This window comes from Cryptomeria japonica, chromosome 2 (assembly GCF_030272615.1).
Source record: "Cryptomeria japonica chromosome 2, Sugi_1.0, whole genome shotgun sequence".
Lineage (NCBI taxonomy): Eukaryota > Viridiplantae > Streptophyta > Pinopsida > Cupressales > Cupressaceae > Cryptomeria > Cryptomeria japonica.
The window spans coordinates 493,283,579-493,427,757 of NC_081406.1; positions in this window are offsets into that span (position 1 = coordinate 493,283,579).

Here is a 144,179-nt window from a genome sequence, read left to right on the forward strand (position 1 = left end):
CAATACAATTGTTCTCGTATATGTCTTTCAACAAATCTTGCTTTCTTTCTAGGTGAAAAGGTAGTGCCTTAGAACTCCTTTCCCCCCATGTTGTTCCTCACCCTATGACACAAGAAGTTATCTTTATTTGGGGCTCTTTGTCATTAGAGGTGGTGTTTCATCAAAATCAAATATCTTGGGGTAGCAACATGATTTCTCCTCTTTCTCTCCTCTTCCTAAAAGTTTCACTATTTTCTTTGTGATTGAATTATTCATAACTTGATGTCCTTTCTTGCATGGAATTATCCTTCATGCGAGAATATATTTGTTCCTTAGATAGGACCTATTCCTTTATTTAAATGGTGCACCTATTATGAATAATCTCTCCTTAGAGAGCCTTTTTAAACCTCCCTCTTCCTCTTTCTTTCTATTTGAAAATTACCTCTTCTTTTGTGTGGTTTAATTCATCACTTGATGTCCTTTCTTGCATGGAGTTATCCTTCACGTGAGCACATGTATGCTACTTGATTAGGACCTATTCTTTGTCTGAAACAGTTTGTCTCTTATGAATAACCTCTCTAGAAGATGCATAATTTTCCTATTTGTCCTCTTACCTGGGGGGCAAGGATGGCTCTTTCACCCTCTCTCTTTCTATATAATGTATCACTATTCCCTCTAGGGGTTGCATTTTTAATGTGTGGATATAATTTCTTGCAAATGGTATGTCTCTTATGATTAATCCATCCTTAGGGAGATATGTTTGATCTTTCTCTCTCTCTCTCTCTCTCTCTCTCTCTCTCTTTGAAAATTACCACTTCTTTTAATATGAATTTTACACAAACTAATGTCTTTTCTTGCATTGGATATTCATTTATGTAAGTATATTATGTATTTGGTTATTCTTAATCTCTCCTTCTAATATTGTGTAATTATTCTCATTGTCCTTACACATGGGGAGAAATTATTGATTTATCCTCCTCTCTCTCTCCTCTCTAAGGATCTACTTTTCCTTTGTGGAGTGGTGTTTGTTCATGATTGGGTATCATTCCTTGTGTGAAGTTATTGTTTGCTCAAGGATTCTCTCTTATACAAGAGGTGTAAGTCCTTGGCTACAACCTCTTTTTCACTTGGCAATGTATATCTATCATAAATTTACCCCTCACATTGGATCAAAAGTGTGTCATCCTTCATCAAGAATCCATTTCACCTAGCAATAGGAGGAAGGTATGAATTATTGTTCTCCTTTATTTCTTTTGGTAGAAGATGTTATGTTTGTTCAAGATAGCTCCTTTTGGAGGTAGATGTCTTTTTAGCAAAGATATCTTCTCCTCCAAGGATCCCCTTTACACGTGTTACAAGATATCTCTTTTTCAACTACTTATCCTTTCTTGAAGAGTATTCCCTCTCTAGCTTGGATTTATGATATTGTTTCCTAAAGGATATCTCCTTGGTGTTTAAGGTAAGGTATCATTGTTTCTAGCTTCCTTAAGACATCAACATAAAACTTTATCGACATCTTAAGGGGGACACCCATATCACTCCCTTTCTACCATATTGTACTAGGATGGGTGGAACTAGCTAAAAACAACTAGACTATTCTTACTCTCCTCCCCACATGGATCACCTAGATAAAAACATCTAGGGGTGAGTTTTCCATGTCCTTTCTCACCATGGATCATCTAGATAAAAACATATAGGGGCGAGTTGTCCATGTCTTTTCTCACCATGGATCACCTAGATAAAAATATCTAGGGGTGAGTAGTCCATGCTCTCCTTCATTATTCTTCTCATGGATCACTTGGATAAACATATCTAGTGTGTATTCATGCTCTCTCTTCTTCCTCTCATGAACTCATAGTTTTTCTATTGATAGTTCATGGATTGCTTGCTTTTTTCTTTTATGTGATCATTTGTGTTTGTGAGATGACATTTTCAAGAATGATATTAGTTGTTGAGAAATTTTGATATCAAGGTCTCTTCGGCTAGTTGACTTGAGGTCTTGTTTTTGGTCTTTATCTTTTAGGTCTTGTATGCCTTTGTGTCTTTGCTTGTCTTTTTGTCTTTGTTTGTCTTTTTGTTTTTGTCTTGTTTGTGTGCCCTTGCATATGTTTGAGTGAGTTAAGATCCTAAGATTGGGGTCTTAGTTCCTTGAAATTAGTGATATCTTATACTCTTTGTGATTTTGATACGCATTCCTCATCTTCATCTCCCTTTCTTCTACTTTACCATGAGTATTTGCATAAGCTTATACTCTTGCTAAAGCGGGGGATAAATGTAGCATCCTAAAATTATACCCTTTACAATTTCGACCGTATTTTGGGCCCTCACGCTTGAATGGGACCTGTTTTTGTCTCCCCTATGCAACCAAACCTCATTTTTCACCTTTCACCTTGCATGGCCACCTTGATCCTGCCCTAAAATAGGGCAGGACCAGGGAATGGTGCCTTGGGATCCCCTAAATGGGACCTATCTTGGCCCCTCTCCCTTGGACTTATCTCAAATGTGAGCAGGAAATAATCCCCTATGTCAGCCTATGTCAGAAAATTAAACAATTAACAATGGATAATTATATAAGGATGTCTTCCCCTCTTATTTGGGATAACACACGATAGATCATATATTCATGAAGGCAGAATAGGATCTCAAGCATTCAAGCATCCAAGCATCCAATAATTCATCATCAAGCATTCTTCAAGGCTGCATATTCTTCACCTATTCATTGGAGCAATATTACTTAATTCATTTGCAAGCATGGGTGTGTGTTAGGGTTTTGTCATGTTCATGCCATTTCATACAACATATGTGATTACATCCAAGAAGCAAAGCATCATCATCATTTATTGTAGATTTGAAGGTATACCTTTCCATAGTTTATTTCAAGTATTTGCAGTATTTCATTCAAGGTTGATTCTAGAAAGGGGCTTGACTTAGGCAAACCCCTATTCCCAACCCCTTTCTTCTTATTTATGTGTGCAGGAAACAGGTATGTAGTTGTACTTCTAGAATTAATATTTAAAGACAAAAAAACCCTTTTCGTCGCACGAAAAGTTTGAAGGACCAATAGGAAGGTGCCCTTGTCTGGACACACGGTCTCTGCAACTTTTGCCTGATTTTGCAGAGCAGCTTTGAATCATCTCAAATTTCTCAAATCCAGGTGCATGACTGAATCCCAAATCCATGGCTTGTTGTTTTCTCATACTTTGTCTTCATTTACAACACTTTGCTTATTCAACTTACAAAAGAGGGTCAAACACATTCCAATCTAAATTAATCTACTTAGTATTCAGTCCTTGTATCCTTTGGGATTGGATCTAGTAGATTCATCCCCCTCTTTTGAATGTAAAGTTTCCTCAAGTGAAAATTGAGCTTAGTAAATTCCCAACCTTCCATGTGGAGAATTGGCTAAGCTCCCAATTTTCCACTTTACACACATGTAGTGGGTGAAGAGAGCATTGTTGACTCTCCTGAAATGATATAAACTCCCCTTGAGAGTTAGCTAAGTGAAGTATTGATAAACAAGAATCTGACTCCTGTCACCCGTAGTGGATAAACTTGGAAATTGCCTCATTGAGGCATCTACATAGACAAGATATGAAGTCATATAGAGCTTCAAAGTGGTAGGCACTTGGGTCAATTTCTCACACATTGCTTTAACAATCTGCTTGCCCCAGTAGATATGCTTCTTATTTTTCCAAATAATGTGAATGTATTGATACATCCACTTGTGATATGTGTTAGAAGCTAGTACTCCTTTTACTCTATTGAGAAGAGTAATTAGATCATTGACGTTCTCAATAAAGTCACTCCAAGAAAGAGTTTCAAGCTACCATGCAATTGTAGGCCTAGGAGTCTTCAAACAATTCTCATTGATGTTTTACTTGCACTTGTCTGAATTATTATTCTATAAACATAAAATTGGCTATGAGCAATTAAATAAATATTTTATATTTATTTAATAATTATTCTTCTATTAAATAGTTAATTTGAAAAGATTAATTTATTTAATTTCATGTCTTTCTATTAATTATTATAATCGAAATATTAAATAATTAATTAATTTATCCTTTTCCTCTAATCAATTAAATATCTAATATTTAATGGTTATTATTCTATCCTATAGTCTCAAATATTAAATAATTTATAAATTATTTAATCCCTTTTCCAATTCATCCTTCCATCTCCACTTCATCTTTCCTTTGCCAACTCATCAATCATGTGGCTAAAGATATTAATATTTCTTAAATATTAATTCATCATTTATCTTCAACTTCCAAATTTAATGAAATATTGTGTACGTACACATATTTCATAACCTTCTTCTATATTCTCTCCAACATCCCTATATCTTAGGAAGGAATTGAGTCCACTTGTCCTCTCATGCCTAAATCTTCTCCAACCATCCCTAGATTCCCTCAGTCAACAACCCAGTCAAGGTGAGATGAGGGACACTTGTCTTCTCCTTCCCCCTTTTTCTCAACCTTCACCTTTCTCACAACCACCCAAATTTGCAGATCTAATCATGACCGTCCATCTAGGCCACATCATTTGGTCCTCTCAAAGTCTATAAAATCAAGTGTTTGAGTTGAGAAAGAGTTAGTCTTCAAGTGAGTTTTCAAGTTAGCAATTTGTGAAAACTTATGCATACGTGAGTTTTAATCTTGAAGCAAATAACAATTAGCAATTTAGCATAATCATTTAGTATTGCATATCATAGTATCAGTTAACTATTAGTTATCCGTCCATTATTCATATGCCATCTTGGAAGCTATCAGTGCTTGTCTGAGAGCACATCAACTGCAACCAGGAACAATGGAGTTAGGACACAATGAGACTTAAATCATGAAGGTAAAAATAATGTTTTTATTTTAATATTCATGTAGTTTTTTGGTTGAGTTTGGATTTCCTATAGCATTTCCTTTGTATTTTGTGAAACTAACATGTTGTAGGTAGTATTCTGATGATGAAATTCAAGTCGACACATTTTGGCGCCCACCATGGGGCGGGAGCCTCGCATATATCTTTCTAATATCCTGCCTAGTTCTCGCAAAAACAAATTTAATGCATTTGTAATCTAGATTCATGCCTGTGTGAGTTATGACAACGCTTTTATTTAATAGGTTAGTGCTTTTGTCCTTCAGGTTAGCGCATTTGTCATTTAGGTTAGCGCTTTTGTCTGCAAATCAACGCATGTAATCCTCAGAGCAGCGCTTTTGTCTTGCAAGTTAACGCATGTGTCATTTTGGTTAGTACTTTTGTCAGTGATTTATCACTTCTTAGTCCACAGAGCAGCGCTTTTGTATCGCAAGTTAGCGCTTTTGTCATTTAGGTTAGCGCTTTTGAGGTGAAAAACAACACATTTGTTAGGATAGTGCTTTTATTTGCAACTGATAAAATTTTCCTGCAGGTCCGAATGTCCAAGAACTGAAATTTTCAAACTACTAACATGTCTATGTGCAGGATTGTTTTTAAGCAACTTTCATGCATTTCCTCACCTAGTTAATTAAGAGTTCTATTTTAGAAAGTAACACATCATATCTTTCTCATTTAGCTTAACTAAGGGGATAAATTGACAACATGCAACTTGCATTTTGAGTGAATTTTTTAAAGTAGCTGCACATAGACTTTAGGAGGCTAAAATAAACTTGTGTTTTCCGTGCTTGATGAAGTAGTAGGTAAGTATGCTCTCACCCTCATACGGTGATCAGAAAACCAGACCTACTTTATTTTATGTGTAACCTTTAGAGGGCCTGCCTTCTCGAGCTACCTTGAGGGGGCCAGTGAGAGGGGAATGACCCAAAGTGGAAACAGGCTAATATCGAGTCCTTCTAATCCACTCTAAATAAATCGTGTTTATGATGAAAGTCACAAGCAACATGTGCTGATAAGTTCATGCCAACACTATGTTTCCCCATAAACCCTATGGAGCGTAACCTCTATAGGCTAGGAACCTTCTATATTTACAGAGCTGAAAGTGCCGCATGTATGACCACATGACCAGAAGCCTTTACTAAAAACCACTTGTACTAGTTGCCAAAATCCTTCTAATTGTTGGTGCAGAAGGTTGGACCCCCGAAGCGGCTCTCACACATACGGTTCTTAGTAGAGATATAAAGTTTGCCATGGGGAGTTTTCATGGAAACTGGTGCTTGGCTGCCCTAGAGAAGTGAGTGTCGAGGGTGGAGCTAGTGGGGTCAAGCATCTAAATATTCACTTTGAATAGCGTAGCCCCAGGGGAAACCCCATGTGAGATTCAACAATTATTGTCTCAGCCTGCCATAAGATTTGTACTTGCTTGTGCATTTTGTTTTTCAAACATTGTGTCTTCTATGTTTATAACATGCTCATAATGGTCAAAAATTGAAGAAATTTATCATCTAAAAATAAGCGAAAATCCAACAACTTGCTGGAAAATTTGAAAAGAACCCTTGAAACATAGTTAGAGTAGCACTTTCAAGCAACAAAATAGTTCTTTTATCCCATAAGTTAGCACTTTTGACCTCAAAAGTTAGCACAAAGGCTTTTCCACATTTGAAACAAAGCATATCAAACCAAAACTTCAAAGTTAGTATCAAAACACTTCTTGAGTAGAATTGTCTTTAAACTCACACATTTTCAAACTAGTTCGATAACTGGGTCACCAATCCAATAGGCTATTTCCAAAAAGGTTTCCATAAGCATAAAACATTCAACAAGCTATTGATTCAAACATCTTAAGTGCAAAAATCAACATCATTGTCAGTTTCTCATTAGGATATATCAAATCCTCTATCATGAAACTTGATCAATCCACCTTGTGTTCATTATCTTGGATATATCTTTCCTATTTTGAACCTAGGTTATATCAAAATCAGAATTATGCTCACATTGGAATCAAGCAAACTTGTAAGCTATCATATGCTTATATGAATTTTAAGTATCGCCTTAAGAAAATAAAACCCAGTTATAAAGCTACTTAGAAAATGATAAGATTCTTGTATATCAATCGCAAGATCTTATTAAAAAATTAGGACATTCCTACATAGTTTTCATCACTATTTACGTGGTTGTGGGACATAATTTGATGGAGAAATTTTGCAAGGACGTGCTTTTCAACAAAGAGACGCTTTGTCACAACGAACAAACAATAGTGGTAAAATCAAGAAAGCATACCTTCCTAAACCAATAATCACCTATTGAGTTGTCTTTAGAAAACTTCAATTTTTTTGAAACAATCACATGCCAGTTTGGACTAGAGCTCAATACGAACAAATCATAAAACAACAAAAACAAATGGAAGAAGAAGATAATTCAACGTTCCACACTTTTGGGTATACAACTGTTGATGAAGAAGCAATCAATAACACCATTAGAGACCTTAAGCAAGATTTCAAATTTGATAGACTAATGGAAAAGTTATTAGCAAAGCAAAAAGAAAAATATCTTTTGATGTTGGCAAAATAAAATCAGGAGCTAAGTTGCCACAAGACTTTAATATAGAAGGCTTGAAACAAGATGCGTAGACAAGTAATACTCAAAACACAGACGATCCAAATAATGAAGATATAAACAAAGAGAGTCATGAAGAAACATGAAAATAACATGAAGACACAAGAAGAGAACATAGTGATAGAAGAAATTACGAAGAGACAAGGATAAACCGTATGGATAATCCATTGTTAAATCTCACTCAACAAATGCAAACTCTACAACAATAGATACAAGATATGCAGAATGGAACAAGCTCCAAGAAGTATTCATTGGAAGATATCTACCCATATCCTTTTTATAAAAGTTTGAATATGATACCATTCCCACAACATTGCGAGATCCCTAAATATGATAAATACGATGGAAAATCTGATCCTCAAGATCACATTAGGGAGTTTTGTACTATGAGTATGGAATTTGCACATGACAAAACTTACCTGATGCGTCTATTCCCTAGGAGTTTAAATGGACAATCAATGGAATGGTTCTCCAGATTACCATCTGGAATCAAATCTTTTGAAGAACTCGTGAATAGGTTTATTTCACAATACTCCTACAATGTAAGGAATGAGATAACAATGCTGGATTTATGCAATGTTAAACAAAAGAATGGTGAATCTTTCATGATCTTCTTGCAGCGATGGAAACAAATGTTTAATAGGTATCCAAGAGATGTACCCGATGAAGAAAAGATGGACATATTCATTGATAATCTTATTATTGAAATGAGTTATCATCTAAAAATGCAATGTCCTCCTTCTTTCGCTAAGATGATTATGATGGTCTAAAAATAGAAGAGGCGATGGTAAAGAAAAGAGAACTAAAACTTTACAATAATTCTTACAACAACAACAACAATCACAACAACAATAACAACAACAATGACAAACCCAAGTTCTGCTCAAAGAATAGGAATGTCATCAATGGAGGAAATAACGATAGTAATGCTACGAAATAACAACCAATCTTTAATCTATCGAGTTAGATCCCAAGCAACAACAATCAAGAAAACAATAAATCCAAGTCTTTCTTCTCCAATCCTTGCAGGAAATTCACAAACATTGGAGAACCCTTGGAATCCACTTTAAAAACTCTTCTTGTGAACAAACTGATTATTTTACCAGAAGTAAGAAGTTGTGAGCCACAAATCAAACAAAATTGGTGGAACGACAATCTGTTTTGCAATTACCATTGAAATAAAGGACACCAAACTAATGATTGTCAGAGATTGAAATACCTTATCCAAGATTTAATCGATAATGGAACTATCACAGTGGATAGCCATAAGACAAACGAATCACACTTAGCCTTCAAAACTCCGCTTCCAAATTATGAGAAAGGTGAACAATCCAAATCAAAAGATGAAAAAGGCAAAGCTAAATGTGAACTACACTTATACATATGATGATGTGGTAAATGTCATCATTGTTAAAGATAATACACCTTCATTACCAATCAAAGTTATTATGAGAAGCAAAGCGAAGGTCACATTTCTAGGTATAACAAATGAATCAACCTCCACTTCTTGACAATATAACTTAGTGGAGGAATTACAAAGAATACCTGCTCAATTATCAATTTTGGAACTTCTCAAAGTTTCACCTATGCATAAGGAAATTTTGGAAAAAGCTCTAACGGAAACAACAGTTTCAAAAGACTTGGATGTAGATCAGTTCCAAAACATGGTGGGACACCTTATACCCCCTCATTGCTTATCATTTTTTGAAAATGATGAGGCATCCTTGCAACATCCTCACAATGCTCCCTTACATGTTGAAGTCACCATTAATAAAACTCATGTCAAACGCGTACTCATAGATGGAGCTGGCTTAAACATTTGTGGATTAAGTTTAATAAAGGCTTTGGGATATTCAGAACATGTAGTAGATCGAAAGAAGAAAATAACTATTAAGGCTTATGATGAAGAGGAACATTCTTCTAAAGGAATTGTGGTGTTACCAATCAAAATAGGACCTATGAAAAGGAATACATAATGTCAGGTTCTAGATTTGAATCTCTCTTATAACATTCTTCTGGGAAGGCCATGGATTCACAACATGCAAGCAGTTCCTTATACATATCACCAATGTGTAAAGTTTCCTCATGAGGGACAAGAGGTCACTATAATTGCAGACTCAAGCCAATATTGCAATAATCTAAAGCCAATACAAGATACAAGAGTTCCACATAACAGAGAATCAGTATATCCTGCCAAAGAAATTCAAGAAAAGTTATGGGAAACCTTCGAGAAAAATCTCAAATTAAATGATGAAGGAATGGGAAAATATTTTGCATAATTTTCCACTTTCACCTAAATCATATGGAAAGCCTACAAATATCCAACCGTGGATCTCAGAAAAATCAAAAGAAATGTTTAAAGGAGCATTTGTTAGAGCTGGAACACTTGTAGAAGAAACTGAAGACAAGGACATTCTTGGTTGGTTGTACAAAGATGAAAATGAAACTATAGAAACAACTACAGAAGTCAATATTCCCATAGAACAATATGGCAATGGTTATAAAATCATGCAAAAAATGGGATATGAAGGTGAACGACCGATTGGTAAGCGACATCAAGGTATTTCAGAACCTATTTGTCCTCACTTGCAATCTAAAGAAGATAAATCAGGACTTGGATATTCAAAACCAAATAAAAAACACTATAATTATCAACAGCCAAAGTGGAGAAAGAAATCAGTCTTTAAAGAAGAATAATGGCAAGAAAAGCTACATCAAGCAACATAAATAGTAGCGAACAAGCAGAAGCAAGAAGAACATGAGAAATAGGAAGAAGAGCTTGCAATCAAAAGAGAAGAATAATCTTGTAAACACGTTCAAGGAATACGAGCAAATGTAAAATCTGAACAAGATATTCCAGAAGCGGTAAAAGCAGAGATTGCATAAATCAGAGAACTATTTGCACCATACAATATTCCTGTATGGTACAGTGGTGTTATCTTAGACAATGGTTCAAAGACAGATTCAAATGAATATGAATGGGGTCCAGATGTCTCATCTAGTATATCAAGTGAAGAAAATAATGGAGAGCAAGCAGCTATCACAAATGAAGAATTGTCCTTTACAAAACAAAGGATAGAGTTAGAAAGAAGACAAAAAGATCTTAGAATCTAGAGAAAAGAGGCATATGCAAGACAACAAAAGAAAGAGGATGAAAAAGACCAAGAAATAACACCACAAGAAGCACAAACCGATATGGATCAAGCATCAAGAAATATCAGATTTCTATCAAACAAGGAGCAAGATGTACCAAGGAATGGAAGATCCATAGAAGAACTAAGAGGTAGTCAAGAAGGATTGACTATTAGTCCAGAAGAAGCCGAGTTTGAGAGAAGACAAAAGCTAGCAAAAGAATCCTCTATATAATGTACACAAGTATGTCAGCTTCAAAATACAAGTGAATCTATTGAAATTAATCAAGAAGGAACTTGTAGTACTAAAGATGTGTGTGTAGATATAATCCATTCATTTAAGGGACAAACGTCAGATGAAGAGCCACTTGAGTGTGAACTACAAAATACCAATACTAATTTTGTTAGAACTGATTGGAGAACACTTGGGAGAGACTATCCTCAAGATCATTCTATCTATGACATTACCTAATGTATGCCAAATTATGACTATTATGTCATTAACCTTGAAGCACCTAACAATGATGATGACTATGACTTATCCCTTCTTCACCCATAACTAATTGATTGGGATAACCTAGAAAACCTTGAATTAGATGTCTTTTCCAATGGCCATGACTTAGTTGTGTATCTTAATGCCATTGAACTTGTAACACCTAAGATATCTTCCATCGCGAAATCAAGTAACATTTCTTGCAGTCAGGAGAATGCCAAACTTTCCAATCGCAAAATTAAAATAAAACAAGGAAAAGACCTAGTGTTGAAAACCATTTCGTGGCAACACTAGATCAATCAAAATGAAAAACAAGGGACGTAGCTGATGGTAAAAACCTCTTTGAGGTGCCAGAATATGGAAAGTTTGACATTGTCCTTGCATATTTTCAGGAGAGATCTGCTCTTCTAATAGAACCAATAGAAGCAATAAACATTGGCACACCAAAGGATCCCAAGATACTTCATTCTGCTGCCTCGTTATCAGATAAAGAGAGGAAATAATACATAGAATTCTTCAGATAAAGATAGATAAATTTTTCTTGGTCCTATGCAGACATGCCAGGACCTAATCCAGATCTTATCATGCATCATCTCAACATGAATCTAAAAGAAAAACCAGTAAAACAAAAGCTAAGGAAGATGCATCCACACATCGCTCTTCTTGTAAAAGATGAGCTAAAGAAACTATTAGATGTGGGTTTCATAAGACCTGTTGCCTATCTAGAATGGGTTTCAAGCATTGTGCCAGTGTCAAAGCTAGATAAAATCATAAGTCTGCACCAATTTCAGAGATTTGAACAAGGCATGTCCCAAAGATGATTTCCCACTACCCAACATTGATATATTTGTGGACTTATCAACATGACATGAGATATTTTCATTAATGGATGGATTCTCAGGATACAATCAGATACAGATCACCCCTGAAGATCAAGAAAAGACAACATTCACCTATGCATGGGGTACTTACTACTGAAATGTTATGCCATTTGGGCTTAAGAATGCGGGAGCAACTTATCAAAGAGCTATGACGACAAATTTTCATGATATGATGCATGCATTTATGGAAGACTATGTAGATGATATACTTGCAAAATATCATACAAGACAAGAACATTTGAACATCTTGGGAAAGATCTTTGATAGGCTTGAAAGATATTAGTTAAGATTAAACCCAAAGAAATGTGCATTTGGAGTAACCTCTGAAAAAATTCTTGGGTACATTATATCAACTCGTGGAATTGAAGTATATCCAGAAAAGGTTAAAGCTATCATTGAAATGGAGTCACCTAGGAACATAAGTCAATTACGTTCTTTACAAGGAAGATTGCAATCAATCAGAAGATTTGTCTCTCAATTAGCAGATCAATGTCATCCATTCACTCATTTTTTACATAAGAACATTCCATTCAAATGAGATCAGAAATGTGAAGAGGCTTTTATGCAAATCAAAGAATATCTCATGAATCCTCCAGTACTTATATCACCAATCAAAGGGAAACCATTGTTACTTTATATCTCAGTGACAAATGTATCATTAGGCGCTCTCCTAGCACAACATGATGAAGAAGGAAAAGAAAGAGCAGTGTATTGCATCAATAGAACACTTGTCAGCTATGAATTGAATTATACATCAATAGAGAAGACATGCCTAACAGTTGTATTTGTAACTCAAAATATGTGACATTATATGCTGACTCATTCTGTGAAACTTATAACAAAGATAGATCCACTAAATTATTTATTGAACAAGTCAACTTTGACAATCAGACTAGCCAAGTGGGTTATGGTACTAAGTGAGTTTGATATAGAATATGTAGATCGCAAAGCTATCAAAGGATAGGTCATTGCTGATCAATTAGCTGAAGCACCTTTACAAGATGACATACCATTACACATTGAATTTCCTGATGTAGACATTCTGACAATAAGTACAAAATTTTGGGAGTTGTACTTTGATGGTTCTTATACACAATATGGATCAGGTGCAGGAATTTTGTTCATCACACCTCAAGGACACACAATTCCAAAAGTATATAGGCCGCGGTTTCCATGCACAAACAATATTGCAGAATATGAAGCATCGACTATTGGTCTCAAAATGACCATTGAATGGAATATCGAGGAATTACATGTCTACGATGATTCACAGCTTATCATCAACTAAATAAATTATGATTATGAAACTAAGGATGACAAGATCATGCCCTACAAATAGTTGGTAGAAAATTTTAAAGAACACTTTGAAGAAGTATCATTCACTCAGATCCCAAGAAATGAGAATAAAGCAGTAGATGCAATGGATACAATAGCATCTCTCTTGCAAAATCAGGAAAACCAACAACATTACAAATTCTTGGTGGAAGATATCTTAACCCCTATCATTCAATCCCAACATACCTACATGATTTTCCATATATCGGGAACCAGTCAATCCTTATACGACCAAACTTATCAGTACTTAAAAGAGAATATCCTTCCTCCTGACCTATCTTGCAATCAGAGAAGAAATTTTATCCGTCAGTCATCCTACCATACTATTATTACTGATACCTTATATAGGCGAGGTCTAGATAGCACTTTATTGAGATGTCTCGAACAAGAAGAATCTGAGAAAGTTCTTAACAAAGTTCACGCAGGTATTTGTGGCACACACTCAAGTGGATTAACACTGGCTAAGAAACTTCTTCGTATGGGTTACTATTGGCCTACTATGGAGAGAGATTCATTCACATATACCAAGAAATGCAAACAATTCTAGATCCATGGGAATCTCATCCATGCACCAACACAATAATTGTATCATATGGCAGGATCATTGCTATTTTCTCAATGGGGCCTTGATTTGGTAGGTAAGATAAATCCTTCATCCTCTAATGGACATAAGTTCATTATGACTACTACTGATTATTTCACTAAATGGATTGAAGTAGTACCTTTGACAAAAGTGACAGGAAAACAAATATCATCATTCATCTTGAATTATATAATCTGTCGCTATGGAGTTCCTATGACCATTATCACTGATAATGGACGACCATTTAAGAATCAAGATGTGAAGAAAATATGTGAACAATTCCATATCCAACATAGGTTTTCTACTCCATATTATCCACAAGGAAATGGTCAATTTGAGGCATCAAACAAGAGTATCCTAAAAATCTTGAGGAAAATAGTCAATGAAGCTAGAAAAGACGGGCACATTCAATGAAATCCTACTCTTTGGGCATACCAAACCAGCATCCGCACATCAACAGGTGGAACTCCATATTGATTAGTCTATGGATCAGAAGCCATATTACCAATAGAAGTAGAGATACCTTCTCTACGAGTTTCCTTGAAAGGTCTTATACCAGAAGAAGAACAACGAGTCTCTAGACTTCAAGAACTTGAGCTGATCCAGGAACGTCACCAAAATGCAAAAGATCATTTGAAGGTGTATCAACAGAGAATGGAAAGAAGTTATAATCATAGAGTCAAGCTGCACATTTTTTAGATTGAAGATATAGTTCTCAGGGAGAATCCAAGAAATCAGCAAGATCGAGAAAAGAAGGGTAAATTTGAACCAAATTGGCTAGGTCCTTTTGTCATAGCAGCAGCATATGGATTAGGAGCATACAATTTATCTATCCTTGAAGGTGATTTTTGGATGAACCTATCAATTCTATCCATCTCAAGAAATTCTATGCTTGAGATATAAAATCCTGAAAAAATCAATAAAAAGCATATAAAGTCCTGAAAAAATCAATAAAAAGCATATAAAGTCCTGAAAAAATCAATAAAAAGCATATAAAGTCCTTAAGAAATCAGTAAAAATCAGAAAAGGAGAAAAATCCCTAAAAAAAGCATAAAAAGCGTAACAGAAAAATAAAATAAAATCAAAATATGGAAAAAAATGCAATAAATTTAGATAGTGAAAACCTGGTAAACAAGCGCTATCTAAAAAAATGAGTTCTTCCATCTATGAGATCGCTTTGCACATGTATCCATTCCATCCTGTTGCATCTACCACTTCCATCTATCTAGCTCATCCATTTCATCTTTCACATCCATTGCTCTGAACCATTTGTAAAAAATATGCAGCTTACCAACAATTATCAATCTTTGACATACTTGTCGTAGTCATTGTCCTAGATTTTATCAAGATCAATTATATCTGCATTTGTATCCCACCATGGTTTGTATCTTGATCAATTTGAACATCCACAATAAAGTTTTGTTTCCATTGGGGGAAAAATCCTAATTCTTTTTGCTAAGGTGATCTTTTGAATCTTTGAAAATCCAAAACATTTGGAAAACTTAGAAAAACCAAAAACATCTAGGATTTTGAAGCAGATAACGAGCAACAAAGCAAAGAAGATCAAGGCCTTTTATATCAATTGAATTGTGAACCTCAGTATACACATATTAAACCAACAAGTAATAACAGATTATCAATGATCATTCATCAAGATGATTATATCAGTTAATGACCGTGAGAACATGTGAATGACATACAAGATTCAATGTTTATATCTTGATTTTATTGCTAATCATGTACTATATGTGACTCAAGGATGTCTACGAATAGAGAAGCTATGATGGGCCATGATTATTTTCTTTGATTGTTGTCTGTGGTTTATCTCTTACTATGGTATGTACTTGTCTAAGGATATGATCAACAAAAGATCAAGGAGGATGTTTCGAGTCATGCATGAAAGGAGATAATCCTTGTCTGTTCTACAAGAAATACTGAGGCCATCTTGATTCCTTATATCAAGTTGCTTGTATAACCTTTCTATATCAAAATCTATGTAAGAAATGCTTAGGTCAGCCTGAATCATTATGTCAAGTTGCTTGTATTTTCTTACAACATTTTAAAAGCTCAATGATGAAATCAAGCACTGTTACAAGACAAGCATATGAAGAATGGCAATATCATTTTTAGTTAGATCATTTTTAGATTAGCTCATTATTCATTTGCATTATAAGCATTCATTGTTGGTTGCATTATAAGCATTTCATTTCATTCAGAGATTAACGATCATAAATAAAGATTGAGTATACTTGGACAAACAAAAAAAAATTGCATTGTAGGTGCATTCATCTTTAGAATCATTTAAATTATCACCATTTTAATCATTGCATTAGTTTGCATTCCATTAAGTGCATTTCATAATCATGTAGTATATCATCATTATTTTTTTGGCATTAGGATCATTATCATTGTAGTTCTTTGTATCCATTAAGATCATTTAGTTGCATCTTTGCACTTAGATTCATTAATCATTATAAGCATTATATATAAGGATCACAAACATTTCATATCGATCATTTGCATTTCAAAATCATTATATGCATACACATAAAAAATATACAAAAATAAACATTCATAAGCATTCCCATATAAATCATTGCATTTGCATCATTTAAGTTAGTAATCATTTTCATTTGCATCCATGATCATCAAAATAAAAAATCAAAAGCATTTTTCATTTCATTCATCATTGCATCATATAGATCATCATAATAAAAAAGAAAAGAAAAGAACATCATCCATGTGATCAATGCATATAGATCATTATCATATAGAGTAACATGCATAATAAAAGATCATCATATAGAGTCCATGTCTGCATATAGATCATCATAAAACAATAAAAAGTCCAAATATACAATGATATCGGATAAAAAATACAAGTTCCTCATCAATATATATCAAGTCAAGGCTGTGCTGTACCACTACCACCTGACTCTGTCCGTCTCTATGGCTGTGGGCGAGAAGATCCTCTAGATGCCTATCTCACACGATCACCACTCCTTTGAGGAGGTCCCATGACTCCACCATTGCTATTATCCATCCTCACAATGGTATGATAGCTACCTGCTCTTTGGCTCTTCACGACTAAATCCTCATATAATCGTCACCAGCATGATGTCTCCTTCCCGACTCGAAATAGTGCTCTAACGGTATCAGCTGAGAGAGTGCCTGATCCAACTTGCTCAATATGATCAAGGAAACCCTGAGTATCTTGGTGTCTCCTAACAACCCTCTCTCTCTCTATCATGAGTGTCTATACCTTGTGCTTTAAGCTGCTCTATCTATGCTCTGAGACTCTCCAAGGTCTCCTGCTCTGGCACATCCTACTGAGGAACATGACCCCCAATCCATTCATCTCCACCTCCCTGTCCACCTGTTGGAATCTCAGTCCGAGTGGCTCTCAGAACCCATTGTCTAATAAGTGGAACATGATCCTCTGGATCCTCATCCTCTCCACCATGAGCTGAAATAACCCTAGGGTCTGGCTAAATCTGACCAAAATCAATGCCTCTCTCGCAACCCCCATCCAGTCTAGTAATCTTGCCTCCTCCTATAGAGGGTAACCCTCTCACTGATCTCATCCTTGCTTTGTTAGTATCCCTCCAAATCCTTCTTGCATCTCTCCCACCCATGGGAAGTGGTCTCCCAATCTTGCCAACAGGTCCAAAAGGTCCTCCACGGACTCTCAATCGACCTCCTCTCCATCCGGGTCTCCTACCGCTTCCACCTCCATCTCCTCCTTTATCTCCATCACCTTCAACCTCTTGAGAATCTCTAAGCTCTCATCTCCATCTCCGTCTCTATCTCCTAATGATCGGATCATCTGAATCATCATCCTCATCTCCTCAGCTAGGAGGAGGATCTGCTGGATCGGTAATACGAGGAAACGGGTGTGCAAGCATGTACTGGGCATAATCTACAATAACCCTAGGATCTAGAATGTGCAATCTCAAATCATAAGCCACTCTAGGAGTAGCTAGAAACTCTGTACGTGCTATCTCAAAAGACAAAGATGGTCCCCAATCTCGCCTATCCCTGTACCATCATGCATATATCGTGACACTAGTAGGCATGTGCTGAATGATACCAAACTGTCTTAAAATGCGACTAATCAACTGTCACTCAACAATGTATGGAGTCCAACCAATGAGATATCTACTCTTCATAATAAATGGTAATGTATGTGCATCATCCATCCATGGCTGACAATCAATATAAGGTCTCCAAATAACACTATCTAGTGAATCAAGAACCCAACGCCAATACTCAATCTTACCTAGCTTATGCTGAGTAAGGATACCTACATACAAATAAACATATGACTGACTCTCACCATGAACTCTATGATGGATAGGCTGAGTAATAGCAATGTGCTCCCAACACCAGATCTGTAGCAGTGTGCATCCACCAATCAAACCTGCAAGAATCATGGGGAGAGTCTCGTAATACATGATCATATCCTCCCATCAAATCTCTCCTTTGGAAATGCTCTCATCACCAAAAATGGCTCTGCAAGCCTCTGTCCCTCCACGATCCTGAAAATAATACTGGACTAACTCACCAGTCATAGGGATGTGGAGAATCCTATAGACATCCTCAAGCGTCACACTAATCTCACCAGTGGGCAGGTGGAAAGTGTTATGATCGCTATGCCATCTCTCTGCTAAAGCAGTCAACAATCCCCTTTTATGGGTAATATCAGACATGTATAACAAGTGGTGTAATCCAAAGGCATCTATGTGTCTTACCTCGACCTGTGTAAGCTCTGGCACTAAGTGGCGCATAGCCAGGAATTTCTCTCGACACTAGAGAACATCGAGTTTCTCCTGTTTACCAAGAGAATTTAATCAATCATCACTCATCTATCTATCAAATCAAAGAAATCACTAATCTATCACATCACCAATTGGTACATCTTTCCAATGAAGCAAATCGGGCTATCAAATCAATATAAAACTATCAATCATGGTTTTCTATCAATCACTGAGTTCAATCAAACTCTGTTATGCTCTTCATCAGAAACTGCATCAGTTTCTTAGAGCTAATCTATCAATCTATCCAATCAAATCAAATCAAGCAATCGTTTATCCTATTAGTCACCATTATCAAATTTCTATCAATGAAGACATCAATCAAGTACCTATGAATCACACTTGCACATCACAATGTCTAAATTTACTCACCAAAGTGAATTTTAACATGAACAACATCAAACAAATTCATCTGAAGCATAAGCGCTAATCTTTTTAACAAAAGTGCTATTCTATTGAACACAGGCACTAAATCAAACATATGCATGAACCTTTTTCGCAAAAGCGCTAAACCTTAGAACAAAAGTGTGAAAACAATCAAAAGCGCTACCTTATTCATTATATGCGCAAACACTCAAATAAAAAGCACTGACACAACAAAAGTGCTAACATAAATCATAAAGGCGCTAACAAAACCAACGAATGCGCTAAAACTCACAAAAGCATTAATATCCAATGCAAAAGCGCTAACAAACAAATCGAAAGCATTAAAAGATGATGCTGAAAATCATAAAAATTTCAAAATAACCTCACACATGCCAAAAACATGGAAATCGTATGACAAGTTGCAAAAAGGGGCTTGGATAAGGAACATACCAAATAACCATAGTCAGGAGGTCGCTGATATTGTCAAACACACTCAAATTGATGGTTCTCGAATGGAATCACCATTTCGCCACCTCACCAAGATAATTTTCTTCAAAAGATGACAAGGATGCAAATGAAATTAAAATTACCTTTGGTTAATTTTATATTTACCATTTGGAAGGGTAATTAATGCTATTAAAATTGGGCAATTTTATTTATTTTTCACAAATGAATTTAATTGACGGACCTTTTCAATTATCGTGAGATCAATCGCTTATCCAAAATTTTCAATAATTTCACAATCAATCTCCTGAGGGGGCACACAATCAGGATTTTTGTCTCCATCAGGCACACTATCAAGACTTGATTTAATCTTTGAAACAATGTTGTCTCGACATCATTTCAAAGAGGGGCAAAATGTATACACATAAAATTGGCTATGAGAAATCAAATAAATATTTTATATTTATTTAATAATTATTCTTCTATTAAATAGTTAATTTGAAAAGACTAATTTATTTAATTTCATGTCTTTCTATTAAGTAATTTAATCGAAATATTAATTAATTAATTAATTTAGCCTTTTCCTCTAATCAATTAATTAAATATCTAATATTTAACTATTCCTCTAATCAATTAAATATCTAATATTTAATGGTTATTCTTCTATCCTATAGTCTCAAATATTAAATAATTTATAAATTATTTAATCCCTTTTCCAACTCATCCTTCCATCTCCACTTCATCTTTCCTTTGCCAACTCATCAATCATGTGGCTAAAGATATTAATATTTCTTAAATATTAATTCATCATTTATCTTCAACTTCCAAATTTAATGAAATATTGTGTACGGACACATATTTCATAACCTTCTCCTATATTCTCTCCAACATCCCTATATCTTAGGAAGGACTTGAGTCCACTTGTCCTCTCATGCCTAAATCTTCTCCAACCATCCCTAGATTCCCTCAATCAACAACCCAGTCAAGGTGAGATGAGGGACACTTGTCTTCTCCTTCCCCCTTTCTCTCAACCTTAACCTTTGCTCACAACCATCCAAATCTACAAATCTGATCATGACCGTTGATCTAGGCCACATCATCTGGTCCTCTGAAAGTATATAAAATCAAGAGTTTGAGTTGAGAAAGAGTTAGTCTTCAAGTGAGTTTTCAAGTTAGCAATTTGTGAAAACTTATGCATTCGTGAGTTTTAATCTTGAAGCAAATAACAATTAGCAATTTAGCACAATCATTTAGCATTGCATATCATAGTATCAGTTAACTATTAGTTATTAGCCCATTCTTCATATGCCATCTTGGAAGCTATCAATGCTTGTCTGAGAGCACATCATCTGCAACGAGGAACAATAGAGTTAGGACACAATGAGACTTAAATCATGAAGGTAAAAATAATTTTTTTATTTTAATATTCATTTCAAGTAGTTTCATTGGTTGAGTTTGGATTTCCTATAGCATTTCCTTTGTATTTTGTGAAACTAACATGTTTCAAGTAGTATTTTGATGATGAAATTCAAGTCGACACAATTATCATAGTAGGTCATTTATGATTGCATATCAATGTTAGCATATTGATCAATGTGTGGGCACTTGAAAATGGTATCAAAGAAATCATCAACAAGCTTGATGAGAGTCTTTTTACCCTCTACATCCCTCACTCATCTAGTTGAAAGATCATATGTGTTAGACAAGGCCAACACAAATTTAGGGTTCTGTGTTGGCATAGGGAATGCCACAACCAAATGAATTCCACTACTAATGGTGGGTTCCATATTGTAAGACACTAGCATGTCTCCCACTCTTTTCATGAATTCATCAAAATCTACATGCCCTATCTCTGTATCTTTGATATTGTTAATGTTGGATGATACAGAAGGAGGAGGAAAAAGTGGATAAAGCTCTTGCTTTTTGAACTCATTGTTCTTTTGCTTGGTGATGGCTCCATCATTTTAAAATTATTGCATTGAAACATTCAAAAAGATAATCATCATATTTGGACCAATTAGCCTTACAAGGATTTTAGAAATCCCATTTGGTAGAACAAAAGCCTCTAACTGAGCTCAAATTGGCTTAATAGTTCCAATTTGCAAGTGTGTGCAATCAATGCAAATCAGACTTATAAGTTCGATTAGCACCTAAAACAAGTGAAAAACATAATTAGTGCATATCAAACTTATAAGTCTAATTTGTACTTATGGGAAAATCAAACATCAAAATGAGGTGTATATCGGATTTATATCCCCGATATACACTATGGAAGGTCAAATATACAAAGGTGCATATCGGGGTTATATCCTCGATATACACTATGTTATGGGAAAACAAGCCACACATAGTGTAAGTCGGGGTTGTATCCTCAAGTTGCACTTTGAAAGATGATAAGGTGTGAGTCAGAGATAGAATTATAATTAGCAATGTCAGGCAACACTTAATAAAAAACAAGGACAAGATGTAAGTCCAGATGATGGCCTTGACATGCACCAAGGAGCAATGCTCCAGTGCATGGTGGGGTCATGATCCCACCATCCACCATTTGAAGGGCATAAAAAATTGTGAGGAAACAATGATGTGGATTGGGTGAAAGCTCGACACACATCAAAGCTAGGGCTTTGGTGCATGCTGGGTTTTCAAAATACGAATCTATGAAAAGAGAAAAAATGATAATTCGGGTAGAATACACAATATACACCAGATTTAAAGCTTCAATGTATATTGTGATATTCAACCTTGCCACCATATTAAACCAAAGATTTGATTAAAAAATGGAAATTACAAAGTAAAGACTGAGAGTACATACCATGAAAAAGAAGGATCTGAGATTGGGCCAAAAGAGCTTGATGCCTTGCAAATCACCCACACAAAAATGAAGAAAAAGAAATGACTCAATTTGAAAATGAAGGGGTATGAAACCCGAAAAGAATCAAACTCTTAAAATCATTAATTGTAAATACGTGATTCATAATGGTGTATTTTGAACTTATAAGTCTGATTTACACCAAAAAAGACTACCAAGTGCAATTTCGGGTTTTAAATCCGATTTTGCACCTAAGGACTAAAAATGGTGTAGAGTCGGATTTAGAGCCCGATTTAGCACCAAAACAAGAAAAACTCATTTTTAGGTTAAAATTTGAATTTTCACTCAAAAGGTGAGATTTTTTAGAATGAACACCAAGTATTCAAGGACGAGTGAGGTGACGAAAATGCCTCAAAACCCAAAACAGAGAAAAGAGGACGAATTTAACAAAAAATCGTAGGGGGTATCCTTGTTTTCTCTTGAATTAGAAACCCATATAATGTTGCAAATTATGTTGTTTCAATGTCTAAACATGCTCATGATAAAACAAAATATTTAAATTGGTTCAATCTAGATGTATTCCATATTGGATTCCTCATGAATGGAAACATATCAAACATGGGGAAATTATGAGGTACCTTGGTATTCCCTTCAACATTGGTGTTTCCCTCTTTGATATGTAGAATTGGTATCTTAATAGGGTACAAAATAAACTTTTTACTCTGGGAAACAAGTTCCTTTCCTTGGCTGGTAAAATAGAGGTTGCTAATAAAATTTTGCTCGCATCGCATGTTTATTATTTGTCATGTTAGATGGCTTCTAAGAAGGGAAATGATGATTTAACCAAAATTATTCATCAATTCCTTTGGGTTAAATGGGATGGTAAAATATGATTTGTATCTACATCATGGAGCCATTGTATTTAGCCTAAATGCAAAGGTGGCTTAGTTTTAATTGACCAAAGGACACATATTTTGTTTGGTTGTTAAGTGGATTATTAGAGTTGTCCATGGGATTGAGTTTTGGAAGATACTCATATATAACTGTATCAATCTTGCCTTAGTCAAATGTAAATAGCAACGAGTGGGGTGGCTGGATAAATTCCTTCATGCTCCTTTCTTTTCATTTAAGGATTCTTTTCCTTTTAGTCCATATGAAAGGCTTGAAATCACATTTGTAATCTTCTAAAATGGAAAGAAAACTCCCTCCAACATGGGTTTAGCTTTTCCATCTCATCTATTTGGTGGAACAATCATTTTCATTATCAAAATTAGCCTCTTGCCTTTATATTCCCTAAACATACTTATTATTTGTTTAAAAAAGGTATTTGCATGATTGGGAATCTTTGGGACTTTGGTATTATAAAATGGTTACCATGGAACATTGTTAAGGCTCACTGCAAACTGAGCAATAGCTACAAAGCATTTCTTATTTTTGTTCAATCCTTGTTCCCAGTGGAGCTGACTATGATACTATGTACTCCAATACACTATAACTTTTTCAAAGATTAGCAATGGTTGTCTGCATATCCTTTTCTTGTTTTTTCTTTAAAGAATTTTTACCTATAGTTAGTTCCTCATATGCATTTTAAATCTAGACTAAATTCCAAATGGAATTGTGGATTCAGTGAAAGGTTTTGATCAAAAGATTCTACTCAAATTTAAAAATCAAAAGTTAGTGTAGATGCACAATTGATTGCATTGAAGATTTTACATTGCAAGTTGCTCATTACGAATATGTTGAAATGTATGATGGTCCAACTGATTAATTGTTCATTCTTCTATAAGCAAGAAAACATATGGCATATCTTTTTGGGGCTATCAATTTGTCAAAAAACAATGGAATGTTGTATTTAATGACTTACCTATATTTTTTGATCATAAATTAAGCTAGAAAGAGGCTCTTCTTGGGGTTAGATTAAACTCCAATCCTATTTCTAATAGTTTTAGACATGTTATTTTGTTACACATTTGGCAAAGCAGGTCTAAGGCTATATTTAATAGCCACAATGATCACCAGGAATTTATTTTTCTAAGGCTTTACTTTGACATTTTCTACTATCTTGTTTCTTTGTTTTCTCAACTACAGGTTGAGGTTGAAAAGAACCTAAAGTTGGACTTTCAAATTCAAGGCATCAAATTACAAGTTATTCAACTGCTTGATGGCAAGAAGGTTGGCATGGAGTGCAGTTCAAGATTAATCTTACAAGATTGATTGTTGTATCGTATATTATGTTGTGGGCAGATTTTATTTGTATCATGTCTTGTCATGTTGTTGGGCCATATGGGTTAGATGTTATATGGTTGTTATTCTATACATTGCATGTGGTTGATCTATGTATGCTAGTGATATTGTTGTTATTTTGTTTGTCATTTTGCTGGTCTTTTTGGACGAAGTTGTAATGTTGTTGTAACTCTATTCTTGTATTTTTTTACTGCAACTTTTTTATGTAATTTGCATTCATACAATAAAAAAATTAGCTCATTTAGATTACATACTTTAAAAAAAAATCATATTAAATACAAATAACTTAATATGTTGTGCATTTCATAATGAAGTGTCATTAAAGTTCAACCACCTCTTTTTACCCTTTTGTTGCAAAAAATATAAGTTCTTTCTTCTCATTCTTCCTTGGAACAACTTAACTTATGAAATTAAAAGTGTAGTCTTTTCCTTAATTGCACCCCTTATAGTCTTTTTGACCATGCTTTCATGTGGAGTTGAACTCTTTGACATAATGTGTACCTTTTTTCATATTGAGTTGGGTTGAGATGCTTATGTGATAAGATGATTTCATGTTTGAAAGTTCTCTAACCATCTCATGTCACATCATGTTTTTGATAAAAGTAAAGAGGGGTTACAGGGACCCTCACCCATTACAAAATGCCCAAAAACTAGTAAAACAAAATTTTGTGAGAGGTAGAACCCATATAGACACAACATTGTAACAACAAACATAAACAACATAGACTATCAAGAGGTGGAGATAATAGTTACTACCTAAGTGTTCTTCTATCACTAGTTTCATCTTTTGTAACAAAGGAGAGGCATCCACTTATAAAGGTGTTGGAATTAGGGCTTCACCACTTGGATTGATAAAGCCACTAATTTTGTTTGGTACCACCACACATTAAGGAGGGAATTGATTTTGATTGATCCAATCCTAAAAGGGCTGAATAAAAATCAAATTAATCTTCCTTATTTGATTTGAAATTGAATTTGAATTAGAGTTAAATTGCAATGCTATATCTTAGACAAATAATAAGGAATTGATGTTGGCATTGCATGAAGATTGCATTGAAGAAGTATATTAGGAAGTGTTGTCATTGATGTCAATAGAAACCAATAATGAAGTAGTAAAGCAAATGATAATGAAGTAGTGAAGATCAACCGGTAACCCTATCCAATTGAGAAGAAGAACCCTAACCGATGAAGCTTGGAGATTGGTTGTGATGATTTATGACCAAATGATGATCGGTGATGAAGATGCCACAAAAGCATGTTGCACGTGATGAGTTTCTAGAAGGTTTTGGTGTGAACCATTTATCTTGGGAATGATAAAATTCATAGTATGAAGTGACAAATGTGTGATGTGTTACAAGATTCAAAGTGCGATGATCCAGGAGTGGTTGTAGATGCCTAGAAGAATGTAAAGTTGATTGGATGTAATCTAACAGTCAAGATTGAACTGATGTGTTTGTAATCTCTATAAGAATTTTTAGGGTTTGTGTTGTGTTACAGACCTAATGTATTTGTTTATAAGGTCGATGGATTGATTGAAAGGTTGGTCTGCAAAATGATGTGAAGGTAGATAGGAGTGGTAAAGGATCCGATTCAACAAGGAAGTGCTATTTCTAGATCGGTCAAAGAATCTGTTGTTATCTAACCATTACAACAGTTTGAAATCCCCTCATAGGGTAAGCTCTAACATGCTTGTTGTTGAAATCCTCTAACCAGGTGATCCATTAGCTTGGATTTGAAATCCTCCACTGAGGTTACCTTTAACAGGGTATTTGTAGTCAATACCTTAATCAGGTGGTCTTTAATCAGATCTGTTCCTAATAGAACATTCTTGTATAAGCTTCTAACCAAGCTTGGCTCCTAACAAGTTGAACTTCATAAGATTTCAAATAATACTTATGGGTATTCATCCCCACCATGGATTTTCCCATTTGCATTTCCACATGAAAAATCATTATGTCAAGTGGTGAATGATTTTGTGGATGTTGTTTTGGTATGGTTGATACGAATGATTGGTAAATTTGCATAGATATATTTAAATGATTGGAAATGATATAAAATATGTTATTATTGGTATTAGTGAAGTGGTTTAAGGTTTTGGTCAAAGGATATTTAAGTTTCAGATCTGTTGCATTATATCACTGAAGTATTAGGTCAATCGGTAAGGTTTAACAATACAGCTGCAGATTTGTTAAAGTGACTAAATTGGTAAACTTTGTGAGTTGATTCTAAGTTGAAAATAAGTTTGGTGAAAATTTAGTTTATTTTCCAACTACTGATTCATCCCCCCTCTTAGTAGTTGACCGGATCTTTAAAATTTCATCATATTATCAATTGACATAAAATAATAGTAACATAATGTCCCAGATATCATGTAGAGATATAAACCTATATTTGAGGATGAAAAATAGATAAGAACCTATGACAAAAAGTTTGGGTAGGATTGTCGGGACCAGGGGGAGCAGGTCATCCTGGTCCTCCAAACATTGAAGGCAGACAAACTTTATGTTTTTCAAATCAAGACGACGCACAAAATCCATTGTCAAAAGATTTTCAAAAATTCCAAGGATCAAGGGGATTCGATCATCTTGGTCCTCCACTTTTCACACCTTCAAAAGCCAAGTCTGATAGTTGTTGTCTACTCTATCGGATTCCTTGTTTGCAGCTTTGAGATAATTCCCTACACATAGAAGAAGGAAATAGGTTTGTTGATGGTTGTTCACATTAGGTCAAATCCCCATTTAGGAATTAACCTTGAAATTGAAATGGAATTGAAGTTGAATTCTTTCCTTTTGAGAGAAAGGCTAGATCTAATTTGAAAATACTTGAAATTGAACTTAATGCCTTGATTAAGCTTGCTTGAATCCTCATACAAGAGTTAGGATGTCATATAGAATGTCTTCATAAAATATTGATCATGAACGCTTGAACTTAACTTCTCCTTCAATGCTTGATGAATACTTAACTGCTTGCTAACTTAGGCTTGAATTGATTTTTTAATTGAATGATCACTTATGATTTCTCAGTTACCAAATAAGGGGGGTAGGATTCATTTTATACCTAATTTTGCATTAAGTTTTTCAATTTTTGAAGTAGGATAACATTATTGGCAAATTGGAGGAATTGATTATGTGTTGCATTGATGGAAACACCGACTGTTTTGATTGTTTACCGGTTTTCGGTAGGTTCCGGTAGAGTGGTTGGATTAGGATATTGATTCAATATGCTCCTGTATGCTTTGGTTTGGATCTATCATTTATGCTATTCAGGTGCGTATCATGATCATTTGGTTTAGGATTTGATGACTCAGATGCTATCATTTGCTCTAGTAAGCCTTTTGGTCACGGTAAGGGTTTTACCGCCAGAGCTTTGTTAAAGATCTTTTGATGCACTTGATAAGTGGTGTTGGTGCGGCTTCTAGATGGTTATTGGGATGTTGTTGGTTATCTTTTTCATGCTCCTGTTTATTCGTGGTGTTGGATTTGGTTTATGGTGACCATTTTTGGGTCTGGTCTTATTCTGCTAGGTTATGGACCAATTTATGTAATGTGTTGGATGATGCTCCCGATGCATTATCGGTTGGATTTATCGATTGGTTTATATTGTTTTGGTCCCAGGCCGACTTGGATGATCATTTTATTGCGAGTTTATTTATTGTATTATCTTTTAGGTGGCCGACCTAATTGTTTAGGTCCCGGGTTGGTATATATATGATGTAAGATCTCTTTGTAGATCATGGGTTATGGGATTATGTGATTATCTATGTGCAAATAATGTTGTAATCATATACAAAGGTTTTAGTCGATCATAGGTGATCAAATTGGGTTTGTAAGAGACATTTAAGACCTTTGGTATTGAGCTTAACCGTAACTATACTCAGGCATAGGAGATGTTATCTTTGCAGTTCACTCTTCTTTTTGGATTGTAGTCTGGATTTGTTTGTAGTCAGTGAGGCTCCTTTTGTTATGAGCAGTGCGCTCTAAGCTGTTGGCCTTCTTGCATTTGTATACCCCTCATTTTGTAATCACATACTTACTATAGAAGTATTATCTGACTGTGGATAGGCTTCCCACCGTGGTTTTTTTTCCTTTACCGGGTTTTCGTACAAATCTTGGTGTCATGTGTTATGGATGGATGTTAATTGTTTTGTGATTTATGTTTATGCCTAATTGGTATATCTTCTATTCCAATATTTGGCTTATACATTCCGGTATTAAGTTTATGTGTTCCGGTAATGAGGTTCTGAATGCTTAAAGTTCTGTAATCTATTGACAACTGATTCACCCCTCCTTTTAGTTGTCCTCTGGTTATTTGAGTTGTCTAACAATTGGTATTAGAGCACGGTCCTCTCTGTAGAAGCTTAACCACTTGAGGAAGATCTTATGACATCTAATAGTTCAAGTTCATCAAGTTCATCTACAACTATTTTTCGGAGAGAAATTACTAGGCTTGATGGAACAAATTACAGGGTATGGACGATTCAGATGGAGACTCATCTGAGATGTCTTGGCAAGGAGATTTGGGAGATCACTTAGAAAGGAGTTACCCCTTTTAATTCTGCATCTGGCAATCCTCCTCCGGGAGGATTGGATAAGAAACTTGAGAATTATTGTAGAGCTAGAGAAGCCCTTTTGTGTGAACTTTCCGATCAACAAATAATGGGACTAACTGATAGAGCAATCATAAAGGCTATATGGGATAAATTGGAGACTCTGAATGAAGGTGACCCTATTGTTAAAATTTCTAAAATTGATGGTTACCGGGTAAGATATGAGAACCTGAAGATAGAAGAAGATGAAAGGATTACTACTTTTATGGAAAGAGTTAATGAAATTGTTATAAGAATTCAGTGTTGTGGTGGATCTCTGAGCAAAGATGAAATTGTTTCTAAAGTGTTGAGAGCTTTGCCACCGACTTATAAGATAAAGGCTACTGCAATTAATGAGACAAGAACAATGGCAAACACCTTTGTTAATAGGGATACTTTGGTTGGTAAGTTATCTGCTTTTGAGCTTGAGGAGTTTGGACCTTCTGGAGTTGCAAAATCTGAATCTACTTTTCATGCATCTACATCATCTAGCAAGAGTGATAAAAAAGATTTATATGTGAAGGAACTAGAGGAAATGAAGAAAGAAGATAAAGAGTTTGAGCAACTTGAAGCCCTATTTGCTAGAAGAGTACCTAAAGGTCCGACATGAAGTAAGTATGAAGTAAAATCACCTTTTAAATGTTTTGCATGTAATAAGATAGGTCATTTTGCATCTAGATGTCCTAAGAGGAATTCAAGATTTGAAGAAAGATATAGAAGATATTTTGGGCCTAACCATGATTATCAGAAAAAATATAAGTATAGGAGAAACAAAGATAAATCATGCTACTACGTTGATGAGGAAGGTGTGACTGATTCTGATGATGAACCAGTACAAGATTCTGTTAGTGGATCCGGCAATAGAAAGGAATGGGTATTTTTGGCTATCAAAGAATATGATTTGGTACTTGAAGAGAAGGCTCTTGTTGCTAAAATTAAAGAAAATGATGAATGGGTGATAGATAGTGGATGTTTACATCATATGACTGGAGATAAAAGTAAGTTTTTATCCTTGCAATAATTTGATGGTGGTCGGGTTTGATTTGGGAAGATGAATGATTAAGGGAAGATTAATGATTAAGGGAAGATGAACTATATTATTGGATGGTAAGCATAATACTAATAATGTTTATTATGTTGAAGGTTTAAGGCATAATATTTTGAGTGTAGGACAGTTGGTGGATAAGGATTTCAATTACAATTCAAGGATGAAAAATGCAAGATTATCAACATATTTGGATTGGAGATTGCAACCAGTACTCAAACTAAAGGTAACATCTTTCATTTGAACTCCAGTGAGAAGACATATTTTATTGCACAAATTGATAAAAGTTGGCTATGTCATAAGAGGTTGTGTCATGTGAATTTTGATTGCATTGTAAAGACTAGTTCAACTAAGGCAGTTAGAGATATACCTAAGATTGTGAAGCTTTATAATCCGGTATGTAAAGAATGTCAAATGGGAAAGAAAGTCAAAACTTATTTTAAGAGTATACAAGATTAATCTAATGATGTTCTTGATCTTATTCATACTGATTTGTGTGGTCCTGCTAGAATCAAAAGTTTTTTAGGGTGATAGATATTTCATGCCAATTATTGATGACTATTCTAGAATGACGTGGGTTACTTTTCTAAGAGAGAAATATGAAGTATTTGAAAACTTTAAAATATTTAAATCTAAAGTTGAGACAAAGACAAGATTCAAGATTAAATGCTTAAGGTCAGATTAGGGTGAAGAATTCACATCCGGTGAATTTAAGGGTTATTGTGAGAAGCATGGTATAAGGAGACAATTGTTTGCACCCCAGACACCTCAGCGAAATGGAGTTGTGGAAAGCAAGAACAAAACTATCTTGGATGCGGCTAAAACTATGATGATGGAAGCTAATCTGCCTCATATCTACTGGAGAGAAGCTGTGAGCACAACGATATACACATTCAACAAAGTTCATATCAAAGGAGACATAGGTAAGACACCTTATGAGTTATGGTTTGGTCATACACCTACAGTTAAGTATTTCAGAATCTTTGGTAGTAAATTCTATATCAAAAGAGATGATTCCATTGAAAATTTTGATCCTAGATGTGATGAAGGGATATTTCTTGGTTATTCTAATGAAAGAAAAGCATATAGATGTTATAACAAAAGATTGTAGAGAATTGTGGAGGGAACTAATGTCAACGTGGATGAGAAGAACAGAAGTCAAATCAGAATCTATGAGAGAGAACTGATAGTAGAAATGATCATAATTGAACCAGTAGCATCTACACTGGAACATTATGTTGAACCAGTTACTCTGGCAGTATCAAAAAATTCAACAGTAACTGAAGATCAGGGTAGAGGAACAAAAAATCAAAAGACTCCTAAGTATGTAAGGTTAAATCATTCAGAAGATCAGATCATTGGAGACAAGAATAAAGGAGTGATGACGAGAAGAAGGTTGGTAGTTGATGAGGTATGTTTATTTTCTCAAGTTGAACCAACATCTATGATTGAAGCATGTAAAGATGAATGTTGGATGAAAAATTTGGAAGAGGAATTAGATAAGATCGAAAAGAATAACACATGAACTTTAGTTCCCCAACCTAAAAATAAGAATGTTATTGGGACTAAATGGGTTCTTAGGAACAAATTGAATGAAGATGGACAAGTTGTGAGGAATAAGGCTAGATTGGTTTGTAAAGGATATTCTCAGAAGGAAGGAATTGATTATGATGAGACTTTTGCACCGGTAGCCAGGATTGAAGTTGTGAGATTATTTCTTGCTTATGCTACACATGAGAATTACAAAGTTTATTAGATGGATGCCAAGTGTGCATTTATAAATGGAGATCTTGAAGAGGAAGTTTATATTGAGCAGCATGATGGATTTTCACTTTCAAATGACAAAAACATGGTTTGCAGGTTAAGGAAAGCTTTATATGGATTGAAACAAGCCCCTAGAGCTTGGTATGCAAGGTTGGATAAATATCTTTTGAAGCTTGGTTTCACTAAAGGTAATCCTGACATTAATTTATATTATAAAATCACTGATGATGACATATTGATTTTTGAAGTCTTTGTTGATGATATCATTTTTGGAGGTGAGGATAAGTTATGTACGAAATTCTCTAACAATATGAAGAATAAATTTGAGATGTCTATGATTGGGAAGATGAAATTTTTACTAGGTTTGCAGATTACTCAAACTGATAAAGGCATTTTCAACTGTCAAACTAAGTATGCTAAAGAGTTATTGAAGAAATTTGGTATGGAAAATTCCAAACCGGTTGGTACTCCTATGGTTACAAGTGAGAAATTGACAAAGAAAGATATACCAGCTTTGGTAAATCCTACAAAGTACAAGTCTATTGTTGGAGGTTTGTTATATTTGACTCAGACTAGACCAGATATAATGAATGCAGTTTGTATTATGTCAAGATATTAGATTGATCCTAGAGAGAATCATGAGAGTGCGGTGAAAAGGATTTTCAAGTATAATTATCTTTAACAAGCAAATATCTTTAATAAAGAATAATGTTGGCAATTGACACTCATCCGATTTAGTGGTGTTGTCATTGATGGCAACACACACCATTTTGGGTTGGACACTTTATCAATATTCACTGGCATTCAAGTCATCCGACATACAAGGGAACCGACAACCAGTATATGAGGCCGACATAGAAGATTGATCCGGCAGGTCTACATGACAATGATCATCGACATCGCTCAAAAAGTTAAATGCATTTATTTTTGTCTAGGCCGACATGTAAATAAATTGTAATATAATTGTAAGCTGACCTAAGGCATTTGTGTTTATAATTAGGAAGGGTATTTAAGTTAGTTCGGTTAGGTTATATATATATATATATATATATATATATATATATATATATATATATATATATATATATATATATATATATATATATATATATATATATATATATATATATATATATATATATATATATATATATATATATATATATATATATATATATATATATATATATATAAGGTGATATAGGTGTGTAAGATTATGTGAGTGATCTTGATTGACAGTATGCAAATGTAATATTTTGTAGTCGGTCTTGGATATTGGTTTAGAGGTTTGGGAAGAAAAGTAAGATACCGGTAAGGGAGGGCACAGTGAAAACTGGTACAGACTGTTCTTTAACCATAACTCATCCAACATAACAAATGCATTCTTAGAGTTTATAATTTTGTTTGTAACTCCATATTTGGCATTTGTAGTCAGTGAGGCTCCTTCTTTGATGAGTAGTGCACTCTAGGCTGTTGTCCTTCCTGCATGTGCAGGACCCTATTGTAATATTTATTCATTTGGCCAATGGATAGATATTGTGGGTCACCAATCTCACCATGCTTTTTCCTCTTTGACGTTTTCCACATATAAATATTTGTGTTATGGTGTTTATTATTGTGATTGAATTGTTATTACTTGTTGTTACTTCCTTTCATGCATACCGGTTAATAAGTGGATTTGTTAATAAGGCTAAATTTCTCTACATCAACAAAACACTGATTCACCCCCCCCTCAGTGTTCTTCGATTCCAACAATTGGTATCTGAGTCCCGTACCTTGGAATAAGTTTAACAACTTGAGGAAGATCTTGAATCTGGAATCCATGGAGATGAGTATGGAGAAACAACTTGAAGTAGCACTTGAGGACTATGATGTTGAAAGGATTTAACTTGAAGTTGCAAGATGAATTGAACTCTGCAAAGGAATTCATTCTTATCCTATAGGAGAGGCTATCATCTGTTCAAGCTAGAAGGAAGGAACTTTTGCAAAATTAGGATGATGAAGAGAAGGATGCCCTTAAGGAATATGCTAGAAGCTAAGCTAGGAGAACAGTGTCATGAAGAATGAAATGAAATCCCTAACTATGAGGTTGTCTGAGGAGATTGAAGACCAGAAGAAGAATGAAGAAAATCTTGGTAGATCTCTGAAAGACAGATCTGAGGAATGCATTAGGTTGGCGCATGAGAATGATATGTTGAGAACTAAACTGGTGCAATCCCAAAGTAATGAACAAGAATTGGAAAGATTAATAACAGTCCTAAGGGGAGATCTGGATACTGATAATGAATACAAAGACAAGTTTAAGGATAGTTCTACAAAACTAGATGAGCTATTGAAGGATCAAAGGTGCAAGGTCGACACTAGCAAATAAAAATGAGACAAATGGTAAGAAGGAGAATCCACCTGTCAACCGAAATAAGAAAACATCGGTAAGGAAATCCAATGCACATAAATTAAATGGTAGATGTTTTATTTGCAATAAATTTGGTCATATGGCAAGACATTGCAAAAATAGAGCAAATCAGGATAACAATGCAGTTCCTAGTCAGTGTTCAAATTGTAAGAAGTATGGTCATAAGAAAGAAGATTGTAGAATGAATGTGAAATGTCATGCATGTGGAAAGTTTGTACATATGGCTAATCAATGTAGGTCAAGGAATGATCAAGGATACATCAAAGTAATTCAGAAAAATAATGTCACTTTCTATGCATGCAACACAATAGGACATATTGCTAAATTTTGTAGAAGCAAGAACAATCCGATAGGAAATGAAGAGAAAGGAAAATAAAAGGTTGAAGATATCCGAAAGGAGAATGAGAAGAAATGGGTTAGGAAATCTAAAGATCAACCAACAAAGAGAATCAACCCAGTTACTCAACCGACAAAGAAGAATGTTCCTGCACCGACAGGAAACTCATCCAGTAACTAAGGGATTAGTCTTAGGGGGAGGCAAATTAATGATAAATCTTGCATTACCCCCAATAGCGATTTGAAAGCCTATTTCAGATCTTGGAGAAGTCAGTCTGAAGATTTTCTAGTACTGAGATTATAAATTTTGAATCTGGTATGATATGTTAGCATGCATTAATATCAATGAAAAATTAGGGTTTTCACAGAATAAAAGGGAAATGTTAGTTCATTTTTTTATCACACAACATGCAATGTTCTACACCTGGACATCAGACTTTAAAGTCCGATTTGCTAATGATTTTTCCCAACTTGCATATCGGACTTTAAAGTCCGATGTGCTGACGACTTTCCCCAACTTGCACATTGGACTTTAAAGTCCGATATGCAAGTAAAGATGTTTTATCTTTGCACATCGGACTTTAAAGTCCGATGCGCAAATTTTGACTCCTAAAGTGCAGATCGGACTATTTTCCCGACCTGCTATTTTTGACAATTTTGCTCCCAAGCCTGTTCTGAGTCCGATTTTTCAATCCGATTGATAAAATGAGGTTTTATTGATGATGATATCTGTTGAAGAGGCTAATCTTCAGTGTTGAATGCAGTCATTTGCAAATGTCAAAGCCCTCTCACCATAAATTAAAGCCTTCTTCAAGTCAGTTGGAATCTTCACCGAGAAAAACATCAGCAAAGAAGATGAAGTACAAGTATGATAAGTAGTTGAATTTGTACCCGGAAGGTTCAGTAGATTCAAATATCAAGGAGATTAAGGACACATAAATTGGTCATGTTAGTATGCAAAAATTTGTTGATCGGGTTGAGAAAGCTCCTTCTCGCCTGACAAACTTGATCAAAGCTGAGCTACATAAATATGCTACCTTTCGACTTGCAGCTCATGATCCTTATTTTGTACTCGCAGTAGCAGATCACTTCGATCCAAATACAAGATTGGTTAGGGATGGTTATCAAAATGTGATCATGACTTTGGATAGTGTTTTCTTCAACAGTGTTTTTAGAGGTTCTTCAGTTGAGGAAATAGCCGACATTTCTCAAGAAAGTACTCAGAAGTACTATGAGAAAAATGAGGACAAATGCAAGAAAGTAATCAATACAGTGTACCTCTCTGCTGCAAGAAATTCTACCACCTTGCAATGGCCTAAGTATTTCTATAGAAGTGACTTCAATGAAGAATACAATGATATGGTGACTATGTTAGCAAGGGTGAAGGGTTTAAAGGATTCTCATTACTTTCAAACCTGGATGTGCTATTACATGAATATAATCAGGAAAGGGGCTACGAGAATTGATTAGGGTGAACTGATCAGTGATGCACTCTGTGCGCAGTTAAAGGAAGTCAAGGTGATGCTGAAATTCTATATGACCTCGTACCTAGTTTATGCAGCTGCCTCTATGAGGCAATATCTAGGTTTATCTACCAAGGGTGACATGAGATTAGTACCTGTCTGGGAATACTATGATCAACTCATGATCAAGAATCAAGGTAGCCATTTTAGAAGAGTCAATGATGCCTTCTTTGCTATGTGGAAGTGCATGTTTGATAAAAACCTACAAAAGAAAAGATTGTCAGAAGCTGCATATAATAGGGTGTCCCATTTTGGATGCATTTTTCTTTAGTTTCCAACTTTAACTTACATCTGGATCATACATTTCTCAGGTGAACCCTTCATTTTACCAAGGTATTCTTCTGATAAGATCATCCTCATGGAATTGTATCGACAACTGATCTATGTGCATGAAAAGCAATCACAAGCACGTAAGACTGGGTTGAAGTTTCCCAAATCTATTGGCAAATACTCAGTTTTAACTAACCCTAAAGAAAAGAACATGGAGGAAGAGATGCAATGGAACACTATGAGAAGATTCAAGGCATGAAACAATTTTGATTTTTGTGGCATGAAAAATAAGCTTAAAAGAAACTACACTCATGTTTTTAAATTTGAGGATGTATGGGCAGATTGCCAAGATGAGGAAGACATAAGGAGGATGGATTTCAATCATCTTAACTTGGAGCAGATTGAGAACCTGAATTTGGCAAAAATCCCAATGACCATGGAAGACACTGATGACATAATAGACCCACTCTATTATGAAAAGAAGATTGTCAACTCTCCACTTCCTCTTGTGCAATGATAAAAAAAGGAAGGTAAATCTATCACCCAAAGAATATCTCCCATTCTGGCAAACACCGATGTTTGGCTGTTAAAAAATAATCTTAGAATGAAACAACTTCCTACTAGTTATGGGGATGATGATAATAGTGATGGCTTGATTGGTAAGATAGCTACAACTCAGACAAAAATGAAAAGTAGGGCAGATCCACAAGCACTATCCTTGGCCCCCGTAACAAAATCTAAGGGGAAAGATCCCAAAATCAAATTCACAATTAAAGGGTCCAAGAAGGGTGAGTCATCATCAACAGTGTAGGGGATGGCTACAAAGGAACCAAAACAACAACCTTCTTTTTAAGCTAAAAAAGAGAAGGAGACTGAAGAAGGTGAAATTCGTCAATAAGAGGAGGCAGAGGTTGAAGAAACATCACATCCTGGTGAAGTTAATGCCCTAGTCACTTCATGGGTACCAACTCATTCAGAGGTGATCATTCATTCTATCAATTTTGATTATGATCAAGAGGATGAGGAGTTTCATGATGAGGACCTTGACATGGACATGAAGCAGTCAGAGAGTGCTCAACAATTTTTTGCATTAACCAATTTCTCAGTTTGGATGATTGTCCTTCATCCACTATTGAATCTTCAATGTTGGATTTTAATGAAGCTATGGAAGAGGCATTTGCAGATAAATCTATGGTGAACTTACATGTTACTACAATAATAACAAAAAGTCCACCATTGTTAAGTATTGAGGTTGCATCGAGGACACCTTCAACTCTCCCATCTGTGACTAAAGAGATGTTAGCAACAACAACTGTTACAACATTGATAGGTATTCAACAAGATACTTGACATTGGTACCAATAACAACACTCACAATTGCTGCGAGCTCAAGTCAGCCTGCTCCCAAAATATCAACTGAGACTCAGCAAGGAGCTACTACTCCACCCACCAATCTAGAATTACCACCTTGGATGGAGGTAGTGGAACCTAAGAGGAAGAAATAGGTAATTTCTCCTGATGAGTTTGATTTTGAGTAGTTGGTTCCTTTGAAGCCTAAAGGAACAAAGAAGCCAAAGACTGTCTCCTGGGTGTTAGTAGACCCAACTTCTAAAGGGAAGTATGCTGAGGTATGGTACCATCATCAGATAAGGATAAAAATAATATATGACCTAAGGATTACACCATGCAAACCATAGAGCTTGGGGTGGTAACACATGAGAGTGTTAAGTTGGTTTCTCAGACAACTTTCAACTCTTTGTTATGGAGGTTTGATCAAGAGAGGGATGAGAAGAATGAATTAAAATAGAAATGTGAACAATTGACTAATGTTCTTCTGAAAGTCACACAATCTTCTCAGGAAGTTGATCCCATAGGATCCTCAATGGACACTAAAGCGCTTAAGAAAATTGAACAGGTAGGAGCCAAGGGCCGAGTGATGGATGAGTGGATTTCATAGCTAAGGTCAGAAGGCTCTCATCTTCTAAGTTCAACAGTTGGGTTATTGGCAGATTTTGAAGTAATCCAAACCCAAATGCAAGGACTCAAAACTTCATTATCTCAGGAGATTGAGGAGGTTGAGAAAAGTACAACCCTTTGGAGCAAAATGGAGGACTTCAGAATAGATGTCTTCATTGAAAATAAAGTAATTCCTACAAGGGAAAAATATATCTAGATCTTGTCATTGTTGTCTCACAAACAAGAGACAATAAGGTTGATGATTGCAGAGTTGGACCGAGAAGGGAAGGAAGGTGATGATGAGATTGATCTCATTTTTGCCAGAATTGCTGATCTTCCTTGTTATCTATATGATGACAATCAGAATCTTGTTACTACTGACACCATCACACATGAACTCCTTTCCCTAATGGATCACTATACGAGACAAGATTTATCACTTGGTGCATTCGATAAGTTACTGGAGATCCAAGTCAGTTTTGAAGTCCTCACATCAATGGCACGTGTTGAAGGACAAGAAAAAGAAACATGTAAAGACTGAGGATACGATTTCCCGTGTTCGTGTGATCACATATTCTACTCTAATTCCAGACATAGCAGAGATGAAAGCCATCCTGGCTAAGTTCGAAGAATTCCATAAATCAAACAAGGAGGAGAAAGATGGATAAAGTGTCCTCTATTAGCTTTTTCTTTTTATGCATTTGCATCATTAGATGTTGCTAGTTTTCTTGCAGCTACACATTTTCCTCATGCTGTAGTTGTAGTGAAGTGGGACTATGCACTTGAATTAGTCAATTGTGTCCACATTTTTCTCCATTCTTTTCCTATTTAAGGAGGGCATTCATTTGTAAATATTTATCTTTTTCATGCTAAGCAAAAACTTTGCAGAATTTTTGCCTCAGCTAAGACTTTGAGCTTTTGTTGTGAAGATTCTATCAAGAAAATTAAGAAAGCAATTTTGTTTGATCTCAAACTTTGTGTTGTGTCAAGAAAGTTGTTTATATGAGTTAATGTTCTTATATCCATTACTTATATATGTTCTTTACTTCCTTGATATTGGAACATATATGTGCCAGGGGCAGTGGGACATATAAATTATTAAATTCACTTATTATATAAGATATGAGGAAAAAACCATAGACATACCAAAATATATTAAGATATTATTAAGGTATATCAGTTACTGAGTTTTAATAATTGTTATATAATGCTTATAGATCTATTATTATTCACTCTAATCATTTTATTTTCTATTTATAATTAATACAACAACGAATCATAATTGGAATAGATATATAGTCAATATAAAGTACTAATATATTTTAACTCTAATTTAAAATATGAGTCAATGAAGAATATGATATATATATATATATTACAACTTTAACAACTTTATAGCTTATAATTATTAATATACAATAAAATAAGAATTAGTTACTTTAAATACATGAAGAATAGAGGAGAATAGAGATAATGGGACAATTAATATGTTTGCCCAAGTATTACAGAGATAATATTATTTATACCTTTAAATTGTATTAAAAGAGCTCTTGAATCGTGCAAGTAGACTATGTGCTCCTCGCATATTTGGGAAATTTTCTGATAATTAAGTGATTAGTGGTAGGATTTGTATTACTGCAGTTAGTTGTATTTTAAAGGATTAGGAATTTATACTCGAAGACTTTGAGCTACAAGTTAAGTTTCTAATTATTTGTAATAATCAGTTTGAGTTAGTGTTACATTCAAGGGAGACTTTGTGCTACTTGATTGTAAGTTTTTAGCATAGTTTGTTAGATTCATTGTTCTTTTCTTTAAGTATCTAAAGGGATAGAGAATTGTAACAAGGTGGAGGGAGAATACATAGAATCTGAAAAAAGAGAGTTATATGCCCAATACCAACCCACATATTTTAATTTCTTATTAATTAGAGAAGAAATTTCAAAGGGAACCTCCCCTTGATGAGAGGAGAGATTAACTTCTCAACATAGCTGTGTGTGAATCATATATTTTGTCACTGGTACACTGGTGACAAAATATTTACCCAACAATTTTTTGGAGACTCTGCTGGGGAGTGACATGCAACCGGTTTGTCTTTTTGGGTTGCAGTGCACTTTCATTGTAATTTCCATATTGTTGCTTTTCTCCATATTCTAATTTGGCTGATCGAAGTTACACTCATGGGTAGTGATTAGCTAGAATTTTTGATCCTACTTTTGAGTTATTGCAACAACTTAATTTTCCCTTTGTGGCACCTCCACAGATGCTCTCTCCTTTGCAACAGACACGAAGTTTTCCTCCTTCTGCACGATGATCTCCTGTACCAAGTGAGGTGTCAAGTTTGCAAGTCTTAGTTGTTCCACTTGCAAATAGTTTTGTAATACCACCATATAATCCATTAAGGATGGCTGCTGCTGGCCCTTGGGGCACTGCTTTTGGTCCATTGAGTTTGACCGCACCTTTACACAAACTTCCCAAAGGCACGTAGAAAAATTTGCCTATGTTTTTGGGAGATGGATCTCAACATCCAAATGAGCACATTGCTGCCTTCTACATTGCATGTGGGGTTTTGGGGGTTGAACACGAAGATGTTTTAGTGAGACTGTTCATTGAAACTTTGCATGGAGCTGCTGCTGATTGGTTCTATCATCTTCTAAATGCTTGTATCACAAGTTGGGCAACTCTTAGAACATTATTTGAGGCAAGAATCAAGTCTACCGAAGATGATCATGCATTATTGGCACAATTAACCCGGATGAAGAAAGAGCCTCAGAAACCCATGCATGAGTTCGTAGAAAAATTCAATAAGCTGCATAACCATATCCCAGTTGCTTCATGACCCACCGCTGGAAATATGAAATGCTTCTTTATTAATACTCAATTGCCAGAGGTGAGTTTTATTTTGCAAAGGGACAATCCTACAGACTTGGCCACTGCGCAACAAATGGATATATTGGTTGAAGATGATCTTATCCTTGTGGGTAAGATAAGGAGAGATCCTAACAAGGTTAGGAGTAATCAATCTGTTGATGCGTCTTTCTCTTCAACTAATTCTGCTGATCCCATGATACAAAAGCTAGCAAATGAGTTGTTAGCACTTAAGAAGCAGATTTCCTCACAAGGAAATACTTCTTATTGTGATGTCCCAAGAAGGACTTATCCAAATAATGCTTCCAATTACACCATGCATAATAAAAAAAAATTACCTCCCACTCCAGAAAGGCTTGCGTTGGAAGCACCACCCCAAAATTCAGCTATAGGCTATTATGAAGCTGAATAGAATGATCTTCCCCCTTTTGGTGACGAAGATGCCAATTTGCATAAAGAAGATGATGGAGAGTTGGATGGCGACTCTAAAATCAGGTTTATGCAATATCAAGAAGATGATATGTCAGATACACGCGAAGGAGATGTCTTTGCAATATTCACTCGTTCACAGGCACAGGCAGCTCAACAACCTGCCAATGTGAAAAATGATGTTTCTGTTCAAATCAATGATTCTCAACATTTGCCGATTACTATTAATAATCGTGGGACTCCTATACCAAACCCCCCAAAATATAACTCTATCTCGAAGGACGTCACGAAAGATAAAAGTGTAAGTACTCCTTCGACTGCTATCAATTTTTCTGCACCTGTCCTGTCAGTTCTTCTACACCTGCATTGAATACTAGTGTTCCTCATGTTTTTAGTTCTCAAAACAAGAACCCAAATCCGTCTTTAATGAATTATTTTCAGTCATTTGATATTTTAGATCATGCTAGGAAAAACAAAATACAAATGTCTAAGGTAGAGTTTTTGAGGTCTAACCCAGATCAATTAGACCGTTTGGTCAAGTTTGTTAAAGAAAAAGATAATACCCAAAGAAGTCTTCCCAATTCTGATTCACTTCAAAATAACTTCGTAATTTCCCTTCTCCTATAGAAAAGATAGAGCCATTCTACATCTCTTTGTTGATTAATGGTTTTAAGCTTAGTAATTGTGTGATCGATTCTGGGGTATCTGATAATGTTATGCTAGCAAAATTTGCCAATGCCCCTATCTTGACTTTGACTAAAACATTTGGAAGATGTTTCTCTATGGATAACAAGCAAGTCCCCTTGATAGGTCAGATCAAGGACACACAATTTGCATTTACTGCATTTCCATAAAAGAAGGTTAAGATGATGGTATTGGTAGCTGATGTACGGGCTTCTTATGGCCTATTATTGGGAAGAAATTTCTGTAGAGATGTTGGGGGAGAATTAAGCATGGATATGACTGAGGCATGCATTCCCGTCAAGGGGGAAGTTAAGAAGTTGTATCTTGAAAAAGAATCAAATACACTGTTGTTAAATCTGATGATCAACAGGCTCAGATCCTTTTTGAGTCATCAGGAATGGGCAACTATTTCTTGAATGTTGATGATGAGGTAGAGGTTGTTGCTGAGATTGAAGGTGTCTTTTCCCATAAAGAGGTTTCTAGTGATTGTGAGAGTACTATTACGGAGTCTGTGGGATCTTCGACCTCTCAGGAGGAAATTATTAATTTTGATACTACTAACATTGGTAATCCAAGTGATGTTTGGATGTTAGAATTTGATGGCAGCTGTTCTTCTACCGGATCAGGAGCCAGTATTGTTTTGGTTTCTCCTGAGGGTAATATTTTCCCTTTCTCTTTCAAATTGTAGTTTGATAACACAAATAACACTGCCGAGTATGAATCACTTCTCCTGGGAATGAATGTTGCTCAGAGGAAGGGAATCAATAATTTGCATGCTCAAGGAGATGCGGAGTTAATTGTGTGTTAGGTCAGGAATATATATCAAACTAGGAGCGATAGGCTACGACATTATCGTAACCTGGTTTGGGATTTGATTGAGGCATTTGATGCCTTTGATATATCTATTGTCTCTCATGAATTTAATGATAGGGCAGATTCATTAGCAATATCTGCAACCTCTTTGGTTCCTCATAAAGATTTTTCAGGATCAACTTACATTGTTGAATTGGTCTTTCGGTCGAGTGTTCCTGACAACTCTGATCATTGGCAAGTGTTTAATGATGATTATCATGTAATCAATTTCTTGTAGACCGCTGACAATTTTGATGACCTGTATTTTGAAGGTAGTCACTGCCCTTCAAAGGATACAATTGAAAGTATTGATGCAGAAACGAGAGAGAAATTTTTGCAGTTGAAAGGAAATAAGATCCCTAAGGGTTTGGTTTCTTTAAAAAAGCTATTTGACAAGCATGACCGCTACGTCAATAAGCAACAAAAATCAGCTATGAGCTCAATGGAATATGAGCAGGTAAATATTGGCACTGAAGTCAACCCAAAGCTAATCAACATTGGGAAGTGTTATTCGCAAGAAGAAAGGCAGAAATTTGTTACATTGCTGCAACAATATGTTGATGTCTTGGCCTACTCCTATGAAGACTTGAAGTCTTTCTGCCCAGAAGAACTCTATCATGACATTCTATTAAAGCCAAGTATCATGCCTTTTTGACAGAAGCAAAGGCAATATAATCCAAAGATATCAGATACTATCTTTGTTGAAGTTCAGAAGATGTTGAAAGAAAAGATAATTTTCCCCATTCATTATTCATCTTGGATAGCCAATATTGTACCTGTACGTAAGAAGAATGGTGAGATTCAGATATGTGTTGATTTTCAAAATTTGAATCAGACATCCTTGAAAGATAACTATCCTTTACCTGTCATGGATCATGTCCTACATGCTGTCACTGAAGCAGAGATGATGTCCGTGTTGGACAGATTTTCGGGTTACAACCAAGTAGAAGTTTCGGAACAAGATCAACATAAGACTGCATTTACTACACCTTGGGGTACCTTTGCATATCGTAGGATGCCTTTTGGGTTAATAAACACGGGATTGACTTTCCAACATGCAATGAACTTGGCCTTTCGAAGTTTTCTTGGTAAGTTCATTGTAGTCTATTTGGATGATTTGACTATTCATTCTAAGAAAACCTAAAATCATTTCTTTCATTTGCAACAAGTCTTAGAGAAGTGTCATCAGCATGGAATTTCCCTCAATCCTAAGAAATTTGTTTTTGGGGTCACTGAAGGTGAGTTACTTGGGCATTGTTTCAAAAGAAGGTATAAAAATTGATGCTAAAAGAGTAAAAGATATTCATGATCTTTCCATGCCAACAAGTAAGACTACCGTTCATTTTTTCTTCGACAAAGTAAATTTCTTACGAAGATTTATTCTAGACTTTGTTGAACAAACTCGTCACATAGGTAACATGGTGAAAGGTAATTCTCTTTTCAAGTGGGCTCCTGAAGGAAAGAAAGTTTTCCATCAGATCAAGGAGGCAATGGCAAATGCCCCGATTTTGGTATGCCCAAATTATACCAAAGAGTTTATCATGTATAGCTATGCATCAAATCATACCTGTTCGGCTATACCGATGCAGAAAAATAATGAGGGCATGGAATCACCCATTGTATTCATGAGTTATCCGCTAAAGGCTCATGAGTTGAAGTACTTATAAATGGAGAATCATTCTTTTGCTGTGGTAAAAGCGGTGAAACATTTCAGGTTTTATATTTTGAATTCACATGTCATCGCTCTTATTCCCGATGCTGTTGTCAAGTCAATTTTGACGCAACAAGAGTTTGGAACTAAAAGGGGCAACTGGGTTGCCAAGATTCAGGAATATGACATGGAAATCAATCACACTAAGTTGGTTTGTGGAAAAGGTCTATGTCAGTTGATAGCTGACAACAAATTAATTAATGAAGTGGTACTGGAAAATGAAGGTACGAATCAAGATCTTCCCAAAGTTCTATTTGTCAGCACCACTGATGAGTGGTATTCTGACTTGGTGTATCTCTTAACATATGGAGAATGTCCTGCACACCTATCAAGGAAAGAAAGGTGAACCTTGAGGCTTAAATCAGTGAGTTTTGTCCTATGGGACAATGATTTGTATAAGAAAGGTCTAGACGACAATTTCCTGCGCTGCGTAGACAAACAACAACAAGTAAGATTACTTCAAACTTTTCACGATCTTGCTTGTGGTGGAAAATTTTCTGCTCCTGTCACTGCACACAAAATATTGTGTGCTAGATACCATTGGCCGACATTGTTTAAGGATACATATAGTTGGGTTCGCAAGTGTGAGCAATGTCAGCAATTTGTGGGTAAGCCTAAACTAGCTGCACTCCCTCTTAAACTAGTAGTAATTGAAGAGCCCTTTCAACAGTGGGGATTGGACTTCATTGGACATGTCAATCCGACATCTAGTGTAGGTCACATATACATTCTCATAGAAATAGATTAATTCACCAAGTGGGTGGAGGCAATTCCAACTAAGCAAGCTACCTCGGCAGTGGTTTGTCAATTCCTAAAGGAAAACATTGTTTCAAGGTTTGGTGTTCCTCATAAGGTAATAACTGATAATGCTTCATATTTTTCATCTTATGAGATCATTGAATTTTGCTTTGATCATGATATTACCCTTTCACACTCATCTGATTGTTATCCACAAGGAAATGGTCAGGCCGAGTCAAGCAACAAGAATTTGGTTACCATTATGAGGAAGCTTGTTGATGAGAAACAACGGACTTGGCATAAAGCTCTCTATGATGCTCTATGGGCTGATCGTATAACTCCAAAAAGAGCAATCGGCATGTCACCTTTTCAACTTCTGTATGGGTTGAATGCTGAGATTTCAATCACTGTTGAACTTCCAGCACTAAATCTCGCCAAGGCCATTGAAGATGAAACCTATCAAAATTTGTTTGATAAGCGGATTATATTTCTTTCTCAGTTGGAAGAAACAAGAGTAGGAGTGGTTGATAGGATTGCTGAACACCAAAGTCAGGTGAAGGTGTTATTTGATAATAAAATAACTTCTCGTGAGTTCTCAGTTGGTGATCAAGTCTTGTTATGGGACAAGAGGAGGTAACCAAGGGGTTTGCATGGAAATTTTGACTCCTTATGGAGAGGTCCCTTCACTATTCATTAAATATGTGGCGAGAATAGCTAGTTACTTGCATATGCAGATGGTACCCCATTCTCGCTACCTCACAGTGGAAAACATTTGAAGCTCTTTACTCAATAAAGAGCAATGTAAAGGAAGTTGTACTTATTGTAAAATATGTATAGTCTTTTCTTTTTAGTATTTTTGTCGCCTGACTCTATATCCCAATGGATAAAGGCACTCAGAGTTCTAGATTCTACAAGCTTCAAGTGGTGTAGCTTGTTCCCCAGTCAAAGCCAGCTATTGTCCTTGATTTCAACATGGCCAAAATCATGAGGCAACCCTATGAAACTGGTCCGTTTCATACCTTGTGACCTCCTGCAGAGCTTGATCAACTCCGCCGGTTAGCTCGTTTTCGCTTTTCGCTTTTCTTTTTATTATTTTCTAAGTTCTTTAGATTTGCAGTTTTACCTGCAGATCGAACTTTAAAGTCCAACCAACAGGGTTTCTTCTTTTCAAAGGTAATTGCACATCGGACTTTAAAGTCCGATGTGCAAAGGTTTGGTTTTATCCCTCCAGATCAGACTTTAAAGTCCGACCTGCAGGTAATCCTTCCCTTGTAGTTCAGACTTTAAAGTCTGATTTGTAGGTCTTTTGGTCAAAAGTTGCATGTCAAACTTTAAAGTCTGACTTGCAAGAGTTTTATTCTCACATGTTGAACTTTAAAGTCCAACATCACTGCGTGATTGGTAATTAATGGTCGCATTTATTGCTAATTTAGAGGATTATTTATTAAATTTTGGAGATTATTTCTTCATTCTCGTTTGCGAATTCTCCTCTACGCATGCCCTCCTCCTTTCTCCTCCATTTTGGCTCATTGGCCTTGTGGATTTGTCGAATCTCCACCATATTTTTGTTCATCATGGTGGATTGAGGTAGGTTTTGTTTTATTTTTATTTATTCCTTTCGGGTTTTTCCCCTGCATTATTTTCTCTTTGGTTTTTTCTGCTGGTTGGAGGCATATCGAACATTAAAATCTGATTGTTCTTCAAAATCTCCTGATCCATAGGCTGTGCGAAGATCTATCTGCTTTTCCTTTTTCCCAGCCTGCATGATGGATTTTATAATCCGATCCATAGGACTGTGTGCGGAAATCTCACTGCATATCGGACTTTAAAGTCTGATATGCAGGAGGGTAAACCTCGTATATCAGACTTTAAAGTCCGATATGTGAGGGAAAATTGTTCGATTGAAATGTCGGGTTTTAATCGGTTGCTCTTCCACAGCACATCAAAATTTTCAGACTTTAAAGTCCGATGTGTTGGTCTTTTTGCAATGTTCTACACCTACACATCAGACTTTAAAGTCCGATGTGCTAATGATTTTTCCCAACTTGTACATCGGACTTTAAAGTCCGATGTGCTGATGACTTTCCCCAACTTGCACATCGGACTTTAAAGTCCGATATGCAAGAAAAGATGTTTTATCTTTGCACATCAGAATTTAAAGCCCGATGTACAAATTTTGACTCCTAAAGTGTAGATCGAACTTTTTTCCCGACCTTCTATTTTTGACAGTTTTGCTCCCAAGCCCGTTTTGAGTCTGATTTTTTGATCCGATTGATAAAATGAGGTTTTATTTATGATGATAACTGTCAAAGAGGCTAATCTTCAGTGTTGAATGTAGTCATTTGTAAATGTCAAAGCCCTCTCATGATAAATCAGAGCCTTCTTCAAGTCAGTTGGAATCTTCACTGACAAAAACATTAACAAAGAAGATGAAGTACAAGTATGATAAGTACTTGAATTTGTACCCAGAAAGTTCAGTAGATTCAAATATTAAGGAGATTAAGGACACATAAACTAGTCATGTTAGTATGTAGAAATTTGTTGATCGGGTTGAGAAAGCTCCTTCTCGCCTGACAAACTTGATCAAATCTGAGCTACATAAATATGCTTCCTTCCCAGTTGTAGCTCATGATCCTGATTTTGTACTTGCAGTAGCGGATCACTTCAATCCAAATACAAGACAGGTTAGGGATGCTTATCAAAATGTGATCATGACTTTGGATAGTGTTTTCTTCAACAGTGTTTTCAGAGGTTCTTCAGTTGAGGAAGTAACCGACATTTCTCAAGAAAGTGATCAGGAGTACTATGAGAAAAATGAAGACAAATGCAAGAAAGTAATAAATACAATGTACCTCTCTGCTGCAAGAAATTTTACCACCTCGCAATGGCCTAAGTATTTCCATAGAAGTAACTTCAATGAAGAATACAATGATATGGTCACTATGTTAGCAAGGGTGAAGGGTTTAAAGGATTCTCATTACTTTCAAACCTGGATGTGCTATTACATGAATATAATCAGGAAAGGGGCTACAAGAATTGATTGGGGTGAACAGATCAGTTATGCCCTCTGTGTATAGTTAAAGGAAGTCAAGGTGATGCTGAAATTCTATATGACCTCGTAACTAGTTTATGCAGCTGCCTCTATGAGGCAATATCCAGGTTTATCTACCAAGGGTGACAAGAGATTAGTACCTGTCTGGGAATACTATGATCAAATCACGATCAAGAATCAAGGTAGCCATTTTAGAAGAGTCAATGATGCCTTCTTTGCTATGTGGAAGTGCATGTTTGATAAAATTCTACAGAAGAAAAGATTTTCAGAAGCTGCATATAACAGGGTGTCCCATTTTGGATGCGTTTTTCTTCAGTTTCCAACTTTCACTTACATCTGGATCAGATGTTTCTCAGGTGAACCCTTCATTTTACCAAGGTATCCTTTTGATAAGATCATCCTCATGGAATTGTGTCTACAAGTGATCTATGTGCGTGAAAAGCAATCACAAGCACATAAGACTGGGTTGAAGTTTCTTGAATCTATTGGCAAATACTCAGTTTTAACTAACCCCAAAGAAAAGAACATGGAGGAAGAGATGCTGGAACACTATGCGAATATTCAAGGCATGAAACAATTTTGATTTTCGTGGCATGAAAAATAAGCTTAAAAGAAACTACACTCATGTTTTTAGATTTGAGGATGTATGGGCAAATTGCCAAGATGAGAAAGACATAAGGAGGATGGATTTCAGTCGTCTTACCTTGGAGCAGATTGAGAACCTGGATTTGGCAAAAATCCCAATGACCATGGAAGACACTAATGACATAATAGACCCAGTCTATTATGAAAAGAAGATTGTTGACTCTCCACTTCCTCCTATGCAATGGTCAAAAAAGGAAGGTAAATCTATGACCAAAAGAATCTCTCCCATTCTGGAAAACACCAATGCTTGGCTTTTAAAAAATAATCTTAGAATGAAACAACTTCCTACTAATTCTGGGGATGATGATAATAGTGATGGCCCGATTGGTAAGATAGATATTTCTCAGACAAAAACGAAAAAGTAGGGCAGATCCACAAGCACTATCCTCGGCCCCCATAACACAATCTAAGGGGAAAGGGCCCAAAATCAAATTCACAATTAAAGGGTCCAAGAAGGGCGAGTCATCATCAGCAGTGCATGGGATGGCTACAAAGGAACTAGAACAACAACCTGCTATTGAAATTGAAAAAGAGAAGGAGACTGAAGAAGGTGAAATTCATCAACAAGAGGAGGCAGAGGTTGAATAACCATCACATCCTGGTGAAGTTAATGCCCTGGTCACTTCATAGGTACCAACTCATTCAGAGGTGATCATTCATTCTATCAATTCTGATTATGATCAAGAGGATGAGGAGTTTCATGATGAGGACCTGGGCATGGACATGACGTAGTCAGAGAGTGCTCAACAATTTTTTGCATTAACCAATTTATCCAGTTTGGATGATTGTCCTTCATCCACTATTGAATCTTCAATGCTGGATTTTAATGAAGCTACGGAAGAGGTGTTTGCAGATCAATCTACAATGAACTTACATATTATTACAATCATAATAGAAAGTCCACAATTGGTAAGTACTAAGGTTGCATCCAGGACACCTTCAACTCTCCCATTTGTGACTAAAGAGATGTCAGCAACAACAACTGTTACAACATTGACAGGTATTCAACAAGATACTTCGGCATTGGTGCCAATAACAACACTCACAAATGCTTCGAGCTCAAGTCAGCTTGCTCCCGAAATATCAACTAAGACTCAACAAGGAGCTACTACTCCACCCGCCAATCCAGAATTACCACCTTGGATGGAGGTAGTGGTGCCTAAGAGGAAGAAATAGGTAATTTCTCTTGATGAGTTTGCTTTTGAGCAGTTGGTTCCTCTGAAGCCTAAAGGAACAAAGAAGCCAAAGACTGTCTCCCGGGTGTTAGTAGACCCAACTTCTAAAAGGAAGTATGCTGAGGTATGGTACCATCATCAGATAAGGATAAAAATAATATACGACCCGAGGATTACACCATGCAAACCATAGAGCTTGGGGTGGAAACACATGAGAGTGTTAAGTTGGATTCTCAGACAACTTTCAACTCTTTGTTACAGAGGTTTGATCAAGAGAGGGATGAGAAGAATGAATTAAAATAGAAATGTGAACAATTGACTAATGTTCTTCTGAAAGTCACACAATCTTCTCAGGAAGTTGAGCCCATAGGATCCTTAATGGACACTAAATCTCTTAAGAAAATTGAACAGGTAGGAGATAAGGGCCAAGTGATGGATGAGTGGATTTCACGACTAAGGTCAGAAGGCTCTCATCTTCTAAGTTCAACAATTGGGTTATTGGTGGATTTTGAAGTAATCCAAACCCAAATGCAAGGACTCAAAACTTCATTATCTCAGGAGATTGAGGAGGTTGAGAAAAGTACAACCCTTTGGAGCAAAATGGAGGACTTCAGAATAGATGTCCTCGTTGAAAATAAAGTAATTCCTGCAAGGGAAAAGTATATCCAGATCTTGTCATTGTTGTCTCACAAGCAAGAGGCAATAAGGTTGAAGATTGCAGAGCTGGACCGAGAAGGGAAGGAAGGTGATAATGAGATTGATCTCATTTCTGCTAGAATTTCCAATCTTCCTTGTTATCTATATGATGACAATCAGAATCTTGTTACTAGTGACATCATCACTTAGGAATTCCTTTCCCTAATGGATCACTGTACAGGACAAGATTTCTCACTTGGTGCATTCGATAAGTTATTGGAGATCCAAGTCAGTTTTGAAGTCCTTGCATCCATGGCACATGCTGAAGGATGGGAAAAAGAAACATGTAAAGATTGAGGATACAATTTCCCGTGTTCGTGTGATCACAGATTTTACCCCAATTCTGGACAAAGAAAAGTAGAAAGCCATCCTGGCTAAGTTCGAAGAATTCTATAAATCAAAAAAGGAGGAGAAAGATGGATAAAGTGTCCCCTATTAGCTTTTTCTTTTTATGCAGTTGCATCATTAGATGGTGCTAGTTTTCTCGTAGCTGCACATTTTCCTCATACTGTAGTTGTAGTGAAGTGGGACTGTGCACTTGAATTAGTTAATTGTGCCCTCATTTTTCTCCATTCTTTTCCTATTTAAGGAGGATATTCATTTGTAAATATTTATCTTTTTCATGCTAAGCAAAAAATATGCAGAATTTTTGCCTCAACTAAGACTTTGAGCTTTTGTTGTGAAGATTCTATCAAGAAAATAAAGAAAGAAATTTTGTTTGATCTCAAACTTTGTGTTGTGTCAAGAAATTTGTTTATATAAGTTAATTTTCTTATTTCCATTACTTATATATGTTCTTTACTTCCTTGATATTGGAGATATTGTTATGTGGGTAAAAGAGCTCTTGAATCATGCAAGTAGACTGTGTGATCGTTGCATATTTGGGAAATTTTTTGATAATTAAGTGATTAGGTAGGATTTGTATTATTGCAGTTACTTGTAGTTTAAAGGATTAGGAATTTATACTTGAAGACTTCGAGCTGCAAGTTAAGTTTCTAATTATTTGTAATAATCAGTTTGAGTTAGTGTTACATTCAAGGGAGACTTTGTGCTATTTGATTGTAAGTTTTTAGCATAGTTTGTTAGATTCATTGTTCTTTTCTTTAAGTATCTAAAGGGATAGAGAATTGTAACAAGGTGAAGGGAGAATACATAGACTCTAAAAAAAAAGAGTTATATGCCCAATACCAACCCACAGATTTTAATTTCTTATTAATTAGAGAAGAAATTTCAAAGGGAACCTCCCCTTGATAAGAGGAGAGATTAACTTCTCAACATAGCTGTGTGTGAATCATATATTTTGTCATTGGTACGTTGGTGACATAATATTCACCCAACAGGAAGGAAAAATCAAGAAGGTTGGGGAAGCTATACAGAAGATGTCTTCTAAAATCAAATAGATCATTGGATTAGTAGTGTACTTCTACTCCTGATAAGAAAAAGAAATCAAATATAGATATAGCTCTCAAATTTGTTAAGAGTATTGAAGTCATTCCTCCTCTCTCAGTTGTTGAGCTGATTGATCAAATAACTAAAGATAGAATTTTGAGTAATATACAACATTATTATGTACATATGGATGATAAGGAGCAAATGAAAATTAAGGAATAAATTTTGTTATACTTAGATATATAGAAGAAATCATTAATAGAGATAAAAAGACAAATAATAAGAGATTTGTACAATAAACTAGATGCTAGAAGGTTATCTATGGTTGAAGAGGATAAACATATAAATATACAGGAGTTGTTAACCGTTTGTGGAGCCATCACAAATGTTGAGATGCAACGGTGTCTAGAGTTTGCAAATAAACAATTTTCTAGAGTAGACACTGGCATGTGAGTCTCATGGTAGGTAGAGTAAATGAAATAGCTAAAGAGACCCACAAGGCATGGGTAAAATTCTTTGTAGATAAACCTGGATTCTTTACATCACCGAAAGTCCCTCCAAAGTCTAACACTCTAGACATCCCAATAGATGTTAAGGGGAAAGGTATACTAGGCATGGATCCACTGGTTTTGGGATAAAAACTAACAGAGGATATTCCTCTGGTACAACCACTTGTACAAAATGTAAAGAAACCTATAGATAACATTGAAACTGTATTGGATAAGCAGGATACACCAGAACAAAATATTCTGGATATAGAGGTTATTGATGTGGATATAAAAAATAAACAGGTTGAGGATATTGAACCCCTAGCACCCAATGTACATACAGAAGAGGTTAAGGTTGAGTAGGTAACTGCACCAAGTGGGCGAAAAGCCACCGGTGCAAGTCATAAGGTTGAATCCTTTAGAATTTTTTTGGATAGTCATTCATTGTTGGCACTTGGCTCATCTGGTAAAGTTGATTTTGCACAGAAGAATATTGAACAACTGAGCAATTTTGAATTGATGTATGTTGTAGCTCAGAAGCTAAGGAAGGAAGGGATTGAAGACAAGCAGGTCATTGAGCTAGCCATCCCTTTTTTGCAGCAGCTTGCACCAGAGTATAAGGTATATCTAATTGGAAGTCCATCTGGTAAATTGAAAGGTTTGACATAGCATATTTCCAAGGAGTTTAAATCTCTTCAACAGGTATCAAACAAATAGTTGATAGAGAGGTACAATGCAGCCAGATTGGTAACTTGTAATAATATGATTGCATCTGATAAGACTAGTTTGACTGAAGAATTAAAAAGTATTGATGAGGCTCTCATTTTGTGTAGTCATATATATCGGTCTTTCTCTAACATATCACATTTAACAGCTGACCTAGATAATGAAATAAAGGAGGATAAGGAGAAAATTGAACAAATCCTAATCAGTTTTGATGGTATTGAGTCATTGACCAGCTCCGTTGATGGTCAAATTTTGCTTCTTGAATATGAGATTTCAGCTCTAGAGAAAGATAAGGACAAAATCATTCAGTGAGCTAGAGAATTGAGAGGATTGGTTAGTTCCCGATTAAATACTTTGTTTGTTCATAAGAGGGAGTGTATAGAACAAATGGGAAATCCCACACCGACATACCTAGTTGAGGTGGAAATTCATGCTTATTTATTGAATGGGCTTGTATCAATTTTGGGTACCTGGAAATATGGTTGGGACACGTACTTGACATTCTTGAAGGGTGCTTATCTAGATATTTTCAAGCATATACAGATTTGGTAATGAAAATTTTGCTCTCATTCTTTCAATCTTTATTTACCCCAACTTTTTCATTGATGTCAAAGGGGGAGAGGTTGATGTGAAAAATGTTAAGGGACATAAGAAATAATGTATAGCTCAGGGGGAGTAGGGTTAGTTTTGGTCATCAATTTATGGAGAAACCAGAATAACACTTCAACGATCCATTTTTCACATTAGTGTTGCCATTAATGCCAAAGGGGGAGATTGTTGGCAATTGACACTCATAAGGTTTAGTTGTGTTGTCATTGATGGTAACACACACCATTTTGGATTGGACACTTTACTAGTACTCACTAGCATTTAAGTCATCTGGCATACAAGGGAACCAACAACCGACAACCGACAAACTAGGAATCGGTATATGAGGCCGACATAGGAGATTGATTCGGCTGGTCTACACAACAACGATCAATGACATCGGTCACAAAGTTTAATGCATTTATTTTTGTTTAGGCCGACATGCAAATAAATTGTAATATCATTGTAAGCTGACCTAAGGCATTTGTGTTTATAATTAGGAAGGGTATTTAAGTCAGTCCGCTTAGGTTATTTTATATATATAAAGTGATATAGGTGTGTAAGATTATGTGAGCGATCTTGATCGATGATATGCGAATGTAATATTCTGTAGTCGGTCCTGGATATTGGTTTAGAGGTTTGGGAAGTGAAGTAAGATACCGATAAGGGAGGACATAGTGAAAAACGGTATAGACTGTGCTTTAACTGGGACTCATCCAACATAGTAGATGCATTCTCAGAGTTTAGAATTTTGTTTGTAACTCCGTATTTGATGTTTGTAGTCAATGAGGCTCCTTCTGTGATGAGAAGTGCACTCTAGATTGTTGGCCTTTCTGCATGTGCATACCCCTATTGTAATATTTATTCATTTGTCCAGTGGATATATATTGTGGGTCACCAATTCCATTGTGGTTTTTCCTCTTTGAGGTTTTCCATGTATAAATATTTGTGTTATGGTGTTTATTCTTATGATTGCATTGTTATTACTTGTTGTTACTTCCTTTCATGCATACCAGTTAATAAGTGGATTTATTAATAAGGCTAAAATTCTCTACACCAACAAAACAATGATTCACTCCCCCCTCTCAATGTTCTTGGATTCTAACAAATAATTCATTAAAAGAAATGCTATCTACAATAAGATCCCGGAAGACAATGTTTATGTGATTACCTTTTAGGAAGACAATTGTGAAATTTTCCTTGCTTATTCAACTGAAAGTTGGAGATTTGGAAGGAAATATCATGTTCTTTAGTTGTATAATAGGAAAAACTTATTTGGAGGGATACTATATTATTTGTGTATACAACTCATATTAATTATGAGATTATTTTGATTCAATGTTCTTTTGCTTAGAAGTCTCAAATGACAAAATTAGTTGTTGATTTATCATCAATATCTTCTTAGTAGGTAAAGTTTTTGTAAGGAAGGAAACATGATTTGAACAATAGATTTGTCAAGAGAACAATGTGTTATTTGCTAATTACCAAATGTTAAAATAGCTTTGAGTTAGTGAGAGTAAATGTATGTAATGTATTGATTGTATTTAATAATAAGCAATTTTGTCTTGAAGGACTTCATATGTATCAAATTTGTTGTTACATTTAGAAAAAAAATGCATGAAATGGAATTGAAAATGAATTAGTTATTTTATAGTTTCATCAATATGTAAGTTGTGATAAAAATATATTTTTCCAAGCATGTTTTTTTAATAATTATAGAATTTCAATAGTGCAAAGTTATCTCCAAATTTGACTATAGAAAATTGTATGAATGACTTGAGGTTCTCTTATTATTCAACCAGTTCACTTCACATTACTTCTAAATAACATTGTTGGGTATTCATTGTGATGGACTTGTTCTTCCATAATTTGTACCTATTTTTTGAACATGGAATTTATGAGAACTTCTTGTTTCATTGAAAAATATGTTAGAAGCAAAAAATTGTAAACTACAATGAAGTAAAGAATTAAAAAAACAGAGTTGCACATGTGCCTTATCAAATTTAAGTTCATCATCTTTTATGTCAATGGGATATTGGAAAGTTGTTCTTTTAGTGCCACTGATAAGCACACCTACTAATCTGATTGCATAATCAACTACACTTGTAAATAGTTGTTTAATGGTGGTGTTAGTAGGAGTTTATAATCTTCATGCACATATGGCATGGTTTCAATTTTATTTGAATGCATCAAAATTAACATACAATCACATTCATTATGCTCATAATCAATTATAAGAGAAATTTGGAAGTATATAATATAAATTATTTTGCCTAGAACTGTTTTTGTTTGATATTTATACACAAGGTCATGAGTCAAATTGATAATGATAATCATCTCAACTTTATCATCAATTCAATATCCAGAAAGAACATAACTTATTTTTCTTATTTTATCCAAAATAGTTTTGAATGTTAGAATTTCCTACATTGACATCTCTAGATTGGTTGCTTATTTTATTCATTAACTGATTCTTAATCTACTTGAAGCAACTAAATAAAAGATAGATGCAAAGCATAAAGCAAACAATCACCAACACCACAATACCATATTTTTTACGTGGAAACCTAGTTAAGGGAAAAACCATAGTTGGATTCTAACCCACAATATTAATATACTCTTCTAAAATTATAGAAATATTACAAAAGGGGAATGCACATGCATTCAGGCACATTGCCTAGAGCTCACTGCTCAATTTACAAATAAGGGCTATAACCCTGGAAGGCTCATTGCCTTACAAAATGTTTTTAAGAGATTACAATGAGGTTTGAACTATGAATTAGCATCAACAAATTCCTGGATATAGTTCCGGTTAAGCACAAAATATTGTATCTCACACAACTCTGCAACACTACTATGTTATGATATACCGCTTCAATCCGGAGCACAAATCCTTCAATCACACACGTGAAGCAACACACAATAGCTCATATACACTTTGCACACTACCATCGATATGTGAAATGATCAAATAAAATTATCTTATATATCTGCATCACCAATGTAAGGTTATCACCATGTCGGCCCAAAAACCACATAACACTCAAATGAAACGTGTACACAAGTTGGCTTAATCCGATAAAAAATAACCAAGTGGACTGAAACAAAATTTCCACACACTTCCCACATGACAAATCATCAACCTCGAACACATAAACACTCACCAAAATTAATCTACAAAATCTACAAAATGAATTATCATGCATTACAACTGATATGCACTATTCTTATCAATAACCATTCTACCGAATCTTCCAACTTACATTAAACTCATCACCGGAGGCCACAAACGTGGAATAAGATAGATTGCATATCCACAATACACCCTCTAGATCTGCAAAGAAAAATACTTAACCAAAATAATCCACCAACCAGAACACTATACACTTTACCAGATACTTTGTTCTTCTCACCAGACCTCACATCTTCAATCAATCTTCTGGAATAATCACATCATGAACTACAGATACTGAATCTGATATGAGTTGCCATCAATGACAACATCCCATCATACATGTAATGCCTCTTGCCAACATTGGAATTCATAATGACATCTTTGATTACATTAAGATACTCCATTGATATCATCTTTTTAACTTTCGATGTACAATGACGATAAGAAATGAATTTATAATTCGAAAGGTTAATTTGGATACTATAAGTGAACATAAATAAAATTAATTACCTTTTAGATATTCTATGCTGTATGTTTTTTATAATTTATTTCTAGAGTTAGTGTAAGGGTGTTATGCTTTTTTTTCAATGTGATGTTGTTAGCAAGAAATCTGAAGGAGATAAGACAAGAATTCTATTCGTAAAGGATTTCTATTGTTGTAGTCTAGTTACACCATACTTGGTGATGTTGAGGTGACAAACAAATTTATTCTCGATCTATTGTAAGTACTGAAATGGAAAGAAAAACATCACACAATATTATTCTTAAGAACCATATTTTTTATATTTATTTGTCAATATATCAAGCACACTCCCTTATATCTCCTTCTATCTTGTATATTTTTTATATGTTAGAGCTCTTCTATCACTCCTTTATTCTAGTGAATAGATATTTCATCTATACTTATACCCCCTATTAAGGTTGCAACCCTTAGATAGTATCCCTAAAAAATATTATATCCTCTAAGATACATATTTTGGAACCCTATTTCCGAGTTACACCCTTATGTCTCTGGACAGGTGTTGATATCCTATTTTTTGGTTAATATCATCCCCTTGACAAAAATTTGACTTGTTCTAAAGTCAGCTATTCTATTTAGAAATGTCCTTATAGATGACCTACAATGTCTGGAATTGATCATCCCATTGTTTCTTGATTGTTTGCACCTAATGGATATGGATGTGTAAGTGCATAAACTAGGTTTTTGCTTCCTAAAGTGATGTTGGGATTTGTGCATTTTGAAGAAAGTTTTGTGCCTCATGGATTAACCCATTAATATGTGCCAACAAAAGGTTTATGAATTCCCTTAACAACCAAAATTTATTTTTTGGTTTATCTAACTCATTTTGTTGTTGTTGTTGATGTTGGTCATGAATACTTTCAATATTTGTCCTTTATATCTCATGCAAATATTGCATGGCATTGTATTGTTTTATATTTTGTGACATCTAGGGCTCCAACTCTTCTATATTTACCTTGAAGAGTTTCAACAAACTAGGCCATTGTGGGAAGTACTGGTATAGCTCATTCACTTCTCCTTTTGTTTTCTTGGTAGTGGCCACTTGTGCTTCTAGGGTTGTTTGTGTTGTTGCACAACAATGACTTGTGATGAATACTAAGAGGGGGGGGGTGGTGAATTAGTATACCAATAAATACTAAACTCAAACACTTAAACAGTTTAGTAGTAAACCAGTATAACACTTTTACTAACAAACTGGTTAATGCAAATGCAAACCAAACAACAAATAAGGTATTCACCCACATGAGCACAATCACCATAACACAAGAGGTTTTGATGTGGAAACCCAAATGGGAAAAACCACGGTGAGATGAAACTCACAAGTAACTATTTGTAGAATAGTAACCAGATTGGTTAAGGTCAGACCGGTTAAGGTCATACAATGTTCTTCACTAGAACAGATCCTGTTAGGGATCTCAATCTTTGTTAGGAGATAAGTCCAAATAAAGACTACCTTGTGAGAGGATTTTAGATCCATAGTTGTGAACCACCATGTTAGAGGATTTACAAAGGCTTTGCCAGGCCTACCCGATTAAGGGTTTCAAACTTGTCAAAGATGTAAGTAATCAACAAGTGAGTGATCTAAATACTAGCACAGTATGCTTGGCTAGATCCTTGATAGCTCATTGTTAATGCATTTAAGCATTACTTCAGTCTTCAATATCTCCACACTCTGTTTCTTCATATAGACCTAATCTTCTCTTCTATGATCGCACATACAGAAACCTCATCAATCACCTTAAACCCTAACATCTCCTAGAACCCTAGACATGCTATCCTTATAAAGGAATCTGATTTCATGTCCGTCCAATAGGATTGCATTGCAAGTTCCTAGGTTCTATGCATCTGGACACATTTGGTAACATGACATAGAATCACTGCCAAAGTGTCAGTGGATGATAACTCATCACAAAAATACTGGTTGGTAACTCATCACAGAGTAATACCGGTTCATACATTTAACTAATTACTAGTTGTCAAAATGAAGACTGGGAAAATGATAACTGCCGCTTTAGTTCCTTCATATCGCTTGAGATCCTCGAACCGCTTGAGGTCTTCATACCGCTTGAGATCGGTAAAACACTTTCTACAAAACACCGATAGTCTAAAGACTATAATACATAATACCGGTTGGAACAAATATTGGCTGAGTATAACTTATTCATAAAAAGTGATCTGAAAGAAAGTGTGTGTCCATCAATGGCAATCACAACATCATCATAAAAAATATGCCAACAATCTCCCCCTTTTCCATTGATGGCAACACTTGGGAAAAATTTGACATCTAAGTGTTTTACAACAAAAATATGCCATAATCAAAATTACTCCCCCTAAGTATATACACTATCCCTTTTTGCAGAAAATACAATGTATACTACTCTCTTAATGAGATAACATGAAAGTATACATTCATCAAAATTTTAAAATACAAAATACTACTCCCCCTTTGCCAACAATGACAAAGTATTGTAGAATAACCCCTGTTTCTCATTATCATTAATATAATATTAGTTTATGACAATAATGAGTGAAACTTATCAAAAACCAATTTAAAATCCTACATAAAGGTCTTCATGGATAAAGACCATGACTCAATTAATGAGGTAGCCAACTCACTTTCTGTTTGCATCTGGGATACCTGTTCCTCCATGGCATCGATTGTGCTCATCTCTTGAGTGACCATTAAGGCATCCAGATTAAGATAGCACTTCTGAAGTATTTGTAGTCTGGGTAGTAGAACCAATTGAAGTTCCTACAAATCTCTGGTCCAGTTTTTGATTTCCAACTCAATTCTGGCAGACTGGAGCTGAAACCGGTGAGCAGTTTGCCCATATGTAGTGAAGGAATCATAGGGCATCTTAAATGTGCTTATATATGCCTACAAATCAGATTGCAATTTTTCCTTCTGAGCAAGCACATCATCACAAAATAGATGGGGTTGGCTTATCTTATTGAGCAACAATTTCCCCTCATTCATAGCATCTCTTATGTCTTTCTGCTCTTTTTGAAGTTCACACTGGAGCTCATTCAATTTCTTCACTAAGGCAGTGTTTAGTGCCTTTTGATGCTTCTTCTGTGTGTTAGCTTTAGCAACCTCTTCTAGGCTTTGTACCTGGTCCTCCACGACTATGCATAGAAGCTTTAGTTGGGCCAAAGAGGAATCGATACTGGGGAGGCTGGTATCGGGAATCAAACTGGTAAGTGTATCCACCACAGTTTGAATAACGTCTTGCTCCTTTTTCCTCCTTAAAGCTTCCAGTCCCTCTTGAGCAAGCTTAATGCTTTGGAATAGCTTTGATTTATTTGTAGATTATAGGTCAATAGGACTGGTAAAGTCAGCTAGTTTGGCTTGACTACCTATTGCCTTTGGTGTCCCATGTGTGTGCTCTTTTCTGCTTCCTTTTTTGCTTTGGCTCTTTGCTTGTCCTCTTTTGCCTTCTTTTGTTCCTCTGCTTCTTTCTTTTTCTTCTCTTCATCCTTCTTCCTTTCTTCTTCCTTCTGCTCCTCTTCTTCTTTCTTCTTCTCCTCTTCCTGTTTCCTCTTCTCCTGTTCCTTTTTCTTCTTCTCCTCTTCTTGTTTCCTCTTCTCCTCTTCTCCTCTTCCTTTTTCTTCTCCTCTTCCTTTTTCTTCTTTTCTTCTTCCCGTTTTCTCTTTTCCTCTTCCCGTTTCCTTTTCTCTTCTCCTCTTCCTGTTTGTTCTTCTCCTTTCCATTGTCATTAAAATCATCAAAATGATCTATTAAATCACTTAGCACTTTTCTCCTAATATTCTTGATAGTTCTTTGACAATGTGTCAATGGTTTGTAAGAGGAAATGTCTATATTTACCGGTGCCGATGATGCCAGTTCATTGTTGGTTGTCTTTGTCTTCTTCCTCATTTGCCTAGTCTTTTTAGGCTGCACTTCAGGTTCTGTATCCTCAGAATTTGGTGAGGCATTCTTAGTTTTCCGCTTTCTTTCAAAAACCTTGGGAGGTGCAACTTCCGGTTTCTTCTTGGCTGGTGTCTGCTTGGTCACTTTAGGACTTGCTGAAGTAACCGGTGCTGATACCGATGGCACTGCCTTTCCTTTCTTCACTAAGGGCTCTTCAATCGGTGTACCCTTTCCAAGTAGGTGCCGATTCTCTTCTTCTTTGGATCAAGAGGCAAGGCAAGTAGGGTAGATGCATACCCATTGAGCATGTCATACATCACCTCATATCCCATGGGCTCCACTTCTTCCTTTCTGGGCTCAACTGCCTCCATTATGCACTCATCTACTCTAATGGTTAAGCATATGTCCTCTTCGTACTTCTTGACAATATCGCCAAATATCCTCATCCTCTGGCTCATCTTCTGTCTGAACTCATCAAAGTATTTGTTCAAGACTTCAGGATAACTAGTTCCTACCGCTTGAAGACTTTCTCTGATCCATTTGGTAATCGGTTGGTCAGCAGACCATTGAATATTACCGACTCCTAGAAAATAGCCTTGAAAGTAGAAAAACAATCCTACCAATAGTTGTCCAAATTTAAATCTTAAGGCATTGTCGTGTTTGATAGATTTCAGGTTTACCAGGAGTTATCTTTGCATACAGGTGCATAGATCAAATGATGCATCTTCCATGATCATTCTGTAGGTAGCATTGACTACAACAGCAGAGACAAAGTTAATTATATTGGCATAGAATGCTCGGTATCCGATCACCATACAGACATACTTGACCAGATCATCCTTGATGGTGTTGACTGTCATTCCTTGTTGGTTGCTCACAAAACCGGTGAGCTTGGTCATTTCCGTCTTAATAACTTTCCTTAGGGCTGGCACTTCTCCAACGTTACAGAAATTGGTGACGACATGAATCGCTTATGGTCTGATGTCATGTGTCCACTCAAGATACATTTTGTCACCATGCACTCTACTTAGGATGATGCGGATGTGATCTTATGTGAATTCTTCAAGAAAATAGACCGCATTGTGAAGTTTCTTCTTTTCCAGGATGCTGTATTCAGGCTTGATCTTCTTGTCATCCCTGCAAAATAAACCTAACTGAGAATGGATCACTAGGGATCCTAGGTCTTCAATTTTGCAATCAATATAATCTAAAATACCTTCCTCAACTATAACACCAACGGGTATTTGGGATAGGGCATTGTATTTCATCTTCCTTTGTATGAAATTTGCTGAATCAATAGGTGCACTTGAACTGGAGTGTGAAGCAGAAGCCATAATAAACAAAGAAACACAAAAAATACCTTCGTGAATCAATATTTAGGGCTTTGATACTATAGCTAGCAACACACCACTTCGGTCGCTTGGAACACTGCTTAGTTTTTCTTTACTAACAGAATGCAAATATCTCAAAATTCTTCTGCTAGATCTCAATTCACTTTGAATCGCAAGATAAATCGCCTTAGGTCGCTCTGAACTTTGAAAATTTCTTCGCTCACAAATGATAAGTGAAAATGACTTGAAGATCCCATTTAAATGAATTCTTCACCTACCACAATAAATGCTCCACCATTAGGGCATAAACCCTAATTTTGCCTTTTACCATTTTCGGTCTTCTACCGATTGACCGGTAACACACACCAGTTAAGGTCTTTTACCGGTGTAAACCGGGGGTTCAAAATATTTCACTGATTTGCTCCCCCTAAGCCTTTCTATAGCTTAGTTTGCCGGTTCAGAGATTTCCACACTAGGTGCAGAAATCGATTCTTCTTGTGATACTTCTTTTGGTTTCTTCTTCCATGTTGTCTTCATATCTGCTTGAACAGTTTCAACATCAATATTTCCTTCCAAAGTGACCCGCATATCATTTGATATGTTCTTTCTCATCCTGCAGATTCTAGCAGTGTGACCCGATTTGTTGCAATGATAGAAAACCATTCTAGGTGCTCTCCATGGTCCATTATTTATGTTTCCATTCTTCCTTCTGCATGTTGCAATAGTGTGACTGCTACCATGAAAGATCATACAAGTTGCTCTCCAACCGGTTGTAGTTTGATAGCCACCACCACCTGACTAATGGTCATAGGCATTATACCGGTTTGGATTCCGATTTACAAAGGATTCAGGAAAAACTCCTTGACTCTTTTAAAAATATCTTCCAGTGTTGTGTATAACTAACCTGCATTCAAATTCTTTATGCCCAAACTTGTTGCATGCATAACAATTTCCATTGAATCTATTGGATCTAGGCTTATTGTTTAGAAAATAAGAAAAATTATTGTAAGCCTTATTTATACATACATTGGCAGTATGTCCTTCCTTGAGACAATTAAAACAAACAGGTTTGAACTTTTCCTTACCTTTATCCTTTGATGCCGGTTGCTTCTTTGATGCTACATATTTTGCTCCAGAGGTCTCACCTTCCTCATAGCCAGAGAAACCAAGTCCATTAGTATTCTTTACCGGTTTGGTTGATTCAAGTTTTTTCTCTAACTTAGCAGCACTCTGATTGAATTTGGCAAGTATTTCCTTTGACTCAGTGAGTTCCTTGGAAATAGCAGCATTATATTCCTTCAAGGTTGGATTCTCAAAAATAGCCATGCTTAGTTCACCTTGCATTTCTTCTTTTTCCACTTTACTCTCTTGGAGATGAGCGGTAAGGGCGCTGATTTCTTGCTTTAGCTTGGAGATCTCATGATCTTTATCTTTTACCATATCTTCAGCTTTCCTCCGGTTCTCAAGCTCTTGACACATTTTGATAGTTAGTCCTTCTAGTTCCCTTCTGAGGTTAGCATTGGACTCATTTAGTTTTTCAACTTCTTCAACTAGGGCATCCATGTCTGCTTCATCAGAAGAAGTATTTTCAATAAGCTCCATCAGTTTTTTAGCATGCTCTCTTCTTTTTGCCAGAGAGGCTTTATATTTGACTTTGAGTTCATCAAAGGCTTTCTCAGTCTAAGTGAGACGATGAGTAAGCTCCCTCATAGTGTATTCCCCCATATCTCCTTCCAAGTGGTTAAACTTATTGAAAGGTTGGCTCTGATACCAATTGATGAATACTAAGAGCGGGGGGGGTGAATTAGTATACCAATAAATACTGAACTCAAACACTTAAATAGTTTAGCACTAAACCGGTATAACACTTTTACTAACAAACTGGTTAATGCAAATGCAAACCAAACAACAAATAAGTCATTCACCCATAGGAGAACAATCACTATAACACAAGAGGTTTTGATGTGGAAACCCAAATGGGAAAAACCATGGTGAGATGAAACTCATAAGTAACTATCTGCAGAATAGTAACCAGACCGGTTAAGGTTAGACCGATTAAGGTCATACAATGTTCTTCACCAGAACAGATCCTATTAGGGATCTCAATCTCTATTAGGAGATAAGTTCGATTAAAGACTACCTTGTGAGAGGATTTCAGATCCATAGTTGTGAACCACCTTGTTAGAGGATTTACAAAGGCTTTGCCAGGCCTACCCGGTTAAGGGTTTCAAACTTGTCGAAGATGTAAGTAATCAACAAGTGAGTGATCTAAATACTAGCACAGTATGCTTGGTTAGATCTTTGATAGCTCATTATTAATGCATTTCAGCATTACTTCAGTCTTCAATATCTCCACACTCTGTTTCTTCACACAAACCTAATATTCTCTTCTATGATCGCACATATAGAACCCTCATCAATCACCTTAAACCTAACATCTCCTAAAACCCTAGACATGATGTCCTTATAAAGGAATTTGATTTCATGTCGGTCCAATAGGATTACATTGCAAGTTCCTAGGTTTAGTGCATCTGGACACATTTGGTAACATGACACAGAATCACCACCAAAGTGTCGGTGGATGATAACTCATCACAAAAATACCAGTTGGTAACTCATCACAGAGTAATACCAGTTCATACATTTAACCGATTACCGGTTGTCAAAATGAAGACTGGGAAAATGATAACTGCCACTTTAGTTCCTTCATACCACTTGAGATCCTCGAACTGCTTGAGGTCTTCATACCGCTTTGGGTCTTCATACTGCTTGAGATTGGTAAAACAATTTCTACAAAACACTGATAGTCTAAAGACTATAATACATAATACCGGTTGGAAAAAATAACGGTTGAGCATAACTTATTCATAAAAAGTGATCTCAAAGTAAGTGTGTGTCCATCAATGACAATTACAACATCATCATAAAAAATATGCCAACAACATGCCTCATCTTCCTCTGTTTTATCAAACTCTTTTTTTAATTTTTTCTTTGAATTTTCTTTTTGTAGGTTTGGATCCTGAAAGAGCTCATCAATTAATAATTGGATATGGACCACTGCTAGTTGAGACAAATCCTCCTTAACTTGAGTATATTTTGTTTGTATTTCCTTGTTAATCCCTTCCATTGTTTCTTGAGTTTGTACATGCTCCTTTATAACTTCTTCCGAGTTGTTTGTTGTATGATATCTTCAAGTTGGAACTTTTCAATTGGTGTTATATTGGCAATGGATATCTAGTCCGTAGTAATCAAGATCTTGAGATGTTGTCTGGCAGTCTTTGATACTCAATCTGTTTGTGTGAAAAGGTCTAGATGTGCGTCATGGTAGATTTTTCAGCTAAGGATGTGGTGGACGTAGATGCCCCCTTCTTAGACTAGGGAGGGGATGAGACAACAACTTCCCAACTTCTATGTCTTTTCTTATTTGTATAACTCCTTGTAGGCCTTGGTAGTGGTCTTAGTGATCTCCATTTACACCTTATATATCTTGTCTTGTTTGTCCACCAATAATTTGTCAAGTATCTACTTTCTTTGGAGTTCAATACTAAGTTTCTCTTGTAACTTCTACAATTGTGTTGGGGTAAGGTTTGAGGCAATTGCATCAATAACAATCTACTTACAATTCTCTTCTCGTTGTTCCCTAGCTCTCTGGTCTAATATGGTGGTGGCTAGGGGCTTGAGAAGGTTATGGATGAAATCATCAACTGCATAATTCCGAGCAGTAATATACCTAATTAAGGGCTCTCTCAGTGGTGTGCTTGTTGATGATGGACACATATATGTAATTTTCAAGGGTTTTTGTGAATGTTTGTGGTATGAATTTAAGGTCTGATAAATTTGGTCTTCATTGAGAAGTGAGATATGTGGGGTGGATGGGGTGGATGTGGGGAATTCTCCTTTTATTATTATGGCTTCCTCTTCTTCAATTGATGTTGTTGAGGATGGTGGGAGGGAAATAACCTATCGCTTCTTTCTAGACTTCTTCTCGGAGCTCATCCTTAGTATATAATCTAATTCCTCTTTCTTCAATTGTTTTGGTTTTGCAAGTGCAATTTCATGTTTTCTTCCAAGAGAACAAGTGCCTTTGGCTTTAGTAGGTGTAGATTGTGTACCTGAGTTCTACAATCTGTTGGATCTCCTTCAAGTAGTTGGTCTAGTTTATTATTCCTCATCCTTATTTTCTTTCTACTTTTTCTTCTCTTCTTTAATGGATTCTTTCTCTTGGGATAAGGAGTCAAATAGTTCTTTCGATGTCTAATTGTAGGGTGCTTTTAGATCCTTTATTAATTTTAGAGGGCTTTTTGTGTTTATGCCTCAACTTCTACATTGGATATTTCAATTGGGAGTGACAAAATCTAGGATTTCTAGGGCTCTATAGAATCCGTGATAATAAAATCCTTATCTACTTGGAACACAATGTTGTTGATATACTTCTAGACAATTTAGTGAGAGATCTAGTGTTTGTCCTACATTTCCTTTTGATTTTTTTTAAGTATCCACCAAAAATCTAGATGTATGTGTGGGGATCTAGAAATTGGCAGGAATACTTTAGAATTTGTGTAGCATCCAATTTTTTGAGCCCATTTCCTACTAGCATATTAGGGTATCCCCCATAAGAAATAAAATGTGAGGGAAATTAGTATAGTACCATATTGAAAGAGATAATTAGTCTACTTTGTTTGATCTACATTTTATAGTTCTTGGCTTAAACTTTGCATAGATTAAAATAGTTTCCTTCCACAAACATTTGGTAGGGCTATGTGTATGGCTATCACTATTGTTCATCCTTCCTAGTTGGTGAAATACACTTTATAAGCAATGACTTTTGTAGCATAGAGGACCCCTTTGTCAATACTGTTTGTAATTGTGAGGCTCCAACCATTGAATTTAGTGCCTATGAGTTTCTCCACTTTGGTGTTCTTCATCCCATTATTAGGTGGTAGGGCCCCTTCTCCCATCAATCTAGTAAATACCTAGTTTATGTCCTTGGTGATCTAGTAAGGCTAGTGAAGATAAAGAAAATCATCATGTAGCCAACTTAGGACCAGTTGAACCCATTCATGCACCCTTGTTAATTTGGTGAAGTATTTGAACACATATGAATTCTTCTTAGCTACCTATGCATACTCTGTTTGATACTCATTATTTCATATTTGTAGCTTTTTGTTCTATCCCATCTAAAGTGGTATGATCAATATCTGTAATAGGTGGATGGATATACTTCTAAATGTATTTGGTGTAAATAAGGCTGGTTGGCACTCTTGAAAAGGCTCCATATAGGTTAGTTGGTAGGGATTTATTGGGAAATTTGGAATAAAGGGTCAAGGTTTGGAAATGACAGAGATCAAGGTGGGAGTGGTGGGAATGACAATAGTGAGCATATATAGCTAGAATAAAATTATGCATTCCTAGCGTTTGTGTTTGAGATCTTTGGAGCTTATGAGTGCAAGAGAATGGTGTTCATGTAATAGCATTGTGATCTAAAAAAGGTAAGTAGAGTGTCAATATGATAGTATATGCATTTTATTGTTGTTCTCTAGTGGTCTCCCTAGGTCTTGTAGTCATTGCATCCACTTTTCCATTGTATTTGACCATACAACTAGTAATTTTTGATCAATTTCAACTATTTCCCTTAGCTTTTAATGCATAGTAATGTTATTATATATTAAATTATGTTACAATTGTAAGTTATGTTGTGTTTTTTTGCTTTACTTCTCCAATGTCATGCTGGAGCTTTTTAGTGTTTTGTGCTATACTTAGGTTTTGGTAAGACCAGTTGTTTCTTTGATTAGTGTGAATAATTTACTATCATGAGATGTGTATCTGAACATGTGTTCAATTAGTTACCTGGAATTTCCATGGTTTGGTGCATGGAGACTTAATTGTTTTACATGTAATTCTTCATTTTTAATACACTTGTGACCTTGTTTTGGTTTCTTTTATGTCTTGGATTTGGTCTAGTTTGAATCAAGAATTCTCTTTAGAAGTTGTAGACCCTCCAAGATGTGGTTTCTAGTTCACATTACATTCACGCTTCTAGTAATTCATTGCTATTTGTGCTACTGGTTTTACTTTCAAGTTCTGATTCTCCTTTAGTGTTTAAATTTTACTCCTCTTATCCATCGAGAAGGCTAGATATAGTATAGATATTCTTGACATCCTCTCAACAGTGTTTTAATGTAATTTACTTAACTTAGGTTGTGTCCTCTGGGTCGACTAGTGGTATTTTATCTATTTGGGTATCATTAGTAAAGGAGATTTCTTCTTTATGGAAATCAATAGTATTGTTTGCATTTACAAACCACCTGAGCCCCAATAGAGCCCAACATGTGTTAAAGGGTTCCTTCATTTGTACTACTTTAAAATCCACACATTGTTTGATTCCCTTAATATTAACCTCTACATTTTTCCATGTCCCTAGATTATTAATTTTGGAGCCATCGACCAAACAAATATTCATGGGTGAGTTTACCCATTTTGGTTTTCCTATTTTTTCCCATGTTGTAGAGGGTATGATATTCAAGTTTGCACCAAGATCAACCATTACATAATCTTGTGATCTTTTAACTATATGTTAATGAGTAAATGATCATTTTTCCAGTTCTGATCCCTTGTCAATTGGTTCACCTGTGGTTGTTTGTTCCAATATTTTCCTAATTGTTTTACCTTAGCTACTAGGTCATTCTTCCTGGCCATGGTAGCCAGATCCTTCAATGTCTGAACATCACATGTGAATTATTCCTACAATTATTGTTTGATGGATTATTTATCCTATTTTGCTACCTTATCATGTTGCTTTTTGTCTGGCTATAACAATGTTAGTTTATCCTCTTCTTTAATTTCTTCTAGATTTTAGTGGTCCTCAAATCCCTCTTCTATAGTGATTTTCTTCTTACTTTTCCTTGTATTTGTGCCCTGTCTAGTGAGCACATTAGCCTTCTTCTTTCTAGTGTTTTTCTTATTCTTCTTCTTTACTACCAACTCTTCTCCAGAGTGTCCTCCTAAGGCATCTGAAGTCCACACATCCATCCAGTGGAAACCTCAAACTCCCCTTGGTGGTACTCTTTATATCATTATTGCTCCTCTTTGTAACTCATCACTTCGAGAAGGCTAATTGTTTTCCTAATTTGTATAAAAATTCTTAGATTTCTCAAATGTAAATATTGTATGTTTTTCTCCTCCACAAAATGTGCATCTTAGTCTTTTCTCTACCCAACATTCCTATCCATCCATTCACAAACCCTTGTTTCCTATTTCCTCCATTTCTTCATCCATAACCTGATCTATCCACCAATCTTTATCTCCTAGTTCCCCCATCCATTCATCCATAATTGGTTCCTCTCCTAGTCCTCATCTACCTCCATCCCTTCGTTCCTCATCCTTTCATCTCCCAACCACATCCATAATGATTCCATCTCCAAATTTCCTTTTTCACCCTATCCTCTATCCTTTCATCCTTCCCATCATATCATTTCATTGCCTCTTATATCCCTTGTAATTGGTATCTAGCTCTAGGCTACCCCCATGCAACCCAATGCCATCCATCTACTTCTCACAATCCACCATTGCGTGTAAATCCTATCCATATCTCTCAACTATTGAAGGTCAACCACCAATCAAATCATCCAATCGCATCGTTAGTCTTGTTCCCAGCCTTGTTGCAAGCCTTGATCACAATATAATCATCATTATATAGATGCATCCTTTCCAATCCTTGTGTCATTTTAGGATATATCACTCTCATATCAAGAATTCCCCATCCATTATTAGTCTCTCATGGCTTTTCACCTTGACTAGGGAAACATCATACCTGTCCTTGGGTCCTCCTCCATCATCCATAGCTCTTGTAAATATTGTATATGTGTGTCCTTAGGTCTCATCCTTTGTGCCAGTCATGTCCTCAAGATCATGTCCCATCAGCTGATTCTTCAACGATCATCCTAGAGCATCTTTATCATCGTGATTGTATCAGGTACCTTTTGTCATCCAATCATCATCAATCTTTTATCCAATCATCAGTTTGCGTAGAATGTATCCTTCCTCAAGTTAGACATCATCAAATCCTTATCCATTGGTCATCCATTTGGTAAAAGATATTTGTAACACTCGTGTTGGCTTTGATTATTTTTTATGTTTGTTTATCTTTCAAAGCTCCCTAGGTCTTGTTTCCTCTTGGTCGCCATGATCTTTTATATCATGGTGCACTAGGAATAACAAGACTCACGATGTGATCTTGTTGCTTTTGGTTTTTTCTTGACGTGTCTTCTAGATGTGTTCCTTATTGTACCCTCATGAGGTCTCGATTATCTCATATTACACTAGGGCATGTCTTCTGCTTAGGTTTTTCTAGCACCGTTTCCTACAAGGTCTCTATAATTCTGTTTGGTGCTGGATTAACTTTGCATGTTTGTTCAAATATGTCAGTCCATGCGTTGGCTATGAAATCCCACCTTAGTTCCTTATACCCCGGTGACTCACATATAATTCTAAATAAAAAATAAGTCCTTGCTACATGGCATCCTATTTCGCAGGTGCTTGCGCTCTATGATGTTCCATCTACATATTTCCACAACATTCACATTTTCTTCTCTTTTCATCTACTTCTTTTCCTCCATCCTCATCTGCTAGGGCAATTTTTCTTTCAAGATGTCGCTCAGAACCTTTTACCCATGCACCCTATCGAGGGGGCATCCCTGGCCATTCCTTCGTCTACTTGGGGCATTTTCTTGCTCCTTTTTCTTTGAGTCGTTGGTGTCTTATTTTCTTCGCATTGACGCTATTCTAACACTACCACAAAGAGGGGAAAAATGTAGACACTTAAATTTGACTAATCAATTTAGTCAAATTTATTTCCCTTAGCCAATCACATTAATTAAATAATCCATATTATATATGTAGTGTCCTATCCTATTGTTATGCCTTGCATATCTTTTTCACCATTAGTCTCTTTGTGTCGAAATGTGGGCCCCTTTTTGTTTTTCCCTTTGGGTCCTTTTTTTTTGGTTCTTACCTCGGAACTCTGGAGTCCCGGAGTCCCGAGGTCCCTTTTGGGTCTTACCTCAGAACTTCAAAGTCTGGGAGTCCCTTTTGGTTTTTACCTTGGAACTCCAAAGTCCCAGAGTCCTGAGGTCCCTTTTTTTTTTTTACCTCGGGACTCTAGGAGTCCCGAGGTCCCTTTTGGTTTTTACCTCGGAACTCCAGAGTCCCAGAGTCCCGAGGTCCCTTTTGGTTTTTACCTCAGAACTCCAGAGTCCTGGAGTCCCGAGGTCCCTTTTGGTTTTTACCTTGGAACTCCAGAGTCACGAGGTCCTCTTTGCTTGCCTGTTTTGGAACCCCGGACCCCCAAAGTTCTAGGGTAGGGTTTTTTCCTTTTGTCGAGCTCAAAACCTCGGGACCCCGAAGTCCCGAGGTCGTGTTTAACACCTTCAAATAGAGTTGATCGACTTTTTAAAGTTCATTTGTGCAGTCAAAGCTCGTCTTTCCTATCTCCAAGTCGCGAACTTCTGGACCTTTGAGCTTTCCTTGGCATTTTCGGGCATTTCGATTCACTAGGTTGGTGAATTTTCTTGCCTTTCTTGTGGTTTCTAGTTTAGTTTTTCTTACCTTTTTTTTTTTTTTTTTGTTGTTGTTGTTGTTTTTGTTTCCCTTCGTTTTCGCGTGCCTTTTTTTTTTTTTTCCATTGCGTGCCCTATTTTTTGCGCTTGGAACCCTAGAGTTTTGGGTGGTTGGCCATTCCATGACCCCATAACCCCAAATCCCCGGAGTTTCGGGCCTTCCCATTCCATGAGCCCGGAACCCCAGATCCCTGGAGTTCTGGACCTTCCCATTTCATGACCACGGAACCCCAGATCCCCAGAGTTCTGGACCTTCCCATTCCAGAACCCCGGATCCCCAGAGTTCTGGGCCTTCCCATTCCATGACCACGGAACCCCAGAGTTTTGAGCCTTCTCCACTTGTGCCTAGCTCGGGACCCTGAAGTCCCGAAGTAATTCAAAGTTTATCCCTAATATTGAAGACTGAAGATTTGTGTTTTGCTTGTAGGTTCGAGTGGTTAGATGGACTCATCCTCCAACAAAAGAGGCAAAGAAATTGATAGACTCGCAGCCACCATGAAGTATAATTATCAAGGACAGGTCTATGTTTCAAAGTTGGCAAATCAAGTCAGAAAGGCCACATAGAATTTGAGGATATCAAGACTCAATTAGAAAAACCTAGTATGGAGGCCCTCCATAGGAGAATCAAGAGATCCGGCATAGTTGAGGCTACTATCTTCCCACAGTCATTACAGGCACCAGAGTTCATAATGCCCATTGCCCCATTCTATAACCCAAAAACTAGAAAGTGCACAGATGCACAAGGAAAGACAATCATAGACTTGTCTCCAGATAGGTTGGGGTTCATCTTTGGAATCCCAACTAGGGTGGAGGTATTTCTATTAATTGAAGAAGAGGCCTTAAAAGTATGGAATGGCAAAATATCAGCCAGTAAGAGGCACATGAATACAAATTGGTTAGAAGAAGAAAGAAACATAGGTCTCAAGGCAATGAAGATCCTGTCGACAGATTTGAAAGAGCCTCAAAGAGATTTAATCATTATGCTTAGCAAGGCCTTTGGCAAGCCGGATTGCAATAATTTTCATCTGTGGATGTTCCAATTCATGACCACCATTTTAATAGGGAAACAATACTTTGACTGGCCGCAGATCCTCTCCAACAATATTTGCAAGCAGATGAAAGAAGTTCAACATACTCAGAAGTTATTTTTCAAGTCATATGTCATCTGGGTAGCTGCTAGGGCTGGAAAGTTTCCAAGGCTACAGGTAGAAGGTCAATTGGGAGAGGAGGAAGGATAGAAGAAGATATGGGAGTATTATCCCCAACTCACTCTAGCTAATGCAAAGACTTATTTCAAGAGAGTGAATGATGCCTTCATCTTCGCAATAATAATTAAATTGACAGGAGATGCAGGATATCGGATTAGCCTGGAGGCTGTGGCTATCATCCAAGAGTGGGCATGTTGGATCATCCAAAACCCACGCTCCACTTACATTAGGGTTAGTGGATTCATAGGGAACCCAATGTTGCGGCCTCGATATTGTAATGATAGGATAATTCTGTAGGAATATGTAAGGCAGCTTGTAGGCCTCCAGTCACTTCTGTCATCAAAGCATAAAACAGGTATTGATTTATCAGTATCTATTGGGTACTTTGCCTGTTCTAAGATTCAAGTAGCAAAGCTGGCAGAACAAGAGCTTCAAGATTTAAACTTGAAGGAATATGATCATGCTAGGAAATTTTATGATCCCTACAGGAAACTTAAGCAAGCTATGCCTAAGGTATATGAGGGGCACAAACCCAGCTTGGAGGACTTTTAGGCCAACTTGCAAGATAGTTTTGAGGTCAGGGAGAAGAACTATAACAAGTTATCTATCCCATAGGTGAGAGATTTTGGAATTGAGACTAACCTCCCTAAAGACCTGAGGGATGATGGAGAGTTACTTGATCCAGTTTATAGGGAATCAGGGATAGATAAGAGGCCCCTCTCCCAAGTAAAATGGTCTGCAAGCAAAGACACAAATATGGAAAAGGTCTCCCAAGTAGTCATCGATAGGACCAAGCAATGGTTACACCAGAGGGTAAGGCCCGATGTCTCAAAGACAAAACAAAAGGAATCCACCTCAAGGGTACCTCAATCAAGAGGCCATAAGGAGTATGCTCGAAAGACAAGGTCAGCCTCAATGTCCACCGACCCAAGTGAAGAAGACAAGCCTCAAGAAAGCACTGAGGACTTATTGAAGAAACTCCAAGAGAAGATGAGGGAGTCTGAACTGTTGAAAAAGGCTTCACACCTAGGAGTAACCGATGGATTAGGAGCAGTACCATTGGCCAAAGTTCTTCCACTAAGGATGACTATAGGGAGCATTGAAGGAGAGGGTACCCAAGAACAAGAAGAGAATATAGAAGCTACTGGGGAGATACCTGCTCAACCACCTTCAACAGATGCCACAAATGCTCTAGGCACCACTGCTCCTACACCACCACTAGTCAATATATCCGTAGGGCAGCCCAGAGTGCAAGGCTTCACATCCACCACTGAAAAAATGAAAGTTAGAAACATTGAGTCTGACTCCGATCAGGAAGAAGAAGATCTTGAGCAACAATGACCATTGGAGGGCGAGCAAGAAGGGGAGGAGACATAAGATATATTGAATGAAAGATTGATTCTAACTCCTCAAGATCAAGAGGACCTTCTTAAGGATATAGCAGCCGGGCAAGGGGAAATAGAGCAAGGTGATGAAGAAATGACATTTAATGAGGAGGTCAGTGGAAAACTAGGAGAATTGCACAAACAACAAACTCTCCAAGCCAATTTAGCTTGTCAAGTTATACCACCTCAAGACCCTGGGCAAACAAAAGCAGAGGAACAGGCAGAGGTTCATGTCATAACTGCAAATATAGTGTCACATCAGAGTGATAAAGATGAAGATATACCACAATGACTGGAGTTTACCTTCGGGAAGAAAAAGAGAAAAGCAAAACTCCCTAAGGTCACTCTACAACAAGTAATCACTGAGGAACCACCAAAGGTTAAAAAGATAAAAACCATCCATCATTTATCAAAAATAGATTCCGGTGAGGTGATTGCAGATGTGGCAGTTCCACACGAAGTTGAAGGACAAGCTTCTCCCAAGTATCAAATATCCCAAGTAAATTTGGGTAAGCAAACCAAGTGGGGAGAGCTAGATACTTTGGAGCTATCCACAAGCATTGTTAGAGGGCGCGTTGAAAAGGAGCACACATCAAATATGGAGCTTAAGGCGCAACTAGAGCAATATAAATAGCTCCTGATCGAAATGAGTAAACCTCTAGACTCTTATAGAGCTGATGACCTACCTTCAACCTCATCACTACCAGAGGGAGAAGTAAAGGCACTAGTAGAGGTGAGATGAGTTTCTGCTACCGCCAAATATTGGACCTAGGTAAATGCAGCTAAGATTAGGTTGTTCTTGCAAAATACACTAGAAATATACCGTAAGGCGGTACAACCAGATGGAGCTTTGGCAACCTGTTCCACACAATGGGAGCAGAAGGCAAACACTTTCAATAAATAGTTCTGAGTTTTGAAAAGGATATTGCAGCTAGGAGAAGAGATGGTGATAAAAGAAGACCTCTTAGGAGGTGACAACTATAAAAACTTACAGTCCTATGTATACATTGTGGAGCTGAAGATTGAAATGTTTCAGCAGTATATCAAGGATATGACTGAGATTCGAGACCCTCTTCTCAGGGAAATTTTGTCATACGAGAGTTTTGTAATGAATATACTAGGACCTTTTAGCCTCAGAATAGCTAATGCGGGAATAATGGACCAGCAACAAGTTTTGAATTAGTGGGATGCATATAAGGCACAACACCTAGGACCCGCGGCCTAGTTTGATGTCGTCGTTATGGATAGATACACATATCTGATTACTCAATGTCAGGAGGTGGCAGAAATGGTGAAGGAGTTAGAGGAACATGGAACACCTACGGATGAGGTTTTGAAGAAATATTAATTTAAAGTTAAGCATGTAGCTAATCCTCCAGTCCAAGCAGTTGCATGTATAATTAAAAATTATAAAGCTTTTACCAAGAAATAAGGCAAAGCTTTAATTTTGTATTTTGAGCTGCAACTCCTACTCGAGTTCCAATTTTGAGAGAAATTCTGCATGATTATGAAAACGTGGCTCACCTAGTAGGGTTTTCATAGTGCACATGCAGTCCCCATTTCGTAGTTGTTAAGTGGAGTGTCAAGCCAGAAACTTGCAAGTTAACTGCGACTCCTAGGGTCAGTTCTTAATTTAGAATAAAGTTATTTCCTAGATAGTAGGGTAAAGAACTTCTATAAATTGAGAAGTTAGATTCATTTGTAAGGGTCTCAAATTGATGATTTGTGGCCTACTTAGAGATTTTAGAATATTTTGCAGATTGATTAAGTTTGAGTTATTTTTGTTAGACATTCATGGAGATTAATATGAAAAGCAGCTTGTAGATTGCCTGATCTACGTTTATATTCTACCAAATTGTTCTGTGTAATTTGGTTTAATATTTTTGTCTATCACTTTATGAATCATATTGCACACATCAGTGGTGTATGAGAATTATTGTGATAGGCCATATTGTTGATGATTTTATTTCCATAAATTTGTGAAATTGATGATTTTGCAGGTTTTCTAGAGGTCTGTTGTTGAATGCTAACTTGGATAATATTTGATAATTGCTTGGATTGTAGGGAACTGATTGAGTAGTTCATTAAGTTGTCATTTTCTTGTTTCCCTTTATGCTTCGCATTTTATTTCTTAGAGAATCTTAAACCATAAAAAATACAAAAAGAGAGGAACTGTAGTTGTCCATAACCAGGGAGATTTAGTTCTAACCAACAGGCCCCTTTATAGGTATAACCACAACAACCATTGGGCTACCCATCACCGTCAAGACCCGACTATAGAGACCTTGGAGTAGTGAGTCCTTTTGAACCTGTTACTTTTCAGGAGAGGTGGTGAGTGTTTGCATAAACTACCCGACTATTGGTGAGTGTGTCAAAACACCCGTCAACATAAACTAGCGCTAGAAGGAGGGCCAAGACTAGTCCCCTCGCTGATGAGCCACATATGGTACTCCTAGGAGACAGATTGATGCCCTTTACCCAGCCTAACCTCAACAATGAGAAAGATGACTTTCTTACCCAGCTATACAACTTTTCTTGGGACACTACAAGAAATTACAATGATTAGTTACAAACACGACAAGTCTTAGACAATGAGAGACAAAAGACTATACGTATAGAAGAAGAGGCACAAAGAAAACTCAATCCTCAGGTGAACCCATGATAAAATCCACAACCACCTCCTCAACCAGAAAATTGAGGTACTAAGCTGGATCGTATATCATCTTTCTCTCCTGAGAGATTCCACTGAGTCCTTAGGAGTGGTTCTTCACCATCCGACTTAGTTGAATTAGGGACTGCTACTAGGAGGAAGAAGAAGAAAGCTAAGAAACAACCCTCAATAGCCTCACTGGTACAATCATCCATACCCAATGCAGGAGATCAATTGATTCCTAGTCCTCAACCCATCGCACCACTAGGGACCATACCAAGACACCACACCACTAGGGACCATACCAAGGGGTATACATGACCTACCTAGAAACCCGAATAAATTTTGCTGCAAATTTTACTATTTAGGGGATGAACGACTGATGAACATATTGAAGCATTCAAAGATGCGGTTGTTCGTAAACATATTGAACACCAAGATGTAGTGTGTAGACTATTCCCATATTCACTTGGGGAGAATGAATACAATTGGTACTTAACCTTACCTACAAACTCCATCACAGGGTGGGACCTCTTGGAGAAGGCCTTCATTGATCAATTCTGAGTGTACGTAGACCCCAGGATACTATACCACTAGTTCGCTTCTCTTAAGAAATCACCAAATGAGCCATTAATGACTTTTAATACTAGATTCTAACGGGAATTCAAGAGGATACAAGCCCCTTACCAGGTAGCACCTAACATAGCCATCGACTCATATCTAAGAGCTATTGACCCTTGGACTGCTATGTTTATTAAGAAGAGTGTTCCTCAAGATCAAAGGGACACCTTGGCGAAAGTCTTCACATTAGAAATTAGCATGAATCATGAGCTGAATCAAACCCCAAGAGGGATCAGATATAATTTACCTACAGGGGTGAATCAAGGAAACTACAATCAACTCCCAGGTGTACTCGCGTCTCTACCTATTGGTGCCCCAACGATGAACCCCGTGCCAATCTATGCACCCCAACCTTAGGCGAATCAAAAGTTTGTTGCTCAAGCATCGACTTGGAAAATTGGTACCAATACTACCCCTACTCAAACACAATATGCCAGTCAAGCGCAAGCTGGAAATCAACAGTTTGACAACATTAATTTAGGGAACCAACCTCCAACTACGACACCTAAGAATCAAAGATCCCATATATCCGCTGAAGTAGAAGCCTTAAAGAAAATGATCTCACAGGTTACTTTGGACTTGAGCTAGCTAAAGATGAATCCTCCAAGGGGGTATAATCAATCCCAACTATGTAATAATCAGCAAAACTACAATAACCAGAACCAAAATCAAAGGTACAACAACAAACCTTATAATAGGCAATGGAATACGGGTCCGAATAACGGTGGGGTGAACCATGATCACTCGGACGCATGAGACAACCCAAACCACACACAAAGTGTTTACCTTGCTGATATGAATTTGCTAACAAATTGGTGTAGGTTACATGACACAATTGTGCATTTTGAGGTTAATTGTGCTCAGTTCGAGAAAATCATAAGAATTGCTCAAACTGACTTTCAGCCCAAAGATTGTTCCAATGATGAACCTGATAAGGTTAATACTGCCATGCTGGTCGATACTTTCTTGTGTAAACAATTTCAAGCTGAAGCTGAAGGTGAACCATGTGTCTACGATGCTCAGGCCTTTCAGACTAGGAACAATTACAATCTTAGGAGTCAAGGCAAGGCTCCATTAACAGAGCCATCTCCCCCGACGGGCGGGTTTGTACCTCCTGATGCTAATGCAAGCAACAATCCTCGTCCTCCTTAGGCTTTCCAAGGAACACACCCTAGACAAGATCAAGGGCAAGATTATGTTCTAAAAGGATCATTTGACGTTACTAAGGAGATGGAAAGTACTGCCACCACTATGTCCTTAATGGAAGTATTGAGATATTGCCCTGAATAGAAGAGGGCTCTCCTTAGGAAATTGGAACTATTAGAATCACAAAGCAATGAGGTTAAGATGACAGATTTTAATGAAGTCAACGCCAACATTAGTAGTGATGCAATAGAAAATCCACCATTTTTACTGAGTTTGAAGATATGTGGGAAGAATTTACATAACTGTTTGGTAGATTTAGGAGCTTCAGGAAATGTAATGCCCAACTCTATATGTCAGCAACTCGGACTTCAACCAATACGTGCAAATAGTAAGGTGGTGCAACTAGACAAAATAGAGGTTAACGTCATCGAAGAATTGAAAGATGTATACATCCAGTTAGGTGCTGATCCCCGAATATCTCGTTATATTGACATTCAAGTGGTGGATATCCCAGAAGTATATGGGATGCTCCTTAGTAGGGATTGGTCCAAGATGTTGGGGGGATACTTCTCAACTTGTTTTACATACTTATGGATTCCATGGAAAGGCGTAAGCAACTATATCCGAATTGATAGTGAGCCTAAATTGAAGAAATTAGTCACGGACTATGGTGCTCTCAATGAAGTGGCATTTGCTGGAGTAAGCCCAGGATTTTACAGGGTCAATGAGATTCTTACTTTCTCTGCACTAGCTCTTCTTCAACTATTTCAAGCAGACAAGACCACATATAGAAGGCAAGTCAAAGAGTTCGCTACAACAATACAACAAGGAATGTGTTTATTGGGAGACACTATGAAGATACAAGAGTTGTTGCTTCCGAAATGTTGTTGGATACATCATGAGGAGCATTCAGAGGTTTCATGTATCCCATGTCAGAATGAGATTACGAAGTTGATGAGTCCGGTTCCATACAAAGAAGATGATCATACCATCAATATGGAGGAGATTCAAGGTCTAACATGTGAAGGATTAGACCCCCAAACAATTGACCTTGTAGACAAGACTACCTCACCTAAAGAATACAACCAGGAGATTCTTGTAGTCGAGATTGTTAAAAACAAAGAGGAAGATATTCCTCTTAAGCAAAAGAAAGAAGAAACACAATCTAAACTTCAACCTCAATTGGAACAGGTTCTTCCTAACACTACTAAAGTGTTTATGCAACCAAACATTGAATAACCTCAATTATCACAAGGTATCAAGCTTGATAAGAAGCAATCCCCTCTGGATGCTAACTTGATCATTGACCCAAAGGTGAAAAATGTGAAGAGACTAAAAGATGAAATATGGTTTTTAAAGTTTGATGGGTCAAGATCCAATCAAGGTAGTGGAGCCGGCGTAGAGTTAACCAACCCAAAAGGGAAAAACCTTTTAGCTTCTTACCGAGTCCAATTCCCCTGTACTAATAACATGACGGAATACAAGGCCTTAGTTAGAGGATTACTTTTTGCTCATAAGAAGGGGGCAAATTGTTTAAAAGTGCAAGGAGATTCTGAGTTAGTGGTTAAACAAGTGCGAAGCCAATATGCGTGCCACGATAAAAGGTTAGCAGCATATCAGAATAGAGTGTGGGATATGATTGAAGATTTTGATGCTTTTGATATTCAACTGGTGTTTAGGAAAGTCAACGGAATACCTAATGCACTGGCCGTTGCCGCTAGTACATTAGAACCAATAAGACAATCCCCTTTAAAGATGTTCTTGGTGGAATTAATTTCTATACCTACTGTACCTGATAATATCAAACACTTCCAAGTCTTCCAGGATGATGCCACCATTCTAGCCTTTCTTGCCAATTCAGGGGCTTTTGAAGATCAAATTATTGATGAGGAAGACAAATTGGACGATCTTAATATCAAAGGTAATATTGATATTTTGGATTTACCAACTAATGTTATTCCTAAAGGGATGGTCACCTTAGAGAGAATTTTTGATTCAAACCCTAGAGTAAAGGAGAAATTAACGATGGATTCAGATGCTGGGAAGTACGAGCCCCATAATATTGGTCTAGAAGGATAAGAGAGGATTGTCTATATTGGGAAGATTTGCACTCAAAATGAAAGAGAAAAACTGATATAGATCTTGAAAGAGTTCATTGATGTAATAGCATGGGGGTATGAAGATTTAAAGACATTTGATACAATGATCATCACCCATGTGATTCCCCTAAAACCTAACATAAAGCCGTTCCGACAAAAACAACGTCCGATCAATGCACTGATAGAACCCTTGATTTTCAAGGAAGTACAAAATTTATTGTCTGCTAAGGTTATCTTTCTGGTACGACAATCTACTTGGGTTGCTAATTTGGTACCAGTGCAGAAAAAGAATGGAGAAATACGACTTTGTGTGGACTTTCACAATCTTAACAAAGCCTCCGAGAAAGATAATTACCCGCTCCCTTCTTTGGATGAAGTATTAAAAATAGTAAATGGTTCACAAATGATGTCATTTTTAGATGGTTAGTCAGGATATAACCAGGTATTGGTGAATTGTGAGGATCGTATGAAGACAATGTTTATGACGAAGTGGGGAACATATGCATATAAAAGAATGCCGTTCAGTTTGATTAATGCTGGGGCAACCTTCCAACGAGTGATTGATACAACCTTCAAGGAACTGATTGGAAAATGCATTATTATCTATATGGATGATTTGACGATATTTTCCAAGGTCAGAGAAGACCACTCGGACCACCTCCAAAAGGTATTAGAGAGATGTCGGAGATATGGGATTTCCCTTAACCCCAAGAAATGTGTGTTTGGAGTGGCTGAAGGAAAGCTACTTGGCCATGTAATCTCTGAGAAGGGGATTTCTATAGACCCAGATTGGGTAGAAGCATTAGTGAAGTTACAAATGCCCGACAGTAAAAAGGAGACGAGATCTTTCTTTGGGAAGATCAATTTTTTTAGAAAGATTATTACTGGGTTTGCAAAAATAGTTAAGCCATTGAATGAAATGATGAAGAAGGATGCTAAGGTCGAATGGACAACTGAAGAAAAAGAGGCTTTCACCTAGATCAAGAGATCCATCGCTAAAGCGCCTATACTAACTAGCCCTGATTACATGCTACCGTTTTACATATATTATTTTGCTTCGCTACACTCAGGAGCGGCTGTTTTGATGCAGAGGCAAGCAAGAGATGAGAAGCCTATTGCATTTATGAGCTCTCCTTTCAAAAGTGCTGAGGTTAGATATTCTGCTCTTGAAAAATAGGCCTTTGCATTGATAAGAGCAGTCAAAAAGTTTAGGCATTACATGCTGAGGAGTAAAATTTATGCGATTGTCCCTGACCAAGCAGTGAAGTCACTGCTCATGCAATCCAAACTAGGAGAACGTCGAGGGAAATGGATGGCAATATTGAAAGAATTTGACTTAGAGATGCATCCAATGAAGTTGGTCTGAGGCCAAGGATTGTCTCAGGCCATGGTGACCGACATCCCTCAAATCTAGTGCCAACAATATACGTTGAAGTCATTCACTCAGGACCCTTGGTACACGGATTTGATATTTATATTGCTGAATAATAGGTGTCCTGAGGGATTGACAACCACACAAAGACGAGCATTAAGGCTCAAAAGTACCAATTATATGATCAAGGATTCAACACTCTATAGGAAAAATTATGAGGTTATTTACCTTCGGTGCCTTAATCATCAAGAAGCCCATAATATGATTGAGGAATTTCATGGGAAATATGGTACAGGTCATGGGTCAATAGATGCCACTGCACATCAAATCTTGAAGGCTGGATATTATTGGCCTAGCATATTTAAGGATACTCATTAGCATGTTTTTCACTGCCACATGTGCCAAACTTCATCCTCCAGAGAAAGAAATCCCACTATGCCTCTCCAACCAGTGTTCAAGGTAAGACCTTTTGCTCAATGGGCACTAGATTTCATAGGTGTTATTAACCCTAACTCATCTGCAAGACACAAGTTTATTCTTACAACAACAAATTATTGTACCTGGTGGACAAAAGCCATTGCATGCCGAAATGCTACTACTGAGATGGTCTTGAAATTTATTGAAGAGCATATCGTCACCAGGTTTGGTATGCCGTTCGCGCTAGTGTGTGACAATGGTCCTGCTTTTACTTCTACATAGTTGATGCAATGGTCATACGAATATAAAGTGATATTAAAATTTTCATCCAACTATTACCCGCAAGGTAATGGATTAGCTGAATCCATGAACAAGAACATCCTAGATGTCATCAAGAAGCTACTTGAGAAAAACCCCAGGGATTGGCATAATCAATTGAGATATGCCTTATGGACTAATCGAACCAGAGTAAAATCTGCCTTGGGAACTTCTCCATATTACCTTGTCTATGGCCGAACCCCTATTTTCCCAATCAACTTGCAAATACCGGTCCTCCAATTAATGAAAGAACTTGACATTGAGGATCAGGTAGAGGTTCGCCTCTTAAATTTATTAAGGATGAAAAAAGGATTAATACGCTACAACACTTTGCCAAGCACCAAGCCATTGTTAAGTGATGGTTTGATAAAAGGGCCAAGGTGAAAGCTTTTCAGATCTCTGACCTAGTCCTGTTATGGGACAAGGCCAGAGAGAAGAAAGGTGATCATCACAAGTTTGAAAGGTTGTCATCACAAGTTTGAAAGGTTGTGGTTAGGTCCTTACCAAATAGCTAAGATTTTAGGTGAGAACACTTTTAGGTTAAGCTCTTTGACTGGAGAACTGGTATCATTGCCCGTCAATGGTTAGTTCCTCAAGCACTACTTTGACTAAATTGTCAATGAAGCTTGACTTGTTGTATATAGTAGTTAGTTGTTTTCTTTTGTTGGTTGTTTTCTTTTTGTTGTGCTTCGTGTTTTTTTTTGGGCCTTGTTGTGTGTTTCCCCTTTTTGTTTTGTTTGTTTGTTCGTTTTGTTTTTTGAGTTAGGGTATACATGTTTTATTGTCAAAGATTCTAAAAGGAAGATATCCTTTGCATAACATCTTGCCAAATTATGAGAGACTTTGACTCTCTGCTATTTACGACTTCATTGTCATTTGGTTAAGTTTGAAACTTTTGTATATACTCGTTCAAAGTGGTATATAATCGTTTAAATATGATGTGATTTTTTACTTTCAATTGGAAAAGGCTAGCTTGATAAACTCAGCACTAACATCACATTAAGGTACATCAGAAAAGTTTTGTGAGATATCAGATAAACTATTTTTCAAGTGGAAAATCCAAAGTCAAGGCATTTCACATTGTCCACAGTGGCTCCCAACCCAGTTATCGAACTTCAATGTTTGAAAGTTGCTTAAAAGGTTATTGAAGAAAGAAGTCATTCTCTATATCCTATAATGTTTAAAAAAAGAGAGAGAGAGAAAACAAAGAAGAAATAATCCTCTTAAGAAACTCAAATGGGTGTTTCAAGTAATCTCCACTGGGGCTATGGATGCTTGGCTGGCAGTGGAGCACTGTTTGACAGGAACCAGAGGTATCTCTGTAGGGGCTATGGATGCTTGGTTGGCAGTGGAGCACTGTTTGACAGGAACCAGAGGTATCTCTGTAGGGGCTATAGATGCCTGACTAGCAGCAGAGCTATGCCCAGGATGACCTTGCACAAAACACGGTTAATGACTTTACCTATGTAGCTTGTGCCTAGTTTCCTCTGATTATCTGCATTATTGAAATGATGGAGTAACAAATCATACACACACACTTAAGAGTTAATCACGTCTATTTCTCTTCTTGGTTGTTTGTTCATCGCTTCACTCATCTTTTACTCTTATGCATCCCTTTGAATGATAATAGACTTAGGCATTAGGTTAACCAGAGGTTTTGAATTTCTAAATTGCCTATAGTCATTTTTCCCAAATAGTTGCCATTTGTTATGCCTTTCATATCTTTTTCCCCATTAGTCTCTTCGTGCCGAAATGTGGGCCCCTTTTTGTTTTTCCCTTTGGGTCCTTTTTTTTTGGTTCTTACCTCGAAACTCTGGAGTCCCGAAGTCCCGAGGTCCCTTTTGGTTCTTACCTCAGAACTCCAGAGTCTCTGAGTCCCGAGGTCCCTTTTGGTTTTTACCTCGGAACTCCAGAGTCCCGGAGTTCCGAGGTCCCTTTTGGTTTTTACCTTGGAACTCCAGAGTCCTGGAGTCCCGAGGTCCCTTTTGGTTTTTACCTTGGAACTCCAAAGTCCCAAGGTCATCTTTGCTTGCCTGTTTCGGAACCCCGGACCCTCAGAGTTTTGGGGTAGGGTGTTTTCCTATTATCAAGCTCAGAACCTCGGGACCCCAGAGTCCCGAGGTCGTGTTTAACGCCTTCGTATGAACGGGTTTGCGATGAGCTATAAATAGGGTTGATTGACTTTTTAAAGTTTATTTGTGCAATCAGAGCTCCTCTTTCCTAGCTCCAAGTCGCGAACTTATAGACCTCCGATCTTTCCTTGGCATTTTTGGGCATTTCGATTCACCAGGTTAGTGAATTTTCTTGCCTTTCTTGTGGTTTCTAGTTTAGTTTTTCTTTCCCTTTTTTTTTTTTTGGTTGTTTTTGTTTCCCTTCGTTTTCACGTGCCTTTTTTTTTTGTTGTTGCGTGCCCTAGTTTTTGCGCTCGAAACCCCGAAGTTCTGGGTGGTTGGCCATTCTGTGACCCTGGAACCCTAGATCCCTAGAGTTCTGGGCCTTCCCATTCCATGAACCTGGAACCCCGGATCCCCGGAGTTCCAGACCTTCCCATTCCATGAACTTAGAACCCCAGATCCCCGGAGTTCCAGACCTTCCCACTCCATGACCATGGAACCCCAAATCCCCGGAGTTTTGGACCTTCCCTTTCCAAAACCCCAGATCCCCAAAGTTTAGCACCTTCCCATTCCATGACCCCAAAACCCCACTACCCCGGAGTTCTGGGTGACTTTTGTATACACCTAACCTCGGAACCCCGGAGTTCTGAGCCTTCTCCACTTGTGCTTAGCCTTGGACCCCGATACCCCAAAGTCCTGAAGTAAATCAAAGTTTATCCCTAATATTGAAGACTGAAGATTTGTGTTTTGCTTGCAGTTTTGAGTGGTTAGATGGACTCATCCTCCAGCAAAAGAGGCAAAGAAATTGATAGACTCCCAACCACCATGAAGTATCATTATCAAGGATAGGTCTACGTTTCAAATCTAGAAGATCAAGTCAGATGGGTCACGGATACTGAAATAGGCCACATAGAAATTGAAGATATCAAGACTCAATTGGACAAACCTAGTCTGGAGGCCCTCCACAGGAGAATCAAGAGATCCGGCCTAGTTGAGGCTACTGTCTTCCCACAGTCATTACAGGCACCAGAGTTCATAATGCCCATTGCCCCATTCTATAACCAACTAGAAAGTTCATAGATGCACAAGGAAATACGATCATAGACTTGTCTCCAGATATGCTGGGGTTCATCTTTGGAATCCCAACCAAGGAGGAGGTATTTCTATTAACTGAGGAAGAGGCCTTAAAAGCATGGAATGACAAAATATCAGCCAGTAAGAGGCACATGAATACAAACTGGTTAGAAGAAGAAAGAAACATAGGTCTCAAGGCAATGAAGATCCTGAGGGTAGATTTCAAAGAGCCTCAAAGAGATTTAATCATTATGCTTAGCAGGGCCTTTGGCAAGCCGAATTGCAAGCATTTTCATCCATGGATGTTCCAATTCATGACCACCATTTTAATAGGGAAACAATACTTTGAATGGCCACAGATCCTCTCTGACAATATTTGCAAGTAGATGAAAGAAGTTCAACATACTTAGAAGTTCTTTTTCATGTCATATGTCATCTAGGTAGCTGCTAGGGCTGGAAAGTTTCCAGGGCTGCAGGTAGAAGGTCAATTGGGAGAGGAGGAAGGACACAAGAAGATATGGGAGTATTATTCCCAACTCACTCTAGCTAATGCAAAGACTCATTTCAAGAGAGTGAATGATGTCTTCATCTTCCCAATAATAATTAAATTGTTAGGAGATGCAGGATATCGGATTAGCCCGGAGGCTATGGCTATCGTCCGAGAGTGGGCATGTTGGATCATCCAAAACCCACACTCCACTTACATCAGGGTTAGTGGATTCATAGGGAACCCAATGTTGCTGCCTCGATATTGTAATGACAGGATAATTCTGCAGGAATATGTAAGGCAACTTGTAGGCCTCCAGTCACTTCTATCATCAAAGCATAAAATAGGTATTGATTTATCAGTATCTATTGGGTACTTTTCCTGTTCTAAGATACAAGTAGAAAAGTTGGTAGAACAAGAGCTTCAAGATTTAAACTTGAAGGAATATGATCATGCTAGGGAATTTTATGATCTCTATGGGAAACTTAAGTAAGCTATGCCTAAGGCATATGAGGGGCACAGACCCATCTTGGAGTACTTTTGGGCCAACTTGCAAGATAGTTTTGAGGTTAGGGAGAAGAACTATAACAAGTTATCTATCCCACAGGTGAGAGATTTTGGAATTGAGACTAACCTCCCTTAAGACTAGAGGGATGATGGAGAGTTACTTGATCCAGTTTATAGGGAATTAGGGATATATAAGAGGCCCCTCTCCCTAGTAAAATGGTCTACAAGAGAAGAGACAATTATGGAAAAGGTCTCCCAAGTAGTCATCGATAGGACCAAGCAAGGGTTATGCTAGAGGGTAAGGCCCAGCATCTCGAAGACAAAACAAAAGGAATCCACCTCAGGGGTACCTCAGTCAAGAGGCCATAAGGAGTATGCTCAAAAGACAAGGTCAACCTCATGGAAAAATACGTCCACCGACCCAGGTGAAGAAGACAAGCCTCAAGAAAGCGCTGAGGACTTATTGAAGAAACTCCAAGAGAAGATGAGGGAGTTTTAACTGTTGAAAAAGACTGCAAACCTAGGAGTGACCGATGGATTAGGAGCGGTACCACTGGCCAAATTTCTTCCACCAAGGACAGCTATAGGGAGCATTGAAGGAGAGGGTACCCAAGAACAAGAAGAGAATATAGAAGCTGCTGGGGAGATACCCGCTCAACCACCTTCAACAGATGCCACAAATGCTCCAGGCACCACTACTCCTACACCACCACTAGTCAATATATCCACAGGCCAGCCCAGAGTGCAAGGCTTCACTTCTACCACTGAACAAATGAAAGTTAGAAACATCGATTTTGATTCCAATCAGGAAGAAGATCTTGAGCAACAATGACCGTTGGAGGGCGAGTGAGAAGGGGATGAGACAGAAGATATATTGAATAAAAGATTGATTCTAACTCCTCAAGATCAAGAGGACCTTCTTAAGGATATACCATCTGAGCAAGGGGAAATAGAGCTAGGTGATGAAGAAATAACATTTAACGAGGAGGTTAGTATAAAACTAGGAGAATTGCACAAACAAAAAACTCTCCAAGCCAATTTAGCTTGTCAAGTTATACCACCTCAAGACCCCGGGCAAACGGAAACAGAGGAGTAGGCAAAGGTTCATGTCATAACTGTAGATATAGTGTCACATTAGGGTGATAAAGATGAAGATATACCACAATGGCTAGAGTTTACCTTTGGGAAGAAAAAGAGAAAAGTAGAACTCCCTAAGGTCACTCTACAACAAGTAATCACTGAGGAACCACCAAAGGTTAAAAAGCTAAAAACCATCCATCATTTATCAAAAACAGATTCTGGTGAGGTGATTGTAGATGTGGAAGTTCCACACAAAGTTGAAGGATAGACTTCTCCCAAGTATCAAATATCCCAGGTAAATTTGGGTAATAAAACCAAGTGGGGAGAGCTAGATACTTTGGAGCTAGCCACAAGCGTTGTTAGAGGGCACGTTGAAAAGGAGCACACCTCAAATATGGAGCTTAAGGCACAACTAGAGAAATATAAATAGCTCCTGATCGAAATGAGTAAACCTCTAGACTCATATAGAGCTGATGACCTACCTTCAACCTCATTAGTTCTAGAGGGAGAAGTAAAGGCACTAGTAGAGGTGAGACGAGTGGCTGCTGCCGCCAAATCTTGGACCCAGGTAAATGCAGCTAAGATTAGGTTGTTCTTGCAAAATACAATAGAAATATACCATAAGGCGGTACAGGGAGGTGGAGCTTTGGCAACCTGTTTCACACAATGGGAGCAGAAGGCAAACACTTTTAATAAACAGTTCTGAGTTTTGAAAAGGATATTGCGGCTAGGAGATTTGGGACCCTCTTCTCAGGGAAATTTTGTCAAACGAGAGTTTTGTAATGAATATACTAGGACCTTTTGGCCTCAGAATAGCTGATGCGGGAATAATGGACCAATAACAAGTTTTGAATCAGTGGGATGTATATGAGGCACAACACCTAGGACCTGCGGCCCAGTTTGATGTCACCCTTATGGATAGATACACGTATCTGATTACTTAATGTCAGGAGGTGGCAGTCACGGTGAAGGAGTTAGAGGAACAGGGAACACATGCAGATGAGGTTTTGAAGAAATATAAATTTAGAGTTAAGAATGTAGCTAATCCTCCAGTCCAAGCAGTTGCATGTATAATTGAAAATTATAAAGATTTTACCAAGAAATAAGGCAAAGTTTTAATTTTGTATTTTGAGCTGTATCTCCTACTCGAGTTCCAATTTTGAGAGAAATTCTGCATGATTACGAAAACATGGCTCAATGAGCAGGGTTTTCATAGTGCTCATGCAGTCCCCATTTCGTAGTTGTTAAGTGTAGTGTCAAGGCAGAAACTTTCAAGTTAACTGCGACTCCTAGGGTCAGTTTTTAATTTAGAATAAAGTTATTTCCTAGATAGTAGGGTAAATAACTTCTATAAATTGAGAAGTTAGATTCATTTTTAAGGGTCCCAAATTGATGATTTGTGGCCTACTTAGAGATTTTAGAATATTTTGTAGATTGATTAAGAAGTTTGATTTATTTTTGGTATACATTCATGGAGATTAATATAAAAAGCAGCTTGTAGATTGCTTGATGTACGTTTATATTCTACCAAATTGTTCTGTGTAATCTGGTAGCATCTATTGTTTGGAGTTAGCAATGTGGTTTAATCTTTTTGTCTTTCACTTTCTGAATCATATTGCGCACGTCAGTGGTGTATGAGAATTATTGTGATAGGCCATATTGTTGATGATTTTATTTCCAAATTGTGCAGGTTTTCTGGAGGTCCGTTTTTGAATGCTAACTTGAATAATATTTGATAATTGCTTGGACTGCAGGGAACTGATTGAGTAGTTCATTATGTTTGTTGTCCTTGATTTCAGTATGGCCAAAATCATGAGGCAACTCGATGAAACTAGTCCGTTTCGTACCTTATGGTCTCCGGGAGAGCTTAATCGACTCGGTCGGTTAGTTCATTTCATTCTTTTCCTTTCGTTTTTATTGTTTTCCTTATTTCTTAGCTTTGCAGTTTTTCTTGCAGTTCAGACTTTAAAGTCTGAACTGCAGGTTATCTTTGCTTGTAGTTCGGACTTTAAAGTCCGAACTGCAGGTGGTTTGCTTCCCAAGTTGCATGTCGGACTTTAAAGTTTGACTTGCAAGTGTCCCTAGCTTGCATGTCGGACTTTAAAACCCGACATGCAACAATGAGTTGTTTTAATTAGCATTTATTGCTAATTAGGGTTTTCTTAAATTCTTTTTAAAGTTAATTTTATGCATTTTAATTTTCGTTATGCTCTATTTTCTTCCTCCGCACGCCCTCTTCTGCTCCTGCATGTCATGATTCAGATTTCCCTTGCCCGATTGTCGGATCTTTTTCATCGGCGGATTGGAAGAGGTAGGGTTTTTGTTTTTGGGTTTTTACTATTTGCATGTTTTCATTTTTTCTCCTTTTCTTTTTGTTTTTATTTGTTGTGTTTTCGGATTTCTATCTGGAGGACAATCTGATTTTGAAGTCCGATTGCCTCCTTTTATCCGGAGAGAAATCTGACTTGAAAATCCGATTGTTCTCCGGATCCCCCTCTCTTCCTTGCACACTGGACTTTAAACTCCGGCGTGCAGCCGAAAGGTTGTCCCTCCACATATCGGATTTTAAAGTCCGATATGCGGCTTGTTAACATCTGCATATTAGACTTTAAAATCCGATATGCAGAGGGTTATGGGTTGACATGTCGGGTTTTAAAACCCGACATGACAACCAGATCCTTCCTGATTTAAAGCACATCGGACTTTAAAGTCCAATGTGCCTTTAATTTGTTTTAGATTGCACATCGGACTTTAAAGTCTGATGTGCTTATCATATTTTCCCCTACACATCGGGTTTTAAACTCCGATGTGCTGATGTTTTTCCCTACTTTTCACATCGGGTTTTAAACTCCGGTGTGCAGGTTGCTTTTTTTTAAGATTGCACATCGGGTTTTAAACTCTGATGTGCGAGTTTTGTTTGTGAAGAAGCAAATCGGACTTTTTTCTCCGACCTGCTGTTTTGTCAGTTTTTACTCCTTGGCCTATTTTATGTCCCGTTTTTTGATCCATTTGAGAAAAGAATGATTTTTGATAATGATGAATGGCTAATCATCAGTATTGAATGTAGTCATTGTGCACGAATGTCAAAGAAGCCCGAGTCTTCCTCAGGATAGCCTTCTCTGAGTAAAGCATCATCAAAGAAGATGAAATACAAGTATGACAGGTACTTGAATATGTACCCTGAGAGTTTAGTGGACTCAAACATTAAGGAGATCAGGGACACCGAAATTGGGCATGTTGACATGCAAGAGTTTCTTGACCGGGTTCAGAAGGCTCCTGCACGCCTGACCAGTTTAATCAAGTCTGAGCTACATAAGTATGCATCCTTCCCAGTCATGGCTCACGATCCTGGATTTGTACTAGCAGTGGCTGATCACTTTGATCCAAGCACAAGGCAGGTAAAAGATGATGATCAAAAGGTCATAATGACTCTAGACAGTGTATTCTTCAATAGTGTTTTCAAAGGCTCATCAGTTGAAGAAGTGGCTGATATTTCCCAAGAGAGTGCTCAAGAGTACTACGGGAAACATGAGGATAAATGCAAAAAGGTGATTAATACCGTTTATCTCTCTACTGCTAGATCTTCCCTCACCTCATGATGGCCTAGTCTTTCCACAGGAGTGATTTTAATGAGGAATATAATGACATGGTCACCATGTTATCCAGAGTGAGAGGATTAAAAGAATCTCATTATTTCCAAAGCTGGATGATTTACTATATGAATATAATTAGAAAGGGAGCTGCAAGGATTGATTGGGGAGAGCAAATCAGTGATGCGCTTTGCGCCCAATTAAAAGAGGTCAAGGTAACACTGAAGTTTTATATGACCTCATACCTGGTTTATGTAGTTGCTTCAATGAGGCAATATCCAGGCTTGTCTACCAAGGGTGACAAAAGAGTGGTGCCCGTTTGGGAGTACTATGACCAGCTAACTATAAAAAATCAAGGTAATCATTACAAGAGGGTTAATGATGCCTTCTTTGCTGTATGGAAGTGCATTTTTGATAAAGGCCTGCAAAAGAGGAGAATATTAGAGGCTTCTTATAGCAGGGTGTCTCATTTTGGGTGTGTGTTTCTACAATTTACCACATTCACCTATATCCGAATTGGATGTTTCTCAGGTGAGCCCTTCATCCTTCCAAGGTTTCCTTTAGATAAACTCATCCTCATGGAGCTGTGAAGACAACTGATTAGTGTGCATGAGAAACAATCACAAGCACATAAGACTGGGGTGAAATTCCCAAAGTCCATTGGCTGGTATTCCGTGCTAACCAATCCCAAAGCCAAAAATATGGAGGAGGAAATGTAGTGGAATACCATGAGAAGATTCAAGGCCCGAATCAATTTTGATTTTTGGGGTATAAAGAGAAAACTCAAAAGGACATACACTCATGTTTATAGGTTTGAGGATGTTTGGGCAGATTGTCAGAATGAGGAGGATATAAGGAGGAAGGATTTCAACCGCCTTACTCTAGAACAAATTGAAAATCTGGATCTAGCTAAGATCCCCATGACTATGGAAGACACAAATGACATAGTAGACCCTGTTTATTATGAGAAGAAGATTGCTGATTCCCCACTTCCACTTGTGAAATGGTTGAAGAAGGAAAGCAAATCTATTACACAAAGGATCTCTCCTATCTTAGCAAACACCAATGCTTGGTTTCTAAAGAAGAATATCAGGATGAAACAACTTCCCACTAGTTCAGAAGATGATGACAATAGTGATGGTCCATTGGGCAAGACAATGACAGCTAAAACAAGAACCAAGAGCAGGGCAGACCCACAAGCACTATCTTCAGCTCCTGTGGTACAATGAAAGGGTAAAGGGCCCAAAATCAAATTTATAGTTAAAGGGGAAAAGCAGGGTGAATCATCATCTGCATCACAGGAAGCAGTGATGAAAGAGTCAGAACAATTGCCTGCCAGTGAAGTTGGAAAGGGAAAAGAGGTCGAAGAAGGTGAAATTCCTCAACAAGAGGAAGTATAGGCAGAGGAAGTATCACGCTCAGCTGAAGTTGATGCCTCGACTGTCTCACAAGTAGTCATTCACTCTATTGACTCTAACTCTGACTCTGATCAAGAGGACGAAGATGTTCATGAAGATGGATATCTAAGTATGGGCATGCCGCAATCAGAGACCACTAGTCAATTTTTTACAATAACCAACTTCTCTACTTTAGATGATATCCCTTCATCTACTTTTGAGTCTACCATGATGGATTTTAATGAAACCTTGCAAGATGCACTTGTAGAATAGGTTTCGGTAGATTTACCCGCCATTACTACCACCATCACAACAATCCCTTCATTGGTAAGTGCTGAAGTTACACTCATGACACCCTCAACTCTCCCACCTATAACTGAAGAGGTAGAAGAAACAAATGTTCCACTAGATGCTTCAATATCAACACCATCAGTTACACTTACAACTGCTCCAAGTTCCAGTCAACCTACTCCAGAATCTTCAACCCCAAGTCAGCAAGGAGCTACTACTCCATCATCCAATCCAGAACTACCCCCTTGGATGGAAGTAGTGGCCCCTAAGAGGAAAAAATAGGTAATATCTCCTGATTAATTTGACTTTGAACTTTTGGTTCCTCCAAAGCCTAAGGGAATGAAGAAGCCAAAGATAGTATCTCAGGTGGTAGTAGACCTAGCTTCCAAAAGAAAATATGTTGAAGTTATGGTGCCATTGTCAGACAAGGACAAAGGCAACATACGATCAGAAGATTATACCATGTAGGTTGTGGAGCTCGGAGTGGAGACACATGAAAGTGTGAAATTAGATTCTCAGACAACCCTTAATTATTTGTTAAGAAGACTGGATCAGGAGAGGGATGAGAAAAATAACCTGAAGCAGAAGTATGAGCAGCTAACCAATGTCCTCTTAAAGGTAACACAATCTTCTTAAGAGGTTGAACCTATAGGGTCATTAATAGACACCAAATCTCTCAAAAAGATTGAACAGGTAGGAGCTAAAGGCTGGGTCATGGATGAATGGATCTCGCGGCTAAGGTCAGAAGGCTCTCATCTTCTGAGCTCAATAGTGGAACTATTGTCTGATTATGAAGTGGTCCAGGGTTGGATGCAAAGACTCAAAACCTCTTTATCACAAGAAATTGAGGAAGTTGTGAAAAACACTACCCTTTGGAGCAAAATGGAGGATTTCAGGATAGATGTCCTGCTTGAGAACAAGGTAATTCCCACAAGGGAGAAGTATATTCAGATCTTGTCATTATTGTCTCATAAACAAGAGATAATGAAATTAATGATTGCAGAGCTGGATCATGAAAAGAAAGAAGGTGATGATGAGGTTGACCTTATTTTTGCTAAAGTAGGTGATCTCCCTTGCTATTTGTATGATGGTGATCAAAATCTCATCACTGCTGAAGTCGTCACCCAAGAATTTCTTTCCTTGATGGACCAATGCATGGGACAAGACTTCTCACTTGATACATTTGATAAATTGTTAGAAATTCAAGTCAGCTTTGAATTACTTGCATCCATGCTGAAGGATGTTAAGAAGAAGCACGTGAAGATCCAAGATGTAATGTCCCGCATTCAAATCATCACAAGTTCTACCTTGATGCTGAACAAATCAGAGGTCAAATCCATCCTTGCCAAGTTCGAAGGTTTTCAGAAATCCAATGAAGAAGAGAATCAAGAATGAAGTTCCCCCTTTTGGCACTCTTTCTTCATGCAGCTGCACCAATAGATGTTGTAGATTTTTATGCAGTTATACGTTTTCTTTATGTAGTAGTTGTAGTAAAATGGGACAGTGCAGTTGAATAAGTCAACTGTGCCCACCTTTTTCTCAACTTCTTTTCCTATATAAGGAGGACCTTTTTGTAAATATTTTGATCTTTTTCATGCTTAGCGAAACTCTGCTGGATTTTTATCCCAATTAAGACTTTGGGCTTTTGTGGTGAGAATTCAATCAAACAAATAAAGAAAACAGTTTTGTTGATTGCAAACTTTGTGTTGTATCAATAAATTTGTTTATATTATTTAATGTTCCTATGTCCATTGATCACATATTATCTTTACTTATTTGATCTTTAAGATATTTCTACATGGTTAAAGAGCTCTCAAATCTTGCCAGTAGACTTTGTGCTCTTAGCATACTTGAGAAATCTGCTGATAAAGGAAGTAACTTGTAGTAGGCTTTGTATTGCTGCGGTTATTAGTAGTTTAATGGATTAGAAATCTATACTTGAAGACTTTGTGCTTTAAGCTAAGTTTCTAATTGTTTGATTTGTAACGATCAGTGTGAATTAGTGTTACCATAAAGGAAACTTTGTGCTGCTTAAAAGTAACTCTTTGTGTAGTTTGTTAGATTAATAGTTCTTTTCTTTAAGTATCTGAAGAGGTAGAGAAATTGTAACTAGGTGAAGGGAGAATACATAAACTCTGAAAAAGAGAGTTATATGCCCAACACCAGCCCACAAATTTAATTTCTTGTTAATTAGAGGAGAAATTTCATAGGGAACCTCCCCTTGATGAGAGGAGAGATTAATTTCTTAGCATAGCATTGTGTGAATTCTATGTTTTGTCATTAGTACGCTGGTGACAAAATATTCACCCAACAAAGTTGTCATTATATTGGTCTTTATTGTTATTTTCTTGTTTCCCTTTATGCTTTGCATTTTATTTCCTAGAGAATCTTAAACCATAAAAATACAAAAAGAGAGGAAGTGCAGTTATCCATAACCAGCGAGATTTAGTTCTAACCAACAGACCCCTTTACAGGTATAACCACATCAACCATTGGGCTACCCATCACCGTCGAGACCCAACTATAGAAACCTTGGAGTAGTGAGTCCTTTCGAACCCATTACTTTTCAGGAGAGGTGGTGAGTGTTTGCATAAACTACTTGACTATTGGCAAGTGTGTCAAAATACCCGTCAACACCTATTTGGTTAAATTAATTTACTTAATAAGGTCATCTTCCATTAATTGATTGAATATCTTAAATAATTAATTCCCCTTTTCCATATCCTTATTCAAATTTAATAAATTAAAATATTTCATTTAAGTCACATGACTCCTAACTTTTCCCATCTTCTAACCCAACCCATTTCCTAACCTTTGGGATCTAACCAACCCTATCATCCTAACTAATCTTATCCTTTCTAAACTCCTCCCCTCACATGTGTGTGCACATTCCTAATTTCCTAAATATTTAGAATTTGAAACTAATTTTGGGGTGGCCTTCTCCCAAAATCGACATGTGTCCTCAAGGACACATGCCATCCCCCTCCTTGCCATTTGTCCCTCTTGGGGACACTTGTCCTTATTGAGCCACTTGAATCCCATTCCACATGGCACCCTTTGGACTAGTACTGGTACTTCTTGAGGACAAGTGCTACATTTTCAAGACTCTTCATGTCCCTCCCTTTTCTATTTAAACCCTCCCTTTTCTAAGCCAATGGTACACTCTCATTTACACATAATTCCATAATGCCAAATTTCATCCATGCTATTGCAATCATACCCTCATAATGTTGAATTTCCATCCAACCATTTCATCCATCTTTTCATGGTTTTGAACCCCATTTGCATAATCATGCCAATTTTCATACTCACATCCCATCATCCCACACTCATATCTTGAATCCAACTTGCATAATTGCACATCATGGAGCAAAATAGAGCATCCACGATGTCATCAAACACACATCCATCCAATCAAAGAACAATCAAATCGAAGGGACATTGGTTTGCATTTACTTGCTATTATTTGATGTTTCCAATTTCCTTTCTAATAACATTCTCAATCTTGAGGTGTTTGAATAAATTCCATGTTAGCTTAGATTGTTTAATTTAGATTTTCAATCATTCCTATTTGTGCACTCTTTCATCCACACTTTCCCATACTGATTATAGGATGAAATAGTGTTCTTCATTGGTGGTATCAATTGAAAATACCATGTTGGACATTGTTGCTGCTAGGATATGTTGTTGTCATTGATGTCAACATATTCCTGTGGTTTGCTTTGGTGTTTGCAGATTGGGAAGATCTTATGATCCGGTTTTGTAGTTTTTCTTTGCTGTGTTGGTGCTTTGCAGAGTTTGGTATTTCCTCTGGTATATTCTGGTGTGATCAGATATTGAGTTATGATTTTGGTATGTTCATGATTTGGTACTCCACAAGTTATCTTTCTTCGTGAAAGTTGGTGATTGGTTGTGTTCTTGAGTTTTCAGATGTTGATCGATGAAGATTTGATAAGTGGTGTTGGTGCAGCTATTACAGATGATTCTAGTGTGCTTTCTAGTGTTTCCTAATCATGTAATATTTGTTTTGATGATCCACATTGATCGTTATGCATGTTATTGGTGGTTTTCATGAACCGGTGATGATTTTCATGTTATGCAGTTTTTGTGATGGTGTAGCGTGTTGCGGTTAATCTTGGCATGATTTTTTGGTGGTGTTGATCATTTGGGAAGTTGAATTAGGTCCATGTTATGTCATGTAAATAATTATATTGGTCCGATGGTTGATCTTTGTATCATGTGATGCAATTTTATCTTTGTATTTGTGTTATTAGAGAATGGTCTATGTGCAAACAGGTGATTCATCCTTTGAAATTGTGATTGAGCAGAGATTGGTGTTGCAAAGAAGACATTTGTGCTTAACCGAAACTGTAATCAAGCATTTGGAGATGCTATTCTTTCAGTTCATTTCTTTTGGATTGTAGTCCAAATCTTGTTTTAAGTCAGTGAGACTTCCCTGAGGGATGTAGCCTTCTGGGTCATTGTATTTTGAGCAGTGAGCTCTAGGCAGTGTGCCTGAATGCATATGCATTCCCCATTGTAATATTTTCACATACTAATGTAGAGTATCATCTATCTATGGGTAGGTTCCCATTGTGTTTTTTCCCTTAACTTGGTTTTCCACATCAAAATCTTGGTGTTGTGTGTTGTGCTTTCAATTTTCTTATCTCTGTTATTACTGCAATTTGTCATATCTGATTTTATGATTAAGATTGTAGATCCGATGAAAACTGATTCACCCCCCCTCTCTATTTTCTTCATTGTTGTTTTCAACATACCATAATATCAATGATGGTGTCCATTGTGGTATATTTTTCTCTATTATTATTTGATATATGGTAGTTGTTGGTTGATTTTCTTACATGTTTCTTTCTTGGTGATTTTTTCTCTTTTCCTGTTAGTATTCTGAGGCTTGTCTTCTCTACCCTTATCTTTTTCTAGTTTGATATCAAAATGTTCTTCTCATAGTATTTAAATCCATAATATCTCTCTTTGATTGCTTTTGCTTGCTTCTACTCTTCTTTTTTCTTCTCTCTTTGCTTTGGTATCTTTTATATTTTGATTCTCTTACTCTTATGTCTGGCTAGATATGGGTCTTGGTTCGAGGGTTGTGTCATTTCAAGACTACTTTTTTCTTTGATTTTAAAAAGACATTATTTTTCCACATCTTTTTGTTTAACCCTTGGTTCCTTTCTTCCTTACCTCCTTCTCTTAATTTTCTTATACTTAAATTAACTAATCTTTCTAAATATTCATCGGTTAGAGATGGGGCTCTTTTTGGAGTTTGCAGGAACTCCTTGAACCTATCATCTAATTTGATTGTGATGTTGGTAAAGTCTTTTGGCAAGGATTATGATAGGGTAGGATCCATGTCGCTACTACTTGACCCTAACAACAATCTTCATTTGGCATACTCTTTAAAGGTTGAGTGTATATATTGTTTACCAATCCTTGCCTTTTATGAAATTGTGAACTCAAGTCTTCTGAGATGTCTTCATCTTTGGTTCTATTTATCTTCCCTCTCTTCTTGGTAGAGCCCAAAATGATGCACTCAAATGAACCCTTAGTAGCACGCTTCAACCTTGATTTTATTATGATTTCCATTCTTCTATGTATTTCTTCTCTTTCCATTGCTTGTCTGATTCTTCTCTCTTCATCATTAGGGTTGGCCATTATGTCTACTCACCTTGTTTTAGTTTTCTCCTTGGTCTCTCTCAAATTCTTTTTTTTGATTGAAGGTAAAATACATTTTGAAGTGGACCTTAAAAACCTTTACATCTAAATGATGCAACTAAAGAAAGAATCAACAAAGTAGTAGCTAGGAAACAACAACACTAGAAGGAGCAATATAGATACAAGGAAGACAAAGAAATAGAGGGAATACTATAATTTATTTTGAATGTGTGCAACCTCTAAACCTTTCTAAATTTGACACTCATGGAGATTTACTACCTTCTTAATGACCTTGTTGACATTCTCCTTAATTTTGGCATGACTATAAGTACGGGTGAAAGACCCTTGTAGCTAAGAAGTAAAATCTTTACCTTTATAAAAAACATTAACATTATCTTTTTTAGAAGCATGAGAATCCACATCCTTCTCTTTGCAATTCTTCTCAAATATCTTGGGCTTCAACACCTTCATGTTATTTTTGAGGATCTTCAAACCTGTAGCACTGTTAAGGATAGATGATTTTTTTCTTCACCACCATCTCTATCTTTTTGTGGAGTTTGTTAATGATATGCTCCAAAAAAATAAATTCTCCCTTCAAATTATTGTCTCATAATGTTGATATGTTTACCAATGTCTTGAAGAATGGTCAGCATATTGGGTCTACCCCCTTGAGAAAGCTAGCCATCAATAGACTTTTCAATAGTGTCAACCTTGTTTTGTAAGGTGTTAATTTTGGTGTTAATCTAGACAATCTTCATGAAGAACCACTCAATCAATCTGAGTTGACCTAGCAAACCATCCTTTGCAACACGAATAATATTAGATATGTTTACTTTACTTCCATTGGCACTAGAGTTAATGTCACCCTCCTACAAGGGGTGGTCTAAATTGGGATTGTCCTCTAAATGTACATAATGCTCACGACTACTAAGAACCTCCTTCGAGATATGCACCCGAGTTGTCACCCTAGAGTTGTACTTATTAGCCCCTAAAACAATACCCTTACCCTTGTTATGCTTCATCCTTATTCTCTTGTCAGTAGTAGAAATATCTTCATCCCCTTCATCACTGGTAAACAAACCATGTTTCTCTCAAATTATTGTTATAATATTTGACCATGGGTGTTTATGACTTGTTCTTGCATTACTCCTATATTGCATCCCATGGTAGTGATTTGTTTGGTTTCTTTAATAGTCACATGTTTTCAAAGGTCTTTTGGAGACTTTTCCACTTTCCAATTCCCACCCCCTTGACGCCTGACCCCCTCTCATAAGGTAGATGTCAAGAAGACACATATTTTATTGATCATATCTCGTTTGTTGCTTTCTTTTGGATCTGGTATTAGATTAATATTTTAAATTTTTTTTCTTGAAAACAACACCAATAAAACCTAACCAAGGTCCTTGAAATGGAACAAATGTTAGCAAGAAATATAAAGGAGACAAATCCGAGTTCTATTCCCAAAGGATTTGTATTGTTGTAGTTTAATTACCCTAGACTCGACTCTCTTGAGGTGACAAATAGTTTTATTCAAGATTTATTCTAGATACTGAAACAAAAAAGAGAAAACATTATACACAGTATTAAGCTTAAGAGCCATATCTCTTCATATTTATTTATTAATATATTAGATACATTCTCTTATATTTCCTTATGTCTTGTATCTTTTCTATATGTTCTAACTCTTCTCTATTACTTTTCTATTTTCATGAATAGATATTTCGTCTATACTTATATCTCCTATTAGGGTTGCAGATCTTAGATAGTTTCCCTAAAGAATACTCTATCTTCCAAGCTACATATTTGAGAACCCTATTTTTGGGTTACACCGTTATGTCTCTAGATCAGTATTTATATCCTAGTTTTTGGTCAACAGATGCCTTTCTCAATTGCTTCTTGTTCTTTATTTAACATTTTTCTCTACTTTTACTATTCAATGTTGTTAAAAATGTGGGAGTGTTTCATAATTTAAAATACATTTTTATTTTTATTTTTTTTGGTTTGTTGAGTTTTATTGTTTCAAGATCTAATTGTATGTTATATTGTTCTCTATGCAATATATGATTTTAAGGAAATATTTAATTTTTAAGGTCATCATTTGTTATATTGAGTTCATTAATAGCTTTATTAATGTCATCCAATGTGTAACTAACATTGTAATTGTATTTAATGTGATGTGATTAGTTTTAATAGTGATCTCATGATATGAATAATCATTATGCCATGTTCTAAAACCATTTATGATTTTTTTATTTTTAGTATAAATAACACATAAATTAGTAATTAATTTGTACAATTATTTTCCAAGTTAATATGCTTATTAAAGTTTACAAATCATATAAAATTTTATTTAGCTTTACTTTGTAATTGTTACCATTTTTTGTATATTATGAAATAAATTGTTCAAGATAAAAATGTAGAATTATTTAAGTTCTTCTAAGATAGTAATCTATTAATGAATTGCAAGTTAATTTTTTTTATTCATCTCATTCTTTGTTTATTTGTTTCTTTGGAATTAAGAAAATTGTTTGGTTATCTTCAAGTCTTGTATCATGGATATAAATTTTCTTGAGCTATAGTTCAATTGAAGTGATATAAAAATGCGAGTGGCTTGTCGTGAAGACATTTGTTGTAAATTGAGTAATTTATTACCAAGTTTACTTATCATTTTATAGAATCAATATTATTTTTCTCATGATATTTATGAATTTATGAATACATGTCATTGACTTGTCTACTTTTGTTATATATAAGCTACAATACATTATTATTTTTATTATGGGTAAAATAGGTTTTGAAGGGACTTGGAACCCTTTACATAAAGCTACTTACAAGATGACCAAGACTAAATAGCAATGAAACCAAAGGACAATATGTTATAAAGAAGATAGACAAAATCAACCCACAACATAACCAAAAGACAAAATGTTGCCCCAAAGGAAAAACAAAGCAAACCAACAACTAAGACCTAGCAAAAACTAGACAAAAAACAAAGACAACAAGAACTACTTAAAAATTTTCAGAGTACTAAAAACTTCCGATTCTTGCTAGTACATGTTTTGATGAAACTTAAGCAACTTCTCTAAATCCTTTTCTTTTTGCTTCCACAAATTTCTTCTTACCATGAGTCCGAGCACTAAGAGCTTGATGACTAGTAATCGTTATCTCCTCAATAGTAGTCACATCCACAATCTGATCCTCTCTGATTACCTTTAGCTTCTCATGCAGAGTATGGATGGGCTTAGCACTATTTTGAATTGTGAATTTGCTAACATTAAATATTCTTTCAAGATTCTGGTTTATCTATTGCATTTTACTCTCCATTATGGGGAATTACCTTCAAAGCCATTCCTCATCTTTTGCATTCTATCCTTGAACATACCCTTTAAGGAAATCACATCCTATATCACAAAATCAATGACATATTGAAAATAACCAACCATACTTGGCCCCCTTTCATTCACACTATCCTTATTGGGAAAAAACCTAATTTTCAAATATCTCAATCTTAAGTTTACCTAGTTACCCTTTTTTCAACTTAAAGCGATTTGTGCTAATTCTTGGAAGGATGTGCCTACTTGGGAAGGAGTGTCAAGGATATTTTTAGTATTTTTTATCTTATTGATGGGACCACACTCAGTTTCTTTACTCTGTGGAGGTGTTTTGGGCTGACCTGATGCATATTTTATGTTTCTCATCATTGGTCGACTTAGAGAAGGATTATGGAATGTTGTAGAGCATATATATTAAGATCATTTGTGGTAGAAGGTATGTGATAGTAGTGACAGTTGTGAAGTGTGTGTGGAAGTATTTTATGCATATTGAAAGAAATGAACTGATGTTATCTACATTTGGATAAGTCTACAAGTTTGCTAGAGTCAGTGAGCCAAAGGCACCTAATGGTGCATAAGTGTTGTGGTGGAAACTCATCAATCATTCATGATATTATAAGGTTGGTTCCTCTTTTGTAAGTGCGTGATATTAAAGGAGTAGTGAAATTCCTTTGGTTATATCCATAAAATTATGTCTCCAGGGAGTTGTAGTGTAGCCCTAAAACAAAGTTGTAAATCTATTTTACTTGTGAGGCTGAATTTGGATAATAGCTCCAAGTAGCTTTTATCATTGTTATTTTTTTCCTTGTGGGTTTTTTCACATATATATATGGTGTTCTCTTGTGCACTTGTATTAATTTATTTATCTTTCATTGGTGTTGAATAGATTGAGAGTTTAAATTAAAAGTCGATGCTTTAAATTTTAAGTTTTAAGGGATACTAATTTACCCCCCTTTCAGTATCTAGTGTCTTCAACAATTACAACAATAGTTAGCCAACATAAACCAAACCCAATATCAAACAACACTTCCATCACATTTCACAAGTATCCCACTTTCATATACCATCCTAAAGAGTCTCATTCTACAACATGTAGGTACCACATTTTTGAGAAATACAATGGGAAATGTGACCCTAACACTCATGTGTATGTATTTATCACTTTATGCAATTCTTTTGTTCTTGAAAAACAAAATTACTTTGGATTGAGTTTTTCTTTACCTAGTAATTCAATTAGTAATTTTCACAATTGGTTAATCAATTTTTACAATATTTTCAAAACAATATTGGACCACAAGTTACATTAACTAATTTGGTATATTGTAAACAAGGTATGAAAGTGAAAGTAACTATATTTATTGGTAGATGTCAAAATTTGTATTAACAATTTTTTTATTCTCTTCTAGATGTTGATGGTCAAAGATATTTCATTGGTAATTTAAAACCACACATTAGAGATAAGATTTTGTTCTTGAAATTTCCTTCATTATCACCTCTTGTGCACCACCTTTTGTGATTATAACCTCTTGGTTAGTCAGTATGAAATTTCTTTCTCTATGACTCTAGTTGAGAAATATGAAGAGGCTTCTCAAACTTACCAAGCCTTTAAGAAATAAAACAAGAACTTTATTAAGATAAAAATTCTCCTCCAATAACATTGAAACTCAAGTTGCAACTCTAACACCTCCTATCGTATCTCATTATTCTTCTAGACCAAAGAATCAACACTTTACACAAATCTTTGAGTCCTTAGATTCCATTATGTTATAACTTTTAAACAAAAAATTGATTAAACTCCCCCCTATCCATCTTGTAGATACTTCCAAACATTTATCTCGTTCATTTAACCCAAATGCCTTTTGTCAATTCCATTGTACTCTCGAAGATGATACTGAGTGATGCATGCATCTAATATATAAATTGAAAGTTCACATTAGCTCTAATATCATATAGGAAGCATGCATTAATGATATATGAAATAAATTTGTAGCAGATTCCAAACAATACTTGTAAAAATTTACCAATCCTTTGCCTTCCCATTTCATAAATATTGTTGAGCCTATTTGCATAGACATGGATTATCAAACTAACCAAGTTGAACATCTAGTGAATGTGATAGAGCCTTTTCCTAAACAATAGAAGCCTAAACCTAAAATTGAACCTATTATCACCTTTACCCAAAGTGATAACTCAATGAATTCACATAATAGACCACTATACATTATTGCTAGAATTAATGACAAATAGACATATGGGGTGCTTATTAATCTAGTATGCATGATTAATATAGTTACATAAGAATTTATTTATACATATGAGTTGTATCAAGAAACTTATGAAAAATTTGAAATGTTGATTAAGGTGCATAATGGTTTCACTTGTCCCACCATTGATTCTATAAACCTTCAAGTATAAGTTGGACCTAGAAGCTTAGATGTTAATTTTACCATTATCCCTACCTCAAATTTATTTTGTGTGAAGTTGGGTCATCCTTGTGTCACCTCTATGAAAGCACTCCCTTTCGTAGTACATAAGTGTTTGAAGTTCCCATTTTAAGAACAAGTGTATACTATATTTTATAGTGGGTTTCAACGCTAGTTTAGACATGGAAACTTTACACTTGACTACTTTTAGTCACAATAACCTTATCTTGTTTGATCTTGTGAGTATACTTTGTTCTTTTCCTACCAAATGTTTAATTCCAAGAGAATAGTTAAATTATCCTTAGGTAGTTCCTTAGGAACCACTCTTAATGCCACCCCTAAGGATATTTCAATGTCTATCGATAATGAAGTAACTCTTTTTTCCCCATAGCTAATGATTGAATCACCTCCTAGATTAAGAATCCACTCTCTTCCTAGATTGTCTAGTGTGTATGTTATAGTTCCACCTTTTCCATCCTATAAAGGATAATAAGGTACACACCCTACACCATTTGGACCTATTCCTAGCTCTCAATATTTAGAGGTTCCTTCCATTCCTCCTTTTTTTCCTATAGAAAATAAATAAAATTTAATGATGTTGAGTAGTATCCAACCTCCTTCTATAGAACTTTTGAACCATAACCAAAAAAATTGTAGTGTGATAGAATATCATTGAAGATGTCGTGCTATGAATCAAGAGCTTATTACAAGAAGTGTATCTTCCCATAATAAGTTGGATCTTGGGTTCTCCCCACCTCCACAACCTTTCCTACCTTCACCCACTCCAAAAGATTATCCTACCTTTCTGAGCCTAACCAAAATTTGAGGTTGTCAATTCTAAGGGAATTTTTTTCTCCTTCCATTGCACCACCTGTGATAATAAATTTGGATGATGATTCAGATGACATGGTTGGAAATGTATAAAATGATTTTGAGTTATCCTTGATGTTTTCTAAAGTATTGCCTTTAACCACTAGTGATAGGCATAGTGATCCTTCCACAAGGAATGGTCCATTTTTGGAACTAGACATAACTTCTTTTATTGTACCAGTCATAATTCTTTTAGAATATTTCCCAAGATCCCTTTACGATAATGATACAGATTGGGAGGTAGACAATTCAATATAGACCAAATCATAGGTGTAGTACCTCTTTGTGTTTATGTGTTTGCCCATATGCAATGTTATTATGTGTGATGTGTTGCTTGGCATGTCTTTTTTGTTAGGTCTTTGGATGACGCTTGATGCTATGTGGGAATAAGGATAAAAAGGGATAGAGCCTATTGTTACATTATTCTATTTGTATCTTCATTCTTTTATTTGTTATAAATGTGCTTTTGTTGTAAATATGATTTTGTTATAAATATGCTTTTGTGTTGTCTTTTTGGGATGATACAAAGTATAGAGGATTTTTGGTCTCTTCCGTGTTGACCCAAAAATATCCTTGTTCCTCTTATGTCATTTTCCTCTCTTATACTCATAGATCCACTACATTTGAGGTGTGAGGTCAACTCAAAATAATTATATTGATATACATTATTTATCTTATGTGCATACTAACCCCATATATGTGGATCCTTTATGTGCTCTCATTTGAATGCGATATCACCTTGAATTTCATATGTTTAGGGGCATTTCATTTTTGTGATTTTATTATATTTAAATATATATACTACCTTAAAGGAAATTTCTTATGGTTGGCATGTGTAGTTACTTTAAGGTGGGGGAATATATTCCTATATGTGTTTCACTTTTTGCACACACCACAAGATTGGTTGTACAATTTGACCACACACCATGAACTTGATTGTGCTACTACAACACCCTTTTGTGGTATCCTACCAAGATTACCTAGAAAACATAGATTTTTACTTGGCCTTGTAACCTTCATTGGCATGAAGCTCACCTATCATAATACAACTTGTTAGCCCTTGTTATACCTTCACTTGTTCATGAGCCACCTAGTATAGCACTACTTGCTAGCCTTATGATTCCTTGTGGGCATGACTCCTAGTAAGTATTTGAAAATCTTGCTAGTCCTAGAGGCCATGCTCTATATGTTTGTAATGTGACTCGTAGTAAGTATCTAAGGATCATTACTACTTTTAGATATCATGCCTTGTCTTTTTGGTATGGCTCCTAGTATGTTTTTGTGGATACTAGTCCTAGATTACATACTTTATGTTTTAACATTATCCATGCATGTTACCAATGTTGATTATATTTATCACTTTTTACTTCTCTTTTATCCTGATACTCTAGGCTGATAAGATCCTAAATCTTGTGGGCTATCACTTTCCCAAGCTTTGAGTCATTTTGTCTCTTCAATGTTTTGATTAAAGAATCTTTGGCTTCTTCATAATTTATTGAGATTATGATTGTAACTTAATACTCCCGCTAAAGTGGCTGATAAATGTAGTGTAGTAAATTATATCCCTTTACAACTTCATAGTTAGTTTGGACCCACTTTGGAGATTGTGCCTAATGTGTACTTTATTTATGTCTGATTATTCTTAGTTTTGAAACTATTTCTATAAATTTGGTATATTCCCCCATTCAAAACACTTTTCTTAGCTCAAAATCTTAGGAATAGGGATCCCAACACCCATGTCCAAGAAATTTGGCCTAAAAATTTAAAAAATGAATGTCAATTTTGTAAGTACATGAATTTTTCCTCTAATATTAGCCTTTCCTAAAAATTTAAATCCAAAGAGGTGTAAGTTGTATATAAATATGACTCACTCTAATTTAAACTCTAAGTCTTCTTCATGTACATTATACGAGCATTCAATCAAGCATATTTGAGTCAAATGAGAATGGATTTATAATAATTGAGCCAATAATTGAAGCATACGTCTTTTTTACAACAACTGTGATCAATTTCAATGTGTTTCTTCTTGATAAAGGCATGCATTAACATATTCCAAGAAACATAAAGACCTTGTGTTAAACTTCATTCCAAGGGCTTAATACTTGAGGTAATTATTGATCATTTCAAAATTTCCATTATTGTTTAACCTTTGTCCTTCTAAGGATAATCTCTTTTTTACATCAACCATAGATATTGTAATGGTGGCAAGACTAATATGAAGTTTGACTTAGGAAAGCCCCTATACAACACCACTCTTCTTTCCCATTTTTTATGTATTTAAGTTTAAATATGACACAAGAGTGTTACGAGAGTATAGAGTATATAGTGAAAAACATTCCGTAATTTTGAATAGGTAAAAACCCTTAGAATAAGGCACCCAACACATGTGTCCAACTATTTTTGGCTGATTTTTGAGAGATAGACCTACAAGACCTCCTGACTGTGAATCTGCTTCTTTTTGTTTGCATAGACACCATTAGATTTGAGTGCCTAGTGCACCAATCTAACATTTTTAGACCAATTTATTGATATGGGTTCCTTTGTATTCCCTCTATCATTAATCCTATATCATACATAGATTCACCAAAATTCCATTACACATTTCCAAATAGGGAACATAGACATAGGTGTTCAACTCTCCTATTAAGATTGTATTTGAATCTATTTCTGTTCTCCAATGATTTGTATGGATATTAGAGGTCTTCGTTTGTATTTATAGGCTAGGAACCCATTTTCCACCACATCACATTTTGGATGTCAAGAGGAGCATCTCATACAATGATGGTATTCATCAACTCATCTATATCTCTATCCATAGATAACTAAAGTAATGATGTGTGTAGTGGACTATGCAAGTAAGATGGCATCAACCTTGAAGTGAGAATCTCCATAAAACTTGAACCTAACATAAACTTAATTTGGTTCTCAAGTGAATTGACTAGATATCTAAATTATGGTAGAATGATCAATAGGTTGATCAACCTATGTAGTAACATCATAATAAAAAATAGGTGGATCTCCCTATTATCACTAGAATGTGCACCCTTGTTGAACCTAGTTCAACCATTTATTAAAACATTGGGATGGCCTCACAGAGTGTGGGATCTAATGGTTGAGACCAAACCTCTAATTATAGATCTTCTTATCTATAGACACTTCACCTAAACTACTACCTTCACCAAGAAAAGCAATAGAAAAGACTTAAAACAAATTCTAAAGTCTAATGGGTGATACATCAAATTTTTGTGACATGTAGCATTGCTTGACATATATAATTTTATCAACGAATAAACTAGACTAAGCACAACTCAACTTTAACATGTTTGTGCATAAGTATTTCATGATAAAGTTGGAGTTTTTGAATATTTTAGAAGGAAAATCATATATGCTTCACAAGTAAAATATTCATAGCTTGACAACATAAACTATGACCTACACTCATATGTATTCCTACATGAAGGTAAATTGAAAATGAGACACAAAATAAAGGACACATCTAATATCACAATATTACATATATCATTCTAAAAAATTTACACAATATGAAGAATTTGAGAAGGATAATGAGGTTGTTTATTTATCAAAAAATATTTTTCTATAGCTACATACAAGTCTATTCATATAATTTTGAGTTACAATGTTGTTCCTTTCTTGAAATAACTTATAAAGTTACAATACACAACTTAGAAAACAATGAGAATCCCCCTAAAACTCAACGTTGGGATCCTTATATCTCTAGATACAACGTGGGAGAAGAAATGGGAAAACTTTTAAGACTATTAAAAGAACATTACTTGCTTTGACTGACTATTTTTCTTCTTGTTTCTTTGGAACTTTCTTAGGTGGCGTTAGATGAGGGAAATTTGACCTTTTTTACATTTTTCATTTGCAAGCTATATAGGTGATGCTTTAATATATGTCCATTTACTCCTATATGTTCTCAACCTACTGAATTAGTCATCCAAATTCCCAAGATTCCCTTCTATTAGCTTATCAATGACCTCCATCTCTCCTAAAATATCACAAGTATTTTCTCATTGCTTTTAGAATATGTGAGAACATGTGAAAATAGTTAAATTCTTAAAGCAAAGAATAAGAGGCATCTAAGAAACACTTACTACCACTTATATAGTCTTTTTGACCTCTTTCTTTCATTTGCCATGATGATTTAAAACCTTTATTTGTCATGCTTCTATTTGATGAACTATTTCCCTTTGAATACTTTTACATGAACCCATGCTCATGAAGATAATGATATTTGACTTTCATTAAAACTATCTCTTTTGTATTCTTCTAGTTTATTAAATTTATAGGTGGAAAGATATTTCTATTGCACGCCTATGCTAAACATTCCCATGATGGAAAGGAATGAGAAGTTGACCACATCACAACATTGATCAAAACAACACATTATCCATACACCATAAATGTCAAAGAAAAAAGGAATATAATCATTAAACATCAACTAGACCCCAAATAAACATATCAGTAACCACGACTCTGGAGCTCATGATCAGGTGCCAAATAAAAATATCAAAGGTAAATACATGAATAGCATAAATCAGAAATCTTATCATCAGAATCAGAAATGCGGAGAAACACATATCTTTGTGAACTCTACTAGAAAACATCACGAACATTGAACAGACTTTTGGAGCACAACTTTCGGATCATTGAAACACAAGAATAACATCTCAAGGTGATATCCAACATCATAGAAAAACATCTTGAACACATTTGCAATACATAAAAAATGTAGAGTAAAAGACAAACATTGAATCACAAAATCAGTACGTGGACATCAATGACAACCATATTGATATACTATCAACTTCACATTTGCAATAATTCTATCCAATTGTTTAGTGAATCCACTTTTCAAGTAATTTCATTTTTCCCAATTTCCTAGCAATCATCCATTTAATCATTAACATCATAATTACATAGTTCAAGTAAATCTTGATATCATATCACACTTGTTTTCATTGTATTTGTGTATCCTTGTATACAAAGAGTGAAAAATCTCCATTAGAGATGAAGAAAGAAGCAATGAGGCCACATTGAAAGAATGCATTGGTAATGATGTTTCATTTTCCATTTTGTGAATTTTATTTTAATGTCTTTGTTGGTTAGAATAGGGTAAATACATGTATGTTTGAGTTTGTGATTAGCTTAGATAGGACATTCATGCTTTGGTTTTGATTTTCTAACTTAACCCAATTTTTCCCAATCTACTATTCGTGAACCTGACATGAATGCATAGATTTTTCTAATATCTTTGTGAGTTTATGATAATTTGTAGGTACTTGGGAAGCAAATTTCCTTCAAATATCAATTTTCATGCTTTTCAAGCTCCCGGAGGCCAGTCCTACGTACTTGGAGCACAAAACTGCATACTTGGTGCATAGCACCACACATTCAGTGCATAAAACCATGCATTTGGTGCATAGAAATGTGTACTTGGTCCACCAAACTATGTAGTTGGTCCTTAGAACTGCGGAGTTGGCTCAGAGAGCTGCATGTTTGGTTGAGCTAGTTCATTATTATCATTAACCCTTTCACATACATGGTTTAGCTAATGTCATTTGTCTCATATAAGAATCTTAGCAATTAGGGTTTTGATTTGCAGATTTTGAGAACCTAACATGTGCATGTGAGTTAATTGGTTTCATTTCAAGCAACACTCTTCATTTAGATCTTAATTAGGTGGGTAATTTATTTCATTTCATGCAACAATCCTCATTTAGATCTTAATTAGGAGGTTAATTTGTTTCATTTCAAGATACAATATTTTTTTAGATCTTAATCTAGAGGATAAGCCATTTAATTTTAAGCTACAAATCTTCACTTAGATCCTAATTAGGAGGATAATTGGTTTCAATTTCACGCAACAATCTTCTTCTAGATTCTAAATAGGGGTTAACGGATTTCAATTTTGGTTTGCAATCTCATTTAGATTTAATCAGGAAGTCAATTTACTCTTTTCATTTCTATTTTATTCACAGGTAGCTCAGATAGTCCCAAATTCAAACATAGTTCAAGATGGTTATGCTTGGTGAGAATGTTATCCTTAAACTTTAACTCCATCTAGGATTTGACAATAATCAAGAGGAAGTTATCACAAGATTAAACAACTTGGCATGGAAAACTAAAACTAGCTAATCTAAATACATGTATACTATAATTATCATAGAAGAGGAGGAAGCTATACCCAAGAATCTCAAAAGAGCCTTAATAAGAGAAATTTATTAGGAGAGAACAAAAAAGATAGAGGGAACAAGAGAGAATCCAAGCATTTCAACCACATCCTCCTGAACCCCAGTAGGATTTTAACCTTGCTTTAGTTAGTGCTAAGTGTCTTACATCCTTAGTTTAGGCATTTGTCTTGTAATCCTGAAAATGAATCAAAAAACACAATGCCTCATAGAGTGAAGTCTAGTTTTCTAGGATATCATTAGAAAGTGGAACGTAAGAGATTGAACAAATACTTTTAAAAAATCCAACAAGCAGAGCAACTATTCAATGAACCTGATGAGTTTATTTCTCTTACTGTGTATGTGATATGTGTTTCCACATATACGCAAAAGTATTGCATGCACCCGACTGCATTTGTACTATGTTTTTTGACAACTTGTATCTTTAACAATGAATCGAGATGGTTCTCCTTGGTGAGGAAGAAGAAGAAGCCCTGTACTCCAAATTGATTTAGATTATCATTATAAGCAAGAAGATATAATCTCTTAACTACATGTTTTAGCTTGGAGAACAAACACTGATTGGATCAAGTTTAGATTAACCACCACTTCTTTAAGGGAAGAAGAAGAAGAGAAAGCACGACGTATCAAAAAAACCTTACAAAGAGAACAAGAACAAGAACAAGAGTGTGAACAACATCAAGTCCTTCAACCAATCCCCTCATCTCCTCAATAAGATTTTACACTTTTTTTCATAAATTTCACTTATTTTATGCTCAATTTACTATTTTATCTTATCAATTTGTGAAATTGAGGGGAATTTCTTTGATTTGCAGGAGTTTTTAAGAAAATGCACACTTGGTCAAGGAACTAGTGCAATTACTCTATAGAGCTGGACACTTGGTCAAGGAAGTAGTGTATTTGGTCTATAGAACTGCACATTTGGTCAAGGAAATATTGTAGTTGGTCTCTACAGTTGCACAACTGGTAGATATTGAAAGTTTGTAGATTAGGGTTTTGTTAATTGGTTTTCAAATCTTTCAATTTTATTTGGTCATAAGTTTTAGGGGTTATTAATCAAAGTGAATCAAACTACTAATTTGTTTGGTGCAAGATGATTGTCGAAGACTTAAAACCCAAACAAACTTATGTGTTTGATTTCATTCCTTAGCTTAGCTCACAACTGCTTTGTTAAAGGAATAAACCTCTATTTTATGTGTTTTGAGCACTTGCTCATTTTGTAGGGTGGACCCACTATTGCATCAAGTACATTTCCACCTGCCTTCGGGGTCTTGGGAGAAAGAGAAAGGTGATAATGACACCTGCTTTTTCTTTTTTAGTATAGGGATATCTTTGTTCAGGATTTCATCACCTCACAAGGGTATTTCATAAAAAGAATAGCTATAGGGATTTCATCACCTCTTAGTGATTTTCAAGTGGTATTTCTTTTTGGGCTGCTATATAAAAGGATTTGAGAAAAGGTTGCTTGCAGTTGGAGTGCAATCTTAATTTGGGTCTTTCGATAAGGGTTGTTAGAGCATTAAGTAGATCACTTCACGAAATTCACATACCATCTTTGTTCCTCAAAGAATTACTACAAACCACCGTTTTAGTAGCCAAAATCCCTTTTCTTGTTGGTGCAAGAGGTCAAACCTCTAAAGTTTCCCCATATTGCTAGTATTCATTGTAGAGATAGATGTCCCCTAGTTCATAAGATCTTCAAATCTTTGAGGTATGAGATTTTGGTATGCTTGAGAAGTGTGTATCATGTAAGGAGGAGCCAATTCTACCAAAACCTCTATATGTCTGCATTGTTTTAGTATTTGGAGAAATTGAAGTGGGGACTCAGTGAGTAGAATCATCTTTCTAGCCTAGGAAGTGTATGCTTCAAAGTGTTTTTATATATTAATGCTAGTAAAATTTGGGCTATCTCGGGCATCTCTCTCAAACTTTGAGTGTGTTTCAAAGTCAATTCACAAACAACCATCTTTGTTCACTTTGTATTTTGTGACTATTCTTGCTAAATGTATTCAAAACACAAACTTGTCCAAAAAATTTCAAACATTTCCACCCAATAAAGAAACCTATCCAGCTTGTCAAACTCAAACATTTCCAAATATCAAACTATCTCCAACTTGTTTCAACTATACATAGATTCCATCGTAGAGTTGCATATTTACATATCTGTCATCCTAAAATCATAAGCGTTGCATGTCATAAATTAGTTTAAGTGATAGATCCACTCCTATTTTATTTCATATCATTTCATACTAGTTGACATAACTATCCTAATAAGTCTTAAGTCTTTGCACCAAATCCTAGACCCGTTTTGCTTATCTCACTTCGTTGTAGCTTGCATATTGTCACATACCATAAGTTTGCATAGATCTTAGGTTCATTTTCCATCTTTCCTAGATCATTTTAAAATAGTTTGGATTTGCATAGTTGTCATAAATCCCTTGGTCTCGAAGCACCTTAGGATAGATTTAATATCTTTCATCCTTGAACTTGTCCCACGTCACTTCTTTAGAGTATCTTTGCATAGTCATAGGTATACTCATTTTAGATCCCATAATATCCTTAGTGTTAGTTTTCATTTTGCACTTAGATCTTAAAATCAAAATTTTGGAATCCAAGAAACATCAAAATCTTAAGATCAAACCTTTCATTCTTGTCAAAAAAGGTTAGAAACCTTGTCAATATCCCTTTCATTTTCAATCACTATCAAGCCAAACCTAAGCTCATAAGTCTACCTAAAGGTATGATGCTTTCATCCTCTTTTCCTTTAGAAGTCTTAACTTTGTTGTAGTTTTCTTAAGGTAACATCCTCAAGATTGTAGCCTCAAAGATTCCCAAAATTTTCCCAAAACAACAAAAATATAATATAGATGTCTAAAATTAATTAAATTAATATTTAATTAATTTAAGCCTTTGAACATAATTAATTTATTTAATTGTGTTGATCCCCTTCCTCTTAAGATTAATTAAACAAAATTTAATTAATCTTAAAACTATAGCCTCATAATTAATTTATTGAAATTAATTATTCCTCATTCTTCTAAAGTCATTTCAATCATTATTTCTTCTAATCCTCTATTAATTAATTAATGTCAATTAACAAAGATAATCATGCGATTCCTACAAATCACACTTTTCTAATCCTATCATCTAGACTAATTAATCACTCTCTAATCATGCTCATCATTTCCTTCTATTTTATATTTCTCCACTCATTCTCTCTCCTTATGTCACATCCTCCTAACTTTCCCACTTGCATTCTAATTCCTCATCAAGCCACCCAATCACTCCTCTTTGTTTGTGTAATTATTTATTCATGTTGGATATCATTACACTTTACTTAAGTTTACTTAGGTACATGCAAAACATTGTAGTTTGCATATGAGATACCTAGTGAGATGTGCTACATTGGGAGTGTGTATGTAGGAGAATTTCCACCTTTTATGGTGTGATCTTGTTACTACTCTATCATATCCATTTATTGTGGAGTGATAATTTCACCTTCGGTGGGTGATCCACCGCATGTGGAATATCTTCCTATTTCTCCTACCTACCCTTGCATCTCATTGAGCCACATGTCATCATTGTGTTCTCTCTTGTCTCTTAGCCTTGCCTTTATAAGTAGGTTCATCTACATTGTATGTAATCTTCATGATCCAGTTGATCTCTTTTGCATCTTGATAAGAATACAGTTTATTCTTGTCACATTTCATCTCTTTTGTCATTGTGCTATCTTATGATCTCTTTGATCTTGGTTGCTTCAAGCATAATCTCACATGGTATCAGAGCGGTAGGAGTGCCTTTGTATAGCCTTTGGAGAGATTTTAAAGGAGGTCAAGAGGTAGATATGAGGAGAAACATCTTCTAGAGGCGTCGTAGACTAGATTCAACCTCACCATTGTGTCCGGGTGGCTATTTCAATGAATTTTAACTATAAATTTGCCTATATTGGGTGAAAAGTCAATTTGGAGCTTTGGAGGAAAAAATCAGCCTATTAGGCTATATGGTACGATTTGTTTTTTTAAAAAAATATATTAATTTTTTCTGCAAATTTTTTAATTTGTTATATTTTACAATTTGCACTTTTTTTTTATTGTGAAAGGTTTTTATTAAAAAATCAATATACATATATATATATATATATTGTATTAGGGGTTTATAAACCTTGCCCTCGTACTGTACTCCTCCCTGCGTCAACGTGTTTGCAGGGCTCCCGTACTGCTTTCTGGACAACACTTCTGGTGACTTCTGGTGACTGCCGACCACCTAGTCCCTATCGGTCACCACTTCCTACCCCCCATATCGCTGATCTTCTTCCTAGAAGCCTTCCGGATGACACAGGTTTCTCCTGGCGGCCCCCGAAACCAATCTTGACTCTCCATCGACCGACGACTATCCTCCCACACAATGGCCACCATTCAGTGTTTCTGGTGACCTCCACGCCTGTGACCATTGCTGCTCTGACCGTCCTTCCCGGTAGTTGCTCCATGGTTACCCGATCGTCCGTACACCATACAGAGAAAACAAGTGGCATCTCCTATCATCATAGCCATGTGGTGATTGTGTCACGCAGGAGACACATCACCTGTTGAGTCATCCGCCACATCAACATACAATGAATGCGACACATTTCTGCCACATCAGCAGACATGTCAGCCACATTCGTATTTCCACATGGCAATCCACATCATCAATCATACGCACAATAAGCGGTCTACGCAGAATGTCCGTACGACACATATACTGCCATCCCATCTTCCGTATGACATGTGTCAATTTTTGAATGTGCCACTTATCAGTCCATACTGTACGAACGACCAGTTTATAGGGGAGCAAAGTTTTGTGATGGCTAGACAACTATCAAATTTATTCACTTGTTTTGTTGACGTCATCATTTTTTTTTGAAAATTTGGCAGGCCCCTCTCATTGAGCTTTTTTGATTTCGCAATTCAACTTCAAATGGCCATATCTTGCTCATTTTTTCTCCTTTTTGGGTGAATTTTTTTTGAAATGGGATTAATTTTTAGTGTACTTTCATGTGGTGGTGTTATTTTCTGATTTGGTGGATAGAGCTTTTAGAAAAATCAATTTTTGGTGACTGTACCTTTCCAATCCCCATTTTTGCAACTTTCAGGACTCTATTTTGGCTCATACGAACTCCTTTTCAGGTGTCATTTTTTTTGAAAGTGCATAATTTTTTATCTACTTTCATAATTTTCTATCAGTTTGCAGTGATTTTGAGTGGAAATTGTACTTTCATCATATGGTCTTTTTTTTTTTCCAATTTGGCACTTGTATTGCATAGATCTATCTTTTGGTCTTTTGCATTGTAGTTCTTCGCCTATTAGGGCAATTGTAAAACAAAATTAGAAGTCCACCTTGCCATTGTTTGTAAGTGGCCTATTGTACACACACTACATATAAAGTGCCTAAATCATCATTCTGGGGGGGGGGGTACTTTAATTGAGTAAATTTGGGGGGGTGTCTCTTGTGCTTTTGTTCTCTTGTCTTTTTTCCTTTTGCTATTATGGGTTCTCCTAAGTTTCCTCTCTTAACTCCTCATAATTAAGCTACTTGGAAAATTGATGCATGGAGTAAACTTATAGAAAAAGGACTAACTCGTTACATTGATGAAACTATTGTTGCTCCTACTGATCCTAAGGCCGATCCTAATGCTCACTTGGATTGGCTCACTAAGAAAATCATGACAATATTGGTACATTAAGAAAGTATGTATCAAAGGATCTCATCTTTCATATTGAAAAATGTACCTTAATTAAGGATGCTTGGCAAAAGTTTCAAGACTTGTATGGTCAACTTGATGAGATTAGGGGATATCAGATTGATAGTGATCTCACCATGTTAGGTCCAAAGAACTTTGATACTATACAATATTATGTCGCTAAGGCAAATGAGTTGAGGGTACAACTCAAGGATTGTGGCATTGATAAGAAGGATACTAGTTTCTAGTTTCCAAACCCATAGGATGACAATGGGTTCAAGCTACACAATGCCTACACTTGATGCTTTCACTGAAATGTTGATGATGGAACAACGTAAGTTGATAAGCATGAGAATTATTAAGATTTATAAGTCTCAAGCATTAGTGGCAACTCAAGGGAACAAAGGAAATCAAGGAAAGGACAACTCAAACAAGAAGAAAGGAAAATCAAAGCCTAAGGATAAAGCACCACCTTCTCCACAACAAGTGGATTCATCCTCTTCCAAGAAGGATAATTCACCAAAGAAGGAGAGACCTACTTGTGCCTATTGTAAAAAGGTTGGTCATGAGGAGCATTGTTTCCATTCTAAGAAGATTGATGAGATCATACATATCCTCAAAAAGCACAACATTGATTTGCCTAATGCCTACAAAAATGAGGATTCATCACCTTCTACTTCCTCACAATCAAAAGGGAAAGGGAAAACATTCATGGCCTCTACAAGTGGGAAGACTCACTCTTTTGGGACAAGAAAAGGAAAATATCTTTGTGCTACTACAAGTCATGATTCAGGGAGATGGTTTCTAGATTCAGGGGCTTCTCATCATGTGGCATCTTCGCGGTCTATGTTTTCTACATTTGAACCTTGCACCATGCTACATATTTTGATGGGAAATCATGCCACAGTGTGGAGTAGTTCACCACCTTTGGAGGGGGTATCTTTTAGCATCGACATGGGGATACTTGAGCAGTTTTCGGAGATTCCATTCATCATATCTTTTTTTCCTACATCTTCCCTTCCTAATTGGGGAGACTTCATGGATACACCTTTGGTTTGTTTCTTCCCAAGGGGAGGAACATTGTTTGATGTTCATGGGGTATTTTCTTCATTCATCCTCGAGCTTCTACCATTGGTATAGATTCTATATTGAGGGGGGATACCTAGCTTCTGTTCTTCTCTCATATCGGGGGGACTTTTTCCTTACATGGGTTTTGGTTCTTCACACACTTCTATGAGAGATCTTTGTATAGTTTTCATCTCTCTTTTGGGGGAGGGTTTTTTCCCATTGGGTTTTTCTCTCTTTCCCCACTTTATGGTAGATTGCATTTGCATTTGTACATGGATACCTAACATGGCCTCGTAGCCGGGACCCATCTTGCATTGCTTAGTTGCATTGTAGACTTAAGTTCATTCCCCTAAGTTCCACTTAAGGGGGGTGTTGGTGTAATTATTTATTTATGTTGGATATCATTACACTTTACTTAAGTTTACTGAGGTACATGTACGACATTTTAGTTTTCTTATAAGACACCTAGTGAGATGTGCTACATTGGAAGTGTGTATGTAGGAGAATTTCTGCCTTTTATGGTGTGATCTTGTTACCACTCTATCATATCCACTTATTGTGGAGTGATAATTCCACCTTCGGTGGGTGATCCACCTCATGTGGAATATCTTACTATTTCTCCTACCTACCCCTACCTACCCTTGTATCTCATTGAGCCAAATGGCATCATTGTGTTCTCTCTTATCTCTTAGCCTTGCCTTTATAAGCAGGCTCATATACATTGTATATAATATTCATGATACAGTTGATCTCTTTTGCATCTTGATAAGAATACAGTTTATTCTTGTCACATTTTATCTCTCTTGTCATTGTGCTATCGTATGGTTTCTTTGATCTTGGTTGCTTCAAGCATAATCTCACACTCCTAATCTCTTGCACATTTCTAATCACCTTGATTAGGAATGGGTCAACTCTTTTCCATAAATGGATTTTCTTCTCTCACCCTCCAAACTTTAAATGCACCAACTTTGTCTCTTCCAAGGAATGTCAAATCCTTCCACACAATCTCCTATTTGGAATTTTTAATTCCCCCTCCCTTACCCCAAGGAATTTAATATTCCTATTTCTCTTCCCAATTTACTTGGGGAACTATTCCACATGTACTTGTGGGGCGTAGAGACAAGAAATGCCTCACCTTATTTCAATCCTAGCCCTCCATTTTGAATCAATCTTGAACCTCCATATTTGCCTCCTCCAATATATAAATTGGAGTCTCGTCACCTCACAAATCATCCACTTTTCATGTAATCTTATTCTAGCCTTTTGAGTTTGAAATCGATCCCTTGCACCCTTACTATGCCAAAATCTTGTCTTAGTCAATGCATCATCCATCTCACTGAGCCAATATTCATCATCTTATCTTGTTGTGTAGTGGAGAGAAATCCATAATCTACCATCAAAAGAACAAATCAAATCAAGTGGAGCAAGGGTGCATTTCCATTTCATCAAGCTCAATTAGAGGAGGAAGCAAGGATCTAGGAATAATGGTAATTTATGTTTTTGAATGTTTTTTACATGATCTATGTAACTAACCATTAGAATAGGTTTTTACCATCTTCATTTTGGCATGCCCAGTGGGACCCCAAGTCCCTTAGATTTCATGTTTTTGTGTCGTTTATAGCAATTGTTTTGCAGGTTTATGTTGATGGGTGTTTTGAAACACTCACCAACAGCCAAATAGAATATGAAATGTAAACCACCTCTCCTGAAAAGAAATCAATCTTGAAAGAATAATTACTCCAAGGTCTCTATAGTTGGGTCACAACAGTGTTGGGTCACTCAGTAGCTGATGTGATTGTACTTGTCAAGGGGCTTGCTAGTTGAAACAAAACAAACAAATCCTTTTTTGTATTTTCTGATTTTCTCTTTCTCAAAATAAACAACAAAAGATAGATCAGGGGAACAAGAAAATAACAATGAAATTGATGCAATAACAACTGAATGATCCCCACAGTAGAATTTTATAATCCAAATACTATCAATACTACTAAATCAACATTCATATAGAAGTTACTAGATCACAAAGACCACAACCATATAGAACACACAAGTAGATCAGGCAATTCACAAGTTTCTTTTTGTATTAAACTTCAAAGAGTATCACAAAATCTTCTAAACTTATAAAAATTTGCATAAAAATCTCTAATGAAATCTCTAAAATGGACCTCAAATCATTAATTTGCGGACCCTGTAAATGGCCCAAATTTTACAATTTATAGAATTTTTCCGTACACCTTAGGAAGGCATCATGCCTAGATTAAGGATTACAAAAAGAAAGGAGTCGTAGTTAACATGCAAGTCTCTTCCTTTGAACTCCAATTAAGTACTACTAAACTAGTACTCAAGGTTCACTTCCAAAATGGTGCTCTGGAAGCAGGTAGTTCGTAACATGCATAAATCTCTCCCAAAAAGGAAGTGTGAGTTACATCGCCAGTTGAAGGCATAGTTGTAGTGGTGGTGATGGTAATCCAACATGTAAAACTAGCATTATGAAATGATGGAAGCTGCAATCAACATGCAAGTCGCTACTTGTGGACTCTACTTAACTGTTATGAAACTAGTGCTCACTGTGAACTTCCGTAACAGTGCTCTAGAGGCAAGTATTTGGTAACATACAAAAATAATGCCCCAAAAGAAAGTGTGACATCTAGTATTAGTTGAAGCTATAGTGGTTGTGGTAGTGGCACTGCTTCAACATGCATTTTTTTGTTTCTAACTGCATGTTTGTCTTTTATTCCTCTTGTAGTTCTGGTAGTTGCTGATGAAACATTCCATGGAAGCGGTTGGTGGGTCAAGAATATACTCCATTCTAAATTTAAAAAATTTGAGCACCTCCTTTGTACTCTCTAGTCTTATTTTGAGATGAGGTGGAAGGTTCCATAAGTTTAATTCAACTATTACAAAACTCACACTCACTATTCACTTCTGTAATGGTGCTCTAGAGGCAGGTATTTTGTAATATGCAATACAAGATACATAATCAACTTCATTATATTAGCAAAATCATAAAGGACTTCGGGATTTTGGGATCTTGGGGTTTTGGGGTCCATTATTGATGATTTTGTGTTTTCAGGGTTCTGGGGTCCATTATTGATGATTTCATGATTTTGGAATTCTAGGATTCTAGGGCCAAGAAGCAAGGCCGACAACCTACCGATCAATAAAAGTTGATTTTATTGAAAGCATGAAATCTAACTCTAAACCCTAAACTATGAAAACATGAAACTCGAAAAATGAGAAAACAAGGACAAAGAAACAAAAGACCAACCTGGGAGAGGAAGGATGAAATAAACACAGAAAATAAATGACAAGATGACAATAACAACCAAGGAGAAGATACGCAATGAAGACTTTGGGATTCCGAGGTTCTCGGGTTCCACTTAAATATTACAAAACTAACGCTCACCGCTCACTTTTGTGATAGTGCCCCAAAGGTAGGTATTTCGTAACATGCAAAAATAGTAAAAATTAGAAACAACACCTGAGGTTCTAAAGTGAAAATGAAAAGGAGACAGGAAGAAAACAAAGCGAAGAAAAAAGGGGGACCCCAACTTGAGAAGCGAAAAGTTGAGGTGTATTATGCAGGGCATAACAGTTGGTGATTGGTATCTAATACTATGCATCGACGTCTCTGTCTTAGAATTAGCGTCTCCACATAGGAAAATCAATACCTACATTCAAATTTCATTCCAATCTAATCTTTTATGTGAAAGGACTGTATAACAACACCTATGTTAGGATAACCGATGGACAACTGAGAGGGGGGGGGGTGAATCAGTTGTCAACAAATTATGATACTATAAGCACACAAAACCTTTTACCAGAATGCATAAACCAAATACTGAAATATCAAATATAACAATTAAGCACTAACATAAATCACAAAATAATTACCATCCATCCACAACACATAACACCAAGATTTGTACGTGGAAAACCTAGTAAAGGGAAAAACCATGGTGGGAAGCCTACCCACAGTCAGATAATACTTCTGCAATAAGTATATGAATACAATAAGATATGCCTACACATGCAGGAAGACACACTTCCTAGAGCACACTTCTCATCACAAAAGGAGCTTCACTGACTACAAAATAAATGTAGACTACAATCCAGAAAGATGAATGAACTGCAAGAATAACATCTCCTATGCCTGAGTACAGTTTCAATTAAGCTCAATATCAGAGGTCTAAAACCTCTTCCACAATTCCAATCTTATCACCTATGATCAACCAAAGCCTTTGCATACGATTACAACTTTATTCGCACACAAATAATACCATAACCATAATCCCATCCATGATCTACAAAGAGATTTTACATCATATATATACAAATCCGGGACCTAAACAATTAAGTTGGCCACCCAAAAGATAATAAAATAAATTCATTATATAAACCTGCAAACCAATGATAAACCAAGTCAGCCTAAGACCAAAACAACATAAACCAATCAATAAATCCAACCAATAACACATCGGGAGCATCCACCAACACGTTACACAAATCGGTCCATAACCTAGCAGAATAAGACTGGACCTAAAATAGGTCGTCATAAGCCAAATGCAACACCACCGATCAACTCGAATACGAACATGATAACCATTAGCATCCTAATAACCTTCTATAAGCTGCACCAACACCACTTATTGGATCCATCAAAAGATCTTCAACAAAGATCTGTAGGTAAAACCCTTACCGGTAACCAAAAGGCTTACTAGAACAAAAGATAACATCCAGATCATCAAATCCTGAACCAACTGAATGTGATACGCATTAGGAACACATGAATAACCAATCCAAACCAATTCCAACAACCAGAACATATCAAAGAATACCAGAGAGAAATCTCCTGATCATCATCAAAGTCCAACCACTCTACTGGAAGCCGGTAGACAACTGAAACAGCTAGTGTTAACATCAATGCAACACATAATCAATTCCTCCAAAATGCCAACAATCTCCCCCTTTGGCATTGATGGCAACACTAGATGTGAAAAACATCCAAGTGCCAAGAAATGGCAAACAAGTCTCCCCCAAAGGAAGACAACTAACAATCTCTCAAAGATGAGAATGAAGTTCTGAACTCCCCCTATGAAAGATATCTTTGTTAAGCTTTGATCTCTCCCCTTTGACTAATATACCTCATAAGCTATATTTTTCACATATATCTCTCCCCCTTTGACATCAATGCCATAAATCTGACATAAACATCAAATAAAAATCATAAATCCTCCGAACCACACAACAGACTACTCCCCCTAAGTAGTAGCATCAACACATCAATCCAAAATGAATAATAGCTCTAATAAATGCATACTAGACTAATGCAAATCAGGATCACTCAAGTATCGGAGGGGCATAAACCCCCAATTTGTCTCTGAAGCACTCAAATGATTCCTTAGGCAAAGGTTTAGTGAAAATATCCGCAATCTACTCTTTAGTATTCACATAAACCAATCTGACTTCATTTGCTTCCGCCTTCTCCTTTAGAAAGTTATACTTGATTGAAATGTGTTTTGTCTTAGAATGAAATACCAGATTCTTTGATATGTCAATAGAAACAGAGTTATCACAATGAATAACTACCGGTTCATTACAATCTACCCTTATATCCTTCAAAATTTTCTTCATCCATACAACGTGTTTACAGTTAGTAGTAGTAGCAAGATACTCAACTTCAACAGTAGATAAAGAAGTAAGTGACTATTTCTTGCTGATCCATGAAACAAGTTTCTTTCCAAGAAAGAAAGCTCCATCGGATGTAGTCTTCCGGTCATCAACATCTCTAGCCCAATCTATATCTATATATACACATAGTGTAAAGTCATCATCTTTAGGATACCATAAACCATACTTAGTTGTTCCTTGCAAATACCTGAAAAATCCTTTTCACCGCACTCTCATGATTCTCTCTAGGATCACTCTGATGTCTTGATACAATACAAAATGCATTCATTATATCCAGTCTAGTCTGAGTCAAATATAACAAACCTCCAATCATTGATTTATACCTTGTAGGATTTATCAGAGCTACTATATCTTTCTTTGTCAACTTCTCACTTGTAACCATAGGAGTACTAACCGGTTTAGAATTTTCCATACCAAATTTCTTCAACAATTCTCTAGCATACTTAGTTTGATAGATGAAAATACCTTTGTCAGTTTGAGTAATTTGCAAACCTAAGAAAAATATCATCTCTCCAATCATAGACATCTCAAATTTATTCTTCATATTATTAGAGAATTCCATACATAACTTATCCTCACCTCCAAAAATGATATCATCAACAAAGACCTCAACAATTAGTATGTTATCATCAGTGATCTTATAGTACAAATTATTATCAGCATTACCTTTACTAAAATCAAGATTCAAAAGATATTTGTCCAATCTAGCATACCAAGCTCTAGGTGCTTGTTTCAATCCATATAAAGCTTTCCTTAACCTGCAAAGCATGTTTTTGTCATCTGAAAGTGAAAATCCATTAGGCTGCTCAATATAACCTTCCTCTTCAAGATCTCCATTTAGAAATGCACACTTGACATCCATCTGATAAACCTTGTATTTCCTATGTGTACCATAAGCAAGAAATATTCTCACATCTTTAATCCTAGATACCAGAGTAAAAGTATCATCATAATCAATTCCTTGCTTCTGAGAATATCCTTTACATACCAATCTAGCCTTGTTCCTCACAACTTGTCCATCTTCATTTAATTTATTCCTAAAAACCCATTTAGTTCTAATAACATTCTTATTTTTAGGCCGGGGAACCAAAGTCCATGTGTTCTTTTCTATTTGATCTAATTCCTCTTCCATAGCCTTCATCCAACATTCATCTTTACAAGATTCAATTACTGATGCCGGTTCAACTTGAGAAATTAAACATACCTCTTCAAATTCCAACCTTCTTTTCATCACTCCTTTGTTCTTATCTCCAATGAGCTAATCTTTTGAATGATTCAACCTTACATACCTAGGAGTCTTCTAACTTTCTGTTTCATTTCTCTGATCTTCACTGTTGAATTTTTTGATACTGTTGGGGTAACGAGTTCAACATTCTATTTCAGTACTGGCGTTACTAGTTCAGTTATGATCATTTCCACTTCTGGTTCTCTCTCATAAGTTTTGATTTGACCTCTATACTACTCATCCACCTTGACATTAGCACTCTCCACAATTCTCTACAATCTTTTGTTATAATATCTATATGATTTTCTTTCATTAGAATAACCAAGAAATATTCCTTCATCACATCTAGGATCAAACTTTGCAATGGAATCATTTTTTTTGATATAGCATTTACTACCAAAGATTTTGAAATACTTAACTATAGGTGTATGACCAAACCATAACTCATATGGTTTCTTACCGGTGTCTCCTTTGATATGAACTCTATTGAATGTGTACACCGTCTTGTTAACTGTTGGCATTTGACTAAACCAGTAAAGACTATTGGTGATATGCAACCAGTAAAGGATTGATTGGTGAATGTGATGAAGAGATTGAGATTCATGTTTGATGACGAAGTTTTATGTTGTTATTGATGGTAACAATGTTTTCATAGTCATCTAATTCTTGGAAGCCAACCAGTAAGGTGTAACCAGTACAACAGACAATTTAATAGAGAACTGGTAATTAGGACTTCAACCGATAAACAACGACAAAGTTGCATTCCAACAATCGGTATAGGTGATTCATGAAGAGTTAGATCATGCGGTTTTAAAGTAATAATGGAGATAGGTATTTGGAGCTATGTTCATAACTACATTGGCAGATTCAACAAGAAAAGTGAGTTTTGATGTACAAAGTAGACAAACTTGAATAACACTTAACTAGTAGTAATATAGTCACTTAGATCGGTAAACTGGTACAGTTTTTGGTTTCCTATGTCGGTGGCCGACATAAGTAAGGCATGTAATGTAAGAATGTCTAGATTCATTGAAGCTAGGAAATTGTTCCAAGGTTGTAGCCGACTAAGAGATGTTTATAAAAAGTGTGATGAGGTATCAAGTCAGTGTGTGTATGTAAGAATGTGAGATCATTAGCAAAGGATGCTAATTTGAGTGTGCGGTGATTAGTGAAGCTCTGTATTGATGTGTTGTTGAAGTTTTCAAGATATGAAGCGGATCTCATCAGACACAAAGGTGTTACATGAAGATCATTTGACTGTTGTTTTCCTAACAGTTTGCTCCAGTAAAGTCCCCTAACTGGGTAGGTTCTAACAGACCTTAATTTGTAAATCCCCTAATAGGGTAGCTCCATATCAGAGTCTTAAACTTTCTTGCGAGGTTGATCCTAATAGGTCAAATCTTTTAACATCTTATCATATTAAATCCCTTAACCGGGTGACTCCTAACTGGGTCTTCTCCTAACAAGGCATATTTGTAAGACCTTAACGAGTCAAGATTTCCATTCTGTAGATAGTGAATAGACAAGTGCACAAAGATGGTGGTAAAAAAGGGGGGTATAAGTGGACAATTTTTTTTCTGAAATCAAGTGAGCTTGAACTTGGAGGCAAAATTTGAAATTCATCCACTCAAGATATGAAGATAATCAAAGAACAAATATTGTAGTACTTTGAATCTAGTTTCCAAACTACTAAACTTTTTCAAAATTGGATAAGATTAAGGGGGTCAAATCCTTCGCGCACAAAAAATAGACCCTGATTTTTTCTGAAAAACATAACATGGTATCTGACGCGCGCATCACAAAAGTCATAGTTAGATTTAGTATTTTGACAAATACTTTGGCATAAAGATAGTTAAGAGTGAGAACTAGAAGATGTGTATTTTTTTGTAATTTTTTGTTGAGTATTTTTTTTTACGAAGTTTCCAATCGAGCACATCCTGAATATTAGGTACATGTTCATGCGCGAAGCATAAGTTGCACTAAACAAATCAAAAATATAATTTTTTAAAATTAAATTGTAAAGAATCAAGTGCACTACAATAATATATAATTTTTTAAAAATTTGGATAATTATATCAAAAGCTATTAAAAACATGGTGCACCTATGTCTGTGAGAACTATGGAGACACTGGTAAAAGAAATTCAATAATAATATGTTATTGTTGTTCAAATTTTTAAAAAATTATATGGTTAGAAAGCTTAGAAGATAGGTGAAAATATGGTGGAAATTTTAGAAATACCCACTTGATGATTGTAAACCTGATGATGACAAAGTTGAGAAACCAAGTTGATAAAATAAAACATGTCAAAAAGGAGGGAAATGGAGGGAAATCAAACCTCCAAACCATAGCTTTGTCATCCAGGTCTATTTCCAAGCCTAAACAGTCAAAAGCGTGTATGGGGTAATTATGGTATAAAAAGTGCGTACGGGATACTTATGGTGTAAGAAGAGCGTACACTCTATCCTAACTATAAACAACACACACATGCTATGTTTACTATAAATAGCGCATGCGCGCTACGTTTGTTTACTTTTTGGGTGTGTGTATAATTTGATATTGTATATATAATATATTAAGTATAAAAACACACACATATAAGTCTATTTTCTCCTCCTCTCAAGCGTGTACAAGGTGCCTCTCTCTCTCTCTCTCCATACCCCACTGCAACTGTGTCTGCACTTCTATAGAAGTAAGTGAATTTATTTCTTGTCTGCAACTTCCTCTTTGATTTTTATCATGTATGCTCTCCTAAGAAAAATGATTGATGGATTTGTGTGTGTATATTGAATAGGAGGAAGAAGGGTCTGAAATTGAACCACCGGTGGATTACCGTGACAAACAAGGAAACCTGCAGCAATATTCTTCTTGAATGTGTTTTTAATGATCAGAGAAGATGTGGAAAATAGTGTCAACAAAGAAAAATGATGAGTTAGAATACCTGCAATATGTTTTTTTAGAAGGAAACAACTGGTAGGAAGAGAAAGAGGGAGAGTAACACAAATGATGTGGTAGAGAATGATAGTGGTGGGTATGCGAGAGTTCCCATGCTGTTACACAACACTTGTCATCTAAAGAAATTGAAGTTTATTGTAAGCATGGCGGTGGTAGTATATGATGATCATCACTTGTCAAAAGGCCTGCAAGGGTACATACCCATGAAAGAAATCAAGTGTGTAATTCCTATAGTCACAATCGAGATAAGTCCTATAGCCTTGTAAATTTAAGAGCATCATATGTTTTAGAAAGGTAGTACTCTTAGGGTTAGGTCAAGCTCTTACACTTTCTTTTTAGAGAAGCCTCGTTGTTTTCATCAATACCTAATTTGTACTATTTACAACCACTATCTAGAAGCCACCCCTAAATTAAACTCTAGTCCACCGCATAATCCTATCCCTACAAGTCAATACCTTAATGCTTCTCTAGGTGGGAGTTCCAAATAAAAAATTGCCTTCAAAGATGATGTTCTTTCTTTCTCCAAAGTAGAATTCTGTAAAAAAGACCATTCATTGAGAGTCTCTCTTATGCTGACAATGGTCTAGCTTAGCTATATCAAAACTAAACTACAGATGTTCTATTCATAACTTTAAATAATATTTCATTTTATTAGCCTACCATATGACCCCTCAAGATACCATACGACCCATAACAACACCATATGGTGTCCTAAAGGGTCATATGGTGTTTTGTGACCCCTTAGGACATTATTTGGTGTTGTTATAGGTCCTACAGTGTGCTAAGGGATCATATAGTGTCCTATGACCCCTTAGGACACCCTATGACCCCTTAGATGTTGTTAGGGGTCATATTGTGTTCTAAGGGTCATATGGTGTCCTATGACCCCTTACGACACCATATGGTGTTGTTATGTATCTTATGGTGTCCTATGACCCCTAGGACACCTTATGACCCCTTAAGACACCATATGGTGTCGTTAGGGGTCATATGGTGTCTTAAGGGGTCATAGGGTCTCCAACGATCCCTTAGGACACCATTTGACCCCTTAGGACTGCATATGGTGCTGTTATGGGTCATATGGTGTCCTAAAAGGTCATATAGTGTTCTATGACCCCTTAGGACTTCATTTGGTGTCATTATGGGTTGTATTCTGTGCTAAGGGGTCATATGGTGTCCTATGACCCCTTAGCACTCCATATGACCTCTTATGTGTCATTATGGGTCATATGGTGTCCTATGACCCCTTAGGACACATGCATGGATCCCTAGGATACCATATGACCCCTAAGAATACCATATGACCCTAGAGAGGGAGAGAGAGGGAGGAGAGGGAGGAGAGGGATGGAATGAGAGAGAGATACACCTAAGAGGGAGAGAGAGAGAGAGAGAGAGAGAGAGAGAGAGAGAGAGAGAGAGATTGATAGGGTGTGGAGGAGATATAGAGAGATCTAGGACTTGGATAAAGGGATTGGGAGAGAAAGAGAGACCTAAGAGGTGGAGGGAGGGAAGGAGAAAGAGGGTGAGTGATAGAGAGATTTTGAGTGAGAGGGAGGAAGGGATGGAATGAGAGATGGAATGAGAGTACAAGAGACTAGAGAGAGAGAGGTGCAAAGAGAGTGAGAGAGGGAGAGAGTGAGAAAGAGAGGTAATGAGAAAGGGAGAGAGGAAGGGGGGAGGAGAGAGGGAGATAATGAGAGAGAGATACACCTAAGAGAAGAGGAGAGTGAGATAGAGAGATAGAGGATGAAAGGAAGATACTTCAGAGATAAAGAATGAGAGAGACAAAGAGACTTAAGTGAAAAATAGAGACTTGATCCTCTCCCCTTCTCTCTTCTTCTATACCCCTCTCTCTCTCTCTCTCTACCTCTCTCTCTCCTTCTCTCTTCCTCCATACCCCTTCTTCTCTCCCTCTCTCCCTCCCTCCCTCCCCGCTCTCTCCCTCCCCCCCTACTCTCCCCCCCCCTCTCTCTCTCTCTCTCTCTCCTCTTCTCCCTTCCTCCACACCCCTTCTTCTTTCCCTCTCTCCCTCCCTCCTAATCTCCCCCCCTCTCTCTCTCTCCCTCCCCTCTCTCCCTTTCTCCCTTCCTCCATACCCCTTCTTCTCTCCCTCTCTCTCTCCCTCCCTCCCTCCCCCCTCCTCCCTCCTCTCTCCCTCCCCCCTACTCTCCCCCCTCTCTCTCTCTCTCTCTCTCTCTCTCTCTCTCTCTCTCTCTCTCTCTCTCTCTCTCTCTCTCTCCCTCTCCCTCCCTTTTCCTTCACATTTTCTTTACTACAAATAGCACGTACAGGATACTGAACCTATTAGTTCACTGCCTTGCCATAAAATTTTTAAGGTGTAGGAGCGCGTACGTGCTACTTATTACTTGTAAGCACATACGGGGTACTGAGCCTATTAGTTGGCTGCCCTGCCATAACATTTTTAAGGCGTTGGAGCGCGTACGCGCTACTTATTAGTATAGAGTGGAAAAAAAATACCATTGGGCTTGCCAACATTTTATGGACTAACAATGCGCATGCGGTTATTAATATAGCACATATGGGGTACTTGGACATAGTTTTATTTGCCCAAGAGCCTCAACGGCCTTAAAGTAAGTTTTTGAGGTCGTTGAAGGACCCACTGCAACTGTGTCTGCACTTCTATCACTATTTTATACATAGAAGTAAGTGAATGTTTTGTTTTTGCATGATTTCAAATGATTGAATTGTTGTTCTTATTAGTTTTTTCAATATTATTGTGATTGTTTAATAGTTTTGATTCAAAAAAATAATTATAAGATGCATATTTATGGTTATTTGTTTGTTTATGAACTTTTGTTTACATATATATGTAATACGATTCTATTTAGGACAACCGATATCAGCCATGGGAAAGAACAAGTGAGGAATGATGCAACAACGAGAGGGTGAAAAGGAAAGACAAAGGCATTGTATGAAGAAATTACATGACATAAGAACAATGGGAGAAGAAGGTATGTCATCCTCAACATCTCAATTCAATTTACCAAATGAACATAACGCACCTAATGCAATTGAAGAAGAGACATTTGATTTATCGTATGAACCTAATGCAATTGAAGAAGATACTACATTGAATAATCAATTAAATGATGAACATACACCTTCTCTATTTGATGAATTGAATGTACATAATGCACCGATGTTAGCACCTCCTAGAATCATTCGTAGGAAACCAAAGCATCTAATTGACATTGATGAGAATATATTGAAGCCAATGCTCGATAAAATGTATGAACTAACTTTTAGGAGAATGGTTAAAAGAATATGGCAAAACTATTTTTGAAAAGTTAAATCAAACCACAAGATGTCAATTAATTGTTCAAATGATTAAAAATTTGAATTTTAGAGAGACAATGAAAATTCTAGGCCTAAGATCATCTGAAAGTAACAGTGAAAGAACTATTGTGAGAAATCTATTTGATGCATATCATGCTATTGGTTCAAAATGTTGGTATTATGGATGTGTTGCATTGGTTTTGTCATTGATGTCAACACTTGAGAACACTTGGAGATCTATGGTTATGTTCACTGACATGTTCAGTGACTTATGCATAGTCACTTGTATCTGGTTCATCGGCATGTTATATTGTTCACTAAAACTAAGGATGATCTGTTACCATCTAGAGATTACTTTGTTATGTCGAAGACATTGTTTGGACACTTGGTTTTGGTGATTTGGTCATTGATCTAATCGGGTTTGCATATTTGTTGTTACCAGAAAATAGGTCTAGGTTATGGACCGACAAGCATTATCTATTACAGATCAACACGAAACGTTATGGAGATGATTTGTTATTGTTGTAAATGCATTGAGTCGACATGATGCATCGTATATTGATTCATTTGTAATTGATTTTATTGTAATATCTTAGTAAGCCGACCTACACATTTGGTCTTAGGTTTTGGTATATATGTAAGATCTCATTTGTGAGATTAAGAAGTAGTAGAGGAGAGTGAAAAAGGATTGTAATAAGGTATATGCAAATATAAGCAGAGCTATACATGCAAACATCATTCAAGATTCAAGGAGGCTTTTGGAGAAGGCAAATCAAAACTTAACCGGTATTGAATTCAACATATGAAGATGCTATTTTGAGTAGTACATTATCATTGGATTTAACCATTCAATTGTAGTCAGCGTGACTTCCATTTTATGATTGAGCAGTGAGCTCTAGGCAGTTGGCCTTTCTGCATGTGCAGACCCCATTTGTACACACATACTATCTGTAGTAGTATCATCTGATTGTGGGTAAGGTTTCCCACCGTGGTTTTTCTCCTTACAGGGTTTCCACGTACAAATAACTGTGTTATGTGTTGTGTATGTTATTTGTCTTTCCGTTTCATGCATTAAACTTTACTAGTATTGCAATTAACTGTTAAACTGTCTACTGGAATTAAAGTTTGGTTTACCGATATTATGCACTAAGTTTGGTTAACATAGTTTTGGTTTGAAATTAATAGACAACTAATTCACCCCCCCTCTTAGTTGCCTCTGAGACCTAACAATTGGTATAAGAGCTTAGTCCTTTTTTTGCAGAAGTTTAACAACTTGAGGAGATCCTATGTCTACTAAATATTTCAGGAAGGACAGTTCGAAGCTTGATGGAACCAACTATGGTATATAGAAGATCAGAATGGAGACACATCTAAATTGCATTGGAAAGGAAATATGGGATGTTACAAAGAATGGCTATGTTGTTCCTACTCAAGGTCAACCTAATCCATCAACCTTGGCTAAAGATGAAGAAAATGATTGCAAAGCAAGAGAAACACTTTTGAGCGCATTGTCAGATCAACAAATCATGGGATTATCAGACCGATCTATTGCTAAAGCTATTTGGGATAAATTGGATACATTGAATGAAGGTGATTCCATTGTCAAAATTGAAAAAATGGAATGCTTCCGGGTCAGGTATGAAAAGATGAAAATAGAAGAAGATGAAAGGATTTATGCTTTTATGGAAAGAGTTAATGAAATTGTTTTGGGCATACAATGTTGTGGAGGATCCTCAAGTGAAGATGAACTTGTTTCTAAAGTTTTAAGAGATTTGTCACTGGAATACAAAATGAAAGTAACTGCTATTAATGAATTGAGAACAATGCCTAATGCATCAGTATCTAGAGATACTTTGGTTGGAAAACTTTTAGCTTTTGAACTTAAGGAATTTGGTCCTATTGCTTCAATTAAGATAGATTTGGCTTTCAAAGCTTCATCATCTGCAACATCATCATCATCATCTAAAAAATCTAATTGGAAAGCACTCTATGCTAGAGAACTTGAAGAAATCAGAAGAGAGAATGAAGAACTTAAAGAGCTTGAAGCATTATTTGCAAGGAAAATGCCTAAAGGTCCAGTTGGAAGTAAGTATGAAGGTAAAGCACCATTTCAATGTTTTAACTACAATAAAATTGGTCATATGGCATCTAGGTGTCTTGATAGACATGCAAGATTGAAAGAAGAAGCTGAAAGAACATATAAGCCTAACCCTGAATATCAAAGGTACATATTTAAGAAGAATAGAGACAAATCATGTTACTATGCTGATGAAGGGGTTACTGATGATTCTGATGAGGAACCAGAAGACAATGGATGGGATTTTGTTGCTATAATAGAAGATCAATCGACACCTACTATTCAACCAATAGAGTAGGTCCTGACAGCTAAAATTGAAGAAAAGGATGAATGGATTATTGATTCCAGATGTTCACATTATATTGTTGGTATTATGGATGTGTTGCATTGGTTTTTATGTCAACACTTGTCAACACTTGAGAACACTTGGAGATCTTTGGTTATGTTCACCGACATGTTCAGTGACTTATGCACAGTCACCAGTATCTGGTTCACCGACAGGTTATATTATTCACCGACACTGAGGATGATTTGTTATCATCTGGAGATTACTTGGTTATGTCGAAGACATTGTTTGGACACTTGGTTTTGGTGATTTGGTCATTGATCTAATCGGGTTTACATATATGCTATTACCAACAAACAGGTCTAGGTTATGGACCAACAAGCATTATCTATTTCAGATCAGCACGACATGTTATGGAGATGATTTGTTATTATTGTAAATGCATTGAGCCGACATCATGCATTGTATATTGATTCATTTGTAATTGATTTAATTGTAATATCTTAGTGAGCCAACCTACACATTTGGTCTTAGGTCTTGGTATATATGTAAGATCTCATTTGTGAGATTAAGTAGTAGTAGAGGAGTGGAAAAAGGATTGTAATAAGGTATATGTGAATATAAGTAGAGCTATACACGCAGACATCATTTGAAGATTCAAGGAGGATTTTGAAGAAAGCAAATCAGAGGTTAACTGGTACTGAATCCAACATATGAAGATTCTATTTTGAGCAGTACATTATCATTGGATTTAACCATCCAATTGTAGTCAGTGTGACTTCCATTTTGTGATTGAGCAGTGAGCTCTAGGCAGTTGGCCTTTCTGCATGTGCCAACCCCATTTGTACACACATACTATCTGCAGTAGTATCATCTGATTGTGGGTAAGGTTTCCCATCGTGGTTTTTCCCCTTATAGGGTTTCCACATACAAATAACTGTGTTATGTGTTGTGTATGTTATTTGTCTTTCTGTTTCATGCATTAAACTTTACCGGTATTGCAATTAACTGTTAAATTGTCTACTGACATTAAAGTTTGGTTTATCGGTATTATGCACTAAGTTTGGATAAGTTAAGTTTGGTTTGAAATTAAGAGACAACTGATTCACCCCCCCCCTCTCAGTTGCCTCCGGGACCTAACAATTGGTATCAGAGCTTAGTCCTCTTTTTGCAGAAGTTTAACAACTTGAGGAGATCCTATGTCTACTAACTATTTCAGGAAGGATAGTCCGAAGCTTGATGGAACCAACTATGGTATATGGAAGATCCGAATGGAGACACATCTAAATTGCATTGGAAAGGAAATATGGGATGTTACAAAGAATGGCTATGTTGTTCCTACTCAAGATCATCCTAATCCACCAACCTTGGCTAAAGATGAAGAAAATGATTGCAAAGCAAGAGAAGCACTTTTGAGCACATTGTTAGATCAGCAAATCATGGGATTATTAGATAGATCTACTGCTAAAGCTATTTGGGATAAATTGGAGACATTGAGTGAAGGTTATACCACTGTCAAAATTGCAAAACTGGAATGCTTTCGGGTCAGGTATGAAAATCTGAAAATGGAAGAAGATGAAAGGATTTCTGCTTTTATGGAAAGAGTTAATGAAATTGTTTTGGGTATACAATATTGTGGAGGATTCTTAAGTGAAGATGAAATTGTTTCTAAAGTTTTAAGAGCTTTTCCACCGGCATACAAAATGAAAGTAACTGCTATTAATGAATTGAGAACAATTCCTAATGCATCAGTATCTAGAGATACTTTGGTTGGAAAACTTTCAGCTTTTGAACTTGAGGAATTTGGTCCTATTGCTTCAATTAAGATAGATTTGGCTTTCAAACCTTCATCATTTGCAGCATCATCATCATCATCTGAAAAATATGATTGGAAAGCACTCTATGCTAGAGAACTTGAAGAAATCAGAATAAAGAATGAAGAACTTGAAGAGCTTGAAGCACTATTTGCAAAGAAAATGCTTAAAGGTAAAGTTGGAAGTAAGTATGAAGGTAAAGCACCATTTAAATGTTTTAACTGCAATAAAATTGGTCATATGGCATCTAGGTGTCCTGATAGACATGCAAGATTGAAAGAAGAAGCTAAAAGAACATACAAGCCTAACCCTGAATATCAAAGGTACAGATTTAAGAAGAATAGAGACAAATCATGTTACTATGCTGATGAAGGAGTTACTAATGATTCTGATGAGGAACCGACATACAATGGATGGGATTTTGTTGCTATAACAGAATATCAACCGACACCTACTGTTCAACTGGTAGAGCAGGCCTTGGCAGCTAAAATTGAAGAAAAGGATGAATGGATTATTGATTCCAGATGTTTACATCATATGACTGGTGATAAGAGTAAATTCTTAACCTTTCAAGAATACAATGGAGGTCTAGTAAGATTTGGAGATGACAAAGCTTGTTTGATCAGAGGAAAAGACACTATATCTTTTGATGGCAAGCACAATACTAATAATGTTTACTATGTTGAAGGTTTGAAGCATAATCTTTTGAGTGTTGGTCAATTAGTTGAAAAAGGATTTCAGTTACAATTCAAGAATGGTAAATGCAAAATCATGAATAGAACTGGTTTGGAAATTGCAACCGGTAATAAGACTAGAGGTAATATCTTTCATTTGAATAACAATGAGAAAGCATTCTTGATTGCACATATTGATGAAAGTTGGCTATGGCATAAGAGACCATGCCATGTAAATTTTGATTGCATTGTGAATATTGATGAACAGTTTAGAAGGTCTATGGACTATGAATCGACAGTTGAGATAATCACAAATGAACCTACTATGAGTACACTGGTACAAAATGTTGATCCAGTCACACCGATATCATCTGATAATTCCACAGTGACTGAAGAACAACAAGTGAACACACCCAGGTATGTAAGATTGAATCACTCTGAAAGTCAAATAATTGGGAATAAGTATCAAGCCATTATGACTAGAGGAAGACTAGGCAAATGAAGAGGTATGTCTAATTTCTCAATTTGAACCAGCAAATATTAATGAGGCATGCGAAGATAAAAATTGGATTAAGGTTATGGAAGATGAATTGGAACAAATTGAAAAGAATAACACATGGACATTGGTTCCCTGACCTAAAAACAAAAATGTAATTGAAACTAAATGGGTATTCATAAATAAACTTAATGAAGATGGTAAGGTAATCAGAAACAAAGCAAGATTAGTGTGTAAGGGATATTCACAGAAAGAAGGAATTGATTATAATGAAACCTTTGCACCAGTAGCTATAATTGAGGCAATCAGATTATTCTTAGCTTTTGCAACACATAATAACTATAAAGTATATCAAATGGATGTTAAATGTGCATTTCTGAATGGTGATCTTGAAGAGGAAGTTTACATTGAACAACCTGATGGATTTTCTTTGACAGATGACAAAGATATGGTTTGCAGGTTAAGGAAAGCTTTATCTTGATTGAAGCAAGCTCCTAGAGCTTGGTATGCTAGATTGGATAAATATCTTTTGAAGCTTGGTTACACTAAAGGTAATGCTGGCAACAACTTATATTACAAAGTGACTAATGATGACATCTTGGTTATTGGAGTTTTTGTTGATGATATAATTTTTGGAGGAGAAGATTGATTGTGTAAAGACGTTTCTAATAAGATGCAGAAAAAATTTGAAATGTCTATGATTGGAGAGATAAAATTCTTTTTAGGATTGTAGATTTCACAAACTAATAAAGGTATATTCATAAATAAATCAAAGTACTTGAAGGAATTACTTAAGAAATTTGGCATGGAAAACTCTAAATCGGTAAGCACACCTATGACTACAACTGATAAACTATCTTTGAAGAATGAATCAACACCTATTAATCCAACAAGATACAAGTCTATGATAGGAGGTTTACTATATTTGACACAAACAAGACCTGATATTATGAATGCAGTATGTATTGTTTCAAGATTTCAAAGTAATTCTAAGGAAAATCATGAATCAACAGTGAAAAGGATTTTCCAGTATCTACAAGGCACAATAAATCTTGGTTTATGCTATCCTAAAGATGAAAGTTTTGATTTATGTGCATACACAGATGCAAATTGGGCAGGAGATGTAGATGACAAAAAAAGCACCACTAGCGGAGCATTTTTTCTTGGTAGCAGACTAATTTCATGGTTGAGCAAGAAACAAAGTTGTACATCATTATCAACAACAAAATCAGAATATGTTGTAGCAACAACTAATTTTACACATTTATTATGGATCAAGCAAATGTTGAAGGACATAAAGGTAAAATGCAAGGAACCTATAATCATTTACTGTGATAATATGGCAGAAATTGATATATCAAAGAATTTGGTATTTCACTCAAAAACTAAACATGTTTCTATCAAATTCAATTTTTTGAAAGAGAATGTTGAAGCAAAAGAAGTGAAATTAGTTTATGTGAATACTAAAGAACAGATTGTAGATATCTTTACTAAACCTTTGCCTAAGGAAACTTTTGAATATCTAAGAGAGAAGCTTGGAGTTATATCGTCACCCATAGAAACTTAGACAATTGGAGCATGACATCAGACCGACAGAATTAACATAGAAATATTTTTTCCAACTTTGATGAAGGAGAGATACTTCTCAGGGGGAGTAGATTGAATAAATGTGGTTATATCATTGGTATTTGTAAAAATTTCTTTGAACTGATTGTATTTGGTTTTGTATTTCTTTGGCATTTGATGTCAAAGGGGGAGAGATATTTATGGAAAAACACAATATCTTTTGGGGAGAGATTATTGATTAAGGGAGAGATTGTTACTCTCTGTATCTGTATTTTGATGATCGCTTTGGGAGATTGATTGATTTTTGGTTTTTGACATTTCTGCTTTAGCACTTAGATGGTTTTTCCATCTTGTGTTGCCATCAATGCCAAAGGGGGAGATTGTTGGTATTATGGATGTGTTGCATTATTTTTGTCATTGATGTCAACACTTGTCAACACTTGAGAACACTTGGAGATCTTTGGTTATGCTCACCAACATGTTCAGTGACTTATGCACAGTCACTGGTATGTGGTTTACCGACAGGTTATATTGTTCACCGACACTGAGGATGATCTGTTATCATCTGGAGATTACTTGGTTATGTTGAAGACATTGTTTAGACACTTGGTTTTGGTGATTAGGTCATTGATCTAATCGGGTTTGTATATTTGCTGTTACCGGCAAATAGGTCTAGGTTATGGACTAACAAGCATTATCTATTTTAGATCAACACAACAAGTTATGGAGATGATTTGTTATTATTGTAAATGCATTAAACCGGCATCATGCATCGCATATTGATTCATTTGTAATTGATTTAATTGTAATATCTTAGTGAGCCGACCTACACATTTAGTCTTAGGTCTTGGTATATATGTAAGATCTCATTAGTGAGATTAAGTAGTAGTAGAGGAGTGGAAAAAGGATTGCAATAAGGTATATGCAAATATAAGCAGAGCTATACATGCATACATCATTTGAAGATTCAAGGAGGCTTTTGAAGAAGGCAAATTGGAGCTTAACCGGTATTGAATCTAGCATATGAAGATGCTATTTTGAGTAGTACATTATCATTGGATTTAACCATCCAATTGTAGTCAATGTGACTCCCATTTTGTGATTGAGCAGTGAGCTCTAGGCAGTTGGCCTTTCTACATATGCAGACCCCATTTGTACGCACATACTATTTGTAGTAGTATCATCTGATTGTGGGTAAGGTTTCCACCCGTGGTTTTTCCCCTTACAGGGTTTCCACGTACAAATAACTGTGTTATGTGTTGTGTATGTTATTTGTCTTTCTGCTTCATGCATTAAACTTTACTGGTATTGCAATTAACTATTAAACTGTCTACCAACATTAAAGTTTGGTTTACCGGTATTATGCACTAAGTTTGGATAAGTTAGTTTTGGTTTGAAATTAAGAGACAACTGATTCACCCCCCCCCCCTCTCAGTTGCCTCCGGCACCTAACACATATGACTGGTGATAAGAGTAAATTCTTAAGCATTCAAGAATACAATGGAGGTCTAGTAATATTTGGAGATGACAAAGCTTGTTTGATCAGAGGAAAAGACACTATATCATTTGATGTTAAGCACAAGACTGATAATGTTTACTATGTTGAAGGTTTGAAGCATAATCTTTTGAGTTTTGGTCAATTAGTTGAAAAAGGATTTCAATTACAATCCAAGAATGGTAAATACAAAATCATGAATAGAACTGGTTTGGAAATTGCAATTGGTAATCAAACTAGAGGTAATATCTTTCATTTGTATAACAATGAGAAGACATGCTTGATTGCACATATTGATGAAAGTTGGTTATGGCATAAGAGACTGTGTCATGTAAATTTTGATTGCATTGTGAAAATCAGTACAACTAAGGCAGTAGGAGGTTTACCTAAGATTGTTAAACCTCACAATCTGGTATGTAAGGAATGTCAATTTGGAAAGCAAGTATAGCGACTTTTAAGAGTATTCCAGAAAAATCCAATAATGTTCTTGACTTAATTCATATTGATTTATGTGATCCAAAAGAACTAGAAGTTTACAAGGAGATAGATATTTTATGCTAATCATTGATGATTATTCTAGAATATGTTGGGTTACTTTTCTCAAGGAGAAATCAAAAGCCTTTGGGAAATTCAAACTATTCAAGGTGATGGTAGAGAATGAAATGGGTAAGAAAATCAAATGTTTGAGATTAGATCAAGGAGGTGAATTCACATCTAAGGACTTTAATACATTCTGTGAAGTGAATGGAATCATAAGACAATTATCAGCACCTCATACACCCTAGCAAAATGGAGTTATGGAAACGAAGAACAAAACTATTTTGGATGCAACAAGAAGCATGATATCAGAAGAAAACCTACCTCATGTGTATTGGAGAGAAGCAGTCAATACAACTATTTATACATTCAACAAAGTTCACATCAAAGGTGAAACTGGTAAGACCCCTCATGAACTATGGTTTGGTAATACTCCTACTCTTAAATATTTCAGAATATTTGCAAGCAAATGTTATATTAGGAGAGATGATTATATTGGTAAATTTGATCCTAGAAGTGATGAAGGAATATTTCTTGGTTATTCATCTAAGAGCAAGGCATATAAATATTTCAATAAGAGATTGCAGAAAACCATTGAAAGTGCAAATGTAAAGATTGATGAACAATTTAGAAGGTCTATAGACTCTGAACCGACAGTTGAGATAATCATAAAAGAACCTACTATGAGTACACTGGTATAGAATGTTGATCCAGTCACAATGACATCATCTAAGAATTCCATAGTGACTAAAGCACAACAACAAGTGAAAACACCCAGGTATGTAAGATTGAATCACTCTGAAAGTTAGATAATTGGGAATAAGTATCAAGGTGTTATGACTAGAGGAAGACTAGAAAATGAAGAGGTATGTCTAATTTATCAATTTGAACCAACAACTATTAATGAGGCATGTGAAGACAAACATTGGATTAAGGCTACGGAAGATGAATTGGAACAAATTGAAAAGAATAACACATGGACATTGTTTCCCCGACCTAAAAACAAAAATGTAATTAGAACTAAATGGGTATTCAAAAATAAACTTAATGAAGATGGTAAGGTAATCAGAAACAAAGCAAGATTAGTGTGTAAGAGATATTCACATAAAGAAGGAATTGATTATAATGAAACCTTTGCACTGGTAGCTAGAATTGAGACAGTCAGATTATTCTTAGCTTTTGCAGCACATAAGAACTATAAAGTATATCAAATAGATGTTAAATGTGCATTTTTGAATGGAGATCTTGAAGAGGAAGTTTAAATTGAACAACCTGATGGATTTTCTTTGACAGATGACAAAGATATGGTTTGCAGGTTAAGGAAAGCTTTATATGGATTGAAGCAAGCTCCCAGAGCTTGGTATTCTAGATTGGACAAATATCTTTTGAAGCTTGGTTACACCAAAGGTAATGCTAACAACAACTTATATTACAAAGTGACTAATGATGACATCTTGGTTATTGAAGTTTTTGTTGATGATATAATTTTTGGAGGAGAAGATGGATTGTGTAAAGACCTTTCTAATAAGATGCAGGAAAAATTTGAAATGTATATGATTGGAGACATAAAATTCTTTTTAGGATTGCAGATTTCATAGACTGATAAAGGTATATTCATAAATCAATCAAAGTACTTGAAGGAATTACTTAAGAAATTTGGCATGGAAAACTCTAAACCGGTAAGTACACCTATGACTACAACTGATAAATTATCATTGAAGGATGAATTAGCACCTGTTAATCCGACAAGATACAAGTCTATGATAGGAGGTTTACTGTATTTGATAGAAACAAGACCTGATATTATGAATGCAGTATGTATTATTTCAAGATTTCAGAGTAATCCTAAGGAAAATCATGAATCAACAGTAAAAAGGATTTTTCAGTATCTACAAGGCACAACAAATCTTGGTTTATGCTATCCTAAAGATGAAAATTTTGATTTATGTGCATACACAGATGCAAATTAGGAAGGAGATGTAGATGATAGAAAAAGCACCATCGAT